This window comes from Lissotriton vulgaris, chromosome 5 (genome assembly GCF_964263255.1).
Source record: "Lissotriton vulgaris chromosome 5, aLisVul1.2, whole genome shotgun sequence".
NCBI classification, from domain to species: Eukaryota; Metazoa; Chordata; class Amphibia; order Caudata; family Salamandridae; genus Lissotriton; species Lissotriton vulgaris.
In genome coordinates, this window is record NC_141693.1 from 877,727,174 (window position 1) to 877,871,352 (window position 144,179).

The window sequence follows — 144,179 nt, forward strand, 5'->3', positions numbered from 1 at the left end:
TCAAAAGTCTTTATTTCGAATATCAATTCATAAAAGACATAGCATAAGAAAAACACCAATATTTTATAAAACCATGGTACTAATCATCATCTAAAAGTTTTATCTCATTTTTTTTATAAAAAGGATTAAAAAAGGTATTAAACAATTTAGTAGACAGTTTAATAAAGACTTCTAATTGTAATAACAATCAAATTTAAAAAATAAAACCATAAACATTAAGAGACATTGGGGTTTCTAGTTCGTATAATCCAGGCCCAACCAAGATACTTGGCCACACCGATCACCACCATTTCTGATGTGTTAAAGCGAAATATCCTCATTGCTTCAACATGCCCTTTAATTTCAAGATTCTTGCATATTGGTTTAAGCCATTTCAGCTGCGGAATGTGGTAGGCTGGGCTTGCAAAGAAAAAATGGCCCAGGCTTTCCGGTTGATTAGGGCACCAAGGACAGGTAAAATTTGTGTTCCCGGACCATTTCCCAGTAAAGGAATTAACTGGGAGTGATCCGACACGGAATTGGTGGTATAGTTTCCGGTCTAGGGTTTTAGTGATCACATCCCAGTACAATTCTAAAGAGGGTGTCAATTTGTGTACCAAAAAAAGCCCAGTTAGATTGGGAGCATCCGACTCGGCCACTGCTAGATGTTTTATTGTGGCCCAGTATAAATCCTTAAAGTACTGTTTGGAGGGGAAAGGGGAATCCCCCGGGTTAGACCAGAGGTTATTGAGCCCCATCTCATCCAGTACAGATTTTACTTCCCTTAGCCAAGGGGTCTGGGAAGCCCCCCGCAATGACCTAACATCATCCAGTGCCTTGGCAAAAAGACTAAGCTCTGGAGTAGTCCAGAGCCGTCGCCATAGGGCCACCAGACGGAAGCGAGCCATGTCATTAAGGGGTTTGCAGACCAGATCCAACAACAAAGGTTTGGTGGGTGTAGATTGTGGGAGACCCACCAAATTACGCAAAAATTTATTTTGTGCCTTAACAAGAAGAGACAGATCTTTGTACCCCCACACATCAGCGCCATATAATATGGCTGTGTTAATTTTCGCTTCGCATATTTTTATCACCGGGGCAATACGCTTGGTCAGGGACTTTTTTTGCTCCTGTACTAAGCAGCCCGAGAGGCGGGCAAACTTGAGATATAGAGCCTCAATCTGGGGTTTCCAGCTAAAACAGTAGTCCAGGGTCACACCCAAATACGTCATAGTATCCACTTGTTCTATCAGGGTACCATTCAAGGTAATAGAGGTTTTAATCGGACTTTTATTACTGAATACCATAAGTTTTGTTTTATCAGTGTTGATCTGCATATCATTAACCCTGCAAAACTCAGCAAACCTGCTGAGGGCTGTCTGCAACCCCCTACGAGTTTTTGAGAGAAGCAGGGTATCATCCGCGAAGATCAACATTGGGTATTTAAACCCGCCCAAAGATGGTGCGTCTGTCGGGGTATCAGAAAAGAATTTTACAACCTGATTAATAAACAAAAGGAACAAGATGGGTGCCAACACGCATCCCTGACGCACACCGCGTGTGACTGGAAAACTATCGGTCACCTGACTTTGTTTACCCCATCTCACTTTGGCGAAGTTTTCATCATGGAGTCTAATCACTAAATCAAGGAGTTCGGGAGGCATACCCATGAGACTAAGGGATTTCCACGTTTTCTCTCTTGGTACTAAATCGAAGGCCGATTTAAGGTCTAAAAATGCGGCATAGATGGCACCACCACCCAACTTAACAACCTTCCAATACAACATATTGAGTCTAAAGACCTGATCTAGGGTACTGGTACCCACTCTAAACCCAGCTTGCATAGGAGATAAAATATTTTCTTGCTCCATCCACCCTTTGGATTCTCACTAGTACCATCCTGGCAACTATTTTTTGGATAGAATCTATCAGGCTTATGGGGCGGTAATTCCCCGGAACTGAGCGGTCTCCTTTTTTATATATTGGAAGGATCTCCGCTCCTTTCCAGGAATCCGGAATCCTAGCCCCTGCAGTGATTGCGTTCGCAAGCATGGTTATATAAGGAACCCAAATATCAAGATTCATTTTAAAAAGATCAGAGGGTATTACGCCCATTCCCGGCGCTCTACCTGAGTGGACTGTACCCAAAGCATACTTCGTATCAGAGATATTAAAAACAAGTGTGCAGTCCGGGTTAGAGGGCAGGACTCCGTCCAACTCTCGATAAGAATCCTGTTCTGCATCCGGAGCTCTGAACTGTGATGAATAGAAAGCCACCCAGTCTTCCACTGAAACATGGTTCACAGGGGTTTTGGAATCCTGGTTTGCACCCCACCTAACAATTTCCCAAAATTTAATTTGGTTAGATGTTAGGCATGCTGAAAGGAGCTCTGACCAGTGACGGTCCTCCCACTCCTTCTTTGCGGCCCATAGCGTTTTTTTATAGGTGGTCCGGGCCATTCTGATGACTGCAGTGTCTCGAGATTTAATCGCTAAAATCAGTCCACTATGTGCTACCCGACAACTTTTATTATACCACTTAGACCGGACTTTGTCCTTCCTTAGTAATAAAGGGGTTGTTAAGAGGGTTTTTAATTCCATAAAACACTGAACGTGGAGATCACTAATCTGGAAAATAGTCCCCTGTGTAGAGGAAGCAACCTCCATAGCAGCTAGTGTCTTTGCCACTTTTTCCTCTATACCATTTATTATGGAGGGGCCAGCAACTACTCTAGCCCATTTTACTCTTTTCCTGTCATTACACAGTATGACCTCAGACGTTGAGCAGGTGGTAATAGACAGGCCATCTCCAACTCCTTGAAGCCTGAGACTCAGCGAAAGGGGATTATGGTCGCTCTCTGGGCGTACCACCACCTCCATATCAATAACCTGGGACCAGAGCTCCATTTTAACAAGGAAATAGTCGATACGACTCTTACAAACTCCATTATCAAAAGTCGGTTGGCCTGATTTGTCGGAGGGTGTGCGCCCACTGGCGGCACGCAGCCCCCACTCTAGACATAAACCTTGCCAATGGAGTGCTGCCTCTGTACCCTTCACGCCCCTTATTATCTACAGGGGTGGAATGTCCCATGCCGTATCTTTAACAGTGCCTAGATCCTCCCCCACACTGTTCAGGGGCTCGAATGAACAGTTCAGGTCACCAGCGACCAGAACAGAACTGTCATTGCCTATACACCTTAACAGTGAATCCGTCAATGACTGACTGTTTTCGGCCTCCAGGTCGTCCCCTAGCGTATATATTTATAAGTACTAGGTCCTTGTTATTGCCTCTACTACACTTTATGCACAGGAGACCCGGATTATCTACAGAAATCTCCAATAGGCTGAACCCCATAGCCTGTCTTATCCATACCACTAACCCTCCTGAGGGTCTACCCTTTAGGCCCTGTATGGCCGGCTTGAAGAAGTTTAAGTATCCCACCCTATAAATCGGGGAAACTGCCCAACTTTCCTGTAAAATGACAATATCGAAGGAGTCGATAAAATCCACCCAATCCTCGCTATCCATACGCCCCCTTAGACCTGCTATATTCCAGGAAACTATTTTAGCTGTCCCCGCATGAATACAAGTTGGGGCAACATGTGGGCTACATTTATCCTCGTCTAACTCAGCATTCGAATACTAATAACATACTTTTTTGTAGGAGTAGAAATGCCTCATGAGCCAATCTGACGTCAGGGTCCTTTGTGCTATTTAGCACCTGTAGAAAAAGCAGTTTTTAGAATCCCATATTTACTTACATTTAGCGTAGTGGAGACAGTGCTGCTCTCTGCCATATTTTACTCACGATTTCAGCGAGGAAATTCCTCCCGACCGACCCCTCCGTGGCTCCGATGGTTATGCCAAAGATAGTCTAAGATATGGGAATTTATACCCTATCCCAGGGCTACGATAATTATTAGATTGGATAATTGGTATTTCCTGCCTGCCCTTGTAAGGGCTTTTTGTCGGTTCTGCTCGCGTCTCCGGGCATTTGTGTTGCTATGCCCCGCATGCATGTACTCAACACGCGTCCCTCTCGCGTCCTATGGCACTGATCCTGCTGGCGTTCTAAGTGCGCATGCGTGTAATCGAACGCATGCGTACGGTTCAAATCATACAATGTTTCACTTGTGCTCAACGCCGTTCAGAATGCCTCAATAGTAAACATAAACTGCCACATTAGTAACGTTTTCACTACTGCTAGATGGGGATAAATCTCGGAAACCATTGTTTGGATTACTATGAAGAGAATCATGATGGGTGCTCATGGGTCCTGTATGTAGCTCTGTAACCAGGTGACGATTTTAGAAACTCAGCGCTTGGTTAGATAGTTATCCTATTGTACAAAAGGTGGTGTCTGGTGGCTAACCAGATAAATAGGTTAGCGTCTACCTGAAATAGGTTGTGGTAAAGAAGTCAACTTCGCAGAGTTTTGTGCAAACATACAATTAATTGCTCATGACAGCGAAGGAGACTCAGATAATTTATCAAAAGGCGGAGAGTGTTAAGATAGACAAACCCTATGCTAATTGTCCCCAGGGAATGTCATCATTCAGGCCTTGGGTACTAGTCCCCAAGCGGAATACCCACCTTTGCTCTTTTTCAAAGAGTCCTTGTTCTAACGGCAGTTGTTCTACTACTGTCCACTTTATGTCATCGACACAGTGTTCGTTGTCCAGGAAGTGGGTTGCCATCTTCGTCGTGGTCTTCTTACAGCGTATGTTGCTCTTGTGCTCACCAATTCGCACCTTCACTGGTCTTGTGGTCATGTCCATGTATTCCAATTTACAAGGGCAAGTAATCATGTAAATAACATTTCTGCTATTACAATTAGTCAGTTTCCATTGCTCCCACTTGATTCCGTTGGCAAAGATCAGATGTTTACTTTTGTGTGTGAGGTGGCAGCTTGCACAGATCCCACATGGGTAATGGCCACCGAGGCCACGTTGTGAAAGTTGTAGTTGTTGTTGTGGTTTCGGGCGCGTGTGAACCAACATGTCTCTGAGGTTTTTGCCTCATTTGTGGGCAAACATTAGTTTCTCTAAGCTCAAAGACCCACTCGTTAGAATGCGCCAATGTTTGTTCAGTATTTTGGACACTTCGTTGGTGTGGGAGCTGTAAGTAGTCACACAAATGGGTCTGGTGGCTACCTGGTCTGTCGGGATTTTGTTTTCTAACAATGCTTCCCTGTTGTTATTTCTTGCCCTTTTCATGGCTGTGTAAATAATCCTCTCCGGATATTGTCTTTTCTGCAATTTGTTTTTTAAGTCTTGTGCTTGTGCCCTGTAGTCCTTGATTTGGGTACAGTTCCGCCTTAGTCGCAGAAATTGTCCGTAGTGTAAATTTGTCCTTAAATGACGCGGATGAAAGCTGTCATATCTGAGTAGGCAGTTCCTTGCGGTAGGTTTGAAGTGTGTGGTGGTGTGTAATTTGCCATCCTCATGAAAAATGTTCAGATCCAGGAACACCAATGTCTTGTTGGAAACTGTGTAGGTGAATTTCGAAAAACGATTCTGCAAGTTCAGCCACTCCATGAGCTGTATTTCCGTTTGATGGTCACCCTGCCAAATTACGAGCACATCGTCGATGTATCTCCTCCAGGTGATGATGTGTTGTTTGTATGGGTTGCTGGTGTGTAAAATCTTTGTGCTTTCCAAGTGGTGGACATAAAGTCCTGCCAGACTCGGCGCAAATGTACTGCCCATACTGGTTCCGTGGCTCTGGAGGTAGAGGGTCCCTTCAAAATCAAAAAAGTTTTTAGTTAGTGCCAGAGTGATGCACTCCATTACGACACCACGCGGGGTCTGGTATTTCCAGTCAGCACTGTACAAAACTTCCTCAATTATGGATATGGTTTCATCATGAGGGAGGCTTGTGTACAGACTTTCCACATCCAAACTCAGCAAAAGTTGGCTGTGTGGGTCAAAATTGAGATATTGTAAAAGTTGTAGTACAGATTTGGTGTCCTTGAGATACGTGTTGGTCCCTTGTACCAAGGGGCGCAAAAAAGCATCAGAAAATTGTGAGAGTGGTTCCAAGATGGAGCCTATACCCGAGACAATCGGACTGCCGGGTGGCTTCTCCAGGCTCTTGTGTATCTTGGGAATACAATAGAAGTAGGGTATTCTTGGAGTTTTCTGGATTAAGAATTCAGCTTCCTTTTTTGAGAGCCAGTTGTGTGCCAGGGCTTCCTCTACCATACCCCCGATGGTGATCCTGATTGATTCTGTTGGATCTAGGGGTAGGATGGTGTAATTGCGTCGGTTTGACAGCAACCTCAGGCACTCCTTTTTATAGGTTTCTGTTGTCTGTACCACTATTGCTCCCCCTTTGTCAGCCGGCTTGATGGGCATGTCACGATTGTTAGCCAGTTTGCGGATAGCCTCCTGTTCTCGGCGGCTGGTGTTGTTAAAGACTCGGCGATCTCCTCCGTCTATTTCTTTTAGTTCGCCCATTACAGCCTTCTCAAAAGCCAGAACCTCAATGGGTAGAGTGTTGTCTGGTGGTGTTAAGGTCGATTTGGGTCTCAAACTCGTGTCGGTTTCGGTGATCCCTTCTTTCCCTTTGAAAAAGACCTGTAGTTTGATTTTACGAATTAACTCCTGTACTTTGGTATATAATCTGAATAGATCGAGTTTGTTGGTGGGGACAAAACCCAATCCCTTATTCAGAACCTCTTTCTGAGTGTCGGTTAGTTCCCAAGGGGTGGTGTTTATCACTAAGTCCCCTTCCGGCTGGTTGATGGGTTGTCCGGCAGGGACCCTGTCATTCTCCTTGTGTTCATTCGTGGGTCTGCTTGAATCGGGTCCTGCCACATTACTGTGTTTCCTTTTCTGTTTCGGCCGCGGCGTGGTCCAGGGCGTGATGCTAAAAGAGGCTGGTTCTGAAAAAACCCGGTATCGAACTCGTTTCCCCATTGTAGGTACATGGGGCCTGGTGGTGGTGGACCATAGTTGTATGGTGGAAAAGGGGCCGGTCCCCCATATTGGGAGTAATATGGCTGTGGTTGGTACCCTCTCCATCCTCTTTGTCTTGGCTACTGTTGGCCTCGTTGTCTAGGTGTTCCATTATACCTCGAGTTGCTGCTTGTACTTGACCCAGACGATCCTCTGTCGGAACCGTCGCTGTCAATGTCACTGTTTATGTTGCGTGGGAAATATTCATCCTTTGTGTATGGGTATGCGGTCTCAGGGGTAAAACGATCCTTGTCTTTGCCCAGTTTTTTAAATTTACTCTGGTTGAGTGTGGCCTCGAAATCCGACATCTGTTGGTTCAGTTCGTCCAATCTTTTCTTCAGTTCAGCTGGTTTCATATATGTCTTCAACTGTACCTCAATTTTTTGGATGTCAATTTTTAACTCTTGTGTGATCCGTTTGGCTGTTTTAATGATTAGCACTAGCCAATCCCGTGTACAGTGCCACAAGATTAGTGACCATTCTTTTTTGAAAATGTTGTCATTTTGAAAAATGAAAGGTTCGTTCTTGACCAGTGAACCTTGTGGTGCAATCTTATTTCTCAGATATTCTGTCATAAGAAGGCCGTGGAGAGCAGCTTTGATCTGGGTCTTTCTGAGATTCATCAGCTCATCCCAGTTGGCCATGCTAGGTCCCAGTTCTGTGCTACTCAGGCCTTCAAAAGGATTGATAGCTGCCAGAATTTCATCTTTTTCTTCCTCCGCAAATGTGAGTCCATGTTCAGACTCCATCGTGCTGTTGTATGTGTGTCAAGTAATGTATGTGTTTTATGTAGTGAGTCAGTGGTGTTAAATGGGAATAGGGCAACTCCCGCAGCTGTGCGCTGCCAGTACACTATCAATAACAAAAGGGGGAGAGAGAGAAATAGATCAAGATGGATTCGTTCTCCCTGGGCAAATATAAATAAACAAAAGGAATCCACTCCTTCAGTAAAGTGTGTGTCCTCCAAAATTGGGGAACACCCTTGTTGTTTAGGGTCCTCTCACACACCAACAGGCCCCTTGGTGTCATGCTTCATCATTGGGGTCCTCGTACCCCTCTACGGGGTACGGCGTGCTGCGACCTACGAATACGTGGGAGCACTTAGAATGACTATGTGTGGTGTGGGTGGGGTATTTAAATGTGAGTGTATGGTGAGGTTTAGATCTAAGTGAGTGAAGTTTAAAAAGTAACTGGCTCGTGGGGTGACAAAAAAAAATTTTAATAGGCCCCCGAGCTGGTGCTATTAAAAAAAGGAGAGTGTGTGAAGTTAATAAAGCAAGCAATGTGCATTACCTCCTCTCTGTGTGTGCCGACATGTTTCGGTGTAAAAACACCTTCTTCAGGACGGGGTACACAAATCCCCACCTTACTCACGTTTCTCTACCTCTTATCAATTTTTTTTTAATAAAAGTGAGGAATATAGTGCAGGTAAAACAATGTACCTAACAAAACGCCGCTTAATAGTCGACCTGTTAAAGAGAAGAAGACAACATTTTTTTTGTGGTGGTCTACTTTTCAACAACCATAGGTAAGGTGACCAGTGGTTACCGGTGACAAAAATTGGGGTGAAGTATCGGACTATAGGTGTCAATGGTGCCTATAGTGGGATTAAAACAAGGTGACAAACTAGACTCACTGACATATAACATAAAATACACATTTCTTTGTAGATAGCGTTATTCAGAACATGACATAATTCAGAAAATGACACCCTTAGTGGTCAAAGAATGTTGAACGAACTGTTCAGTGCTCCTGTAAGGAAAAAGAGACACTGCTTGCCCCTAAATACTAATAACATACTGTTTTGTAGGGGTAGAAATGCCTCATGAGCCAATCTGACGTCAGGGTCCTTTGTGCTATTTAGCACCTGTAGAAAAAGCAGTTTTCAGAATCCCATATTTACTTACATTTAGCGTAGTGGAGACAGTGCTGCTCTCTGCCATATTTTACTCACGATTTCAGCGAGGAAATTCCTCCCGACCGACCCCTCCGTGGCTCCGATGGTTATGCCAAAGAGAGTCTAAGATACGGGTATTTATACTTTTTCCCGGGGCTACGATAATTATTAGATTGGATAATAGGTATTTCCTGCCTGCCCTTGTAAGGGCTTTTTGTCGGTTCTGCTCGCGACTCCGGGCATTTGTGTTGCTATGCCGCGCATGCGTGTAGTCAACACGCATCCCTCTCGCATCCTATGGCACTGATCCCGCTGGCGTTCTAAGTGCGCATGCGTGTAATCGAAAGCATGCGTACGGTCCAAATCATACACTGTTTCACTTGTGCTCAATGCCGTTCAGAATGCCTCGATAGTAAACATAAACTGCCACATTAGTAACGTTTTCACTACTGCTAGATGGGGATAAATCTCGGAAACCATTGTTTGGATTACTATGAAGAGAATCATGATGGGTGCTCATGGGTCCTGTATGGAGCTCTGTAACCAGGTGACGATTTTAGAAACTCAGCGCTTGGTTAGATGGTTATCCTATTGTACAAAAGGTGGTGTCTGGCGGCTAACCAGATAAATAGGTTAGCGTCTACCTGAAATAGGTTGTGGTAAAGAAGTCAACTTCGCAGAGTTTTGTGCAAACATACAATTAGTTACTCATGACAGCGAAGGAGACTCAGATAATTTATCAAAAGGCGGAGAGTGTTAAGATAGACAAACCCTATGCTAATTGTCCCAGGGAATGTCATCGTTCAGGCCTTGGGTACTAGTCCCCAAGCGGAATACCCACCTTTGCTCTTTTTCAAAGAGTCCTTGTTCTGACGGCAGTTGTTCTACTACTGTCTACTTTATGTCATTGACATAGTGTTCGTTGTCCAGGAAGTGGGTTGCCATCTTCGTTGTGGTCTTCCTACAACGTATGTTGCTCTTGTGCTCACCAATTCACACCTTCACTGGTCTTGTGGTCATGCCTATGTATTCCAATTTACAAGAGTAAGTAATCATGTAAATAACATTTCTGCTATTACAATTAGTCATTTTCCATTGCTCCCACTTGGTTCCGTTGGCAAAGATCAGATTTTTACTTTTCTGTGTGAGGTGGCAGCTTGCACAGTTCCCACATGGGTAATGGCCACCCAGGCCATGTTGTGAGAGTTGTAGTTGTAGTTGTGGTGGTTTCGGGCGCGTGTGAACCAACATGTCTCTGAGGTTTTTGCCTCCTTTGTGGGCAAATATTGGTTTCTCTAAGCTCAAAGACCCACTCGTTAAAATGCGCCAATGTTTGTTCAGTATTTTGGACACTTCGTTGGTGTGGGAGCTGTAAGTAGTCACACAAATGGGTCTGGTGGCTACCTGGTCTGTCGGGATTTTGTTTTCTAACAATGCTTCCCTGTTGTTATTTCTTGCCCTTTTCATGGCTGTGTCAATAATCCTCTCCGGATATTGTCTTTTCTGCAATTTGTTTTTTAAGTCTTGTGCTTCTGCCCTGTAGTCCTTGATTTGGGTACAGTTCCGCCTTAGTCGCAGAAATTGTCCATAGGGTAAATTTGTCCTTAAATGACGCAGATGAAAGCTGTCATATCTGAGGAGGCATTTCCTTGTGGTGGGTTTGAAGTGTGTGGTGGTGTGTAATTTGCCATCCTTATGATAAATGTTAAGATCCAGGAACACCAATGTCTTGTTGGAAACTGTGTGGGTGAATTTCAAAAAACGATTCTGCAAGTTCAGCCACTCCATGAGCTGTATTACCGTTTGATGGTCACCCTGCCAAATTACGAGCACATCGTCGATGTATCTCCTCCAGGTGACGATGTGTTGTTTGTATGGGTTGCTGGTGTGTAAAATCTTTGTGCTTTCCAAGTGGTGGACATAAAATCCTGCCAGACTCGGCGCAAATGTACTGCCCATACGGGTTCCGTGGCTCTGGAGGTAGAGGGTCCCTTCAAACTCAAAAAAGTTTTTAGTTAGTGCCAGAGTGATGCACTCCATTACGACACCATGCGGGGTCTGGTATTTCCAGTCAACACTGTACAAAACTTCCTCAATTGTGGATATGGTTTCATCATGAGGGAGGCTTGTGTACAGGCTTTCCACATCCAAACTCAGCAAAAGTTGGCTGTTTGGGTCAAAATTGAGATTTTGTAAAAGTTGTAGTTCCGATTTGGTGTCCTTGAGATAGGTGTTGGTCCCTTGTACCAAGGGGCGCAAAAAGGCATCAGAAGATTTTGAGAGTGGTTCCAAGATGGAGCCTATACCCGAGACAATCGGTCTGCCGGGTGGCTTCTCCAGGCTCTTGTGTATCTTGGGAATACAATAGAAGTAGGGTGTTCTTGGAGTTTTCTGGATTAAGAATTCAGCTTCCTTTTTTGAGAGCCAGTTGTGTGCCAGGGCTTCCTCTACCATACCCCTGATGGTGATCCTGATTGATTCTGTTGGATCTAGGGGTAGGATGGTGTAATTGCGTCGGTCTGACAGCACCTCAGGCACTCCTTTTTATAGGCTTCTGTTGTCTGTACCACTATTGCTCCCCCTTTGTCAGCCGGCTTGATAGTCATGTCACGATTGTTAGCAAGTTCACGGATAGCCTCCTGTTCTCGGCGGCTGGTGTTGTTAAAGACTCAGCGATCTCCTCCGTCCATTTCTTTTAGTTCGCCCATTACAGCCTTCTCAAAAGCCAGAATCTCAATGGGTAGAGTGTTGTCTGGTGGTGTAAAGGTCGATTTGGGTCTCAAACCTGTGTCGGTTTCGGTGATCCTTTCTTTCCCTTTGAAAAAGACCTGTAGTTTGATTTTACGAATGAACTCCTGTACTTCGGTAGGTAATCTCAATAGATCCAGTTTGTTGGTGGGGACAAAACCCAATCCCTTATTCAGAACCTCTTTCTGAGTGTCGGTTAGTTCCCAAGGGGTGGTGTTTATCACCAAGTCCCCTTCCGGCTGGTTGATGGGTTGTCCTGCAGGGCCCCTGTCATGCTCCTTGTGTTCATTCGTGGATCTGCTTGAATCGGGTCCTGCCACATTACTGTGTTTCCTTTTCTGTTTCGGCCGCGGCGTGGTCCATGACGTGATGCTAAAAATGGCTGGTCCTGGAAAAACCCGGTAACGAACTCATTTCCCCATTGTGGGTACATCGGGCCTGGTGGTGGTGGACCATAGTTGTATGGTGGAAAAGGGGCCGGTCCCCCATATTGGGAGTAATATGGCTGTGGTTGGTACCCTCTCCATCCTCTTTGTCTTGGATACTGTTGGCCTCGTTGTTTTGGTGTTCTATTATACCTCGAGTTGCTGCTTGTACTTGACCCAGACGATCCTGTGTCGGAACCGTCGCTATCAATGTCACTGTTTATGTTGCGTAGGACATAGTCATCCTTTGTGTATGGGTATGCGGTCTCAGGGGTAAAACGATCCTTGTCTTTGCCCAGTTTTTTAAATTTACTCTGTTTGAGTGTGGCCTCGAAATCCGACATCTGTTGGTTCAGTTCGTCCAATCTTTTCCTAAGTTCAGCTGGCTTTATATATGTCTTCAACTGTACCTCAATTTTTTGGATGTCAATTTTTAACTCTTGTGTGATCCGTTTGGCTGTTTTAATGATTAGCACTAGCCAATCCCATGTACAGTGCCACGAGATTAGTGACCATTCTTTTTTGAAAATGTTGTCATTTTGAAAAATGAAAGGTTCGTTCTTGACCAGTAAACCTTGTGGTGCAATCTTATTTCTCAGATATTCTGTCATAAGAAGGCCGGGAAAAGGTATAAATACCCGTATCTTAGACTCTCTTTGGCATAACCATCGGAGCCACGGAGGGTTCGGTCGGGAGGAATTTCCTCGCTAACATCGTGAGTAAAATATGGCAGAGAGCAGCACTGTCTCCACTACGCTAAATGTAAGTAAATATGGGATTCTGAAAACTGCTTTTTCTACAGGTGCTAAATAGCACAAAGGACCCAGACGTCAGATTGGCTCATGAGGCATTTCTACCCCTACAAAACAGTATGTTATTAGTATTCAGGGGCATGCAGTGTCTCTTTTTCCTTACAGGAGCACTTAACAGTTTGTTTAACATCCTTTGACCTCTAAGGGTGTCATTTTCTGAATTATGTCATGTTCTGAATAACGCTATCTACAAAGAAATGTGTGTTTTATGTTATATGTCAGTGAGTCTAGTTTGTCACCTTGTTTTAATCCCACTATAGGCACCATTGACACCTATAGTCCGATACTTCACCTTAATTTTTGTCACCTGTAACCACTGGTCACCTTACCTATGGTTGTTGAAAAGTAGACCACCACTAAAAAAAATGTGTCTTCTTCTCTTTAACAGGTCGACTATTAAGCAGCGTTTTGTTAGGTACATTGTTTTACCTGCACTATACTCCTCACTTTTATTAAAAAAAAATTGATAAGAGTTAGAGAAACGTGAGTAAGGTGGGGATTTGTGTACCCCATCCTGAAGAAGGTGTTTTTACATCGAAACATGTCGACACACACAGAGAGGAGGTAATGCACATTGCTTGCTTTATTAACCTCCCACACTCTCCTTTTTTTAATAGCATCAGCCCGGGGGCCCATTACAAAAAATTGTTGTCACCCCACGAGCCAGGTACTTTGTAAACTTCACTCACTTAGATCTAAACCTCACCATACACTCACATTTAAATACCCCACCCACACCACACATAGTCATTCTAAGTGCTCCCACGTATTCGTAGGTCGCAGCACGCCGTACCCCGTAGAGGGGTACGAGGACCCCAATGATGAAGCATGACACCAAGGGGCCTGTTGGTGTGTGAGGGGACCCTAAACAACAAGGATGTTCCCCAATTTTGAAGGACACACCCTTTACTGAAGGAGTGGATTCCTTTTGTTTATTTACATTTGCCCAGGGAGAACGAATCCATCTCGATCTATTTCTCTCTCTCCCCCTTTTATTATTGATAGTGTACTGGCAGCGCACAGCTGCGGGAGTTGCCCTATTCCCATTTAACACCACTGACTCACTACATAAAACACACACATTACTTGACACACATACAACAGTACGATGGAGTCTGAACATGGACTCACATTTGCGGAGGAAGAAAGAGATAAAATTACTTTTGTCCCAAGATCAAGCTGATCTCCTAGATAGCAAGATCCGTCCCGAGGAGGTGATCTCGGCGATCTTGCGTCTCAAACGAGGTAAAGCACCAGGACCGGACAGGTTTACGGCGACCTTTTATAAAACCTTTTGTCCCCAGGTAGCACCGTTACTGACGGCTCTCTTCAATTCCTTTGAGGAGAACGGAGCAATCCCGCGTGACTTACTCGACGCCACCATCTCAGTCATACCTAAGCCAGGGAAGGACCGCACACAATGCGGAGGGTTTCGTCCCATCTCCCTCCTCAATGTCGATCTCAAGATCTATACAGGCATACTGGCTACGCGGCTGGGTCCAGTTATGCAGGGGCTGATCAAGCCAGACCAGGCGGGGTACATCCCGGAACGCCAAACGACTGACAATACCAAGAGGGCCCTACACCTGATAGAGAAACCCATCCGGCCATCTGGGGAATATATGATTCTGGCGATCGACGCCGAAAAGGCGTTTGATCGGGTTCAGTGGCCATACTTGGAGCAAGTTCTGATAAAGGCGGGGTTTAGAGTAAAGTTCCGAACTTGGGTCCTGAATTGTTACACCTTCCCCACGACGACAGTGAGAGTCAACGGGTGCTCCTCGCCCCGTTTCCCCATTGAACGGGGGACGCGGCAGGGATGCCCGCTGTCGCCCCTGCTCTTTGCGCTCTATATGGAGCCATTAGCACAAGTCATGCGGATCGACAGGAGAGTGACTGGGATTAAGTTCGGTGCCTACGTGCACACAATCAGTTTATATGCGGACAACGTCCTCCTCACCCTGGCCTCCCCTAGTGATTCCTTGCCGGCCTGTGTTGAGATTCTGGACAGGTTTGCTAATGCGGCGGGCTTCAAAGTTAACATGACGAAGACAGTGGCCATGGATCTCTCACTCGAGGGACGTACCCGGAGTTATCTGCAGGAACACTTTCCCTTTCACTGGGCAACGGAAGCTATCCCGTATCTGGGGATTAAACTAGCACCCACATTACAGGATACGGTACGTATCAACTATGCTGAGCTGCATCAGACGCTCCGTAGGGAGTTGGACAGATGGAGACACCTCCCGCTTTCGTGACTAGGCAGGGTGGCTGCTATAAAAATGACCATCCTTCTGCAAGTCTTGTACGTGTTCCGTGCCATTCTGCTTAGACCCCCTGAGGGTTGGATTCGCCAAACTCAGTCAGAGTTGGCGGAGTTCATTTGGAACGGCAAGCGTCCAAGGATGAAGCTTAGGCTTGCGATGCTCCCGCCAGAGCGGGGAGGCCTAGGTCTGCCCGACTTGATGCTATACTATCAGGCGTCTCAGCTCCGGTCCCTAAGAGAGTGGAGCAAGTGGGAGTCAGAAAAACACTGTCTCTTTCAAGATCAGGCGGTGGCAGGCCGTCGGGTGCAGGAGGTTCCTGCGTAAGCAACATCGCCCTCCCAACTTGTACGCCTCGTTTATCACTAGAGTCCCGCTAGAGGTATGGGACCAGACTTGCACGAAACACGACCTGACTACATTTCCATCTCCGCTCACACCACTGCTGGAGAACCCAGAGTTTGGGCATGGAATAGACACCAACGCTTTTGTCCGGTGGCGCCCTTCGAGCATCTGAGACGGGAGCATGGTCTGCCGGAATCGGAACGGCTTCGCTATTTACAGGTACTGCACTGGGCACTCCATCCCCAGGTTAGGGAAGGCGCTGATCGGAAGCTTAGTCCATACGAATATTGGCTGATCACACGGACGGCGGATAAACACCTCATTTCGGACATATACCGAATGCTCCTAGACCGGTACTCACACACTTACAACTCGGGCAGGGCCCGTTGGGAGAGGGAGCTGGGATGGGTGTTACGTAATAAGGAATGGGAGGGTATCTATTACTGCGCGCGTCACTCCACCTATCACATGGGCTTGACAGACACCTTCACTAAACTAGTGACGTACTGGTACTATACACCTGAGAGACTACATGAGATTGATCACACAAGAGAGCCCTCATGTTGGCGGGGTTGTGGTGATAGGGGTACGCTGACGCATTTGTTATGGGACTGTGTTCACATTCAGGGGTACTGGAAGACGGTCCTTGACGAGTTAGATGCACACTTTGACACGGAAATCCCAAGATTCCCTGCTTACATACTGCTAGGCTTGCCTAACGCTATCACATATCGCTGAAATCAGGCAGGGGCAGATTAATTGCTATTGCGCTTGGTTCCGCTGTCCAGAACGTGCTGGCCTTTTGGAGTACCACGCATATCCCCACATTCCATGGCTGGTTACATCGCCTATGGTCAGTTCTGGGCATGGTGGCGCTATCCCTGGTTAAGGCAGGGGAGGGGGCCAAGTACGCGGAGTTGAGGCAGCCATTCTTGTCCCTGCTGGCAACGGAATTTAGAGAGGTGACATGCCCTCGATACTTACGTTTGCTGCTTCTGATGCAGATCGAGTCTTGAGTTGCTTGGCCATGGACGGATACGTGAACAGAAGAGGAAGTCGGACCTGGAACGGGGGTGGGGGGAGGGCAAGTGGAGGGGGTGGGGTGGTGGGGGTCAGGGAGTTGGCTTTGGGTTTTGTTTGACCTTTTGTATATTGGCTTGTCTACACAGCACTGCTTGGTATGGAGAGAGCTTTAAGGGCTCATTGGGCTCCAGAGACGCTTTTGCAATGATGTTTTCATACCAATTTCCTACGCATTGTATGTCTTTCAAGTTATGCAAGTATTGATGTGAGTGAACGAGCCACTTTTTCAATAAAAAGATTAAATACTAAAATGAAAACAACCAAATGGCGTGCAAAAAGTTGTTAAACTGTGGCTAGAGTGATGTAAAGCAATTTGATGATAGGCCGACGACAGATCGATGGTGGAGATACATTTATTGCCATGGGTAAGCGATAACATTTCATCAATCCTAGGCAAAGGAAATTGGTCAACACAGAGACGGATTTTTCCATTGGCACGTCTTGCCACTACCGAATGGAGAAATCCATTCAGAAGCCTCTATTGGTTCAATAATACCATTATCTTGCAATTTGAGTAGCTCTTTTTTCACTTCATCCCTCACAATCATGGGAATGTTCCTTACCTTGTGTATTCTAGGTACAGCATTAGTTTTAAGTCTGATCCGATGAGAAAAACCATCAAGCTTACCAATTTTTCCTGAAAAAACGTTTGGAAATTCTTTAACCACCCAATTCTTGGTGCTTTTGCTTTCATCTGCTACAAGAACTTGTTCTGGGCTGTTAGGATCGAGAATTAGATGTATTGTATTGTATTGTAATTGTATTTATATAGCGCTTACTACCCCTTACGAGGCGTCAAAGCGCTTTTTCGGCAAGTAGCACGCTACTCCGGAACCCATAGAGGATTAGTGTTGAATTAGTATAGTGAAACATGCAAGTACATTTTAAGTGGTGGATAGGTTAGTCAGTTATTTGGATTTGGAATGATAGCAGAAGGATATAGGAGGAAAAAGGTTTGTATTTATATAGCGCTTGTTACCCCTGATGGGGTGTTGAAGCACACTACTCCGGAAGCCCATAAAGGATTAGTGGTGAATTAGTATGGTGAAATATGAAAGTAATCTCAGTGGTGGATATTAGTCAGTTTTTTGGAGTGAGAAGGATAGCGGAGGGATAAAAGGGGAAGAAAGGTTTGCATTCATAAATCACTTGTTATCCCTGATAGGGTGTTGAAGCACTCCACTCCGGAACCCATAAAGGATTAGTGGTGAATTGGTATAGTTGAATATGGAATTTGAGAAGTGAACATGTTAGTCTGTTAATTTTGATTGAAAAGGATAGTGGAGGAATAAAAGGGTGAAGGATTTTTTTTGTTTTTAGGTCTTAGCAGTAGGAGGAGGCTTTTATATGAGTACAAAGGAGTTTTAGAGGGTGGGAGTCAGAGGGAAGAGTTTAGAAAGGTTTGTTTTGGGGGATAGGTATAGTACAGGCCTCGAAAAATCCAGAAAATTTTGCTAGGCCTGCAGGTCTAGTGACTTAAAAAATCTACTTGACCTTATTATAATGCTCTTGACCCATAATCTGGTTTCAAATTATGCAATCCTGGACAAGTATTTTAATTCACTGATGTGCCAGTTTTCTTTATCACATATGAGAGCACCTTTAAATTTGCTAGTTCAGCAAGTCTGCTGTATAGAAAACTCTTGTTTGCTTTAATAGACCAAACTTTTGTTCCATATATAATACAAATTTAGTCACATATAGGATACACATGACCACTGACTTGCCTCAGTTCATTAACTGCATTGTCATTAGTGCAGGGACAGAAATGTTTCTAATAAATACATAACTAAAGCATGAGGTAGCAGCATACTGTAATTTATAATCGGCAGAATTGACATTGAAATGCCTACAGAGTTTCCCACTGACATTTTTGTTTTAAAACTACATTGTCTGGATATCGAGTTTCTGAAAATATTTGTCATTTGCACATCACCGAGTAAAGTGCTGTGATTTGTTTTGCTCCTATGTAAATCTTTGTTTGCATCACTCTTCTGAATTACAAAAAACGTTTTCATAATTCCTGATATATTTTGAAATAACAATGTTATTCATTTAGAAGCTGTTTAAATATTGTGAGACTGTTGTTTTAAATCATTGTTTCAGGATTGTTTTTCTGCGGTTGGGGAAGATGGCGGCCGTGTAGAACGACTGTGTGTGATGAAGCGGTGGAGATGAGCGAGTAACCTGGTTTTGGCCATGAATGCTGCATGGAAACCGCACAACGACATGGAATTCGGTCTGGGGAAAATATATATCGGCAATTTGCTTATAACCTCTTCATAAACGATTGTTAAACGCTTTTTCGGGTCGGCAGGCAAGGCGGAGAAGGAGTAGTTTCTTTTCTGTAACTCCAGTTCTGTAGTAGGGGTATCTCTGTTATAGTCATAATCTAGTGAATAGTCCCACCCATGTGCGTGGACCCCAGAGCAATCAAAAATAATCTCTAACGTGTTGAAAAAATGCAGAACTGCACAGACACTTAAGAGAGAATTTAAAGACATATAATGCAGCCTATAAAAGGCTACACTGTCCAGTACTTCAGCTAGAAACTCCACCAAAAATCCACAAAAACAGCAAAGCCTGTCCAGATTTCCTTTGTCTTCAGTACAAACCCCTCTGGAAGATAGAGAGGAAGGCATGGACAGACAAGCTCCATAGGCTGCCATTATGTGGCTCAGAATAGGATACTGTGCCTTTAAGAGAACTTTCCAGAACTTCACAGTATCCCAGAATGCCTTGCAGGTCTCTCTTACTTTCAGTTCTTTTTGAAGGCGGAACACGCCCGACCTGGAGCATTCTTTACATGAACATCTCTCCACCGGGGAGGAGGGCGGGCGCTTATGACTATAACAGAGATACCCCTACTACAGAACTGGAGTTACAGAAAAGAAACTACTCCTTCTGTAGTAGGGGATCTCTGTGTATAGTCATAATCTAGTGAATAGAATGGCAAGCCCATCCCCACACCAAAGCGGCGGTGGAGAAAAGAAACCAACACCACTATTGTGCGAACAAATTCCGCAGCGAAGCCTGTCCAACCTGAGCATCTGCTCTGGCATCAGCGTCCAGACAGTAATGCTTAGCAAAGGTATGAACTGACTTTCAAGTGGCGGCCTTGCAAATTTCTGCAATCGGTACATTACGGAGCAAGGCTGTCGTGGCAGCTTTGCCCCTGGTGGAATGAGCCTTAGGCTTACCCCCTAAGGTCTTATTAGCTTTCTGGTAACATAGTTGTATGCAGGACACAATCCACCTAGAAATGGACTGCTTAGAGGTCGCAAGACCCGTCCTGACTGATCCGTAATTGATAAACAATTGGTCTGACCTACGAATATCTTTAGTCTTATCCAGATAAAATTTCAACACCCTCCGAACATCCAGGGAATGTAAGGACCTTTCCGCTGGAGATGAAGGATTCTGAAAAAACGTAGGCAAAGTTATAGTTTGGTTGACATGAAAGTCAGAAATAACCTTGGGAAGAAATTTAGGGTGAGTACGCATAACAGCCTTAGCAGCATGAAATACAGTATAAGGTTCATTACAACACAGCGCCTGAATTTCACTCACCCTGCGGGCCGATGTAATATCCACGAGGAACGCCGCCTTCCAGGACAGGTGCTGCAACGAAGCCTTATGAATGGGTTCAAAAGGCTCCTTCATCAAACTGGACAGCACCACATTCAATTCCCATGAAGGCGAAGGAAGCCTGACAGGAGGGAACACTTTCTTCAAGCCTTCCAAAAAATCTTTGATCACAGGGATCTGAAAGAAGGAAGTCTGTGAAGGGCTTTTCCTGTAGGCAGTCAATGCAGCGAGATGAACCCTAATAGAGTGAACATTAAGGCCAGATCGCGCCAAATGTAGAAGGTAGGGAAGGATGACATCTTCCTTGCACGTCGTAGGATCAAAGTTCCTGGACACACACCAGATACAAAACCTCTTCCACTTGTAAGCGTAGGACGTCCGAGCGGAGGGCCTCTTAGACTCCTTCAGTATGTCCATGCAATCTTCTGGTAGATTCAAATGGCCATATTGCACTACCTCAGGAGCCATGCCGCCAAACTCAAGGATGAGAGGTTGGGGTGCACCATCTGCCCCCCGAACTTCGTGAGAAGGTCCGGCCTGCACGGCAACCGTATGTGTGGAAGGAGGGACCGGTGTAGAAGGTCCGTGAACCACCACTGTCTGGGCCATTCTGGGGCAATCAGGATCATTCGTGCCCTGGACCGGTACAGCTTGATGAGCACCGCCGGAATCAGAGGGATGGGCGGAAAAGCGTAAACAAAGCTGTTCGACCAGTTGATCCAGAGTGCATTCCCCAGCGTCCCTTGCTGGTAGTACCTAGAGGCGAAGTCTCGGCATTTGCTGTTTTCGGCAATGGCGAACAGATCTATGTCTGGAGTCCCCCACCTTGCGAAGACTTCTCCTAGTACGTCGTCGTTTATGACCCACTCGTGGTTTTCCTGAATCAGCCTGCTCAGTGCGTCCGCCTGAACATTCTGCACACCTGGCAGATGGGTAGCCGTTATCGTCAATCCTCTTGCCAGAAGCCAGTGCCAGATCGTCTGCGCCTCCCGAGACAGGGTGCGCGATCTCGACCCCCCCTGCTTGTTGAGGTAATACATTGTGGTCGTATTGTCCGTCTGTACAAGCAGAGAGTTGGTCCGGAAGGACGGATGAAAGGCCTTCAGCGCCAAGTGAACAGCTCTGAGTTCCAGGAAATTGATGTGATACGTGGACTCCGTCTGAGACCACGTGCCTTGCATCTGTAAGTCCCCCGAATGCGCTCCCCAGCCCTGGAGAGAAGCATCCGTCACGATCGTCTGAGTAGAAATGTCCTTGTGGAAGGGAACCCCTCTGAGGAGATTCTCCTCTGAACACCACCACTTCAGAGACTGAAGAGCATGCAGAGACAGTCGTACCTTGTCGTCCCAAGATCCTCTCCTCTGGTCCCATTGGTCCTCCAAGCACTCCTGCAGAGGCCTCATGTGTAGTCATGCATGAGGAGTGAGGAAGATACAAGAGGCCATCGACCCCAGTAGAGAAGACACCGTCCTCACTGTTGTAGATGGAGCGGTCATAAGAGCCTGAGCCTTCCGAAGGATCGATCTCCGTCGCTCCTCCGACGGAGACACGCTTGCTGACAGCGTATTGATGGTGGCCCCCAAGTATTGAATACATTGGACCGGGATCGGGACAGACTTGGACATGTTGATGTGCAACCCCAACTTGTTCAAGAGAACGCACGTCTTCCGGAAGTCTGCTTGGGCTTCTGAGAAGGAGGAGGCCTTGATCAACCAATCGTCCAGGTACGGGTAGACAAACACCTTGCCTTTCCTTAGGTGTGCCGCTACCACTGCCTTGCACTTCGAGAATGTCCTGGGTGCAGAATTCAGTCCGAAAGGCAGCACCGTGTATTGGTAATGATTGGTGCCGACTTGAAATCGCAGAAACTTCCTGTGCTTGTGCGCGATGGGCACGTGGAAGTACGCATCTTGTAGGTCTATGGCACAAAGCCGGTCCCCCTGTTGCAACTGAGGATAAATCTGATGCAACGACAGCATGCAAAACTTTTCTCTGCGAATCCACTTGTTTGCCTGCCGCAAGTCCAGAATGGGCCTGAACTCGTTCTTGTCCTTTTTGCGAACCAGAAAGAACCGAGAGTACAGACCTCTTCCTCTTTGAGACAGAGGTACGTCTTCTATCGCCCTTTTCCTTAACAGGATATCGGCCTCCGCCTGGAGCTCGCGCAGTTGATACTGTGAGCTGACCGGAGGGATCGCTGGAGGAGGGCTGATGAATCGAAGACTGTATCCATTGCAAACAATATTCAGCACCCACTTGTCCTGAGTAATTTTTCTCCACTCTGCCAGAAAAAATTGAACGCTTCCCCCCACCGGAGCGGGTAACTGATGACGGGGAAGTAACCGCTCAGGGTCGAGACCCGGACGGGCCCTTGTTCGCGGTAGAGGGCTGCTGTCCACCTCAACCCCTCTGACGTTTTTGGAAAGGTCTTCGTAACTGCTGCTGTTGTTGCTGCTGCTGTTGTCCCGAAGACTGTCCTCTTCCTTTCCCTTGCGAGCCGAACCGCCGTTGGAACTGGCGGTAGGGTTTCTTGTCCTTGGGCTTCTCCAAGCCCACCGCCGTCAGGGTTTCTGCCTCGGCCTTCATCCGGGCCATTTTGTCATCTGCGTGTTTACCGAAGAGCGTGTCCCCGGAAAACGGCAGGTTGGCCACCCGCTGTTGCGCCTCAGGCTTGAAAGACGTAAGCCTGAGCCATGCATGGCGGCGCTGGTTGATACCGTGGCAGTAGCCATGTGCAGCTAACAAGGAGATATCCGCCGCGGCACTGATGGCCTGGTTCGAGACCAGCATCCCCTTCTTGACGATTTCCATGAAGTCCTCCCTCCTGTCACGCGGCACAAGGTCCGCGAACTGCTCCATGGAATCCCAAAGCGCACGGTCATATCGTCCCAGTAATGCCGAGTCGCTGGAAGCCTTCATTGTGGTGGAAGAAGTCCCACATGCCTTCCTTCCCGCCGAATCAATCCAGCGGCTCTCGTTGTCTGGAGGCACGGTGGAGGACGGGGAGGTAGAATGCTGTTTTCTGGCCGCCGTAACTATCACTGAGTCGGGGACTGGGTCCATCCTCAGGAAGGCAGGGTCCGAGTCCGGTGCCCTGTATTTTTTCAAAAGTCTGGACGGGGCAGCCTTCACCACCGTAGGTGTAAGAAACAGTTCTTGTGCCGGTTCAACCAGTCCCGGAACCAAAGGCAACAGAGGGCGAGACAGGTGCTTCTTGTGCAAAGTCTCGAATATCACTGACGTCGTAGGTGTAGGAGCCGTCACCTTGATACCCAGCTTCGCAGCCCCCCTCAGGAGAACCTCCTGGAATGTACCGATTTCATCGATAGGAGACACCCTAGTCTCTGGGGAATCGGACAAAGTAGGTGAATAGGAGCGGGTCCTAGAAGTCGTATCGGACCTGGATCTATGTCTCCTATGGCGCCGCCTGGAACGGGTGGAGGACCTGTGCCTGCTCCTCGATCGTTCTCTCCGTCTGGAGCGAGATTTCGATCTCCTGGGCCTCGGACGGTCAACCAGAGTCTCCGGAGTGGCCGACTTGGGCTTACGTGGTTCCTTAGATTTAGGAGTCTTCTTGGGAGGAGTCGGGAGCCTGGGCAACGAGACCGACCTCGGCGGAACCGGTGGAGGCTTGTCAGGCAGAGGAGGCAACGGAGGAGGGGTAGGAGTCCTCGGACGCAGGCCTCTAGGTAACGGAGGAGGAGGTGAAACAGACTTCTTTGGAGTATACACCTCCGAGTGCACCGATCCCGGTGACCCACCATCCTTCCCGGACTGAGGGGAGCCCCCCACAGCCCTAGGCCGCGCAGTACGATCCCTAGACGCCGCTGACCGGTGTTCAGGCGTCGAACGTCGTCCCCTCGACGTCGAGCGTCCCTTCAGCGTCGACCGTCTCCTCCTCTTCGGCGTCGAACGCCTGCCATGCCTCGACGTCGACCCGGACCATCTTGACGACGATCCTCGGTGTCTTGACGGCGATCTCTTGCGCCTCGACGGCGACCGCGACCGCTTCGACGTCGCCTTGGGGTGTCTCGACGTCGACCTCGACGGCGACCTCTTTCGCCTCGACGGCGAACGCTTCCGTCTCGCCGGCGACCGCTTCCGCTTCGACGGCTGTCTCGACGATGAGGATCCCCTCGACGACGATGAAGCCTTGTCTCTCGACGGCGATCGACGGTATCGCCTCGACCGCGAGCGTCGACGCCGGGCCCACCGACGCCGAGAGCTCGACGTCGACGCCGAAGACAGCGACGATGACAATGTCTCTGTGGTCGACGGCGGCCTATGCAAGTCCCTCGACGTCGACGGGCGACGTTTCCTCGACCCAGAGCCCTGGGGAGATGGCCTTGGACTTCCCTCTTGACGTCGTGGTGGGTGCCACCGACCCCGACGGAGAATGGGGACGCGTGCTGGGCTTCCTGCCCCTGGGGAGCCCCCCAGAGGCCTCAGCATGGGCAGAGCAAGCCCCTCCAGACCCACCTTGCGCCTTCTGTCTTATTTCTTCTAGTCCCTGAAGCCTGGTCTTCAGTCTGTCCTTCAGGGTCCTGCCAGAGAAGCCTTGGCAGATCTCACACTTCTCAGGGATGTGGGAAGAGGGAAGGCAGAGGATACAGACCTCATGGGGGTCTGACTTGGCCTTCTTCCTGGAGCACTCCGGGCATTTGTCAAATAATGCAGGCATTATGGACAACAAAGGGGTGCCAGAAACCAAGAAGAAAGCTCCAAAGTACTTTAAAATTACACAAAATCGAATTTAGTGCAAAAAAAACACCAACAAAACCCTTGAAAAGGGAGAGCTCAATGCTCCAGGGTCCTGCTTGCAGGAGCCGGAAAAAAGAACTGAAAGTAAGAGAGACCTGCAAGGCATTCTGGGATACTGTGAAGTTCTGGAAAGTTCTCTTAAAGGCACAGTATCCTATTCTGAGCCACATAATGGCAGCCTATGGGGCTTGTCTGTCCATGCCTTCCTCTCTATCTTCGAGAGGGGTTTGTACTGAAGACAAAGGAAATCTGGACAGGCTTTGCTGTTTTTGTGGATTTTTGGTGGAATTTCTAGCTGAAGTACTGGACAGTGTAGCCTTTTATAGGCTGCATTATATGTCTTTAAATTCTCTCTTAAGTGTCTGTGCAGTTCTGCATTTTTTCGACACTTTTGAGATTATTTTTGATTGCTCCGGGGTCCACGCACATGGGCGGGACTATTCACTAGATTATGACTATACACAGAGATCCCCTACTACAAAACGGAGGAGAATGGCGAGATCGGCGAGATCGGAGGTCAGCTAATGACTCATGTTCCTGCCTCTTACCTGCCGCGGGCGCATTGGACGACTGCTCCGGGAGCTAACGCTAGCGGTGAGAGCGCTGGCAGTGGGAGGCAAAGCCTACGCGGAGGGGAGGAGCACGGCGGTACGAAGTCTGCGAAGCCTGCAGAGCAGGCAGGAGATCCCCGCATCGGCAAGAGGCTCGCGAAACCGAGGGGCTAGCTGGAACAAAGGTCGGAAAGGAGTCATGGCGCCAAAATTAAATACGGCTTCAAAAGCTGCCGCGAAAAGGAAAGCCGCTGCCGAAGCTGCAGCAGAGGCCGACGAAGAAGATGCCCATCAGATGAAGCAGACGCCCCCGGTAAGGAAACACCAACTCGGGAGTAAAGCTAAGCCGGCTGTTACCCCTATTATCGATATGTTAGTTAAAATGGGTAAAGAAAAGGACCCTAAAGCTGGCGTGGTGTCTGTGGAGAAGGGGCAGGAAAAAGCGGTTGTAGAGGGCATAGCAGGAGTGGATGCTGAGGGGGGGGGTAGCCACACCCTCCCCTCTGCCAGAACTAATTGCTGAACCTTTCTCCAGCTCAATAGAGACTAACCTAAAGACTGCTGGGCAATCTAATGATTCGGTTTCAAAGAATGAAGCAATAGAGGTTCAGGAGGGGGCAGGAGAAAATTCAGAGGCTGTAAATCGGGCTCAAATGAGACAACGAAAGATAAAAACGGAATCTGCAGTATCTCAAGAGGGTATCTTGGATAATATGGTGAACCACCCCGGCCATGAAAAATTAACTGATAAGGATAAGGAAAAAACCCCTAGCGAATGCTTCTTTTCTGTTTCAGAAGGTGGTGAGTGGTCGGAGGATGATAGTTCGGTACAGGAAGGAAGTAACTTGGATACAGAAGGTGAGCCAGAACATGTTCCTGGGTCTCATATATCTGCAGCTAGACCACCTGCTGGGATTAAATTCCAGGACCTTAGCTGGGACCACTCGTCAGCCACTCCATTACTTGGGAGCCCACACGGGGAAGCCGCACAGCTGTCCCTCTTAGAGGTGATACACAAGGAGATCCTTGCACACAGGGAAGAAACTCGCCAGGACAGCCGTAAGGCGCAGGTCGCTGTTAGAAAAATGCAAGGCGCTGTAAGGAAATTTTCTAAAGTGTGTGTCAACTTAGGCGACCGAGTGTCAAACTTAGAAGAAAGAGTGGTCTCAACGGAGGCAGAGTTGGCGGCAGCCACTACTAAGGTGGATGCCCAAAGCGCTCAAATAACGGACATCCAATGGAAGCTGGAAGACTTGGAGAACCGGCAAAGGCGGAATAACCTCCGAGTGCTAGGGGTACAGGAGGGGGCCGAAGGGTCGGATGGAAGAGCATTTGTCATTAGGCTCTTTGAGCAAGCATTTGTAGATCTACCAGGTTGGAACTGGGCAGAGGAAATACAGCGGGCGCATCGTACCCCGTTTAAGACAAAAAAACATACAAAGGAAGGGGACAAGCCTAGAGCAATATAGATATTCTTGGGCAACTTTTTATTGAGACAAGCGATATCGGAAAAAGCAAGACCAGACTCAAGAAAAACCGTTGTGGAGATATCGTTTTTTGTCAGGCCTGACTTCTGCCATATAACAGTTGAGAGGCGATGGAGGTTGAGACAGTTGATTTTACCTTTTCAAGCTAAAAAGATGCAGGCTTACTTGATCGACCCGGCGCAACTGAAAATAATCAATGCTGGCAGAACATTGTATTTCACGTCGGAGGTGAAAGCTAAAGAATATTTGGACACTCAAGGGGCATGAGTGTGTCGAAATAGCCCTTTCCTTTAGTTTTTTGAGCAGTATATGTATTGGCATATTGATAAGTCTCGATAAGACTGTTAACAGGTTAAATGTATTATTTTCTCAGCACGGTACTACGGCTGTATGAAGCGTGGTGTGTGGTTATCCTATGGCATTCAGCTATTAAGTTAATTATCGCCAGTTCATTTTTCTATATCCAGTGCATGGATCTTATGAACGGCTTTGAGAAACTTCATCTCAACCGCTTTAATCGACTCTCCATCACGTGCACAGACTAGGTCTGAGCGCCTTACTTGAGTGGGTGTGTGGGTGGTGGGTGGTGGTGGGGGTGGAAGGGGAGGAATGGTGTGGGGGGTGGGTGGGAGAATGTTGGGAAGGGAGGGGGAGGGAGGGGAGGGAGGAAAAAGCAAAAAATTAGATGTTTTGGTATAAAAAGGTTTTTGATTTCAGTCAGAGAGCTTCAACAACATTAATCGATAAATCAAGATTTTGTCCTTTATATTATCAGGGAAAGATAATACAAGTTTATGTCACACATTAAAATCTGATCCATCAATGTCGCTGGGCTAAATGATTGGAGAAAGCGTCAGAGATTGGGTCATTTTGCCAGATATAATAACCTGGACATTCTTTGTGTGCAAGAGACACACTTGCCATGGGCTAGTAAATATCTATTAAATATTAGGGGCTATGAGATATTGGCCTGTTCATCACAAACTTCAATGGTCAAGGGGGGTGGCTATTCTTGCCAAACAAAATTTAGGTGGGGCAAAGAGAGTGAAGGCGGATAGCTCAGGAAGATGGGCAATAGCAGAACTGACCCTTGGATATACGCTGTGTACAGTGTATGGCTCAAATTATGATGACCCGGAAGTCTTTGATATCCTAGAGGAAGAGCTAGTAGACTGGTCGACACCGATCATAATGTGTGGGGATATGAATATTTCGATGGATTGGAATATGTTAGGTAGCTACTCAGGATCTAAGCCAAAGGTGTTTAGAGCGTTGACCTCGCTTATGAGATCGCATGGGCTTGAGGATGTGTGGAATGTGAAAAATCCTACTGAACCAGGCTTTACCTATTTCTCTTTCCCGCATCGGAAATACTCTAAATTGGACTATTTTCTTCTCTCTTCAGATAAGCTTTGTAAAGTTAACATAATGAAATTGCCCAAATATATCTCTGACCATAACCCACTGATTCTAACGTGTGTGGTAGATAATGTTGAAAGGCGGCAAACAAATTGGTCACTTGAGAGAAAGCTTCTTGCAGACGATAGGTTTGTGAGACATATAAGGCAATGGACTAAGGAATTCTACGAGATGAATTGGTATAGTGCCTCTCGTAATATAGTTTGGGATAAATTTAAGGAGTCTCTGAGGGGGAGACAATAAGCTGCTCAGCCAGACTGAGGAAGGAGGATAGGATGAAGGTTGAAACTCTGATTGGGGAGTTGGTTATAGTAGAAACACAACATATTAAAGAGATAGGTCAGGGGGTTGATGGTCAGGCAAGCTTAAACAGAATGGCCACCATCAAAGCTGATGTCCAGGGGTAGTGACGCAGAAGGAGTCTAGGGAGTATCAGTCCTCAAGGGCGAAGCGATACGAGACGGGGGAACAGGCAGGAAGAGTGTTAGCACTCCGGATTAGGCAGGAGAGATCTAAAAATCTGATCTCCAGCATACAGGAAAATGTGACTGAGTATACTGAATCGAAGGAGATTCTGAGAGTTTTCCAGACCTTCTACCAAAAATTATATGATGAAGAGGGTGGGGGGCAGTACAAAGTCCAATCCTCAAAGATGATGGCCCAGAATTAGATGAAAGAAGTAGGGAGATTTTGGAATGTGACTTGACTCTGACCGAGATAAAGATGGCGCTTCAGGAACTAGCTGCTGGTAAAGCTGCGGGACCTGATGGGATTCCCCTTGAAGTTTATAAGTGTTTAGAGGAGGAAATTGCCCCAATCCTGCTGGATCTATTCAATGGTGTAGTGTGTTCAGGGTTAATTCCTGAAACCTGGAAGGAGACAAACATTGTCATATTTCATAAAAAAGGCAAACCTAAAAACAACCCAGGCTCATATCGTCCGATTTCTCTTATTAATGCAGACACAAAACTATATTCCAAGGATTGGGCAAAAAGGTTGGGGAGGATCATCGGTCGTTTGGTTTCCCCGTGGCAGCATGGGTTCGTGCCAGGCCGAGGCACCACGGACCATATAAGACGTGCTATAGCACTATTCGATGCCCATGCTGCCACGGGTAGAGATATGGCCATGATCCTTCTCGATGCTGAGAAAGCATTCGACCGTGTGTCCTGGGAATGTCTGTGGGGGATCTTGGCTGGAAGAGGGTTTGGGAAGAAGAGCTTGAAGGCAATCAAGGCAATGTATAGTGACCCGATTGCCAGGGTTATGGTTATGGGTCAAAGCTCGGATAAGATAATAATCAGAAGGGAAACCCGACAAGGATGCCCCTGCTCCCCGATCTTATTCTCGCTGTATATTGATCCTTTGATGAAAAAAATTCTGCTGTCTGAGCAGATCATTCCGTGATACTCAATGGCCACACTACCAAACTCCTGGCATACGCTGACGATCTGGCAATTATTACAACGGCCCCCCAACAAGCTATGGTTGAGATATGTCAGCTGGCTAAGGATTTCGGGGCACGGTCAGGATATTGCCTGAATGAGGAAAAAACACAGATCATATGCACGAATAATATCATCAAGTTGGATCAGAGATATGTGGAATCAGCAGTGTATCTGGGGGTAAGGGTGAATGCTAATGTGAATAAGATCATCGCGGATAACTATCTCCCACTGATAGATTCAATTGAAAAGGAGCTTAAGAGGATAGACGTATTACATTCATCATTGATTGGCAGGGTAAATGTATTGAAAATGACTCTGTTTCCCAAGTTGCTCTACCTGTTTCGTGCCATACCATTGCTATTGGAAGAGGGGACAATTAGGAAAATCGAAGCAATATTTATCCACTTCATTTGGTAGTATGGGAAAGTCAGAAGGTCGATTGCCAGTATGTCTCTACCACTTGAGAGGGGTGGCCTGGCGATGCCTAATATTAGGCTATATCATTGGACATGTGTGTTGGTTCAAATGAATGTATTGTTTCAATATGATTTGGAAACAGCAGAATCCCGGCCTGACATTCAAGCACTCCCCACTATTTTTGAGCTCTTAGTGGGAAGGAAGGCAGTAGGATTGCTGATGTGTGAAGGTGAAAGGAGGTACTACAAGAGAGCCAGATATAAGATTCTGATGGGTGCATGGGGAACTTGGAAGTTGGTAATGAAATTTTTGAACATCCCAAAAGTTCATGCTAATATTGATATATGAAAATCTAACATTTTTGCCCATTTAGGCCAAAACATAAATAGTCGTCTTTGGAGGGAGCTGGGAGCTAGGTGTCTAGGTGACGTTATATTAGGTAATGAGATTATTGGCTTTAATATACTGCAGCACAAATGTGGGCTCCCAACCAGTCAATGGCTATTATATGCGCAATTAGCTCAAACAATTCGCTCATTTAGGCCTAGACTATCTCCCTTGTTGAGCTATCCAATTGTAGAATATTTGAAAAAGGGAGGCAGCAAAATTAAAATATGTTATAATAATCTTCTACAGGAGTTGGAGGATGATATGGAAAAGACAGAAACCACCATAGCTCAAAAAATTGGTGACCCAGATGTGGACCTAGATTTAGCCATAGTATTAAATAAAAAGATCTTTCGTTCCTCATATCTGAGGGCTCAGCATTATAAGACCCTTTTGAACTTGTATTTTACCCCATCAAAACTGTTCGCCTGGGGAGTAAGAGATAATGATAGATGCCCTAGGTGTAATACGGGTCCGGCAGATTTACTTCAGATGTTTTATAATTGCCCGAATTTAACACCAATTATTAGGGAGATACAGTTATTTTTGGAGGGGCTGATAGAACAAAACATCGTTCTATCCCCTACTGTGGTTTTAGTGGGCACGGATGGTAAACTGAAGGCAGAAGGTGGGGTGGAAGCCCTGGTTTTTATATCTGTGGCTATATTGCGTTTATTAATTTCCGCCGGATGGAAAGATACCTCTGCACCCACTTTCCAACAGTGGTTAACAAGGCTCTTAGGAATGCACAGTATTGAGGAGTAACAACAACGAAAGGTATCCAGGAGTCACAACTTAGTGTTTTAACTCGAGACTTACCACCATGTGACTTAAAAAAGTAGACTGTGTGTTTATTCAAGTGTAAACCAACATTCAGTATGCAACTTGGGTAGGAATTTTTCCCATCAGTTGCCGCTCTGTACCACCATTATCACATCATTTGGGTCCTCCTTACCCAGGAGTTAGTACACAGAATCGGTCACACTGTGAATGGTGTGAGGACTATGTGAGTAAGGAGACCGATGCCATATGTGTTTGTTGGATGGTGTCTTAAAAGTGATGTCGACAAGGTTACACCTGAGGGAAGCAGTGCAGTGAGAATAAAGTGAAGGTGTGTAAAATTAGGTGGAACTGAGTAGAAGAAGTGATTTATTAGTTTCTCTCAGACCCCTAAGACTAAAAACAAGTGAAAAAAGTAGATTTAACAAAATATCTACAGGCAAGTGGTCAACAATGTTTCTGCATTTAATCGGAGGGTTTCCTATGCATTCTTCAGGACCAAGATATTGCTACTGCTTGCTTAAATAAGTGAGAACAAAATTAAAAGGAAAAATTTCACATGAATATTAGGTGTAGAATCTCCGCCACAGTCCAATACTTGTGGGGAAGGCGCCTCACCTCACCTGGCAGGAGCTCAGGTAAAATAGGAGCACCGCTCTCTCCGTCGGTGTCTCCAAACGTCCCTCTGGGCTCTTCTGGGGAGTCTGAGAGAAACTAATAAATCACTTCTTCTACTCAGTTCCACCTAATTTTACACACCTTCACTTTATTCTCACTGCACTGCTTCCCTCAGGTGTAACCTTGTCGACATCACTTTTAAGACACCATCCAACAAACACATATGGCATCGGTCTCCTTACTCACATAGTCCTCACACCATTCACAGTGTGACCGATTCTGTGTACTAACTCCAGGGTAAGGAGGACCCAAATGATGTGATAATGGTGGTACAGAGCGGCAACTGATGGGAAAAATTCCTGCCCAAGTTGCATACTGAATGTTGGTTTACACTTGAATAAACACACAGTCTACTTTTTTAAGTCACATGGTGGTAAGTCTCAAGTTAAAACACTAAGTCGTGACTCCTGGATACCTTTCGTTGTTGTTACTTCATGAGTGGGGCATGTATCCAGTTTAGAGTCATAAAACTAGCCCTTAGACCCTCCCCTAAGTAGTGTGTTTCAGTATTGAGGAGTGCCTGTATGTTAGTCAGTCAGTCAGTCAGTCAATTTTCTTTATTCGATTATTGAAAATCATAAAAGAGCAAGCAATGTTACATACCATGATTACATACACTTTCATTGAAGCACAAAACATTTTAACAAATTTAAAACATTCAATCACTATTGTAAAAACAAGTATACTACAATACAACATACATAAATATCTAAAAAAGCTAAAACGAAGGATTTATTAGAGAAGGATTTATTAGATCAATTCATTTAGGTAAATAGAAAAGAGAGGAAGTTCATTTTTCAAAGATAAAGTGCCTGTGCCTTGTGCGGTGCTTATTTAGACGTGCACCTGCAACCAAAAAACTAGCCACTGAAAAAGCTACTTTTACATTAGGGAGGAGTTGCAAAAACAACAGGGCTGGTTTAACCTGAATGAAGCCCTGGTGACGTAAAATAGGGAGCAGATAACTTTTCCTAATCTTAGTGTAATGTCCGCAGAACATAATAAAGTGCATTGTATCCTGTATTGAGAAGTGGTCACAATCGCATGGATCGGCATCCTCTGGTCGCGACCAAGTTCTAAAGTTGCCCAGTACAAAATGGATTAAATCAAAGCGGAATCTCGTTAAGAGAAAGCGATGATAAGAATTTGTAGTAAAAATGAGATAAGGTTCCATTCCTGGAGCTAAGGAGAGCATACAATGTTTCCTCACCATAATCTTTTTTAGCTCTACTTCTTCCCTTTCCATGGCATATAAATTTGTCAGGGTGTTTTTGACTGATTTTATATCGCCATAAGTTATCCCCTCTGGAGAAGAGAAGAGCTCCGGGCGGCCTGCCAAGGTAAGCTGCATTTTAACGTATCTTAACCAAGGAATGTAGAGGGCTCAACAATCTTTTAAGATGGTGTGATTTAAAGTGAGCTCCTGATTGAGCCATGTTTTTATCCAACCAATCACTGGGGCTAGTTTTAATATATCTGAGATATAGCCCAAACCTAACTCTATATGTAATGCGAAGGTCGAAGTTGATTGGGGGACAGAGAGCAAAGATCTCAAAAATTTATTTTCTACAATCTGTATTTTAGCTGGGCTGGTATATCCCCAGATTACCGAGCCATACTGGGCAACTGACAGACACTTGGATTTATAAACTTTAATGATGCTTTCCATGGGGCGGGCGCCAAGCTTTTTGGCAAACCCCAGCAGCCCTGCGGCCGCTCTAGCAACAGCGCTGCTTTTGACCAAAAGCTGAGGGCCCCAAGTTCCCCTATCGTCGAAAGTGACTCCTAAATATGGAAAGGAGGAAACTCTCTTAACCTCCTTTCCTGCACAGTAAAAAGTAGGTAACTTTCTTTTCCTTCCTGCGGGACCAGCGATCATTACATGTGATTTGTCTGTATTAATTTTCATGTCCAAAGATGACATAAAAGCCCCGAAGGATGCAAGAAGTTTGTTTAACGCAACTCCGGAGCGTGCCAAGAGGACAGCATCGTCCGCATACAGGAGTACAGGAATCTTTGCCTCCCCTGCACGCGGAATATCGCTGTGGGCTGTTATCATTACTGCCTCTAGGTCATTGATGTATAAGGTGAAGAGGAGGGGGGCAAGTATACACCCTTGCCTGACCCCCCTCTCTGACTTAAAGTGACAAGTGCATCTTCCTTCCCGAGTAACTCTGACTGAGGTCATAAGATCCTTGTGTAGCTCAGCCAGGTATTCGACCAAAGGGGGGTCGAGACCCATGGCCAAAAGGATCCTCCACAGCTTTGCCCTGTTGACCAGGTCAAAAGCTGATGACAGGTCCATGAAGGCCATGTATAAAGACCCCTCCTTGGCGATTACATACTTGTTTAAAATTAATTCTAAATTTAGACACTGATCTAAAGTTCCTCTTTTGGATCTAAAACCATATTGTGCATTAGATAAAATGCCCTTACTTTCTAAAATAAGGGTCAGTCTTGATAGTAGGACTCTCCCCATAATTTTTACGCTCGAGTCAATAAGAGAAATTGGCCTATAACAAGCCGGATCTGTCCTCTGTCCCTTCTTGAAGATTGGCACTATGGTTGAGTTTGCCCAGCTAGAGGGGAAGATAAATTCGCGTGTAGCATTAAAAACATTAGTTAAAATTTTTGAGCTAAAATCAGGGGCACTCTTGAAAAAGTCTGCCGGGACCCCATCTGGTCCTGGTGCCTTTTTACAGAGTGTATCATTGATAGCTTTTTTTACCTCTTCCTGAGTGAAAGGAGAGATGGAATTTTGCGTATGAGAAAGAGGAAGTGCGCGTTCTATAATCGTGTCATTGTGACGATAAATATTGCTAAAATGTGTCACCCATTGCTCATCTGGGATGATACAATCCGCTCTTTGATGGTCTAACCCTACAAAATACGGATGATTTATCACTGCCCAAAATTTAGCACTGTCTTTCTGTATCTCAGGCAGTAACAGGTTATTCCAGGCTTCATCTTTTATCTCGGATTTCCTCTTTCTAATAGCCACATTATATTTTTTTCTTAGAGATGCTACCAATGCTCTGTTTCTGGGTTTGTTCTTTAAGGCTTTAAGTAGGGTTGAATGAGCCTTAGAACAGTTTGTGTCGAACCATTTTGGGCCCATTGTCTTATTTGATTTTACCTTCACGGTCAGATCTGAGTTGACTTGTTTACAAATAGCGCTAAAGGCCTCGACCACAGTAGCACTGGAATTTTTGTTGTCTAAACAGATGGCAACTTCTCCTTCGACCTTGGCCAGTGTGTCTTGTAAGAAGGTTATAGGGGTAACTTTCTCCCATTTAAGCCTTCGATTTTGGTCTCTCAGCACAAGGTCTGTTGCACAAAAATTATCAGACGTCCTATTTCCCAAAACTCCCTGAGCTAAAACCTCTAAAATCACAGGATTGTGATCGCTAAAAACAGAAGTTAAGACTTTACAAACAAAAACGTCGGATAAAACTCTAAGAGATACAAAAATGTAATCAATAATTGTGCCTCGGTCCTTGCCCTCATAAGTCGGCAACCGTAAGTCATTTGAACAAGTACAAAATTCATGGAGGTTAAAGGTAGCCAAAAACAGTTCCAGAGCCTCGCCACTTGGTGTGTGTTCGAAATGCGGCGTGGAAGAATATAGAAATGGTTCCTCTGTTTCTCTTTGGCAACCCGCCTGGCAAGGATGAATGTTAAAATCTCCCATGAGGATCACCTCGTACCCATAAGAACTATTTACATTATAAGTCGATAAGAGGTCCTCCAGGGATGCTAAGTGCTCAGTAGAAAATTGACTGGCTGGAGAATTATAAAAATTTATAAGTAAAATAGGATGGGAGTTTGATGAGCTCAATTCAACCATTAAACAGTTTTTAGTATTAGACTTAATGTGCCTCGCTTTTCCTTTAACATCAAGTGAAATATATATGGCCAACCCACCCCTTGCTCTTCCTGCTTTGCTGGGATCTGCAGGTACATAAAAATGAGAGTAGCCATCTATAGCCAGACAATCTGATGTTTCCAAAGTTTCCTGGAAAGCACGAATATCGTAATTTCTAATTAGGTCCAGCCAGTTCTTATCTTTAAATTTGGCTCTAAGCCCGGCGATGTTCCAGCTCATAATTCTTCGGACCTCAACACTTGCTGAAGAATGAGCTGAAGGACCAGGAGCAGGCTGTGACCCCTCTGATTTATTTTCTCCAGCTGACAAAAGTCAATCATTTTGGTCCATAAATGAAAGTGGCGCAAAACGGTTAAAGAGTTCGAGTGGCTGTGTGACAGGGTTAAACATTGGGGGTTGATGACGATGAACTGAGGCGTTGTTCCTTGAGTCTTGTCCCCATCTAAAGTGAGAGTCCCAGTTGGTGTCCCACCCTGGGGCGGGGGTCCTTGGGAAAGAGACATTCTGCTGTTCTCCATAAAAAAATTTGAAGGTGAGGGGAACCACAGTGCCTCTTCTTCGATGAGGAGGAAGAATATTTGCAAGAATATTGGGAAGAACGTCTGGGTTTGAAAAGCTCACTGACACACAGTCCCCTTTAAATTTTTTTGGCCGGTTTCCCAGCCAAGGAACCCTGGTTGCAGATTTAATCACGCTTGCAAGATGGTGTTTCCCCCCTGGTGCTAGTCGCATGTTGCTAGTTAACCAATGTAGGGCTTTACTGCAAAGTGAAGTTGAAGTTTCAGCTATGCCCCCTTCTAATGGGGGTACGTTTGCGAGGACCAAGACCACGGGTGTGGCCTCAACGATAAATTGCAATGGATCCGTGGTTTGAGCTTGCACTTGCACTTGTATTTGTGCGGGAGGAATATTAAGCGAAGGAGTTGGGTCTGATGTGGAGCATGCTGGTATGGAGCCTTCAAGTGCTACTGATGGTGTTTGTTGCGTTGGGTTCACCCCAAGCAGATCCATTCCATCCCCAACAACCGTGTCGCTTCCTACTTCAGTTCCTCTAGGATTGTTATCCAGGTGAGTAATTAACGTAGTGACTTTCTCAATACCACTTGCAACTGTATTTTGGAGTGCACCCAACTTCTTGACCTCTGCTTGCAGTTTGTCGATCTTGGATATAAGAGGTTTGACCATGATATTGATTTTCATCTCAATGAGATCAGCGATTTTGTCAAGTAGGGCTTCCTCGGAGGAACTGATAAGGTGTTCCTCAGCAAGAGTCGCTTGTTTATGCTTTGGGGTGGTTGCCCTCTTCCGCTTAGTCCCTGAGCGTAAACCCCCCCGCTTGGAGGGATTCTTTGTACATTGACGTTTAGGTCTACCAGTATGTCCAGTAAGGGATTGATCTAGGACGGAGACCTGTGACTGTGTGTCTTGCTCTGGGTCATGATCAATATCAATATCTATATTAAGATCATTAGGCAAGCCGTCAAGAGCCGGAATAGCATTCTCCGGTGATCCGGGTATAACTTGGGGTGCAATATCAGCTGTGGAGTCTACAATATGAATGTCCTGTATTGTTGTTCCATCAAACAGGATGGAAGCGGATGTAGGTGGTGATGGGCATAGCAAGTCAGGCGATTGGCTCAACCCCAGTGACTCCCTCCTTTGCATGTTAATTTTCTGAACAGTCTGGACCATGTAGTTATTTATCTTGTTTTGTTGCACTGCAGCAGATTTTTTAGACATTGCTCAGACTGTATAATATATATGGATAGCATGCACTTGACTTACTTGAGGGACGATCGAAGTCAGAACACTTGCAGAGTTTCAGGCCCTGCCCCTGCCTCCTCCTGCCGATGAGGGCCGTAGAGGGCCCGCCCTTTGCCCGGGCTTCGCCCCGGGCGTCCCGCTCGCGTCCCGCGACGCGGGTCTCCTTCCGCCTTTATGGCCCTTCGCGCCCTCTCTGCGCGTCACTCTACGCGCCGCCGCGAGTCCTGCCGGGAGTTGTGGTCCCGGAGCGGCGACGCGGAGTACTGTGGGCAGGTGACTCTTGGCGGTGGCGGCTTCTCCCTCCGTTCGGCGTCTTAGCGGTAAGTGGTGCTCTTAGATAGCGGTCTCCCCCGCTCTGCCGGTCTCCTTCCGCCTTTATGGCCCTTCGCGCCCTCTCTGCGCGTCACTCTACGCGCCGCCGCGAGTCCTGCCGGGAGTTGTGGTCCCGGAGCGGCGACGCGGAGTACTGTGGGCAGGTGACTCTTGGCGGTGGCGGCTTCTTCCTCCGTTCGGCGTCTTAGCGGTAAGTGGTGCTCTTAGATAGCGGTCTCCCCCGCTCTGCCGGTCTCCTTCCGCCTTTATGGCCCTTCGCGCCCTCTCTGCGCGTCACTCTACGCGCCGCCGCGAGTCCTGCCGGGAGTTGTGGTCCCGGAGCGGCGACGCGGAGTACTGTGGGCAGGTGACTCTTGGCGGTGGCGGCTTCTCCCTCCGTTCGGCATCTTAGCGGTAAGTGGTGCTCTTAGATAGCGGTCTCCCCCGCTCTGCCGGTCTCCTTCCGCCTTTATGGCCCTTCGCGCCCTCTCTGCGCGTCACTCTACGCGCCGCCGCGAGTCCTGCCGGGAGTTGTGGTCCCGGAGCGGCGACGCGGAGTACTGTGGGCAGGTGACTCTTGGCGGTGGCGGCTTCTCCCTCCGTTCAGCGTCTTAGCGGTAAGTGGTGCTCTTAGATAGCGGTCTCCCTGCCTGTATGATTTTAAGGGGAAGAAAACACGTAAATTGGGTAGAAACATATGGGCACCGGTCAAAAAATTGAGGGAATCTAGGCACTGAAAATATAAGATGAATTGTGTATAAGATCGGACGGTCCTCACGCCTATTCATGCCTACTCTAGTGTATGTTTTAATCTTGTATGTTTCTTTTTTTTTTTAGCCATGCCGTTTTTCTACTGCTTTTACCTTCTATTTATTGTTGTTGATGTATTTATTTATTCTTATTGTGTAATGAATTGATATATGTAATGACTTCTTTTTTACCTCAAATACCTGAAACATCTCAATAAAAAAAATAAAAAAAAGAAGCTGTTTAAATATTGTGTTAGAAAAAATAGACCTGACATTTTGCAGCCTTTTGTTTCACAGTTATTGTCAGTTAACTCACTTGACAAAAAGCACTAACTATAAGAAGAGAAAGAAAAGTAAAAAAACATTTCGAGGAGCAGATAAGCAATGATTAGGAAAAAGAGTAAATGACAAATGTGTCAAGACAAAAACAAGATTTAAAGGCCTCTTTATTGCTCATTCACTTTCTAAACAGAAACCTGTTCCTTCCAGTTTAAATTAACTCGCCAGCAAGGTTGAGGAAATGCTAAAAATAGCTCGACCTGATAAATTCTCACTCGACATTGCGAGTGGGCGAGTGGATTTTTAAAGGCCTGTGGTAGAAAAAGGTGTCAGATGATACAAGGAGGGGTAGAGTAGGAAAGAGTCAAGAAAGGGTTATTTTGGGGATCATAGTACTAGTATGGGGTTTGGGATAAATGAGAGTGGGTGTAGAGGATATATTGATAGATGCATAGGCAGAGAAATAGGGTAGTGCATTGGAAATGATAAATTAGGAGAAAGTGATAAATATATGGATCCATAAGTACCTTAAGTTTGTGAATGTGGATGGTGTGGGCTGGGTATTGCTAAATGGGAAAATGAGCAGCATTTCTGGCCCTGGCCAGTCACGAACTGGCTCAACTAGGCAGCTGCCCTTGTCCTCTCCGCCCTTAACAGGTTCAAAGAGGCAACCACCCTTGTCCTCTCTGCCCTTAACAGGCTCAAACAGGCAACTGATGCAAAAAGAAAAGACGAGAACCCTGCCTTGGGTTACAAAGGCCCTCACAAAAGGGTCCAACAAATGTAGGTAGAGGGGTGATTAGCCTAGGGGTTGACACAACACCATACAATCACATGGACAAATCAAGGATAAACAGAACAATTCATATTTGAAAAAATATATCTTTTTTTATTATTTTTAGGGATATCAACAATATAAATATAAAGTTTCTTTTGCCACATGTACAAAATAAATCACCAATAAAATAGACATAAATAAGCAAACAATATAATTAAGAGGATTCTATCCTGCCCAGTATCAGCCGCACTACATACATTCTACCTCATTCACTTCAATTCTTACCCACTCATTCCTATTCAAACTTCATCCATTCATCTATTAATCTAATCCTGGCGAATACAACATAAAGGTGGTTACACGTGTTGTATGGGTCGGGGTGTTTCAATCCAGGGGGATGGTTTTGACTACAAGCCCTGATGTAAGGAGGACAATAGTCATTTTCCTGGGGACATAAGCCTTCTATCAAACAGGCAACTGCCCTTGTCCTCTCTGCCCTTAACAGGCTCAAACAGCCAGCTGCCCTTGTCCTCTCCCCCTTAGCTGAGACGCCCTAAACCTGGCCTTTTATAGCCATAGTAATCAGGTGACCCCTTCAGCCAATGAGAACCCTAGCCCTAACACTATCCAATCACAACACCAGCCCTAAAATCTAGAACCAATAGGAGACCAGGACCTTACAGCCAATCTTAGCCCTAGTCCAAGCACCCAATCAGTTAAAAAAACTGATCTCTACGTCCAATAAAGGCCCTAACCCTACCAGTAGTCCCAACCCAAGTCCAAGCAACCAATAGTACAGGAAGCTCTAGTCCCTACTTCCAATAGAAAGCCTAACCCTACTCTTAATCCCACAACTAGTGCAGCAACCAATCACACCAGAAGCCCTAATCGCTACTTCCAATTAAAGGTCTAACCCTAGCCCTAGTCCCACCCTACTCCCAACAACCAATAACGTAGGAAGTCCTAGCCCCTACTTCCAATAGAAATCCTAACCCTAACCCTAGTCCCAACCCTACATTGATTGAAACAGACCCAGAAACCAATCAGAACCCTCAAATACCCAACCAATGAGGACACTAATCCTAATCCAATAGAAACACCAGATACAACCACCAATCAGTGTACACATGTACCAACCACTAGCAGACCATATAAGGTCCTAGAGACCTCAGACAAGGTTTGATGGCCAGGGAGTTGGAAGCTGCTTCTCCTGTTCAGAATCTCCTAGGAGACAGACAGGATCATTCCACACGTTTGACTTCTGCAGGTAAAGGCCTCACTAACATGAAATCTAACAAAACTGTTTCAATAAAACTTTACTCCCTCTCCTTGCCAAAAAACGAAGTGCACTGCCCGTAGTAAACACAGTTTTAACAACTTTTGTTTTGGAGAAGAGACAGCACTAGTCTGTCTCCTTACCACTTCCTGGACTCTGCTCACTGCAATCTGGGGCACAGGAAGGCTGCAACACACAAAATGTATGAGAATGATTTGGGGTGCGCCCAGCAAAGCCTTAAGGGGCCTGGGCAAGTATGAGGTGAGGACTCAAGTCTTGCCTGGTAGCTAAATAGCCAATAGTCTGCTGGCCTGTGGGTGAGGGCTGGGGAGCTGCTTCTCTTGTTCAGAATCTCCTAGGAGACAGACAGGCTCAATCCACACTTTGGACTTCTGCAGGTAAAGGCCTCACTAAAGTGAAATCTAACAATATTGTTTCTTTTTTTATGTCTTTATTGGGTTTTTTCAATTTATAAAGCACCCCCCCCCCCAAGTCAGACAAGTTCAACAAAGAATATTTCACATATAAACACAGAGAAGTTAGGAAATTTGGATGGATTCATAAATCATACATTAATGGCTAAATAAGTTTATCAAACAACCAAAACATTTCCCATCTATTTGGGGAGATACGAACAACATCTGAGTAATTATAGATGTCAAACAATTTACAACCATAACAAATTAAATTTTAGCAGTTTTTAAATCATGCTGGTTATGGCCTTATGCTACAGAGAATTACCTTGAGATTGGGACCACTCAATTAAGGGATTCCAGATTTTCAATCCCCTGGCCCTCCGTCTTCTGCCTTTTCTATATAGCCATTTCCAAGTTAAATATAGCTAACAGTCTAGAGAACCACTGTTGAAAAGATGGTGGGTTAGGTTCCAGCCAGGCAGAGGCGATACAGATTCTTAAGACCGCCATGGCGATAAATACTAGGTCATGTCCAGGGGATGGTTCTGCGAGATTAGTTGCCCCAAGCAAAATCATTTCATTAGAGAGGACTATTTCGGTTTTTAGGACATTAGTTAAAAACCGTTTAATGCTCAGTTTTAAGGAGGATAGGTTTGCACAGGAGGAAAATATGTGTACGCTATCCGCATTAGATAATGTACATCTAAAACAACATGCACCCCTCCCACTCCCCCATTTAGCAATTCTATCAGGGGTATAATACTTTAAAAAACAGGTTTTATAAAACTGTGTTTGCAGTTTGGTTGACATAAGGATAGTTTGGGATAGATCATAGGCATAATTATATTCTTCCGTGGTGATTGCTAATTTTCCCTGCCACTTCTGTGCTGTTTTCTCAAGATTGTCCGGAAGGAGGGATAACAAGTGAGAATATATCTTACCAATTGTGAAATTCTTGTTTTTTTAAGGTTTCTGTCAGTATTTTATCAAATGAGGTATTTTCCCTAATCCTTCGTGCTAAAAAGTCTCTGATTTGCAGATATTTTAAAAAAATCCCTCCACTCCAAGTGATATATTTCCCTCAAGGTTTCAAATGAGTGTAACCCTTCATTTGCGAAAAGACATCCAAAATGTGTAATTCCTGCCGTAGTCCATCTATCAATACAGGCTCCTCTAAAGATTTCAGGGAAAACCGGAATGTTGCCTAGAGGAGAGTAGAGCGAGAGAAGTCCTATGCCCAGTAATTTCCTCACAGCTTTCCACGCTTTAAACCCCCCCAGTAAGGTCTTTAGGCGGACCTTTTTGTGGTAGCTATCATAGAGAAATCGCCACAGATAGCCTTTACTCTTATTGCCTAATACCAGCTGATGAATTGATGGTTGGTCTTCCACCGAGACTGTCTCATTATTATCTAATAGAAAAAAGAGTTCATGATTATATGAAAGCATACATGCCCAATAATATAGCTTAAGGTTAGGTAGGGCTAAGCCTCCTTTTTCTTTAGGAAGAGTCAAGAGCTTGTAGGCTCTTCGGGGTTGTGAATAAGAACAAATAAAACTAGAAAAAATGCGCTCCATCAGTTTGAACCAATATTCGGAAATTTCCAGATTAATTGCTCTAAACATATAGAGCAGTTTAGCGAAGTAAACCATTTTTAATGCATTTACATGGCCAATCAAGGATAAGTGTAGGTTATTCAGACAGCGAAGATCTTTCTGCATTTTATCTAGCAGGGGGCTCAGATTTAATTCGACCACTTTATCGAGTTTGGAGGAGATAAATACCCCTAATTAGGTCGCTTTTGTTGTCACACGAGGATCTACCATAGTGCATTTATCGTTTAGGACTACTTGGGTTTTACTCTGGTTGAGAGCGTAGCCGGCCACATTACCAAAATTTTTTGCCTCAGTTTCAATTATAGGTAAGGCTAATGCCCGATCTGGTGTTACTATGGCAATGTCGTCGGCATAGGCAAGAGTTTTAGTCATAGAGCCTTGGGTCAGTATAGGGATAATACCAGCATTAGATTCAAGACTGCGAATAAAGAGATCAATGTAAATGGCGAACAGCAATGGGGAGCAAGGGCATCCCTGTCGAGTTCCCCTTGATATTGTTAGTTCTTTAGAAAGATTGCCATTTACCATCACTACAGCTTTAGGGTCGGTGTATAGTTTTTGTACCGCCTGAATGAATCTTTGTTTGAAGCCCAGATGACCCATTGCCAGCCACAGAAATGACCAGGAGACCCGGTCAAAGGCTTTTTTGGCGTCTAAGAGAATAAGCGCCATTGGGTCTCCCGTCACCTCTGTACTGTCAAAAAGGGTGATCACTCTATGAATGTGATCTGTGGTTCCTCTTCCAGGTACAAACCCGTGCTGGGAATTTGAACCAAGTTTGTGGATTAATGGTGCCATACGATTCGCTATTAATTTGGAATATATTTTTGAATCCACGTTGATTAAGGTGATGGGGGCGATAGGAGCCCATCTGATCCGGAGGTTTATCTTTCTTCAGGAATACTACTATTTTGGCTTTTGACCATGACCTTGGTGGTTGTCCCTGTTAGGAATTGGGTTCAGTCCTCTTTCAGTGACCATGAACTGTTATCACATGACCTGCCAGTTACAGGATATAAGCCAGTCCTACCTTACTGTCATTGCTTGTTATTGCCGATGCGTGGGTTCCTGGAAGCTGGTTTCTGTGTGACTTGGATTTACTCCGTTTGTTCTCACGGGCTCGTGAGAACCGTTCCATCCCCCTTTCTTCTTCTGAGTGCGAGATTTTTTGCCTTTCCCCTCCTTTTGCTTTCCCCAGTTAGTAAGTTAGCGTGTTAGGGTTACTTTCCCCTGTTTCTTTGGATAGATCCCGGAGCTTTTTTCTATTTCCCTTTTTTTTTGTTGGGCTGGGGGGTTTCAGGGGCTCCTGTTTTTTCCCTCCCTTATATTTTTTGTGAGTATCATTGTGTGGAGGAGACGCGGTGGTTGTATCAATGCTTTCCTGTGGGTTGCGCGTCGCCGGTATTTACCGCTCCACATCGTTACTCGCGGACGTGACGATTTTGGTCATTCCGCTATTAGGATTCCTAAGGCCCCATTCTAAGTGCCGGGGTTTTTCACGCGTTTTGGTTATTTGCGTGAAGGGGTTTTTTGTTCATGTCAAGAAAGCGACATGTTTTTCCCCTGATATTAAAACATTAAGAGGGACACCCTTTTTAACTCAGTCAGCTACTCGAAGTTCCAAGACATTCCATCTTTGGGGTGTCTCTTTTTGCTGATTGAAGTCTCCACGATACCAAGCCTGTGCTTTCAACTGGTAAGCAACGTGATTGTTATGCCAGGACATGGTCACTGTTGTTGAGATCTCTGGGAGAGGTACGTGTAATTGAAGTGTATTTCTCTCGTTTGTTCAGGTGCGGAAGAGTGGAGCAGGGAGCAGTGCACTCTTCGAGCTACAGGGGTGGAATACTTGGTGTCTCCTCATATTCCACCCCCTTTCCTGGGTCATTGGTTCACTCATCGTTTCCATCTCGTGAGTGGCTAGTGAGTCGGGGAAGTGGATTGGAACATACCGCGTTCCTGCAGTGTGTGGGCTGGGCGGAACCCAACAGTCCCCCGTTAAATATGTGCACACATAAATCTAAGAAAATCTCTTTGATTTGATCTAAAAAAGTGATATAAAACTCTTCCTGGACTCTGCTCACTGCAATCTGGGGCACAGGAAGGCTGCAACACACAAGAAGGATGAGAATGATTTGGGGTGCACCCAGCTAAGCCTTAAGGGGCCTGGGCAAGTATGAGGGGAGGACTCAGACTTGCCTGGTAGCTGAATAGCCAATAGTCTGCTGGCCTGTGGGTGGGGGCTGGGGAGCTGCTTCTCATGTTCAGAATCTCCTAGGAGACAGACGGGCTCAATCCACACTTCGGACTTCTGCAGGTAAAGGCCTCACTAACGTGAAATCTAACAATACTATTTCAATAAAACTTTACTCCCTCTCCTGGCCAAAAAACGAAGTGCACAGTCCTTAATAAACACAGTTTAAACAGCTCACAGAAGCACCATCTGATGTAGAATATCCCTGTTGCTGGGAGGGGGGGGCAGGGGGTCTGGTTTCACTGGCTTGTGAACACAAAATGGTGGCTGGGGGTGCACTGTTTTAACATACAGGTCTTAGCGCAGAGGAGAAATTTGGAGGGAAAACTGAATTGTCACCAGGACTGAGAGGGATAAACTACAAAGTTTGGACTGCAAATCCCACAATTCAACACGTTAAATGGAGGCAATCATGTGCAGCGAAAACCACAAGTTTAAAACACAAAACAGGTGATAAAATATGCAATCACAGGCAGGTTAAAACTACACTTTTAAACTGTAACAACCACAGGCAAAGACAGTAATCACAGAAAGGGAAAACCGTTTTTTAAACAACTTTTGTTTTGGGGAAGAGACAGCACTAGTCTCCTTACCACTTCCTGGGCTCTGCTCACTGCAATCTGGGTCCTTCCAGCCCAAAACAGATGGACCTTCAGATGCTATGTATAGTTTGCAAACAGCTGAGCGATTTTTTTTAACTTAAAGATCAATGATCTAAATCCTATTAAATCAATTTTATCACCAGTAAAACTTTCAGGAAGTGCATCAGCAGGCTCAAGATGTGGACCAAGAGCACTAACTAAATTGGCATCCCACACACTTTTAGTAATGATGGTGAATGGTGAGCCAGAATCTGCAGCATCTTCTAAGGGAATGCCACCAAATTGGATTATGCACAACGGTTTACTTCTATCATTGCTCTTAACATTAAGAACAACATTACATTTTCTATGTTCAGAAGCATATTGATCATGTTGGTTATCAGAGTCACATGAAGATGAATCAGAGCCAGTTTCATTGAGACAAGTAAGTTTGGGTTTATGTACCACTTTCCTTCTGCAGGATTTCGCAAATTGTCCAACAATTCCACAGTTAGAACACTTAGTTAATCTAGCTGGACACTTTTCAAAACTAGCGTTGTGGGATTTGCTACCACAACGGTAACACACAAATGAAGTTGAATCAAATTGGTTGAATCTTGGTTTGAAAGAGTCTCTAGAATTGAAAGTTTTACTTTGATTTAAGCCAGGTTTTTTAGAACTTTCTTTCCCTTTCTTGGGTTCCATAATATTGTTGACTGAAATAGATGGTTCATTTTGATAAGATTAAGCCTTGGAACTCCTTTCAGGAAGTTTAGCTTTCTTGACTAAAGTAATGACATCTTTAAGAATTGAATCACCCTCAATCCATAATCTATCTTTTATCCCTGTGTTCTTAGTACAAACCACAACTTGATCCCTAACGAACTTATCATTTAATACACCAAATTTACAGGGTGCAGCTAAAATCTTTAAAGTGGAGACGTATTCCTCTACAGATTTGTGCTGGAGTTGCTTTCTTTTAAAGAAGGCACGTCTAGTGACACCAATGCATACTCTGGGAGAGTGGTGTTCAGTAAGGTCAAGAATAGCTGCTTTACAAACATCAATGTCACCAGCTCTTTCAGGCTTTTGCATCTGATTATAAACTCTTAAGCCTTCAGATCTTTGCTTGATCCCAGCAAAAGAGGGCCCCGTGGAGATATTGGTTAACTAGACACTCGCGAACCCCATATCAAGGCCCAATTACACTGAAAATATAAATAAATATATATTAACATATTATATGTATATTTCGGATGCAATGTGTAACTAAATAAACCATGTAAATCCCCAGCCTTCCTTTGTCACCTCTGACAACTCCGTGCTTTGCTCCCTGGAGAGGTGCCCTCCACAGGGCACTCGTTCATGCATATCTCCCCGCCTTCTGTAGAGGCCAGACCAATGAGCACAGAATGCAGTGTGACGCTGCAAAAAAAGCCCAAAGAACGTCAATTGAGCGCGCAAGACAGGTAACTCCTCGTTGAATAAACAGTCATAAACGATTAACTCTATAAATGGAGCAAAAAGATACATATGTGCTTTAATTGAAAGGAAAAAAGTATATACCACCGAAACTAAATAGCACTAAACGTCCCTCTCCCAAATTAATGACCATGTTGTGGTTGGCGATTCACACCCGCCTGCCCTTCAGGAAAAGGACAATCTCAGAATCAAGTGAACGTCACAGTGGAGACATCGTTCTTCCGCTTTAGGAAGGCAGTATCCTAGACAGGAAAGGCGAACTTTAATTTGTAAAGACGGCTTTAAAATGCGTGAACGTTTCAGCCATTTTGAGCATGGCACGTTCGTAGTTGAGCAGCCGAATTCTACAACAAACACATTGTTTAAATGAGAGTTGTGAAATGTGTTGTTGTTTGCACTTAATGATTCACCACCGGTGACGCTTTTACATACGCGTATTACATCTATTAAATATATTACACCGTACTGATTTAAAAATGTGGGCTGCTTCTAAAGTAGCGAACCATTTTTTCTATCTGAATTTTCTCGGCTCACATGAGCCCCTACCGCCCAAGATCTTTAACGCACTCTTTTTTTTGTTACTACTAATATACTATTAAAGTTACCCATTCCCTCCCGGCTGCAGAAGTGGGGCGGGGCTAGGTTTTGACAGCGCGGACTGCATTTCCCTGCATGCATACCGGTACGAGGTCAAGCAGCGTATAAGTAAAAGCGGAAACAAAAGACGACAAGAGTGCCGGGCTGCTCCGGATAACGCCCCGTGTCAGTGAGTCAGGGGAATCTGCCGAAACTGAAAGAGGAGGAGCCGGTGAGTCACCGATCCTCCATTCCAGTACCGGCGACAGCAGGTCCCGTATCCAGCGCGTCCCGCCGCCGCACAGTCTGCCGGCCTCTCCCATGGCCCTCAAGCGGATACATAAGGTGGGCATTGCAAACATCCTAACAAAAGAGGCGCCAGGGCGAGCCTACTGCCCAACTCTGCGCCTCTTCCGGGCAGATCCCTAGTGTTGATTACAAGGCCGCTGTGGAATTAGACCGTGATCACACATCTATGACTCCCAGGCAAACACGTTCCCAGGTTCCCCCGGTAAAGTATCTCAGTCCCCCGTTTCTGGTTATTGGGTTGGGTAGCGCGGTAACACCGTCACTGAAGTGTGTCGATGGTACCTCCTGACTTGGTCCATCCCTCCCGCCATATCTCTCTTGCTTCCGCCTCTCGCAGCCTTGAGGACTCGGCCTTGAAGTTGAAAGAAGTAAATCAACGCTACCTTGCTCTTTTAGCCTTCACTGGCATGTGCTATACTTCTTTATCTGACTATCCCGTATACCTTCACATATAGCACATAAAGTATTAGCTAACTAAAAATGCACTCGCCCCAAACGCACCCCATATATGGTAGTGGTCTAATAAATAAATCGCTCAGGAAGCTGGAATAAGACCTGAATGCCTTAAGCAGGGGCGGCATTCGTCTACCTGCCTGTGTTTACTAGACTGTAGGAAAGCCGAGATCTATCGGCGCCTAAAAGCCGTGTAAATAGCAGATTTCCTATATGTAAACTGTGTAATATAAAACCCAAACATTTAGAGTAATCTTTTGTTACTTCGTGCCTTTTAGCGTGTCATACCTTTTGAGCAAGCACATGTCGGTTTTCTGGTACTGTGTGTTCCACTATTCACATCCGGTAATGGCTTAAATATGTTCGCATGCAAAGTCTTGTTGGTTGAATATCCTTGACTGCATGGAAAGGAGATCTGTCGTGAAACCCCTTGGACTACATATTTTTATGAGGCATCTTATATGTCTGCTTTAAACCACATTTAGAGGACGCTCTAATAATATGTATTTGACGCATTCTTACTTACTAATTTGCCTTATCACGTAGTGGGCGAATTACAGTTTGGATTTGCCACTATAAGTGTAATTCGTGTTTAGTTGATTTCACGGAAGAATTAATCTTGGTGCCTTGCTTACTTAGGTCTTTCGTGATCTCACTATGTGTTTATATAGCTTATCACTAAATCACAACACTGCTTCAAAACATGACGTTTGACTGCTTTCTACAGGGACAAAGTAGGTGCTGCTGTTGGCCAGAGCTTTGTTTCTTCCTCTCCACATGCAGTTTGAAGACCACTGTTTAGAGGAGGGAGTGTCACTGTTAAGCTGTTGGGCCCTTTAAAATGAGGATTTTTAGCAAAACATGCACTTTAATCAATGGAAATATATAATTTCTAGTCATACAGGCAAGGTTGCTATGTGAAGAAATATTTTTGGTTTCTAGGTGGATAATTATGAACTCCATCCCAGATTATGTTCGTGACATTTGTTTTTTTATTTCAGTAAATAGTTTTGCAAACCAGGAGTCGGAAGGACAAGTAGACACTGCACAAGTAAATTACTGTGTTACAGTGCATGAAAGTTAAATTTAAAACTGGCATTCTTAGAAAGTTTAGAATTGCATGGATTCGATCAGAAACCTTAAGGGCCTCGGAAATTTTATTCCCTCTACTGATGGCAATAGTCGTAAACTATCTGCTGCCTGTCTTTTTTTTCCTAATGCTTTTTAGTAGAAGGACCAGTTTGTTTGCCCCTAATCTCCTCTATCGCTAGCTGAGAATGTACAAATCATTGTCAGAGAATCAGAACTGTTGAGACTGATTTTATGAAGAATTGTGAGACCCTTGAATTGAATCCACGGGAGCAGTGGAGAACTAAGAGACGAGCAGTCTTTACTGTATTCGTGATTGCACTAGATGCTTTATTCTATATGACTTGCAGTTTATCTACAGTGACTGTGAATATTGCTTGGTCGCGATATTTGCCTTGGCAGTTCTAGACTGATCTGCTTCAGAGTAAAGGCGGGCGACAAGACCTGCCTAGCAGCCTCAGGGTATAGTGGGAGAAAGATAGTTATGACTTTTCATAGACATTTTGATATACATGTTTTGATGAGTTGATCCAGGGACTGGGCGAGAATGCTGCTTAGCTTTAGAAAAACGCAAGAAAGATCAACTTTAGTACTTTATATAAAATATTTATTGTATTTGCTCTTTCCATTCACAACCAGAGCCTTTCTCTTGGACACGATTGGCTCTGAGAGCCTCTTGCTACCAACCTACACACTGCTCAACAGGGTGGGGTGCTCAGAGGCGTGTTAATCATCTGACAAATTGAACACAATAAACTGGGCCACCTACATCAGCAATATAGGGAATGGCTGTTTGGATAGTGGACAAAAAAGCTGCCTTAATGCTTCTGAGGTTGAAATCCTGACTTAGGCTCTGAATTTGATTGTTCTTCATAAATGCTTGCAGTTGGAAAAAGGGCACCTTCTCAAATGGTTTTACCCAAAAATATGTTAAATTGAGTGTTATTTCGTATGCAATAACTGTAGATTATTTTAACTATTTTTGAATAACGTTTGTTTTTAATATTTGACTTTGGCTTATTAATATTCTACTTCCATGTGTTTTAATTTCATTTTATTGTGTTATCTTTTATGATTTAATCGAAAACCAAAATAAGATTGACTTCTTTTTCAAAAGAAGACCTACTCGATTTCCTTCATAACATTGGAGATACACCAAAATATTAAACGTACACTGGGTGGGGTGTGTCCAAGATGGCAACGGAGTAGGAGCCTTGTATCCCCGCTCTGCACCCAAGTAAAGTCTCCCTCGTCTTCCTCCCCGGGCCCTCATAGTTACCATTGGTCTGCAGATGTTGAGTGAGCGATTTTGAGGTCTGTGTCTGAAGAGCTAGGGCCTGCAGCTACAGTGCGGGGACCTGGAGCTGGGGGAAGTCCATGGCGCTCTGGGGTGGGCGACCGATTACTGCCATCTCATCCCCCAGCTATGAAGAGGAGCGGCACTGCTGCCACAGGGCCTACACTGCAAGTTCCTGCAGCAGGGAAATGCTGGGCAGCGGGCTCAGTGTACCCTTGTGATTGTGGCACTCGCCAGGGTGAGCGGAGGCTACATGGTTTGTCTGGGAGGTTGCCGCATGGCCTGGGAGTGACTGTGGCACAGCTACAATATGGGCAGACCCACAAGGATTGGTCTTCTGCCCCTTGTGTCCCTGTTGTGGAATTAGACTGCAGAGTTGCCGCCTGGTTGGCCCATGTAGCAAGTGGCTGCCCAGCCTGATGGTGGACACCACTGGGAGGGTTTCTGGGTGTCCGCCTATCTGGGAGAATAGGGCAGAGGACTGCCTTGAGGAACTGGCGTGCTGACACCTATTGAGGCCTTTTGACTTTAAGCAGATAGAAGCAAGGTGAGACTGAGACGGGTGAATACCACCCCCTCTCCCCCCCACCCTCCCCCCGACCAGTAGAGACCTTGAGCTCTGCTTCGGGGCAGAGCGGCTACAATCACACTGCCTGTTATTCAAGACAGTGCTGGAGGTTCCCAAGGTATATGTGTGTTTGTTTGTATATATATATATATATATATATATATTTTGGATGGCGTCCGACAGGAACAAGAAAGATGCCAACCTGTTGGACACCCTTGAGAAAGCAGCTGCTAAGGTGGGAGGGACAGTACTAGTTGGGGAGACAGTCGGACTTTTCTCCCATTAGGCTGTCACATGGGTCTGCAGAGGCACCACTCACCCGAGCCTGTATGTAGGACTGGTTAGACAAGCTACACAGTGACTCAGCCATCCTGCTGGAGGACTTTTCTAAATATCTAATAGAGGTGAGATGCGAGTTGGGGGATAGAAGTCAGCAAATCTGTATGCTGTAAACTGCAGGTGGCTCCAAGGAAGTAAAATTGAAGCACTTGGGCAGAAGGTTCACAAGCTGCTCGACTTAAGCATGGACCCTTAATGCCACTTGGACAACCTGGTCCCAGTTTTGATTCTACTTTATAATGACTTTGCAAAGACTGGAGCCTTTGCCCCATTCATGCAGAAAGCAGTGTTAACTGTTATACACAAGCCTGGGAAAGACCCCCCCTGCACTGTTCCTCCTACAGGCCCATATCACTACTGAATGTCGATGCGAAGATCTTTACAGGGATATTAGCCTAGAGGCTGGTTCCGTACATGCAGGGGCTGATACCCAGGCCAAATAGGTTACATTCATGAAAGTGGGTGCTGTGACCACATTAAGCAACTCCTACACCTCCTGGATGAAATTAAGTGAGTAGGCGGCCCTACGTTCCTACTCGCCATCAATGCTGAAAAATAATTTGACGGAGTCCATTGGCTAGCAGCGACGCGAGAAAAAGTGGTTCTGGTCCCCGGTTCCGTGAGTGGATATTTAGCAGCTACTTGTCCCCTAAAGCGAGAATTGAGGTAATTGGCCTTCTTTCGAGGCCCTTCGCTCTGTGATGGGAGTACGTGGCAGGGCTGCCCGTCTCCCCTCCTCTTCACACTGTATAAGGAGCTGTTGGCTGAGAGGATATGGCTCCATCAAAATATAAAAGGGGTGCAGTTTGGTGGACACCAACATAAAATAGTTATGATATGTACATAGGATCTGTGCACACGTTCATTCCATTGTCAGTATGAGTGCTGTACGTAATTTAGCAAAATAACACAATGACAGATGTTGATAGATGTATTCTTTCAGTTAGGTTTATTCCAGGTGCCCAGCCAACACATGTTTCGTCAGGGAGTTACCCAAGACTTCAGGGCTATAGGATAGCTATCAAAGCGTTGATAAATACTCTCCTCCGGTTTTACTTCCGTCCCGGCTGTAGCTAAATTCGAGCAATGTTGCCAGAAAGGACTATGTCAAAGACTGGTTAGTGCCAAACCAAAAGGAGCGCTCATAAGCTCCACTCCTAATTTACAGCAGTAAGTCCGCCGCCATTCCGTATCCCGTGTGTGCCGCGGAAGTGAATAAAATAGTTATGATGTCAATGATTTCATGGTGATGCTAACAGGTCTCCGGTCCTCAATCCCTGCTCTACTCTCTGAACTGGATGAGTTTAGCAAAGCCTCTGAGTTTAAAGTAAACTCCTCTAAATCCTTAATTTTGGCCATTAATGCACTGCAGCACTTTATCGATTACCTCTCACAGAAGACACAACACTACATTCCATATTTGGGAATTAAAATGTGCTCTACTGTCAGACTGTCGCTCTTAATTACACAGCCTCACTCTTGGCCAGCTGTGCTGCAAATCACAGCTGGAGAAATAGGGGACTGACCTGGTTCGGCCAAATTGAGGTAATTAAGTTGACCATCCTCCCTAGAATACTAAAAATTATGCAAACAATCCTGATATCCCCACCAGAAGGTATGCTAGAGTTAATGCAGAGGTGCATAGACCACCTTATCTGGGAGGGCAAGAAACCTCGCATGAGGATAGGTAGGGCCTTCCTGGCTATAGAGGAAGGTGGTCTGGGAGTTCCCTACCTTCCGTACTACTGCACTACTACGCTGCGGCGCAGCTCCACTATATGGTGAAATGGCATCGCCCCACCTCCTGAAAAACAGTGGTGCTTTATGAACCTGGCGGTAGCAGATATACACATTTGGAAAGTCCCCTGGGTGGCGAAAGAGTATACCTCCCAGTATCTATACCTCCCCAGTCATGAAGGCCATGCTAGAAGTATGGGACAGACTCGCTACATTACTGTTCCTAATGCGTATGCCATCAACCTTGACTCCCATACTGACCAATCCTGACTGTACGCCGACATCAACGGGTGTTTCATACTAGGACTGGCAACAGGCCAACTGTAAGAGGGTGGGAGACCTCTTTACGACTGAGGGCATTCACTCATTGAACAGTTGAAACCAGATTATGACTTCCCAGAGATGGAATGACTACATTATTGGCAGATCTGACACTGGGTCCTGCTGCTCAGTCAGTAGGGCCCTTACACCGTATGAAAAGTGGTTAATAACGAAAAGGGATGACAAATGAATTCTGTCAGAAAACGATTGACTTCCACATCTCAAGAGGAACAAGCACGCTAGAGCATGGGTCTCCGCTACAAGCAGCTCAGGAAAGGGGGCCCTTCTGTAGATGACTCTCTGTTGGTACTATACACTGGAACGCATATATAAATGGCACCCAGCCACACCCACCACATGTTGGAGGAATTGCAGGGGGTGTAGAGACATTCCCGTACATCATGTGGAATTGCTTGAAAGTAGCTGCATACTGGGAGGAAGTTCTTCACAACATAATGCAATGTTTCATACTGACCTGCTGCGACTCCTAGCCTACATCTTGCTCGTTCTACCCAGCTCATTGACCTACCCATTGTGGTCCCTTGTGATAGACAACAGCCATCAGACGTCGAAAAATCATAAGTTACTAGATCTGAAGGCCTAGTAACTTGAATAATCTACTCAACCTACCTGTAATTCACTTGACCCATAAGTTGTCTCATTAGGTCATCCTAGACAAATATTTTATTTTCCAGAGCCACTTTTACTTCATGATCCCATATGAGAGCATCTTCTAATATGGGAGTTCAGCGTTCCTGTTGTACAAAAGAATAGTATTTGGTTTGATTTTAATAAAATAAATGATTGCTCCATGCATAATAAGAATGTAGCCCGCATACACGTGACCCCTCACTTACCTCTTAGTTCGCTAATAACATTGCCATCAGGACAGGGACAGGAATGTTTCTCAATTCATCTTCAAAAACTCACCATTAATAAATGTCACTAAAGCATGAGGCGGTAATGCATTGCTATTTACTGACAGCACATTCCCATTAACCATGCAGTTTAACCTCTAAAACTATACAGTGTATAAACAATCTTTAGGAATTGGGTTTCTGCAAACCTATTTATCACTTGCACATCACAAAGTAAAATGTTCCGATTTGTTTTCGTCCTACTAAAATACTTTTTTCGTCTCACAGAATTACAAAACAAGGGCTTTCATAACTTCTGAAATTTATTTTGAAATGTTTGTACAGTTTACTTTTTAGCTATTTAAATGTTGGAATAAAACATGGCGCCCTACAGCCTTTCATTTCTCACCTTTTGTACAGCACATTGGTCCGACAGTACACTTTTCAAAATCCTTGAACTTTGCAGACAGAGAAAGCAATTTAATTGTAGATTTAAACTGACTTTTGTCACCTCAGTCTCTGAACACTGAATGCACGTGACAAGATAAAACCAAGGAATCTGTAATGCTCCTTCACTTTGAGTCAACAGAACTGTTTGTCAGCTCGCCAGAAGGGGCACATAGGTCCTGATCTATAACTTACCCTGATAATAACCTGACTCGTCATAGCAAATGGGCAAGTACATTTGTTGAGGCATGACCCTGTGTGCAGCCAAACCTTCGATACTGAGCGCCAGATTATGGATAATGGCTTCAACGTCTTTTGAGCCTTTTCGGGTTGGAGAAAATCATAGCAGCCATAGAGCACCAAGAGATCCATCCACAAGACATGGCAGCCATGTATTTAGTTTCTGTCCCAGGAGTTCAAGAACTCAACTGCCCCAGGTACTTACATATGCTACACCTGACGGAGACACTGCACGATTGATAGCATTGGGACCATCCTTCATCCCCACGCTACCCCCAATGAAACACTCTTGCTCTGTGCCCAAAGTTACCATGTATTTTCCTATGGAGCTGCATCCAAGGGAGAAAGAAGGACGTTGGGTGAGGGAGGATTCCTTGTTAATCTGTTTGTGTTTATAAAAAAATATATATCTTTTACTTTATACTTTTTCAGTGTGCACTGATTTTGCAGCAGAAGGGCCTGTTTATTGTTGTATATCTTCGCTGTGTGCTATGTAACACAAGTCGATTCTTCTTTGTGCATTTGAAGATGCCAGAAAAATCAAAAGATAGATTTAAAGCATTGAAGATACACTGACTATTTTCATTTATAATAGTGGCTAGCGCTTTTAAAAAAAAAAAAAGGTTTTTATGAGCATTTTCTTGATTTCAGTACATGAACAGTGGGAATTTCCAAAAAAGCGAGATAGTGTTCAGTATTACATGGACATTGGTATTCAACTGCAGTAATATATATGACAGTAACAAATAAGCTTTCAGAGTTGGTAACACAGTTCCCCTGTCTCTCAGGCCCTTCCACTTGTCTCCCCTCTGGCCACCGCGTGGCCCGGAGGCTCACTGTGAGGCCTCTATCTGGAGACCGTAATGTTTTATCCATGGTGCCCATGTTTTGGGGCAGCCACGAGTATATACGTCGTTTTTTCCACTTGACACATATAGGTCCATTCCCTTCCTCCTCTCATCCATTGAGGGGCTTTGTGCAGTTCCCCCATCTGTGTGCCAAGTCTTGTTTGGCCACAACTAGTCCCAAATTAAGCAGCGTTAACTTATTTGGGGGAGATCAACTTCTGTGTGTATACCCAGCAAAACAACCTTAGGGTCTGGGGTTATCTTATCCTCTAGGATGTCTTCTAACTCCGTCAGTAGGGTTACCCAGTATTTCTGTATGTGGCGGCATTCCCATATCGCGTGGAAATATGTGCCATTGGTCATGCGGCTTCTAAGGCAGTTAGCCCTCCCCTCTGAGGTGCAGTCAGGCTCTATCAGAATATATCCTATGTAAATATTTAAATTGGATCCGTCTAAGTTGGGACTTAATCGCCACTTGCCGGGGATGCATCAGCACAATTTCCCAGTCCAAGTCGTCCATCTCGCCTAGTTCTGCCTCCCATTTCGCTCTGTTTCAAGAGAGTCCGGTCTGTTATTTATTATGGTTCGATGTGTCCAGGAGACTTCCTTTTCCTTGATTTCACCCATTAACAGCCGTCCCTCTAACAGGGCATATTCGGGGAGATTGTCCACGTCTATACGCTGTGCCCTCCAGGCATGTGCTAGCTGCAAGTATTTGTAGTATTGTCTGGATATCGTATTCTGTCTGGAGGAAGCAACATGCTGCAAGCTCTGTACGGTCCAAAATGTCTTTGATTTGTGAGATCCCCAGCAGGTCCCATTTCCCAAATCCTGTCAGTTTTATGAATTCTTTAAGCCGTCCCCCCTTCCAAAGAGGGGTTTCACTTGTAACTCGCGTATTCCACTTCAATTGCCTTCCACGCTATTATCACTTGTGTGGCCATTAAAAGTTGTGCAGTACCCTTCCCACCGTAGAGGTAGTGTATGTGTGAGCTCTTTCCAAATTGCGTGCGTTTTATTGCGTACATGGGGTGGTCTCCCGGCATATGTGCATATGTTCCCATTAATTTACCACAATCCAGTGAGCTGCCCAGTAGTATGCTCTGATATCTGATAGGGATATACCCCTTTTGTATTGGTTGTGCTGCAGTGTTGTAAGTGCTATCCTGGGGGGGTCTCCCTTCCCATAGGAATGTCCTCAGTATACCGTCAATCTTAATAAATGCCTCATCTGGTACCGGTTGGTGTGTTTTGGGGGATATATAGGAGTACTATCATTTTATAAAGCGCAGCGCATCCCAGCAATATTAATGGCAGATTTCCATCTTTCTACATCTGCGCTAAAATCTTTGAGTACTCGATAGAGGTTGCGATTTAGAGCTTCTGCTTTATCCGTGGTGGCATAAATTCCAAGGTATTTTATGCCAGTGGGTGCTATCTGAAGCTGACTAATGTGTCCATATGACCCTCTATCCCGACCCACTTGATATATCCAAGATTTCTCTCAGTTGATTTTATTTCCTGCATGCGCACCGTAGCCCTCGAAACTAGCCAGAATACTCGGGAGTGTCTCGTCGGGGTTTCTGACATACAGAAGGATGTAGTCCTTTATATAATGATATGTTCTCATCTAAGGACTCATTCCCTCTCAACAGGAAACCCGTTATGTTTGGGTGTGTTCGGATGACACGCGCAAGAGGCTCCATCACCAGCTCAAAGAGGAGAGGGGATAGAGGGCACTCATGACGTGTCGCACGTTCTATTGGAAATTCCTGTGAAACTACTCCATTGACCTGTGTCCTAGCCAGGGGTCTTTTCTAGAGAATGGTTATCCATTGCCTAAATGTAGGGCCAAATCCAAACCCCTCCAGGGCGGTCATGAGAAGGCCATTGGACGGTGTCTAATTGTTTCTCAGCATCGAGGGGCAGGATAAGGTGGGGGTCTGCCCTGGCATTTGCTACCTCCAATCAGTTATGTATTCTCCGAAGGTTGAGTCTTGTTGATCTCTTTGGCATAAAGCCTCACTGGTCCTTATGAATGAGTGGATATTACTCCGGTGAGTCTGTTGGCTAATATTCTAGCTCAGGGGTCTCCAACCGGTCGATCGCGAGCTACCGGTAGCTCGCCGAACCCCCATGAGTAGCTCGCACCTTCCGTCTAAATTTTGTAGCCTGTTATCGTCCTTTTTTTTTCTTGGTCCTTTTTTCACAGCCGATGCCTGCCCTCACCAAACCCAACTGCTCAGATTGGCCTAATTGAGGTTACGTGGGGCGGGGCAGGCCAAAGAGGATGACGCTGTTCCTGAACTCTGCACACAGCCACCTGCCTTTCACAGCCTGGCACCGCGATCTTAATCCTGCAGGACGTGTGCCGGAGCGAAGCAGCAGGTGGGCCGGAGTGGAGCAGCAGGTCCTTGGAAAGCCTGCTAGCATGCAGGTGGTGCAAGCAGTATTAACCTGCTGCAAACCCACGCCATCCGCTTTATTTTCTACCTGCCACATTACATTTAAGCAGCACATCTATCGGTAAGCACTGGCCTGGCCAGTAAACCTCTTAATGCTCTGTTCCCCAGACTATAGCTATGATGTGTGCTGTAAACGTGATGCAGCCGCTGGTATGACACGGGCTCTTGAAGGACTGGGCCTTGTTTATAGCCAAGTCTGAGCCTGCCGTGTCCGATCTGAACCCGAACTATGAATGCTCTTATGCTAACTACATTTCGGCTGGTGTATGATTGAAAGCGGCCCAAATAAACAACATTGCCTAGCAGTTTGAAAACAGACAAAATTATGACTAAACAGACAAAATCGAAAATGTATGTTTTTTCCCGCTTTCCAGCTCTGGTTTGTACATCAGGAGAAGCAGGATGTTGCCAAGTTTCAGTTTCCTTTACCGAAGGTACAAAATAAAGAAAACTCTCCCCATCTGCACTCCTGTAAAAAAATGTAAATTGTTCCACTCTTCGGAGAAGCTTTGAATTTCTGACCCAGTTTTAACTATTTCAAACCCTCTTTGGAGAATTCATTGACAGCTCGTCCAACTAACAAATGTGTTTATTTTTAATATTCAGGGATTGTTGTGTGTTTTCAATATTTAACGCAGCAGCAGCTGCAGCTCACTAACATTACTGCAAATATTCTCTGTACCACCATCCCATTTTTAATATGTGATGTCCTTTTTCGATCTATTCTAAAAAAAACTTTTTTATTGATGTTGCATGAAACATAACATTTCTCTGCAAGTACTCTATATTAGACTCGCACATCTGCCACATTCAAAATAAATTAAAGGAAAATGGTATTTAAATCAATCAGTTTAAATAAAAAATTATTAAAGGTCATCCGGGCAAGGCTCTCTGTTGAACAGAGCTGGTTCTATCGGGCGCCTGAATGGGTGGGGCTCTGGGCCAGAGCCCACTTTGCCCATTCCTTACATCTCTGTTCCCAGTGCATGTGGCAATTCACACCAACACTACAGCAGTTTCTTTGGGTAGCAGAGTATTCTAGTAGTCAAATCCTCATTTTGGAGGTTGAGTTCCACTGCCTCTTGGAAAAAAAACGTATCTGTTAAGAGTGCTTCTCTGTATAAAACTGAAAATAGCAAGTCTTACTCTTCATTCGTTAAAAAACAGATGTTTCACATACTTACAAAAGTTGTTTTACTGATGCATTGTGAGCCTCTGCCCTGCCTAGCTCCATTGACAAGGCCGATTTTACTTGCACATTAAATGCTTTAAAAAAAAGTGTGAAACTCTGCTTAATTAATAATTACATTTAATCATTGATAATAAAGCAGGGTTTCAGAGACTTTTCTTCTCCAAATAAATAGCAATTATCTACGAAGAACTGGAAACGTTCCAATTTGCCCAGGCCAAAAGCATCTGTGAGTGTTGAAATTGTATTTTTTTTCACTAACTCAGTTAAGCTTCCACTTGATTGGGCCATGTTGAAAAATATGTATTCTACATAAAGATAAATTCATTTTCACCCTCACCAAGAAAACAGTTATTAAAACCCTTCATGAATCAAACTAGTTAAAAATTATTTAAACCTGAACCAGGATGGGACATTTTAAAACTGTAATAAAAAAAAATAGTATATGGTGAAGGGGAAAACTAGTGACTGCACATTGAAGCTAGACTCCAATAATTCACATTTAGTAAGGAATATATGTTGAGGTTTAACTTTTGCATTGTGTGAACGATTTAGTCATAATAGCAGTCATAGGCTTGTATCCTTCAGTATTTCTTTACACTTTCTAGGAATGGTTCCAAGCAAGACAAGCTTTTGCTTCAGGTAGCACAACCTGCAGCTGTCTATAGCTTTAAAAGAGGGAGACTGGCCCCTTTTGTTCAAACCACAGTATGGGCTGGGAAGAAATTAGGCTGAAAGTCAATGAAACTGGGCGCTGGGGGGTCTCTCTAAAAAATGCGCAAGTTGCCTAACCTTCAGTAGCTCACATCGATTTTCACTGCTCCGAAGTAGCTCTCACTACAGAAAAGGTTGGAGACCCCTGTTCTAGCTAATATTTTTGTTTCTGTTAATGAGGGAAATGGGCCGTTATGAACTACATTTCTCCGGTGGTCTGTCCTTCTGTTCACAGATCTTTGGGAAGGCTGCCCACCGTCTGTGCCTCTAAAAACAGATTGAGAAGACGAGGGCTAAATAGTGCAGCATTTTGCTTAAAAAGTTCAGGTGGTAACTCATTGGGACCCAGAACTTTCCCAGTTTTCAATTGACCAATGGCTTCCCCGATTTTCTTCCTAAATATTTTTTTCTTCTCCAATGTCTGTGAATCGCTCTGTGCTAATTTAGGGAACTCTAATCGTCTTGAGGTAGGCCTGTATTTGCGATGGTTCTGCAAGAGGACATTTTTCATAAAAGGCCTCATGGTACACTGCAAAAGCATTGGCTATTTCTGTGGGCGTTGTGTAGGTCTGACTATCATCTGTCTGTATCTGTGCCACCCATCTGCGATCAAGCTCTTTTTTTACTTAGCCATGCGAGCAACCTGCCCGCCTTGTCTCCAGCGTCATACAGGCGCTGGTGCATGGCTTGTATCGTGTGTTGCACATCCTTCTTAGCTAGGGCTGAGTATTCCCGCCGGAGAATGTGTATTCTCCTCAACAGGGAGGGGCAGTCGCTTGTGTTTCAGTTCGTAGGAGTTGGGATTTATGCCCCATAATCTCCTCTCATTCCTTCTGCTTCTTATGCTATAATGTTCTGAACTCTATCCCGTAGGACAGGTTTGTATGCTTCCCATAGTGTAATGGCTGAGTCTACGGACCCCATGTTTTCCTGAAAGTAAAGTTCAGAGTCCACCCGTGTTTCCTTGGCCACCTTAGGGTCTTTTAACTTCCATGCATTGAGCTTCCATTCCCCAGCAGAGCGCATTGTTCTGAGGCCCACTGTGAGCTATAGGGGGGAGTGGTCCAAGAGACCTCTCGCCAGGTATTCTATTTTTTAGGGCTTCTGCTAGTTCTCCTGCTGGGGCTAGGATATAATCTAGCCTTGAGAAGGCTTTGTGGGTACCTGAATAGAAGGAGTAGGCTTTAGTCTGGGAATGTTGTCTGCGCCATATGTCAGTTAATGCCAGCGTATCTGCAAAACTCTTAAGTTGTCTCTTTGTGACCCCCGGTTGAAGTTGTCGTATGGTCCAGCAAGGGGTCCATTACATTATGGAAGTCTCCCCTGATAAGGTGAGTGCCAGAGCCCACTTCCAGAAGAATAGCCGCGAGTTTCTCTACCGTCTGTCTATGCAATCTAGGGGGTGCGTATACGCTAATGAAGGTGATGTCCTTCCTGTCCCAAATACCTTTGACCTCTACATATGTTCCGTTGGGGTCTATCCATGTGTGCTCGATTCTGAATTAGAATGGCCACTCCCCTCGCCCCAGTGGAGAACCCCGAGCTGGCCAATGTCTTGTATGCCCCTCTACCTAGGAATCCACATTGTGTACCCTTCAAATGTGTTTCTTGCAGGAATATGACGTCTGGTTTTAGTCTCTTAATGTATGATGACACCAGTCATCTCTTGACTTTGTTCCCCATCCGATTAACGTTCCATGAAAGGACTGAGTAAGAGTTCTTTCTAGGTGTTGTCATAATAGTCGTAATTTGCCCTCTTCACTGACGTAGCTGCTTCCCAGGTCTCCCTTTTTCGTCATCTGTTGTCTCAAATACATATCTATTCTAATCTGCCCATTAACTGTGTTCAAACCCCAACCTTCCTCCCCCAAACTCCCCCCCCCCCCCCCCCCCCCCCCCCATTACCCAACCAACTGTCCCTTGGGTCAAAGTAACCTACTGTGTAGTGTTCGGATTGGAGAGGTCTGTCAACCCACCCTCCCAAACTCCCCTTTCTCAAGTGTCTTCCTACTCTTCCAGCCCTCCCGTTGCTGTTCTATGGGACTGTATTAAGCGTCCAGGGGGCCAGTATCTCTGGCTACCTGTGTCGACAACTATCGAAGATAGGAGGGAGACACTCCACGAAAACAAACAACACAATAAGTCCAACCTAAAATATAGAACGGGAACAATTAAAGGGGAGGAAGGGAGGGAGCAAGGGAAAAAGGAGGAATTGAAAAAATCAATTACACCAAAAAGAGAAAAACACACTGGGTACGAAGCTCCTTTGTCAGCTTACTGTCCGTGTGGCACTCCGGGCCCAGTGCTGCTCTTCATTCTTCTGTATCTGCTTGTCTGGTCTGAGTGTTTGTGGCAGTCGTAGAATCATCACCTACAGGATGTTTAAGGAGATTGATATTCTGCATCAAGGGGTGGTCTTCCTCCGAGTCGGTTGTAATTTCTTGGTCTTTGCATTCTGCGGAGTGGTGTTTGCTAGGCTCTCCAACCCGCAACTTTGTGTTTGGCCTATCTGTGAGGTGCATGCTTTCGGAGTCTGAGGCCTGTGGTGTAGTCTTGGCTGGGTTCCTGCTTTGATAGGGCGTCACCCTGATTTGTTCACCGGGTGCAGTAGTGTTATTTCTTCATTTTAGGCGTTGCGATCTCCTTCTTCTGCGGGCTGGGGGGGGGGGGGCCTTTTGGGAAGGTGCTACTGGGCTCCCTAATTTCCTTTTTGGAGGGCGTTCCTACAACCATTGCCCGGCCTCTTCCGGAGTGTTAAAGAACAGTGTTTTGGACTGATAAATCACTTTGAGTTTAGTGGGGAAAGGTAACATATATGTGATGTATAAAGTCCACAACTTTTCTTTCACTGACTCAAATGTCTTGTGCAAAAATACATCTCTTGAGTGATCCGGAAACACCATTATTTTGGTATTGTCCATCCTTATTTCTCCCTTATGTCTTATTTCTCGAAGTATGAGGTCTCTATACCGATAATTAAGAAAACCTGCGATTAACTGATAAGGTGGGGCTCCTGGTGGTGGTCGCACTCCTGGTATCCTGTGTGCCCTTTCGATCACAAAACAAATCAAGAACTGTGCATCTGGTAGCCAGTCGTCAGCCATTTGCGCAGGAAGGCGCTAGCATCCGATCCCTCTATTGCTTCTGGAAAGCGGAGGTTGTTTCTCTGCACTCGATTTTCAGCGTCATCGACCACATCTTTCATGGCCGTCGTCCAGGTCATGACCTCCCTCCAGAGTGTGCGCGAGGTGTCTGCTACCTCCTGATATGCGCTGTTCGGCTTGCGTGACTTTTTCCGAGACACTCAGGAGATCTTGACGCAATAAGTTAACATCTATTTTAAATTCGTCAATTTTACTCTCCAGCTCCTCTCTGGAGGATGGGATAGCCTGAAGGATGACATTGGTGTCCGGTGCATTTGCAGTGGTGGGGGCCTCCATTGTAGATAGGATCTTAGCAAACTTATCCATCTTCCCCTGCAGTTTCAGGTCCTTGGCCATCGCCATCTGAGATTGTTGCTGGGTACTCTAGTGTGGTGGAAATGAGAGGAGGGCGGGGGGGGGCCTTAGGTTCCTCTATATTTTCACTCTGTTTGGATGTTCTTTGGTAAGGCTGTGTCCTCGGTGGGTCTCAGTGTGTGGACACCTCTGCCCTGTGCACGGCTGTAATATCTCCCCTGTTGCCGCAGACCCCACAGGGTGTGCATGTAGTCAGCATCCGGGGGGGTCTTGTGCGCCCCCTTGTTGGTAAGGTTGCCATATGGAGGTGCCCCACAGCAGGAGTCTGCGCCTCGCAGTAGTGGTGGTCCGCCAGTTTGGGTGCAGTCTTCCAGTCGCTCTGTAGGTCGTCCCGATCCTGTTCGGCCACTCCAATGTTCAATCGAGCTGTGCCGAGGGGGGCGGGGGGCTGGGGCTGGATGAGAATCAAAGCCTTCCACTGACGCCCAATGGGCCAAGCGTCCGTGTGGTTGTTCATCGCAGCCTCATGCGGCGGTTCAATATGCTCACAACTTTTTCCCTGGCTTCAGATGAGGCCTCACACCTGAGCCTCTGCAGTGTTTTCTCCAGGGGTGTCGGCGATAGAAGTGTTTTCCGGGTCCCACGACGAGGATGCTGGCAGTCTGGTGCACAAGCACTGTTGCCCCCCTGCTCGTCGCCCCACAGTCTCAAGAAGTATACCTCCTTCAATGACGTCGGGTGGGTGTTCGGATGTTACGCCGCTCCATTGCCTTAGGCCTCTCCTTCAGCACGGAACGGAGGCGCAGAAAGAGAGGTGGAGTGGAAAATGTTACCGGACCTGACCTCACTCCGGGCCCAGCTTATCCACGCTCCGCACCCTTCGCAGGATCCTCCCTCCGCCACTCGAGGATTCGGCCTCCTTTCCCAGGGTGTCTGAGGGTCGGGGCTCTCCTCTGGCAATGCGTGCTTCCTCCCACTCCATCTCTGGATGTTCCCGAATATGTTCTACATCTGCACACTCCTCCGGGGGATCCTGCCGACTCTGACCTCAATAGGATGTACGTGTCCCTGGGTGCACACACTGTGAAGTTGGGTCCACCGGACTGGGTGTTCCTCTCCAGATCATCGGAGCGATTGCGGCTGTTGCGGGAACTCCAGCTCCCGGCGATCGTCATTCTGCACATTCAACGCTGGGAGGGAGGAGGGGTTGGAGGGCACCCCGGTGGCACAAAGTCTCTGCTACTTCCCGTGGCAAGGATCACCCTCTCAGGGTCTCGCAACCCGGGCATATTGCAGCCCCGGGATCCTTATTGCTTCTGCCGTCGCCATCTTGCCTGAGACGCCGTTGTTCATTTTTTTTTTTTTTTTTTTTTCCTCCGTTTCGGTTCAATTTCGATCAAGGTCAGGTGCTGCAAAGTCTTCTCCGCGTTTGTGCTCTCCATTCGCTCAGCCTTAATCTTTACGGGTCAGGATGACTAATATGAGCCGAGGATTATTGTAGGTTCTTTGACTGGCTCACTGAGCTCTGGTCGGACACGTCTAGTCCACCATGCTGCTGGCCACGCCTAACTAGTGCTTTTTAAACTTCTTTAAGTACGTTTATATGGTCGTGGGTCTCCCTGACATGGCCGGTTTGCTACACTTAATTAAAAACTGTTTTACTTCTGATTAAATCATGAAAAGCAAAAAAAGTAAGTCTGTTTGTTTGTTTTTTAGTTGCCTCTTTATAGCTACCCCTAATTTCCCCAAGGGTAGTAGATCTAATCTCGGCAATTTTTATCTCAAGCTGGTCTTTTCCCATATTGTACCAGTTTTTTGGCGGTGCAGTGTGACTAGTTATTGAAACCACTTGCTTGCGGGTCTGCTGGTTAGATCAATGGGAAGTGTATTCAGTGTGCTATGTTAGCGTTCTTTCACTGGGTTCAAAATATTTTTATAATTCTTCCAGCTTCTTGTCTTTGAAAGAATATCTTGCAGGAGAACTTCCAACCCCTCTAATTTATTTTCTCTCTCAAACCACCTTTTTTTTAGTTTACCTGGAAACCAATTGTAAATGTTTTCACATTTGACCTTGATGGTTTTTCAGAGGAGCAGCTTCCTTAATACAACTTTACAGCATCAAGATAACATTCCATCATCTTATCTACCTCACTGGAGCAAGACCACGTATGCACTTCTCTCATAAGAACAGTTATGTTTCAGAAGACACTGCTTTCAAATGTGTGAATAAAATTGTGTAAATAAAATGAGTTTTCATAGATAACTAGCGCAATGTCTTTATGTTAACTTAAAAAAAAAACATACCATGGGTGCACCAGTTCATCCAGCAACTGTTAACTGGGCCAGTAGCAATGCCTCTGGTGAGAATACAGCCAGGTAGAGGCTCCTTTTCATACTTTGACTAAAGTGACCTTTTCCTAAAGTTCAGCTGTCTCCTGAGGTTCAGTGGTTTGCTGCTATGCTGTTTTCCCATTAACTGAAACCCAAGCTCCAAAATTTAACAATGATTCCACAATTGTCTCTTTAAAAGGAGACCTCAAGTAGTTACCCATTCTACTGTACAGTTTTCCTTTGAGTGTGATAAATTAGGGCTTTCGCTGTTTAAGTAGCTGATAGCCTAATTTTTAGCCCTGTGGCTAGAGCGGTCGACCTCGAAGCTGGTGATAAGTGTTTGAGTCTTTGTAACGAACCTCAATATCCTGTGATTCTGGGCAAATCATGTAATCTCCCAGTGCCTAACAAAAATTAATGTGTCCATCTGTAACTAAAAGTGCTCATGTAAAGTGCTCTGATAACCGATGTCTTGGGTCTAGTTCACGCTATATAAAACTATTAATAATAATTTACAAAAAAAACATTTTCAAGGCCATGTATTTTAAAAGTCAAAACTAGGTTTGTGCCTGCTGTGAATTTTAAGTTTGCTAATACGAGTAGCTGCCACTCAGCTCTTTGACAGACCCCTCCAAGAATATCATGATTCCGGCAAAGCCAATCGCAACATCAAAGAGCTATTTCCTTATCATATCGACCTTTCTTATACAGCTTGGCAAGTTTGCTTCGTTAATAACAAGGCAAGCTGATAAAATTATTTTAGTAAGTGTTCCGGTTTGTTTGTGGACAGTTGGGGAGCAAGTGCAGGGAACGAGTAAGTAGGCTTGACAATTGTACAACTGTTACCCAAATTCCGAGGATTCGTTGGATTATTATGGTTATAAATGCAATTAATTACTTAAATACTACAGTGTTAATTCATGAATGTTCACGAAAGTGTCTCTAATTCAATGTGTTGTGTTAAATTATCATCTTAGTAAGGACAATTGTTAAACCGTTTACTACCATCCTGAAGCAGACTGACCGCCGGTAGTCTCGCCCCTACCTGCTACTCTCAACCCATTATCTTATCCATGTTATCCTAAACGTAATTTATTAAGATAGAACTGCCATATTCCCGGGGAAAACTGGTGGCCATATTTGAAGCAAAGCATGCTGTTGAGCAGCTAACTGGAATTGCAGCGGTCTGCTGCAGGAAATGATCACCCTGCCACACATAGATGGACACTTCCTGTACATTCGTTGTAAGGATGCTTTGGCAGCGTGCAGGGCCAGAACCGGCCCAAACACGCCTGTGCGTATCCACCACGTGCCTTCACTGCCCCTATATAGATAGGCTCGCTCGTGGGTATCGGCAGGCCGCTTTATACCAGTAATCTGGGGTCGGGATCGCAGCTTGGAGCTCACATTGCAGTGAGGGTTACACGATAGTCCCGCCCCCCGTCTATAGATGGAACCTGTAATAAAGTATAATGGTAGTCACGAGGTAAATCCAAGTAGAGATTTATTTATAAGTTACAGGATCATAGATGTTGGCTATATAAGCAGGATGATGGTTGGTTCAGGATAAATTCAAGCTAGTTCATGGCCCCACCAGGAGCTGCATCTTCATAGCTCAACCCACTCACACCAACAGTCACTCTTCCAGCCCACCAGGCATACCAACATTCCACACAGTCATCAGGCATTCTAAGGTTCCATACATACACACATGCAAACTGACTGAGCTGCTGTAAATGTAAGCACTGATATTATCAACAATGGTCCTGTCGGGTATGTACAAAATTGCTTCAAATACTGTGCGTATCTCAAAACATATTTACGGCATAATAGTATTACTTATTATGACTCTAGATTAAATCATTGGGTGCAAACCAAACAAAAGGAAGGGTCAGAACATGTTTTTAATCAGTGAATTATTTTTCATTCTTGTTTTATCTTTTTGTTTTTAACTGACTCCTTAAATTATGCATAGAAATTATTTACAAGTACGGCTAATCAATTCAAATCGGTGGAAGTTGTGACATAGCGTGAAATATTGTGACTGAGTGATAGAACAATTAGTGACCTATATACATGTGAATGGGGAGTGTTGAGGAGGAAAGAAATTAGAAGTCCAATCTCTAATTCAGTGATTCTCAAATCCAACACGCTATGTTAGTTAGCAATGTTACGCTGGACTCGGATGATTGGTCCTTGTAGTATTTTGTCGACGTTTCGACCCTATTGACGCCTTAGTTGTGGGTCTCTGGCGGGTCTTCTTCAGGACGGGGGCAGGGAGAGTGATATCGCGCCTGTAGGTTAATTAGAATAAAACCATCAGGTTTGGATTTTGCACCAGGTTTACATTAAAAAGATAAAAACTTCCATGTGGGGTTGGGTATCACAAATTACCGGATACTTTGGCACCAGCCTGGGCCCCCTCTTGGGTTAGACACCATGGAGTTGTGCTGGTTAGCGTCTCCTCTTCTGTGCTGTTTAATCTGTGTAACATGGTAAATTTGTAAGGGGTAAGTAAAATTGGACTCCCGTAAACACAACGAGAATCTAAACCATGGTGAGTACAGCTAGCACGGCGAGAACTCTTGCCTAGACTCACGTATTGCAATAATGCGCTAGCACTCACTGATCCGCCTTTCTAAATTTCCAGATTGCGGTAAATAATTAAAGGAGATAAAGGTATCAGCAGGATTAAGACAGTGAGTCATCTCCCAGGCTTACGGAGGCAACCTGATGGTGAGTCCAGCACCGTTTTTTCCAAAACTAGCCACAAACCAGCCGTAAGCTCGAAAGAATATGAGTTTTTGACCCATTCGAACTTTAAATTGCAGATCGTCGGAAATAGTCGACAGACGATTTACATAAAACAAGGAAACGCCTAGGTCAACAGGATTGAATCAGTATGAGAGACAGATGTCTGTTCTCATTTGGTGAGTTGACAATACCACCTAGGTTAAATCAAAACGTCTAAGAGTTACATCAAGAGCCCAATTTTACTTACCCCTTACAAATTTACCATGTTACACAGATTAAACAGCACAGAAGAGGAGACCCTAACCAGCACAACTCCATGGTGTCTAACCCAAGAGGGGACCCAGGCTGGTGCCAAAGTATCCGGTAATTTGTGATTCCCAACCCCACATGAAAGTCTTTATCTTTTTAATGTAAACCTGGTGCAAAATCTAAACCTGATGGTTTTATTCTAATTAACCTACAGGCGCGATATCACTCTCCCTGCCCCCGTCCTGAAGAAGACCCGCCAGAGACCCACAACTAAGGCGTCAATAGGGTCGAAACGTCGACAAAATACTACAAGGACCAATCATCCGAGTCCAGCATAGCTAACTAACATAGCGTGTTGGATTTGAGAATCACTGAATTAGAGATTAACTTTCTAATTTCTTTCCCCCTCAACACTCCATTCACATGTATATAGGTCACTAATTGTTCTATCACTCAGTCACAATATTTCACTCTGTCACAACTTTCACTGATTTGAATTGATGCGCCGTACTTCTAAATAATTTCTATGCATAATTTAAGGAGTCAGTTAAAAACAAAAAGATAAAACATGAATGAAAAATAATTCACTGATTAAAAACATGTTCTGACCCTTTCTTTTGTTTGGTTTGCACCCAATGATTTAATCTAGTCATAATAAGTAATACTATTATGCCGTAAATATGTTTTGAGATACGCACAGTATTTGAAGCAATTTTGTACATACCCGACAGGACCATTGTTGATAATATCATTGTATTGCCCAGGTTCTGAGGGACACTGGGTTACCCCATAAGAAGTTTACTTTAGTAAATGTAAGCACAACAGAACCTTTACTGACCATGGCGAGTCTGGCTTTAAATCTAAACAGCCCATGCAATAGGGTACGATTTTACGTGTAGCCAAATGTAATTTGTAATAGTAATAACCGCACTATTCATAGGGACACATTAACATCTAGTTAACCTAATCAACTGCAATATGGCCTCAGAAATAAAAACGTACTACATAGCAGCATGACTCCAACCCTTTAAAGCATAGCTAAAGATATAAATCAACTTGGCTGACTTAGCTGATCGGAATTCATATATGGATCCCTCAGGCTAATGTACTTGGACATTTTTTATGTGTACTATGACGCTTATTGCTTACTTTGGCGTGTCTTGCCATTTTCGCTTGTCAGAAATGCTGTTCCTTGCAGAGATTCCTGATGCATGCTTTCAGAATGCTTGGTAGATGCATCCCTCGAGCCACACTGTTCCAGCTACAGCATGTGGAGTCTCTGCACCCCTTGTATTGCATCATTTTGGTGAAGCTGCTCATGTTTTACAGCTTAATGCCAACCTGGTGTCCTAGCGGTCTGTCAGCTATCAGAGGAATTAAGAGGAAAATGTTGGCATACAAGTTCTGCGATCGGAATACGCCTCCAAATATTTGGATACCTCAGATCATTTTCCTTTAGTTGGTTAAACTGTATGTAAAAGTGTCTTAAGTAAACTGATTTGTCAAATCTTGGATCAGTTTGATTGTCCGCAATTCATCTTCATGTTGAACAAACATTTGGACGTTTAAGATTCATTGGAACCATAATTAAAGGTGATAGTTATGCTCACGCCACCTCAGTTTTGCGGCGTCACATGGTCATTTCCGTTCTCTTTAAGTTCAATTTGTTTGGTATTGATAAATGCCGGGCTACATTTGTAGAATTTAGTTGTAGATGTCAGTTGGAATTTCCACCACATACAGTTGGTTATTTACAATATTTTCTATGCTACAATGCACTTTTAAACGTCAGCTAGAAAGTCAGGCATTCGTGTGGGAAGTATACTAATGTTTACTTTCACAGGTGGTATTGTGTGAAGGATAGACTTCGTGTAAAATCATTTTTTAAGACCATGACCGCAATTGTCCACTTTATTGAAATTGCCTGACTATATTTGTAAGGAGGAATTCGGGCAGCAGATTAATCCCAGTTCATATAGCCCACACAGAGAATTGTCTACGATGTAGTAGAAACATGCTTTGCTTGGTACAGAGTGTACAGCCTTTGATATCGCCCGACTTTCTTCCTCTCAAAATGCATCTTACTATGCTGCTGGATGAGATCTAGAACGCCAGAGCACCTAGAATCACACAAATGCGCTCATTGCACCCACCTCCGCCCTCAACAAAGCCAAAACTATTCATTACTTGACTCCTGCCTCATCCAACCCTTGACCAACCTCGCAATCACTGCTTGCTGCCTACGGACATCATTGCCACCTTATCCATTCACAGCCAATGGCTTTGCTAAATAGTTCTATACCAGTTTGCCTCAGGACCACACTGAACACTCTGGACGCAACTCCTTACCTCCAGCAGCATCTCATCCACTAAGGCGGAGGAGCATAGCCCACAAGGAAAAATAAGGTTATTTTATTTTTGACTGTTGGCTCTATAAAGGGGCTGGCTGTGCAACCCTTAGAGCAGGGGGAGGAGTGGCGATCACTCTCTTGTGCACATGACTGTTTGGCCGGCCATCTTGGGCCGGCAAAACAGTAATGCGCACTTGGCATGTTCGCCATTGGGCTGTAATGCTCACCCTGGGTGGAAAACATGGACCGCTTCCTAGCCCCTGTCTGAGCGCTGAAACACGGCACTCAAACCAATCACACCGCTGCTGTCATGGTGACACCAGCGTGGTGATTGGCAAAAGGAAGGAGCCTGGGTGCGTCCTGCTTCAAATACCATCGAGGAGAGGGGCAACAGGGAAGGTAAGTGTAATTTATTTTTTCTTTTCACTTTTGAAACCCTTCCGCCACTACTAGCCCGGTAGCAGCCGCTGCTGCTCTCACCACCCCTGTCGATCCTGCACTGAGTCAGCAACATATCTTTCTCATTCTGATACCAGTTAGTCAATCATGTGTCCCCCCTGAGATACATCTTGCCTCCAAACTGTCGAGATTAACACTGGCATCCTTTCCCCACTGTCCTACCAATTCAGCTTCACTGCTCACTTTTGTTTCCCGCTTTTCTTTAAATTGAATATGGGATTACTGTTTTGGAGGAAAAACCCTAAGACTTGCCACTTATCTGTATCATCACTTCTGTCCTTATGCCTTGTTTTACAGGCTCACAAATTACTGCCTTTATTGAAATCTATTTAGAAAAGGGGGTGGTGATGAACAGAGTGTCTGAGTTAAACAGACCACTCTTACCCAGTCCAAAGATCAGGGCTTGATCCATCACTGTTATTTATCTCACTGCCCCATCCCAGCTCAGAACATGGCTATATGCAAATCAGTCTGTCCCTGGCCCAGTGCATCATGGGAACAGGGCAGACTAAACTACCAAGCCAATTCTTCACCAGAAAGGAGACAAGCTACCGGGGACCCCTTGTTGTAAATATTTTTGTCCACCCTAAGTGTGGAAGGGTATACTCAGATGTGAGTCCCTTGCTCATTGCACCATCAGGATTCAAGCAAGCCGGGCCGAAGACGGCTGAAATGCCAGAAACCGGTCCCCGGTAGCTTGTTTCCTTCCCAGTGTAAGAATTGGCTTTTGTAGTTTGGTTTGCCCTGTTCCCATCATGCACTGGGACAGGAACAGACTAATTTGCATACAGCCAGGTTCTGAAACTGGGATGGTGCAGTGAGCTAAAAAACGGTGTTGGATCTAGCCCTGATCTCTTGACTGGGTGAGAGTATTCTGCTTAATTCAGAGACTCTGTCCCTCACCACCCCTTGTTGTAAAATTTTTATTGAAATCTACTCATTTTCCATCCACTCTGGGGTCCATGCTGAACACTCCAGTGACTGCACTGATTTATGTAAATAGCAGTCACATCTGTTGCACCACAGTCTCCTCTAGTCATCCTCCTTAACCTTTCAGCGTCATTCACTACTCTATACCATGTGATCTGGCTCAGCTTTCTATCTCTCCTGGAAGTGGTGAGATAGCTCTGGAATAGTTTAACTGGGTGGCCCACTGGCATGTATCAGTTTCTTCTCAAATTGGATAGTCCACATCTGCCAATCCACCTTTGGGTGTACTCCGAAAACTTGTATCCCTCTTCTCCGCATGCATTTGTCACCCAATTCAGTTTCTCCTTTACCTATAGGTTGATGACATCTAGAGCCTATTCTCTCCCCCCCTCTCCCCCCCCCCCCAAATCTCTCACATTCACCTCCTACATTAATAGCTAGCTGGCCAATGGCAGTTGGTCACTGGATGGCTTTTGCTTCACCAAGCTTTCTCTCTGATTGAAATCCTATGCTCCCATCCCACATTAACCTCAACTTCTCATCTCTTTTCTTGTGGACATTACGATTTCCTCCTTCGCCACCAAAAGTGGAAAATCTCTTCATTCCCAACTGCATATTATTAACTGGTACTTAAGTGCATGGCTACCCAAATCGGGATTCCCAGGGCTAGCCAGCCTTACTGGAGTCCGAACCATTTAGGCATGCATATAAGTTTTCAGTTGCTTTATAAAGCTTAATAGTTTGTCATTAAGTCTAAGGCTGGTGGGTCAGGAATTCTACAGTTTGGGAGCAAGGTAGAAAAAAGTGCATCCATCACCTCTGGCTCTCTTGATTCATGGGACAGTAAGAAGACCCAGTTTGATTGACCTGAGTTCTTTACTAGCCTGATAACTGTTGATGAGGTGGTGAAGAATCCGTAAGCCTAATGTATGCTTGGCACAATAAGCCCTGCAGGGTGCCTTGAATCAAATTCTTTTGTTAATTGGTTGCCAGTGCTGCATAGCAAGCGCAGGGTGGGCTGACTGGGGCCTGTGAACACCCAACATTTGGGCAGCTGCATTCTGGATGGTCTGCAACTAATTAGTCACAGCAAGTGGGCTGTCTAGCTACAAAGTTGTCGTAATCAAGCCAGGCTAATACAAGTCCCTGAACCACTATTCTGCGTACATCCATGGTAAGCCATTTAATAATTTTTCCCAGGGCTCTAGGAAGGCCAAAGCCGTTTGCTGTGACTTTTTTGTTGTTGCATTAGGGCCATGGAAAGGAGACTGTCCATAGTGACACCCAGACTTTTCACTTCTGATTTGGGAGATGGACGATCTCCTAGGGATGGAGGCCAATACATTGGTCCCATAGGGCTGAATTATTATCAGCTACCAGGATCTCCTTTTTGTCCCCAAGTAACTAGGCAGCTCACCGCCATCCATTTAGTAACTTGGTCTAAACAAACATTTAGTTTTTGAGATGTGGAGCAGAAATTGGGAGAAAAGGAGACGATAATCTTGGTATCGACTGCATACGATACCATGTTAAAGCCTAGATAACTTTTACGTTCACCCTTTATTTGATATGTTAACAAGCATTAAAAATACAATAGGTCTCTCCTTGAAGTTAAAGCTGTTTGCTTTGCTAATGGTATTGTATAGCAAAGCAAATGGCTATAACTTAATGAAAGGTGAGACCTATTGAATTTTTAATGCTTGTTAATTTTTGTAGCACACACATCCTGGGACACTTTTTGCAAAAAAAGTGCTCAACTGAAGGAGGAATGATGCCACAGTGTTGAAAAATGGAAAGGATGAGAATGCACAGGATTGCCAACTTGATTTGCTTTTGAATAGTTGTCAAGCGCAGCTGGGTTTACAATCTAAAACCAACTGCAACACTTCAAAAGGCATGGCGCAGACTGGTACAGGAGAAGATTGAAGACGGCCAGATGTACACAATGTAGGCCTTAAAAGAGGCATCTCCTGCTTCATTCTGAATCCAGTGAACTGGAAGGCTGCTCTGGCTCTGAGGGTGAAAGGAACTAGGACCCGGCCAGAAGAAGCATGCATGCTGTTGGAACTTCTTCACTGAGGCAGAAATGTTTGTAAGATTGTAGGAACGGAGAAGAAAAAACAGCAGGATCAGTGGCGAAAAGCACGTTTCTTATTTGAACGCTTGTCTGATCTCCAAGGAACATTCCTTGGATATTTTGAAACTTGTGGAGCACCAGAAAAGATATTACTGCCCCAGCGACCTGGACCTTTATTGATTGATCACTTTCGTAACCAGGACTCCTGCTGCAAGTGAAACCGTGATTTTAAAGGGCAACACTCCCTCAGACTATTTTGAAACTATTTCTTGGCTTCAGTCCCTCGCATGCACTGCTGCCTTTTACTGGCCCCGTTTGGAGACTCACGGTGAGTGCTTTAGTGTGTATAAATACTTATTAACACAAATGGTCTTTGCTGAATTTGTAATTTGGTTTTATACTTAATATCATATGACCTGTTTACTCTAGGGTTGCTCTATCGTGAGTACCAATCCTGATGCTCCACAGGCTCTGTTAACTCTTGGAGATCTTTTTTGTTGTTTTCCGTTAGGTATTGACTGGGATACTAGAGTCCAGAACCGATGGCATTAAAATTGTCAGATTATGGATAGCCAGTGTGTACGCTTATAAAAGTAATAAATAAAAAGCAATGTTGCACAAGATTAAAAGCAAAAACGGAGTATTAGGATGTTAACACTATTACTCCTGATTGGCCAACATTTTTAGCACGTCCGTTGAACTCTGACATCTGCAGGCTTTAATCAGGACCCACCTGGTGACCTTACAATAGCTACTCTATTTAGGCCACACCTCTTAGGTGGTAGTGGCTAAAGATCCCACCTTACAACTTCGTGTTTGTTATAATCATTGCTATCCTGAAGGAGAATGAGACAAAAACAATGCCAATATGTATTCATTCTTTAGATCATGGAACATTAGATCCATATTTCTACCACCAGAAAAGCAACACCCGACGTAGTACACACTTGCAATAAAATTGTGTGACACCTGCTTACCTACATCAAAACCGCAACCGTTTTCCAGGTACTGATCGGAAGAGCACAGCTCCTACCCTGTGCACAACCGTGCAGGATGTTGTGGAACAGTAAAGCAAACCAGCGAAGTTTAGACTGAGGTAGGTAAAGAATCAGTTGCAGGTGTTAGTAAGCAGTGTTATTTAAGCATTCTTGTATAAAACAAGGTATTGTACAAGGGACCAACTTAGCGTTCCAATTTAGATCTACTTTGAAGAATTCATAATTTTACCGCTAACGCATCAACAACGGGAGTTGCTCTTTGAAATTAGGCATTTCACAAATGAAATACTTGGCGATGAGACCGTGTAAAATAATGTACATGCGGTTGATGGCGTGGCTTCGCACTGCATCAAGATAGTAGCGTTTTTGATTTCGCTCTGCGGGAGGGATCAAACCTACTCCTGATAATCCTGCTCCGTCACTCGTTTTTTGGTGGCATCTGGATGTGAGCAGCCTATGAGCAATCCTGTACCCGGTGGATGCGGCCAGGGCACGCTGCGGTGCCTAGTGAGAGAGCACTGGACAAAGACCACCTTAACCGGGCCTGTTCCGGCAGCCTCCGCCTGAGACTCCCGGCACCTAAGGTGTGGTGTCGCTGCATACCCTTGATCGCCCGGGAGGTGTGCTGCACTGAGTTGGTCTAGGGGCCGCCAGGGGGCACCCGGCAGAGCATATTGGCTGCTGGTCGTGCCTGCGGCCTACCTGACATTTCGTAGGGCTGACCGGTACTGTCTGCTGGCACATCTAATAACTGTGATCTCGCCGGTAACAGCTGCATGTAGAGGTGCCCGGTCTTCTCCCCGCTCTCTCCTGCTGACACTTCAGTGTGGTGCGAATATATGATTATACCACGATTTCAGTTACCACGCATGGCTTTACCACGCGAATTTTACCTCGCAAGTGGCTTTACCACGCTGGTATTTACAACGTAGCATTTTACTACGAGTAGAAACGTCTTACCTGCACGTCTTTCTCCACGAGCCCTTACTTCCATCCTCCTTTGAAACAAGCGTCAAAACACGTATACTAAAATAAAAAAAGGACTGCTTTTTTGACGTACACGGCACGTCTTTGGGGGAGGCTCTTTCCTCTTTCTTTTAAATTTATGTTCGTTTTTTTGTTAAAGTAACCTGCTTGTTATTTTTGGGGGGGGAGACCCCCCCCCCCAGCCCCCCTCCGAGCCCCCCCCTCCGCCCCCCCATGCCCACGCAGATCGACTTGAAGGAATACCACGTCTCCCCCCTAGCCCGTGGTAAAGACGTCGTGGAAGGTACCCTGCGTGGAAGGCACCCTGCGTGGTAAGTGTCACGTGGTAAACGTGAGTAGTGGTAATGCCTTCGTGGTAAATGATGTTTCCCGTGATCTCGCCGGTAACAGCTGCATGTAGAGGTGCCCGGTCTTCTCCCCGCTCTCTCCTGCTGACACTTCAGTGTGGTGCATCCTATACACATCTTTGTCCAGGATCACAGGATGTAGAACAGACTCAGAAGCTCGAACCTAGTTCCCCAGCCCCAAAGTTTGCAGCTCTGGCTGTTAATCACGATGATTACAGCGCAGCATTCTTCTATTATCATTTAATACAGCAACAGACTGCTACAAGCTAATATCTCACTGCTTATAATAGGCGGATTTGTTGTAAATATGGATAGTAGTACGCACTTCATGTAGGGACACTAAAAAAGAGAAGTTTTGCTACCGCCCAGCAACACAGTAACTACAAACACAGAAAACATCGCGTTACCCCTGACTAAAAAGTCCTATTTGCTCGATAGGTCAGATGCCGAGGCACTTGTTTATTTAGTCAACTTTTAAACTAAGAACATACCTAGGTACCAGTTATAAATCTTAGACCCTTGATGTCTTGTTTCAGGTCCCAAAGAAATAATGACCTACAAAATGAGTCCAGAGATCTTACATCACAGCTTTTAATCCAAACCGCAGATACACCAAGTGGATCCATAAACCCTCGGTAATATGCAGTTACAAACAACTTTATATATATATATATATATAAAAAAGTCTCTAAAATATAGCATAGAAATCTAAGAGGCTTCAATTTTCTATCCCTCTCTACAGGAATTTACTTGCACAGAGATACAACAATACGACTGCCCATTAAATCTATTTTTCTAAAAGGGTCCTAATAGTGTCAACGCTGACACAGGTGATATAATCAACTAATTCATCTACTTGTAGATGACACACGCATGTCATGCATGTCTTCACCTACCAGGTGTCACTTAATCTGTTTTTCTTATCCCCTTGGGAAGTATAAGGCTTCACTGAACTACTCTCTCTCACAACTTGCCTTTACAGCTTGGTTGATAAGGTACTACACTACTCAGTTCTCCTTCCTCATCCGACTCATTTCTATCTTTGACCAAGCCACAAGTTAGCCCATAGCATGAAGTAGTTTAATTAAACCTTCTAAACATTGATCTGAATTCAGGATGCTCATAATTTAAACATGGTATATATGTTCTATTCGCAGATATTGAAAACCCCTTGGTTTTAACTGTATGTATGCACTCGTCTGTTGTCCATTTACATGTTGGCCCTGAAGAAGGTGAAGCAAATTTAATACATCACCGAAATGTACGTAGGCCATACGCATCAGACATCCTCAGTTTAAAATCAGAAATCAGAGTTTGGAGAAGTAAAGGAAAAGAGTACTAAAAACTGCTAACCCTCAAAACAAAAAGGAAGAAATAAGATAACGGGTTCTAGCCATATTCTGAGGAGTCTATCGGAAGACACGATACATGTTCACTGTTGTGTGTTATTGTTAGTAATGTTAGAATCACTAGTATGAAAGTTTGAATTCGTATGAATGATGGTATGCGTGAAAGTCTTTTTATATGTACTGTTTAGGGGGTTTTGCTTAGATATGATCCGACCATGCATGTTTTAATTATATATACACATGTTACCATATCACTGTTTTGTAACTTTGATAAAATGACGACTAGAAAATGAAAAAAATAATCTGTTATGCAAGAGATATAAAATAAATGAAAGACATCAAATATACATTTCATGTCTTAATGAATTTTTTGTCTTATGTAGCATCTCAATTGTAACTTAGCAGAGACTTTAATGCTCAGACGTAAAGGAATATAGGTCCGTATAGAGGTTCCCCCCCATAGCTCTGGCTGTTACGCCACCCCCCTTTAGCCAAAATTAACAGCTGACTTCCATGGTGCAGTTAATCACAACTAATATCTCAAACCAGCACAGCCGCCCACGTGCCAGCCTAATTCTTCTCCCAGAAAACAAACCGAATGCCCCCACCATGAGCTCCTCTGCCTTGAGTCGCATGAGCAAGCAGCCAAAATTCTGTCAACGCTTCATGTCCCTCTCTCTACTCAGGGAAAGTAACCCGTATAAATGGGAAATTCCAGCGAGCAGCTTTCCAGTTACTCACTCATGGTATTTTGTTGACCCTCACCAAAGGTTACTTTGTAGCTCGCCCCTAAAACTGTTGCGGGTGCTAGTCTCAGAAGTGGAGATCTTCCCTGCCCGACCATACTTCATGTCCATGTTTCCCATGCCCCAAAGAGTCTTTAGCCCATTTCATGTTTGCTTGTAGAGCCTATAGGGGGGCGAGAAGACTGTGGCTTAGGCCGATCTGTAGGGAGTTGGGCTACAGACGGCATCTTAACGCCCTACGCATTCTTACAACATCTTTGACTTTGGTGTGTGGGGTTGCAAAATATTTGGGAAGAGCCTGGCAGATACGATCAAACCAGAGAAAGATGATTTCAAACGAGGGTACCAAAAGATAACTTAGGCCAACTGTGTCTGACCCTGCTGCTATTCTGTTTGTTTTTTAATGGCCCTCCTGGTCCGTTCAATTTTAATTGTATATATGCCTTTTTATTGCTTTTAAAATCTGTATACTGTTTTGTATTAACTCTTAAGGGTTGTTTGTACTTGAAATTGGTTTTTACTTTTATGATAAATGCTTTTATCGAATAAAGTACTACAACAACAGCTAGTCTCAGACTTGCAACAAATGTGGCCGCTAACGCGTGCGTGTGCACCAGAACGTGGACGCGCACAACTTAAGTGGAATAACAACAATTACTTGGAGCAGCGTACCATGAAATAACAGATGCATGGGACAAAGCAGCCAGGCACAAGAATTGCAGCTTCCAGCAGAGTTTAGGAATTTGCGCAGCTTCACCGTGGCCTGCGGTGTAATTGTCACTTTATGCACAACCAACAAAATTTCTGCTGCGGCACAGCTTTTGAAACCACGGTTGTATTTTAAAATTTTTTTTTTATAAACAGTCGAGTGCTTTGTAATATAACTGGCCAACATAAAATCTTTTTTGTGTTTAGACCGGCCAACATGAAGCCTTTTTTGTTTTTTGGCAAAAGGAGCATTCTAATTTGTCCATATTCACAAGTTATTGCGTCTAAGCCAGAATTCGGCAGTGGTTCCCCATGCTCCGAGGTCGGAATTATAGCTGCTGGGCCGCAAACGACAGCCAGTGTGTAATCGTAGTGAGGCAAAATCTGGGCTTTGGACAGAGCCAGCCCACTAACTTGTTTCTGAAATGTCACGTTCACTAGCTTCTGGTTGGAGTAAGGTCTGCAAAACAACGGTTTAGGAAATAAATTATAACTAAGCTTCACAATCTCAACCACATGCTAAGCACTTCAAGGACAGCCTTTGAAAAATCCGCTGCTCTGAGTAGAGCCTGTGAAATAAACCCCACCTCATGCAGGGCTGCGTGGTCTCTTATAGATATCAATGCTTACTGTAAGGCAGTGGTTGCTGGCGAGGGCCACTCGCACCATTTTTGGAGGCTGGGAGTTATTTTTGCGGATCAGACATTTGCAGAGCAACAGAGGGAAACTAACCCCCCTCTGCTGCTAGGCAACCTGTGACGCTGGGCCAATCCCAGCGGAGCTCGCAGTGACGTAGGAGTCCACAGCCAATGAAGCGCCCGGCGGTGATCTCTTGTCTTTATGGGGCCATATATTTAAAAACTTGGCCCCATAAAGATAAGAAAACGTTTACGACTGGCGTAAAGCAGGCAAGGGAGTCCAAGTAGGCCAACCCAAAAAGCGAAAGAGAGGCAACCTAAAACCCTCCTTTTCAATGGGAAGCCAGCATTAAACAAACACTGACGCTACCCAATGAAAATGAGGGGCGCACCTATAGTCCCCTTCTCCAAACTAAGCTGATTACTATGTCTCGAGGCGAGTAGCGCATGCACGCTTCAACGCCAGCTGAGACATAAAAAGTGTGGGGCTAAGGGAGGAGCCCTGCAGCACTCCACCTTTCGGAACGCCTTTCCACAGCTGCACCATATGAACTTTTTAACCCTTTCTGTACTCTTATACTTGATTAATGGACAGGTCCTAGGCAAGCTCCAGAGTGGCAGTTGCTCACGGGAGTCTCCAGCCATATAAGCTTTGCAGCCAGATTACGCACCTGTCACATGCCTCACACCCTCCTCACATCTGAAAGTTGTTAGGCTCTCTTCTAATGGGAGAAATCTGATTAGGCTGCTTACCCCAGTCTACGTGCTCTGCTCCCACTACGTCGCCACAGCGCTATTTTTTTTTTTTCCTGTCTCACCCCAACACGATCACTATTTGCCACAGGGGGTGGGTTGAGGAAGGAGGAGTATACCGCAGCACATTTTGGATGTCTTCCTGCTCTTGACAATGAGATGGAAATGCAAAAATAAATGTTCTTAGAAATGTAAAGATGATCCGTAATGAACACTAAAAGTCAAACAGATTTTTTTTTTGTTTTGTTTTTTGTTTTTGACAGATTCATTCAAGACCGGTGTCCGAAAGATGTATATTTGTACTGTCAAGATGGCTGGTTGTAGCCTTACGATATCAGCAGTAAAGATAGCAAACTATTTAGACAAGTGCAACCTCATTGTCAAGCTAGCTGAAACTGATGGCTTGCAGAGAATTGTTCTTCGAACCTGTTTCCAGGGACATGGCCTGGACAGTTAAGAGGGCAGTGGTGTTTTTGTTCCTGGTTACCATGGCAGCTGATCTGGTAACCAAAAACTCCTATCAGGAAAGCAAACCGGATGAGCTTCTTTTGAGCAATGTACTGTAAACAGTAGCGGCATGCAGGGATTACCTAGCATTGAAGCAGCTTTTAAGGCAGTTGAAAATAAGGCCAAGGACCTAAATATCTTGGCAGTTTATATTGTGTGAGACCTGGCTTACTAGCCTACGAAGATTCAAGCAACTGGACTGGACTGTTCCCATGAGGCACAGGGTCAGAGCTGATTTGCATATAGCCGGTGTCTAACCCAGGGTGGTGTGGAGTGCAAAAAAGATGGATTTAGGCCCAGATCCTTGTACTGGGGTGAATGTATGACATTGTTCTACATTCTGTCTATCAACTGTGTTTTTTGCAATTTTCACCCCGAGTGTGCTGCGGATGCTCAGACGTGAGTCCCAGGCTCTCCACACCACTGGAGTCAAGCTATCCAGGCTGATGAAGGCAGATAGCCAGAAACCGGTCCTTGGATGCTTGATTCCGGTCTGGGAAAGACATGGCTTGGTAGTTCGGACTGGACTGTTCCCATGAGGCACAGGGTCAGAGCTGATTTGCATATAGCCAGTGTCTAACCCAGGGTGGTGTGGAGTGCAAAAAAGATGGATTTAGGCCCAGATCCTTGTACTGGGGTAAATGTATAACATTGTTCTACATTCTGTCCAACTCAATATTCCTGAGGTAGGTCGCATTGCTGTGTTTGCGATCCCAATCTATACATACTTCCATTTGCTGAAAGTCTGTGTGCAAACTGAACCACTTTTAGTGAATCCAGTGTACATACATCTGGCCTTTAACAACTAGAGATCCTGCCTTCTGTAGGTCTATGTAAGAAATTGAAAGCTTTACTGCAAAGTAAAAGATGTGTTCAGCCATGTGGAGCCAGCAGAAACCGTTCTAGTAGTCTAGATTATGCTTCGAGTGAATGATTGAGGACTGGCTTGTGAGTCTTCTTCTGTATGTCTGCCTAATTCAAATACCTCCATAGCACGCTTCATTAACCCTTTCGATGCTCATGACGAGCTCAGCTCGTCATGATGCACAGTTGAGCTGTGCTGATGACGAGCTCAGCTCGTCATGATGCACAGTTGAGCTGTGCTGATGACGAGCTGAGCTCGTCATGACACCAGCAAAATGGCAATTTTCAGCACAGGGGGGGGGGGAACGCCTAGCAGCCAAGGTGTTATAATTCGAGAGCGTAGTTTGCATTTTTTTTATTTTGCTGACAGTATTCCTACAGCATGCTTTTACATCCTTGATCATTATGCTCTCAAGGATTTAAGAAATCTCCAATGCTTGTTAATAATATTTTTGTTGGATGCCTACTTGTGGCACCACGATTTGAAGTTTTTCTCAATGACTTACAATATGCATTTGCATCATGCTAAGTTTGTATAATTGTATCTTTTTGCCATTAAGTGTCACCTATACATGAGATGTGACCAATGGCCTTGTTGTTGCAGTCACTCAGTTGTAAAGTATGAATATACATTTTCTGTTGTAGGTTTCCACAAGAGCTATTTTGTATAATGACCTCAATGTAAATATTGCACTAATAGGTATACAGTTTTTGGTAATCAACACTTTGTAATACACTTAGTTTAAGAACGGTAGAAATCACCATTTAAAAAAAAATGTTTAAGTGGATCCATGATAAGTACTTCAGATAGGAGACTTGTATGCTGATGCCGTTGGACTTCTCAAGTCTACAGTTGGCATTACAAATCACCTCATAGTATAAATGGTTTGAACCCCCTATTAACAACCTACTTTGTTTTCTAGGAATCATTTTAAAATTGCCCCCATAACCGGCACTCTTGAAATCCTTCAACAGTTGTAAGAAAGTAGCTAAATCGAAGTAAATCTGCTGGAGTTCAAGGCACCTTTGTACATTGAGTTGTCCACTCTTGTCAGAATGTTAGTTTCCTCTAATGTCTTGCTTACTGAGGTGTCATACCCCCTCCCACACATGTACACACGCTGGGAGTACAGGGATCTTCTGTTGCTTCTCTAAGGAAAGTGGTATGTTATTTTTCTGGCTGATACATCTTTCTACAAATTCCTCAAATGGCGTGCTTGCCCTGTTGGGCACCCGGCACACCTTTCAAAAGGTGCGCCAGACGCAAACTGGAAAAGTGTGGCTCATTATGCAGAATGTGCTTCCCTTGGTGCAGCCACTAACTCGCTTAGGCCTGGGGGCAGCACATTCAAGTGAAAGATGGAGTGACTGCTTCAAATCTGCTTTGTGTTTCACAGTGCAAGCGGCATACCACCTGCACTTTCAAGAGGGGAGAGATCCCCTTACGGCAGGTGCAGTGAGTGACTGCATGCACCTGCAGGGCGGTGTCTGGGGAAGTCCATGGAACCCCTGCTTCTTCCTCCTCCCGAGAGGAATGTCTTAAAAAGACACACTTTCCACCTTTTGTGACACACTTTCAGTGCGCCTCCTAAACATGTTTGAATTTGTATCCATGTCTGTATAAGGTGTGAACGAAGAGGCAAAGTTATTCCCTTATTTGTATCTGTTCACGGCCCCATGCAAATGAGGAAACCCCCTCTCGTGAAAGTACTGGCACTACATGTGCTCCAGCGCTCTAATTACAGAAGGGGGATGCACAAGCATCATGCAGCTCATTCTGGAATACCATTGTACCCTGGGAGCCCACAAAGAGGGCGCATGCCAGGAACAATGTATGATGCTTCCCCTGGTGTCAGACTGGTCTGGAAATTTTTTGCCCATCAGTAACTTTCCAGCATTGTCAAGCGATGCCACTTCAGCCACAACTTCCCTCACTAGACATGATGACACTTGCAAATCAAGGAATCCGAGAGCTAATAACAATGCCTGTATTAGGTGTCTCGTTAAAGGGGTTTTAAACTCTGCTTCCATCATCAAAAAATAATTCCTCTGCTTAGACAGTTGCTAAGTCAGATTTTTACTCCCGACGGTTTTGGGATTCAAACCTTGTAGGTGTAACAAACTGATTTCTCTACTAAAGCCACTCAACATATGCCTGTGGAGACTTGTCTCCGACCAGGACTTCGTGGTGTGCAGGTAGTGTTCTTGAGGGACTGGGAAGCAAAGTTGTTTTTGGGCAAGGCCCTTACTCCTTCCGTTAAGTGTCCTGATTTTGCATTCATAGATTGGTTGCACACCAGAATCCATGGAAGTACCCTGCACCATAAAGTACAGAGATGAGTTAAACGCCGCAGTATTTTTCAGTTGATTTTATTCTTATGGTAAGACTTGGCAGTTTGATCTGGTTCATGTTCTAACAGATAAAGAATTAAATTCAAATTCCTATGTATAGTCCAAAAGACTCTCTGGGGGGGGGAATGGACGCCCTATTTAATCTCTCTCTCTCTCATCACCTTCTATCTTCCCAGGAAATGCTTAAGTTCGGCTAACTTATTTCTGGCCTTAGTCCCTAAAACTAAAAGGGCAAGATGTGGAGTCCCTTCCTTCTCATATAACACAGCCATATTGTGGAACATCCTCCCTCCACATCTTCACTCAGTGCCCCCCCCCCCCATCTCCTTCTGGAAGCTTCTCAAAACCTGGTTGTTTTAAAACAGGGCTCCGTAACCACCAAGCGCTGGGATTCCTCTGGGTAGCCATGCGCTTAAAAAATACAGACTAATGTATCATATAAATCACAACAGTCACAATAATTTAAGTAGTAACTGCATGTTTGATTTCCAACTGCACGATTCTACGGTTGGAGTAGGATTTCCCAAGAGTTCTTTGACAAGAAACCGAGAGAGCCATAGGAAAGTGTAATCCTCTTTGACAAAATGAACATATTATTGACAGTTCAGAGTCGGTGCTTTTCTCCTGAACCGAGCTCTTGTAACCCAAACCAGTTCTTTAGCTGTAGAAGATCCAGCCCAAATTTCCGGTTTCATTTGTGGACACTCCTTGAGCCCTTTGTCTGGCCCCGTTTGGTGGCTTTAGGATGGACGAGTCACTCCACAAGGGCAGACCCACTCTTTCCAGTTGGTGGCTCCAATCCTAATGTTTCATGACTCCAACTCCAGCCTTGGAACCCACAAAAATGTCGCAGACCATAGTGTCTGTCCAGAGCCTACAACAGCACCATGCTCTGAGTCGATATCTGCACCATCCATCATCAGTCATCTGAAATATTTCAGGTGGGAAGAGAAGGTCAGAACTTGCCTTAAGGAATAGTCTTTCTAGGGCCCTGAGGTTACCCAGACTAGGAAGATATTTGGCTTAGATGCCATAATCTTGCTTGAGGATTAGGATTGCATGAAATATAATGAATCTGAGGCATTTACTTTGCTTCTACCTTACTTTAATGACTGCCTTTATCTTGTCTTACAAAATGCCAGTGGTACTGATGCCTCTCCAGAAAGGGACATCCCCTACCTCTTCAGGGCTTTAACAAAAGTATACTATACTTATGTGGTGCATGAAGCTGCAGAAACTCTGAAACTGATTTTGTCCTCCGAGGAACCAAAGTCTAACATTTTGATGGCAATCTTACAAAGTTATTCAATTACAGAGTCCTTGCTTCAATTTCTTAAGGCACTACTAGAACCTTTCCTGGATGTCTACGAAAAGCCCATCTTTGACCCTGCAGTTCACAGACAAATTGCTAGATGGCACAGAAATTGCTAGATGGCACAGACCAACGGCAGATGACCTTAAATTCTGTCCTTCCATGTGTTGCCAGAGCCTGGCCGTTGTGGATTTGATTTTCAAACTAAAGCCCAACTACGTTAGACTGATAGCCTGAGATTTGATGTCATGGTCTGGAAGGCTTTTGCATTTGCATTCTAGCTCTTCGTACAGCCAACAAAACACAACTCCCCACCTGCTATGTGCATGCATTGTGGGAATTGGCCAAACTGGCAGTTGTCAGCCTACCAGAGCACATGAAGAAGCAGTTTTCCTAATTCGGCCAGTGATTGGATACTTTAGAGCTGATCCTAGATACTTTAGAGCTGATCCTTAACTCTGCCTCAAAACCTCACTTGCACCTCCCTATTTATTTATGTATTTATTTTTAAATGTATCACCTTCTTCTACTTAAATTGGCGGTTTTCCTGTATTTGGGGAGTCTGTGTATTTCCATACTTAGACCACTGGATGGTGCCGGCAGAGTCCCCATTCTAGTCAAGGATTTCTTTTACCATTTTTGGTGTATGACTCTTCTGCATGTTGTGCTTGATCACCAACTCCCATTCCAACACAGCTGGGAGGGGTGGGGGCTCTAGGAGGTATTTGACGCCGGCCGTGAAAAGGAATTTATCTTCCAGTAGAGTTAGACCAGTGTTCTGCACCCGGGTTAACCAGTTTACATACCACCCCCGGCACTGATGTGAAGGGGGAGGCCACAGTGATGTGTATACAGAGGAAAATATCTCGAAGAATGTTAACATTGCTGGTCAATTCTGGACGTAGATTGAATAGACTGATGTGAGACTTGGTTTGTATTTAATTCCAAACTATTGTCTGCGTAGCATTTTTAAATGTGTATCTATAATCTTACCTATAGGTTATAGAAGGGCGTCCTCGCACAGAGGCTGTATGGTGGAAACCTACATATGGTTATTGCGCTAGTAGCTCTACCTATAAACCATTTAAATCCAATTCAACTTTCGAAAGCTTTATTCGGTTATGATTAAAAAAAAAAACATACACAACATACAGCAAAAACTCTGATTGAAAACAAGTAAATAGTTAATATCATAAAAATACATAATTGATCTAAAATTCAAGTTGTGCAAGACTACAATCAATCCCTCATAGAGTTCCTTGGTTTCACAGCGGTTTAGCAACATAAAAAACAATATCCACAGATAGCATTTGTAAAAACAAGAGAGCAGGTTGTTCTTTAAAAGAGGAATTAAATATGCCTTTCTCGGTATCGCAAACAGTTTACAGAACCAGGTAAAATGCATGGTGTCCTGTAGAAACACCTGGTCGCAGCTGCAGGGTGGTAGAGAGGATACCTCTTGCCAGCCCAGGGGAGAAGCTAGTAACTGGGGCAACAGATTGAGCCTAAATCTGTGCGACAGGAATAGAGCATGGTTAGAAATCACAACGGTGAGATAGGGTTCTGTGGATAAGGTAGTTTTCAACAGCAGATAACCTTGCCCCAACACCTTCTGAAGGGCCACAGATTCTCTCCCCAGTCGTCAGTCTTAAAATGTTTTCACTAACCCAGCCACGATGTACCTTAACAATCTTATCCAAACAAGTAAACCGGTCCCCCCATCCTATGTTATGTAGCAATTCCTTGATTTACTCAAGTCGAGGAATTTGTAGTGTAAAATTGATGGATAAACAGTCCTGGAAAAGTGCTTTTTTTTAGCTGTGCCCTTTTAATCCAGATGTAGACCCAACATATAAGGTTCCTGAGAGCTATAAAATCAGTGAGCAAAGGTACCCCTAGTTCTTTGTGCACTATATAGGAGGGAGTAATCTGAGGGACACAAAGGTGTAGGAAGCTTGCTCTATGTGATCTATCAAAATGAGATCGATTGTGTAACCATACTGATGGTTTCCTAATGAGTTGACAGTTGCTTGCTAAGGCAGTCACAACGTGCTCTGTTGGGGGGTATTGTGGTTGAGAAGCCTTAGGGTATTAATGGTGACTACTCAAGGAGGCGATCCACACCAATTTATAAAAATAGCAAGTATCTTTACATATGTTTAGGCATCAGAAGAAAATCGTTCAGGTAAGTATGTTTTTAAACATGAATTCTTTTAAGTTCAAAGAGTTGACCGTGCAATTTCTGAGTTCTGCCATATCAACCTTTGGGAGGAAAATCTTATGCGGGTTACCAGTTGTTGTCAGCGACCTCCGTGTCCAGGGTCAAATGTGAGTACGGGACAAGGTCCAAGGCTGCACCAACAGGTCCCCTCCAGTGGCACTAGGGCGGCAGGGTGCAGTGGTGTAAACGTAGTCGGGTGCCCAATTCAAACCAATGGAGATCGGTTTGGTCACGAAGAGGCTGCAGAAGGGGACTCTGGCCAGTCCGGTGAAACCAACTAGTTGCTTTGGTTCTTGTGATGTCGGGGACACCTTTGCTCTTCTCCCCCAGATGCGGTGTCTGGGGGCAGAGGGTCTTTGGGGTGTCTGGTTTCTCCGTCCGGCAACACACACAGTTGAGGGGGCCTGCCAAAAGAGGCTGCAGGCAACATCTGCAGTTCACGAGGAGTCTCTCCACAGTGGACTCTACCTTGAGACGCGGGGACCACGCTGACCCCATTGGCCAACTTCAACACAGGCTGGGGGTGGCTGTGGTGCAGTGGTGCGTAGAATCTGGTTTTGATGGTGCCAGAGTAGTCTTTGTCCTCATGCTGTCTGCAGGATGCAGGGGGCAAAGTTAACTTGTAATCCAGCCGGGATTTAGTTTTGCCAGCCAAAAACATGGAAAGCTTTGGTCTTGGTTGAGTCTCTTGCTAGAGCAAGAGTATGGAAAACACTTTGTGTAATGATAAAAACCAGGCCCTTCTTTGTCTGGAGGAGTGTTTAAGAACAGCTTTTTATTTACTTGGCAGCAAAGATTTTTAGTCTGGGTCTTAAATTAAAATCTCTTGTACATTTTTATTTCTTGCTAGAGGATGCAAGGGTATCACTTCTAAGAGGATGACTAATCTGATTGCCAAAGGCTGAGGCACCCTACTCCTGTTTGCTGACAAACATTCTGCTTTGCCCTTTGTATGGTGGCAGCACTCCTGCATAGTAGGCTAATGTGGCAAATTGGCAGAGGGGTGGCTTGAATTAGGAAAACTCAGGCCAGTTGTGTAATCCGTATTGAATCAGATATCTAGGGTAACCAATTTTTACTAAAAAAAAAATATTTTTCATAAGTGGCTGATGAGGACTTCCTGGTGTAGAGTAAGTACCAAAGTACGAAATTGCAGCAGACCTCTAACTTTACAAGAGTAAATGGAAAATCAGCATTGTCTCGTGCATTCGTTTTATTAGTGGTAGTTTGAAAAGTGCAACTGTGCAGTAGCTAAATGACTTGTGTTGTAAAGTTCCTGATCTCTGCATTTTTCTTTAGGAATTGAACGATTTGCAGCGTGACCCACCTGCCCAGTGTTCTGCAGGACCTGTGGGGGATGACTGTAAGTAGGTGGCAGGTTAACATTTCCATCATACTTTTACTACTGTGTGCATTTTTGTTGTTGTTTAACAAATGGAACCCTTTTGTCTTTTCAGTGTTCCATTGGCAAGCCACAATCATGGGACCTGTAAGTATGGGATTATGGATGTTGAATGTTTGTGTTGTCAAATGTCAGGCGAGTGAAGTATTGTTCTAGTTCTCAAATAGCTGTTGTACTTCGGGTCTATCTGCATCCTCCCCATGATTACCCCCCCCCCCCATCCCAAGAGTGAGGTTTTTAATGAATGAAAATATTTATAGAGTGCAACTATCACTCCTGGGAGCATCTTGGCGCTAAGGCGGAAACAAGAAAAGGATAGAGCTGCGGAAAATCCTTCCAGATCAGACGAGTGAAAACACTAGTTTGTCCGGGGCTACAAAGATCCATGTTTTCAGGGATTTCTTAAAAATAGATTGTCGGAGATGGGTGGGTAGGGAGTTCATGCTTTGGTCCCTAGGAATTCCATCAATTTGCTCCCTCTGGATGCCAGATGGAAGCTAGGTGGCGCAAGCAGGTTTGCTGATGATGATCTTAGTAGGCGCTGTGTCACATACGGTTTGACTCTGGCTCTTAGGTACTTGGGTCCTGTTAGCTCTGTGTGGTTAACAAGTTCTTGAAGATTCTTTTATGTTCGGGCAACCAGTCTAAAGCTTTCAAGACTGCTGACGCTGAGGACCCTCGAGGTAAGTCTAGGACCAGGCGAGCTGCAGTGTTTTACTTACTATCTGTAGTTTTTTCAAGACCGCCTCATTGGAGCCTGCATATTGGCTGTTGCAGTATTTTAGCTGGGACATGATTAGTGCCACTACAACTGTCTTTCTAGCTGTACTTGGTAGCAAATCGAAAAACTTTTTAAGAGACTCTATCAGGTGGAAACACGCTGGCTACAGAGAGTTTGCTGATGGAAGGATAGTGAGGTATCAAATTTTACTCCCAAGTTCCTTACTACATCCACTGTATTTGGCGGAGGTGGAGTGTCATTTGGCCACCACTGTTTAGGCAAAATGGTATTTGATTTGGCAAGCAGCATGATCTGTTTTTTGGCTGTTGCATTTCAGGTGATTGGATTGCATCCAATAGATGTCGGCAGCGTTGGAAATTCTACTCTGCATCAGTGGAGTCTTTGTCTAATGTTAGAATTAACTGAGTATCATCTGCGTAGGAAATAGTTTCGATGTTAAATGATAATATCAGGTTGACCAGAGGGGCCACATAGATATTAGAGTGTTGGGCTAAGGGCAGAGCCTTTGGGGTCTCCGGGGAGCAAGGGTTTCTCCACTTACTGGTAGTGGCCGAGGGTAACTATTTGTTTCCTATTCTTTAGAAATTATTTCAGCCAGGCAAGGGCCATATGGGAAATGCCATATGATTTGTGTTGCTCTCAAAGAATACCATGGGAAACCGTGTCAAATGTAGCAGATAGATCCAACAAGATCGGCACTGCATTTTCCCTTGGTCCAAGGCGAATTTCAGTGTTTCCGTGGTGTGTAGCAGTGCTGACTCTGTTGAATGTCTAGGTCTGAAACATGATTGACTTGGATGTAGAATATTAGCTTCTTCCAGGAAGGCTATCAGTTGGGTATTTACTTTTGGCATGGGCAGGGTAAAGGGGAAATGAGGCAGAGGTTCAGGAGTGTTAGGATCAAGTAATTGCTACTTTGAAGAGGTTTGTCTGCTCCAATTTTCCAATTAGATGGCACTTCTGCTTGCATGAATGAAGTTTATTTTGTTAATGGTAGGATTGATGTCAATGATGGCATGCAGTACCTTTTGGGGGGTAGGTCAAAAGGGGACCCTGATTTGCATTAAAGGATAACTTGACGTGACTGTTCTAGACTGACCTCCTTAAAGAATTTAAGCACAGTTTTGTTGTTCTGGTCAGGTCTTTGAGTCCATGATAGGTGTTGACTTGAAATCTCTTTAAGTCTTGAACTTTCTGATGCAAGAAGTCCGTAATATGATCACAAAGAGTTAGTGATGGTGGAATCTCGTGTTCGAGTATTGTAGGGTGTGTAAAGGATTTGACAATTTAAACAATAAAATAGTTTTCTGATCTGATGCTGCCTGTCTAATTAGATTAGTATAGTGAGATTTATTTGCTCTTTTAATTTGCTGATGACATTTTTTGAGAGAAGATTTGAAAAGTGTGAGTTTCTCTGGTTTATAACTTTTCCTCCATCTGCGTTCCAACTGTCTACTGTGCCCTTGTAATTCTTTTAACTTTGGAGCAAACCAGGGGGCAGAGGCCTTGTTGAAGGTCTTTCAATGCAGCGGGCAGATTATGCAAAGACGTTGCTGAGTGAGGCCATCCATGCATCAGAATTTGTATCTAGTGATGCAAGAGGCACGAGAGAGCAGTGCGAGGAGCAAGCACTTCTGGGAAGTGCTGACACAAGGGAGTTTGTGGAGTTCGCCCCCACGGGCAGTGTGAGAAAGCGGCACGGAAGGCAGTGTGAAGTTGGCAGAGTTCTCAGTCTTGGAGTCTTCAGAGCTGGGCAGCACCTGCACTGGCCGCTGTGCATCATTTCTTGCTTCGGTCTGACTCTTTCATTACCAGCCTCGATTCTAAACCAGACCTTTTCCAGGCGCCTGGAGCAGACCTGGCTCGGTGTGCTGCACTCAGAGCTCACTTACTCCCTACCTGCCGAACAGGATGCGGCGTGAAGGAAGGAAACCTGTGACTTCCCGATACTGGGATCAATGGAGCCGGAACACTAACCCAGTCTGCTATCTTAAAGCCAAACAAGCAACCCAGACAGGCCTGTCATAGACTTTATGAAGAATCACAGTGAATGCTTCATGCACCTGTAATACGTTTCAAGAAGTGATTGCTGTTCTGGCGCCATCCCGCATAGGGAGAGGTTTTGGGGAGCCGCTTGTCAGTGGATGGCGGTTCAAGGTCCGGTCTGCATGCCTGAGCCTTGCATCTTTCTGGGGCTGGTTGGGTGGATTGCAGTGCCTGTTGGCTGCGATGCCTATGGGTAATCTCTGCACTCCGGAGAAGGAGGCCGCCCATTTGGGAGGGGGGGGGGGGGATGCGAGGCGTGCAGCAGCTAAGCGCTAGGCTTAACGTTAAAAAAATAATAATAATAAAAAACCAGCGCAGTGTCCCTGAAGCGGGCACTGCGCTTTGAATTAAAGTAAAAGTGCGCATTGCGCTCTCTGTATACAAATAATGCACACCATTGTCCTGCGAGTGCTGGGTGGGGAGAGGGAGTGTTGGGAATTATTAAATTAAAATACGCTTTGCTCTGCATGCAAGTAGCTCCCGCCGTTGTCCCGCGTGTGCTGTGTGGGCGCGCTGTAATTCAAGCGCCGCCATTGTCCCACCTTATTTATTCAAGAAAATAGTGCTCCCTGACTAACTAAAGCATCCCGTGTGATGCCGCAAGTAAAGGATCCAGTCCGGGTGGGCCATCCTAAAAGGAGACAGGGCGGTACAAGGAGGTACTAATAAGCCTCAATTTCAATGGTAGGCCAGCATTTAGCATGGCGGTTGACTCAAACCAGTGGAAAAAAGGGGCGGGCCTACACCACTTCTAAAATCAAATCGATCACAGGAAGCCCTTGCAGAGCGAGCAGCGCATGCGAGCAGCGCATGCGCGCTGCAACGCTAGGAGGAACTTAAAAGTAAATACTCCTCTTGTAGAGGCTCACTTTCTCTGACCTACTCCCCTTTGTTCCCTCTAGGAACAGCACTCCTTTTCTTTTGAGAATTAACAGTGGATCGTGCATGCTGGACCTTTATGTGCTCTAGGTCCCCAGTTTTTTGTGATGGATTATTAAGGTTTTTATTCAGTGCTTAATATATTCATTCATACATGTTTGTGCTTGTTTTGCTACTCTTTGTTCTCGTAAAATCTACTTCATGACTTGAATCTATGGCCATGCACTAATAGCATAAAGTGTGTTTGAGTTAAACAATTTTTGCCTCCGTATATTGGATGCAGGGGGAAAAACGTTCAAGAATGCCCTTAAAGAGTGGGATGAATGTCCTTAAGTTAAAGATGCCGCCTCTTGGAAAGAGGAGACTTCCCCCAGCCCCACTGTATTCCTACGTTTTCAATGTTTGCTCAGAGGGCAAGTGGTTTAGATCATGCCAGCACAGCACATTCCATCAAGGTGGCTTGGAAGTTGTACAGACTATCGCCTGAAGGGTTCGATTTCACTTAGGGTACTGAGGACACCTACTGGCCCATGGTGTATTATACTTGCACAACATTGGCACAGGCAGTCGGCAGCTATTTGTGCCATATTTCGGGAGGCGCACTAGGGCATTTTGATGGGCGTAGTGAAGTTGGAATCAATAGATGAGAGCTAAATGGTTTGAGGAGGCACTAGCCTTATAAACGAAGATTCACGCCTTGAACAGAGTCCGGTTTATGGTACAACCATTAGCTGGTGTATGTATTGGGGGTGCACTGCAATATCTTACATTGTTCACGTGGCTAGGTTGTGTAACTGTTTCTTAGTGCAGAGAAGCTTGGATGGACCGGTGAACTATAATGTATGCGGTTCCTCTAGTTTAGTGAGCAAGGGCTTTGCAGTTTCGAAGATGCTAGGGGTGTTTGAGTGGATTGTGCGTAGGTTTAATATTTGAAACCCTGCTGCCATCATTGTCATTAATCACAATTTCTTTGTGATGGTAAAGCATGTCATTTCTCCACACCAGCTGGAGTAAATTTGGGAGAAGGTGGATGGGAAGATTGGGTTGGGAAGGGAGAGGTGTACAAAGTAGGAAGATGGACTATTTGTCACTTGTTCCGCTGAAAGAACAGAAAGTTATCCTGTTAACTGAGGCAGCCACTTTGGAAACTAAAAATTGTAATGTATTACAGATATCCGAGTATCTTGCTGGGTTTGCAAAGGGGTAGTGGGAGTTTATTTCAAATGTAGATTGTAAATATCTTTGTATCACAGCCACACACTAAAAGAGTTACCCAGCCATGGACGAGCACTAAGGTACTGAAATGTTTGCACAGCTCTGCCTTTGTGGTAATGGGGTTTGGTGTCTTAGGCTCCATTGCAGTTCTGATATGTACTGTATAACGTTTTCTATTGTGTACATTTAATTGATGTATTATAAATTGTCATAAACCAAGTGTCTTTTCTATTAAACTTGTTTCAGACTGATAGCCCATACCAAGGAGGCGTCTTTTTTCTTACAATCCACTTTCCAACAGATTATCCATTCAAGCCGCCAAAGGTAAATATGCTGTTTTTTAATATTGAAATCTCCATGGCCTGTGCTATTATTTTGTATGGCAGTGACTGATGAATGACCATACTTCTTTTGGACACTTGCTGTGCAGTACTACTCGGATAGCTCACTGGGCTGCTGGAAATACTCTAAATGCATATGGATAATAACTATTCAGTTTTCCAACAACTTTAACTCTTTGAACACTTGGACCCGTTTACCTTGGTTTGTTATACTCCTGTACCTAGATATCCATACTTAAGTGTTTTTGGTGTTGTAGTTTAAGGATCATATCCTTTTCTTCTGTATACCACCAAGCTGATGCACATAGCCAATTTTTGAAGCCAACAGGCTTTATCCCTTAAATGATGCAAAGTTTCTTGGCAGAATGCAATGTGGATGCCGCCCACACTGTATGGCACCCACCTTTGTTCGGGACTTCAAGTTTTTCATGGAGTATTAGTTTGTGCAGCGCCCATTCATAGACCGCATTAACTTCTGCTCATTAACTTGTCTCAGTAGTACTGAGCATACTTCTCTTTTGCCCGGGGATTCCGTTATTCTATTGTATTGTAGCAATTGAATAGTACATCATACCTCGGACTCCAAAGTGTTTTTGGGATGAACATGTAGGTACCTATACAGTTTGTGGATGTCGTTCTTGTGGCTCGGAGGTGTGCTGCAGGCGTATCACAGCAAGTTTGTAGCAGACATTTGGGAGCATCCTTCAGCTACCAACCAGTTTTAAGGTAGGAAGTGTTATGTGATTTCGAAGTACATGGTCTTTACCACTCACTGGAATTCAAGGTGGTCATTGTTCTTGCCAGAAGAGTTTCAGATCTTGCGTGTCTGTTCATAAAAAAATTAACTGTAACAAGTTTTCTGCACTGGCTGGGATGACCAGGAGTGTGACCATTTTAGAGTCCTTCTTCAATACTGTTAGAAATTTGTGTTGAAGTAGCATTGGTCCTCAGTCATGGATGTCCTGTTGAGTGATCCAGAGGGCATTGAGGGATGATGTCTTGCTGCAGGTAGTCATGTGGTGCTCAATGGGCAGGAGTGGTAAGTTTCTAGATACAGATTTTTTTTCTGGTGACTTTGTTGTGAATTCTCTGAAACCTGCACAATAAATAGTGAGGCGTCCATGTGAAGACTGTTGATGGATTCTTTGACCTGACCAGAGATTATGACCTGTATTCTGTGAGGCGGTTCTTAAACTGGACAGGATTTAAAGTAGTAAAATATTTATTAATGATGTGATTATTATTTTTTAGTTTACATGCATACTGTTAGTGAGGAAAAGGAAGTCCGGTTATTGAATGAAGCAGTAAAAACATTCACACTACAACTATATCAGTTGTTGCCACATTCCAGATTGCCTCTACCGGGGTTGAATTGACTACAAAGGCATTGTATTAAACTCTATCTGATGTAGTCTGTACCACCAAATGGGATAAAAGATCATTGGAGAATTTCTAGTTGAAAATGGTCCTTATCCTGTGGAGCAGTCTATATATAATTTAAATTTTTGGGAACTTAGTTGCATTGGTATCTTTTGTAGAGTAGTGGGAAAACCATTCCTTTTATATGGAGGATGTTGCATAATATTGGGCACTTCGCATTCTAGATTTGAACTAAAGTTTTCCTAATAACATTTTTTGAGATATTAAACTTTCCACTGTACTTGATTTCCAGCACATTGGATGTTACCCATGTTCGTGGGGATCCATGAAACCTCATGTATTAGAAAATTATTTGAGCCACAAAGGCAGGAAAAACTGATCTAATGTTGGAGTACCTGATTAAACTCTTCTCTCTAGAGGATACATGATTAGTAATTGAAAGAATTTATTTTATTGATTAAAACATTTACAATAATAAAACCGTGACACATTTAAACCTAAAATTAATACTCCATATTATAGTGCATGAAAAAAGGCAAGGCGGTCTGCTGACCCTATAAATTACAGAAATAAACAAACAGTGGTTAGTAGTGGCTGCAGACAAACTCTTCTTTACATATACAATGCCATACTGTTACATCATAAATGAACAGATACTTCCAGCAAGTCAAATCTTTTTAATCCTGAATAATCTCGGGGTAATTGGGTGAGTGAGTGGAGTTCAGTTCATAAGGCTTTATTTCGGAACATAAAAACAATGTCCATAAAAGCACAGCAAATACAAGCAGGGTACATTCACCAGTAAAAGAACATGGTATAAAAGTCCATATAAACAGTTAAAAAATCATACTTTTCCTGGCCCTAATCGCTTTCAAAAGAAAAGTAGCAGTAAAAAAGCAGATATCAACATGATTTAAATTAAAAAGCAGTTTCAAGGCGTCGTGAACTGTCCTAACACCAAACTTAACAAAGACAGGTTTTAAAAAGGCGATACGAAAAATGTCATATAGCTTACATATCAAAACAAAGTGCAGAGTGCTTTGTGCGGAGCTATTGTCACATGGGCACGCGCCCTCTGGGTGCTTGTTGAGGGAAGGGAAAGCCACTAAATGGTGCACAATCCCCAACCGAGTCAAAACAAATCGGTGGGACGCTCTGTTAACATGCCTTAAATAAGGTTGAAAACCCGCACTTTCATTATATTTGGCATAGAAGGAACAAGTGGATAAATTAACTCCATTACATCGCCGCTGCTCAGACTTATACATTAAAAAGGCATTCTTCAGTTCAGCTTTAGACAAGTCGGAGGCTGCTAGGCTGTCCCCCTTGACATCTACTCCAATGATCTCCTTAATGGTGTTAATTACGTATTTAATCCAGGGGATCTTTAGATAATTATCAAGGGAAAGACAGTCCCCTATAATAGCTCTGTTTAAAGACTTTTCTTCCTTCGCCCACACAGCACACCATAACATTAGAGGTCTTAAAGCAATTAAATCAGACAGATGGGGAATTCCTAGTTCCTTGTGGACTAAATCATTAGAAGATGATTTTGGTAAGCACAAAAGTCTTTTAAGGAAAGTTTTCCTCCACCTGGAGACCACTTACAGATGCAAAACCCCATATCCTAGCTCCATAAATTGCAATCGATAGGGATCTCGCCTCATAGATCTTAAGTATGTCTTCAAACCGCCTACCACCCAATTTAGTGGGAAATTTGCATACCCCAAGTCCGCTTTTCGCCATTTTGGCCCGAACGTTCTTGAGCTCACAACCCCAGCCCCTATTTTTAGAAAACGTTATGCCCAGGTAGCAAAAATTGTCCACAAGTTGGACCTTCTGGCCATCAATAAAATATGGGTGATGTTTCCCCCTACCTTTACCACATTCCATAACATAAGTTTTGGATTTGTTAATGACCAATTTACGTTCACCAATAAAAAGAGAACCTATCCATAAGTCGTTGCAAACCCAGGGGTGTCCTTGACAGCAGCACTGCGCATCCGCGTATAATAATACCCGGACGTCGATATTAACTTTAGGGGCGTCTGCCACAATAGTTTTAAGAACTTTATCAACTTCATTGATAAAAAGAGTAAAAAGGAGGGGGGCGAGAACGCACCCCTGCCTAATACCCCACCCTATCCTGAATATGGGTGTACATTCCCCACTTGGGCCATAACGGACACTCGTACATAGGTTGGCATAGACACGTGCAAGGAAATAGACAATGCCCTCAGGCGCTCCCAGTACTAACAGTTTGGCCCAGAGAATGCCATGGTCCACCAGGTCGAAGGCGCTACTCAAATCCGCAAAGCATAGGTAGAGAGAGCCTGACTTTGCCTGGGTATACTTCCCTATCAAGAGTTCAAGTTTGAGGCATTGTTCGATGCTTCCCCTCCCCTTCCTGAAACCATATTGACAGTCTGTAAAGATACTATTAGAAGAGACCCACTCTTCCAATCTTGTAAGTAACACCCGGCTCATAATTTTTACAGAGGAGTCTAATAACGAAATGGGGCGGTAATTCTTCACCTCTCCCCTATCACCTTTCTTGTAAATTGGGACAATGATGGATTCCTCCCACGAAGGAGGAACCCCATAACAGACTGCAGCATTAAAAACTTTGGTTAACAAAGGACCCCAGAGCTCAGGGATACATTTATATACGTCAATAGGTACCCCGTCAGGGCCCTGGGCTTTGCCCCTTTACTGGCACTAATGCTATCCTCAACTTCCGTTAGAGTAATATTTAGTGGAACAGGCCAGTGCCTTCACGATCCCTAGCGCAACCCTCAGAGTCAAAAATACCTGAGAAGTGAGTGACCCAGGAGTCAGAATCAACATTAGAAGTCAATTCGGGGACTTTGTCGTCCTTTAAGAACGAACCATTCACTGTGGCCCAGAATAGCGTATAATTGGAAGTTTATGCTGCCAGAGCCAAGTTATCCCAGGCTTCCAGCTGCAGTTCCTTCTTTCTACACTTAACTTCCTCCTGGTAGATATATCTAAGTTGTGTTACCACACTCGTTACTCTTGGTTTTGCAGTGAGTGCCTCCTTCAACATTTTCAGTGCGAGGGTGCAGGCATGGTCAAACCACCCCCTCTGTCGGTCAAGTTTCCCCTTGCCAGTTTTGGTCATCACTCTCTCAGTAAGAGCATTAATTTTAATAAAAATGGCTACAGTCTCTCTATTATCCGCATCACTATCCAGAATGGCAGTGATATCCTAAAAACAGTTCCTGACGATGGCAGTAGACATTGTTTCTGCTTCGTCCCCCTTCCATCTAATTCTAAATCCATTTGTTCTGTGGGGTTCAATATTAACAAGAACACCATTATTCAGGGCTGAATTTAACTTCCAAAAGGTCACCTCTATAGCTACACAATTATGATCGCTATGCAAGGAAGAATCCATGACCCTAGGCGCCCTACACCAGGACATGAGGTGGGAGGACATACAGATATGATCAATTATGGAACTCTAGTTCCGTCCTGTAAAGGTAGGAATGTTGGCACCAGGGATATCTTTAGCAAAAGGCAAAATTTCCATATCATAGGCAGCTAACAAGTTGTTCAGTGAATCCCCATATTGATTATGTGGGAAATGGATGGTGAGTGAGTTTCATAGCACACCAATTACTGTTTCACAGACCTCCAACATCTGCTCTTGTTACATATCTTTTCCAGCTGAAGGTTGAACATATTTTTTTAAGAAATCTATTAGAAACTGCTATCTGTCGATAATGAACACATTCCACCCGAGGGTAGAAAATATCTAGTAGTTGATTACATTTTAATAGTTATTCCTTTTAATATCAGATTCATCAGTTAGTCAGCGGTTCTGAATCTGTTGTCCGGTTGGCCCCTGGGGGTTCTAAGCTGCTTATAAAATTAAATAATGTATATAAATGAAGTTAAATTGATAATTTTGAAACATTCTGTAAATACAAAGAAATTTGAGGCTTAACAGTAAGTTGGTGTCTTCATACTGATTTGAGAGCAGTGCAAATGGATTGAACTGAATATAGTATGAATGATGGGTAGCCTCAACTGAATTTTGAAAAGCCCCAACGTTCCCATCGAAATGTAAATTTTAGATTTTTAAAAATATTTTTCGTGTTGATTTGTTATACCTGGCACCATTGGCGTGGGTCTCCCTTTCATTTTTGCTGTTGCCTCGTGTGTTTTTGCTGGTGTTAGATGCTTTGGGTACTGTGCCACTGCTGTCCAGTGCCACAGTGCGAGTGCTCCTTGTTGTAAATTAATGTATGAATTGGTGATTCCATGATTGACTGGTTTGGTTTACCTGTCAGACCCTAGTACAGTGCACCGAGTGTGCCCTGGGCCTGTAAACCAAATGCTGCTAGTGGACTTGCAGCACTGGTTGTGCCACCCACAGAAGCGCCTGTAAAAGTATGTCTACGGTCTGCCATATCAGAGCCGATGTGCAGTCTTATACTGCCATGTTGACTGAGCACGTGCACCCACTTGCCAGTCCCTAAACTTTCCCTTTTCATCATATCGGACACCCCTATCGTAGGCCCAAGGGCAGTGTGCATTGTAAGTGGGAGTTAGGACATGCCCTGGTGTGTGTGGCATGTCTTAATAGTGAATTACAGCCATTTCCGTTTTTCACTATTGCAAGGCTTCCTGATCTCCATAGGCCAGAATGGGCAGTTAGATGTAATAATCTAATAATCGTAACTGACTCAGAGAACATGGTGAACATTCTAGTTTAGTATGCCTAGACTCAGAATGATAAAATGCATCTTTTAGTGAAGTTGGTTTTAACATTGTGTTTGAAAATACCACTTTTAGAAAGTATTTATTTTCTTTTCTAATTATCCAAGCCTGCCTCTGCTAGGTTGTGTATTCCTTGTCTGGTGTTTTTGAGTGACAGGGCTGGGGGATACCAGGAGACAGAATGAGTCAGCCCAGTGGTGAATAAAGAGATCTGCATTTAGATAGGTGGAAGGAGTTGCACCTGGGACCTGAATAGGGCTGTGCCTTTCCTCCACATTTCCGGCTCCCCCTCCATGGGTGCGGCTGATGTCTCTGCCTTGCACAGTGAAAGAAGAGAAGGAATCAGGTCAACAAAGTGCTCCAAGGCTGTGCTTTCCCTCTACAATGCTGGCTCCACCTCCTGTGGGGCATCTGATGTTTCTGCCCTGCACTGTGAAACGAAAGGAGTCATGTCAACAAAGTGCTCCAGAACTGGTTTGGATTGAGCAAAGGCCCCTCTGCCTTCAGAGGACAAAGGATTTTGGGGTATAAATATTGGGACCCTGATCCCAAGAAATTAGATTTCTTTTGGACAGCAAGAAGAAACCTTTGCTGAGGAGAGGAACCTGAAGAAACTGAGGAGAGACTATCCCTAAGCTGAAGTGCTGCTTGGGGGATTGACCTGCAGTGGTTGCCTGACTGCCAAAGAGAGGAGAAAGGGACTTTGTGTACTTTCATCAACTTGTAAGGATCTCCAAGGGCTTGGAACAGAGCGTGCCTCCTGCTTAAGTCTCAGGGACAAAAGACTTCAACCCCCAGCTCCCCAGAGTTCCTTGATAAGTGCCTGCTGCTGTTTTGGGCCTTCTGAGGGACTGCGTGTCGCAAGGAGCTGGAAACACGGCTCTAGGAAGAATCGTGGCGCAGCCGTCGCATCTTTGAACAAGGCTGTAGCTGATGCATTGCACCGGATCAAGAGAAGCGTCTCACACCGAAGAAGTGTGTCGCCGCTGCCGTCGCATATCTGAACAACGATGTTGCAGCTGTACCAGACGCATTGCACTGCATCGAGAGAAGCGTCACACACCGAAGGAGAAGCAGGACGCCGTCGCAGCCACTTCCATCGCATTTCTGAACAAGGATGTCACAGCTGTAGCTGACGCATTGCACCGCATCAAGAAAAGCGCCTCGCATCCACGGAGAAGCGTGCCGCCGTCTGAGCTGCTGTCGTCGCATCTCAGAACATGGGTGTCGCCGCAGCAGCTGACACATCGAGCTGAGACTTCTCGCAACATCGGAGAAGCGTGCAGCATCTGGAAGATCTTCACTTCTTTATTTCTTTGCACCAGAACTTTGCCGCATCTCCATCGCTGCAACACTTTTGTTGTGGAAGCGCAACGCATCACAAGTTACTTTGACTTGAAGTGTCGCATTTTAAGAACACAACCAAGCTAAAACTACCATTTTAAATACAGTATTGTGGACTTTTGTCATTTGTGGTCTTGTGATAAGTCTTTATAAAGAATACTTATTTTTGATATAAAACGTGTGATGTCCATCTGTAGTAGTGTTACTTGGTTATTGTATGTGGTCACAAATGCTTTACACACAGCCTCTGAGATAAGCCTGTCGGCTCGTGCCAAGCTACCAAAGGGGTGAGTAGGGGTTATTTTAGGAGTGTACCCCCCTTACCCTGACTAGAGGCTGTGGTCCATATTTGTCACAAGTACCTACTTGTGCCAACTAGAGACTCCCAAATCTAACGGGATTACATTTAGATATTAATTTGTGTATTTGTTTGATAAAAGCGTGTTCCTGTATTTTCTGAGGTTCATATAACCAAAATTGCCTAAGCCGCAGTCCTATACTTTCAATAATGAATATGGTGGTCCCACGATTTCAATAATTCAGTGGTGGTCCACGAATTCCAGTAAAGATTAGGTGGGGGTCCACAGAACTCCAAGCTTAAGAACCAACGTCGTAAGGTATCAATTCTGCCAATGTATCATTTTAACAGAACTGTCTATGCAAACAAGGTTGTCAGACATTCAAGCTTGACTTTTTACCTGGGAAAGCAGACTATCGGCCTGGTGTGCACTAAGTGGAATTATTTGAATATATTTAGCAGGAAACTTTTCGGCAGGGGGGGGGGACGGGACTTTTCTCATTTTTTTTCTTTGGCTGATGACCTTTGGTCAACTAACGCTTTATGCTGTTTGTGTGGCAAGGGTGCCAGTGCTGCTCGGGAAGTGTTACTTCCCTACTTCCTATTTGTTCGGTACTGCGCTGCCCTTTTTGTTGGTCTGCAGTCTAGCTTTGTACTGATTACCCAGTTCCCTCACTGCGCCTATTTAAGGTACATGGCAGCACACCAAAGGCCAGCCTGTCTGCGCCAGGATGGTGCCAGGGATGCTGTCGGTTCAGAGTTTTGCTATGGTGAGGTTGAACTCTCATCCCAAACTCATGGACCTTCAGTACCAGGGCTCAAAATTGGCTAATGAGTCTACACTGGATGTCTGTAATAAAGCCAAGCATTACCTTCGCTGCGATTTCCACTTGAACGTTTGTGATGGTCCTATGGTCTCTTCTTTCTCACTTGTGAAAAATATACTTCTTGTCAAAACAACTAGTCTTGGAGCCTGTAGCCAGAAAGTACTCCCTGCAGCTCTGCTTGGTGCCTCATAAAATACAAGATTGAAATGCACGATTTGATTTCCAATCCTAGTCATGTACTGTCTTTTCATAACTGAAACATTGGCTAGAGAGGACTCTGGCCCCTACCTGGTGGATGCCATACAGCAAGGTTATTTAATTTTAAGACTTTACTGCCAGGGTCAAATGGGAGGTGGGCTGGCAGTCATTGCACTGCATGATATCGCCTGTACTCTAGATCTTGTGTCCCTAACTTCTGAGTGTTTATTGAGATTAGGTTACCTGTAGATAATGCAACTTTGCCCTAAACAGACCAGACATGCCATGCATTCAGCTCAATCAACGTACTGCTTTTCCATTATTTCCTTAAATCAAACTAAGAAATTGCTGAGGAGTATTAAAATGAGATCGCCATCTGATGCCTTCTCTTCTAAAATACTTCAACTGCCTCTGGAACCAGTCGCAGACTTCCTGAAGAACATGTTTGACCTCATTCTGCAGTCTTTCCCTCCATCTGAAAGGAAGCAATCGGTGCTTCGCTACAAAAAAATAGAATGCAAACCTGGAGGACCTTAAAAGTTCGTCCTATTTCCTTGCTTCCAGCGCCAGCCAAAATTCTTGAAAAATACAACTAGTTGTTGTCCAATTCATTGAGGCTCACAATATACTTGATCGCTCGCAGAATGGCTTCAGGAGTGGCCACAGTACAGAATCTGCTCTTATTGTGGCTGATTACAGCATTCACTGCCAGGTTAATTGGGGGAGTGGGGGGTATTGTTGTGCTGCTTGATTTATCAGCAGCATTCAATGCAGTTTCTCTGTTGTGGGTGATTGAATGTCTGCAGCAAATCTGTGTTGGTGGTTCTGCTCACAAGCTCCTCCACTCTTTTCTCTCCAACAGAGTTCAACTGGTTAGCTGTAGAGGCTTCAAGGCTGAAGCATTCAGGTTACCTTGCAGAGTACCTCAGAGTTCACCCCAGAGTCCAACTCTGTTCAATATTTGTTGCTCCTTTGGCTGAATTGGCACGCTCTTTTGGGTTCCAAATACTGGTGTACGCTGATGACACCCAGATCTTCGTGAGGAGTTTAATCACGGTCTGTCTTGCCATAGCCGGTGGATAAAAGACAAAGCCCTTCAACTTAATGCTGAGAAGACGGAGGTGTTGGTCTTTGGCAATCTGGTTCCTATTTGGTCTAACATCTGGTGGCTAGAGGATTGTGGACCGCTTCCCACCCTGATCAGATCTGCCAAAAACCTGGGTGTTTTGTTTGAGAGTACCTTAAGTTTCAGTTCAGTCGTACCATTAGTACATGGCTTCTCATTATAAGGACTCAGATTTTTTTACCTATATTCCAATGGATTTGCGACTATTCGTCATTATAGCCCTCACCACCTCATGATTGGATTATTGCAACTCTCTGTACCTCCGCATCAATGCTTCCTGTATTAACAAACAGAATTATATAAAAGTAATTATGCCTTGGGATGATGAGCCAAAATATACAATAAGATGAAGAGATAGCTCAATCACCCCTTCCTCTGAGTATTATTCACTTGAAAAATCTATATCCTATTTCAATCAGAAGTCCAAGGCAATTCAACATAGTCTAACATGCTTATTTTGAAAGAACTTTTTTATGTTTATTTTGAAATTTTCAATATCTGTTAATATGTATTCGTCTTTTTATATATATATATATATATATATATATATATATATATATATATACACAAACATTGACATCACAAAAACATATGTAGAATATTTACATTTAAACAAATAAACATGTATATTTTCTTCTTACTCGTTGCCCTACTCATTTATAAGGATGCTCCTCAAATTATTTTTCAACACAAGCATTCCTTTAAACAGAAAATCACCCTTCAAGAGAGACTACAAGGCCTGTTACTCCAACCTCAATCTTGTTGTAGTACTCTTTACTTATTTCACAATGTTTTAAATTTACGTGTTTCAGCCACAATGTTCTCTGGCCTCATCTGGACTAGGGCAGTTGAGTGCATAACTTTTCAAAATCAACCTAGAATGTCAAATACACCTATTTATCTTTACATACAAAATACCAAATAGTTATATCCATATACATAGGAACATAAGACCCCTCGGTCTTAAATGGATTTAGTTACATCATACATCCTGGGGTGGCGGACCAAAAAAAAACATTAAACAAAAAAACACCCAAATGTGCTCTTAAATATCCTAGTCAACTCAAACCGATTTAATCTTTAGTGCTGTACATCACCAGTACAGTGCAATGTGTATAGAAAAGCCTCTACCAACACCTTTCTTATTAATTTAATGCCAATCTAAAATACGAAAACTCGACGCAAGAAAGAAACCAAAATACAATATACCAATTCTCAGTAGTTTCCCTTGGACAGTATGGTCATCCACTTCCTTATTCCTTTATGTTGAAGCGCTAAAAACCAAAGGTACTCTAATCAAATTAAATCTCAATCAGAATGGCCAATATTTAATACACTTATGTTAATTATGAAGTAACTCGCATTTGCCTAATCTAAAAACAAGTCTATAAACCTGGTGAACAACTCACTCACCGGTTGACAGTGGTATATTTTTCACCACAGCATCTTTAGGACTTAATGTTCAGGACTTCAATCGGGCCAATTCACTTTAATTTCACCCCTGGGGAGAAAAACCCATGAAGCACTTATTCTAAATGCTCCTCCTCTTTTTCCTGTCCATTACTCTATAGAATGCTAAAATGGTGCCTACCTTACATATATACACTCTCCGACTATATTTCGGTCCGTCACCTATATGTTCTGGCCTTTTTTTGAAACACTCTCTTTACCGTCACTTCTGTGGGGAAAAAGATATAGAAACTAGCCTCCATGCTTTCTCTCATGTTAGAGTCTTTATCCTTAACCTATTTCTTGGCGATTCATACCTTCAATATCTCTATCGATCCATGTGATACTCCGTCGCCATACAGTGTTCTCTACCCACGTAAAGTTCTGTGTTAACAAACCGCACGTTGCTCAGAACGTGGCTACACAACTCAACTTGAACATCCAGAGGTATCTAACAGTAAGAGAATGGATTTGGTCCTTTTACTGGTTTCCAATATAAAACCAGGCTTATTTTTAGTTGTTAAAGTTTTTTAGCTTTGCATCAACTTCATTTTCTTTGTCAGTGGTATTCCCCGAGTAGGTCTCTTGGATCTTCCTCTCGCAAGCAGGTGGAAGAATCCCATATTCTGCAAGGTCAGTTGGGGAAGTCGGTCCTTTTCGGTGGCTGCTGTCAAACTGTGGAATACCCAGTCTACCTACATCTTAGAAGCAAATTCTGTTGCCTCATTTTAAGAAAACTGTTGAAAACTTGGCTTTTCTCTCGCCATCTTCCTTAGTCATACGGTTCTTAGCTTTCTGTTGGTACTGGATGCTCTCTGCTAGTGCTTTGACACCTTAGGGTAAAGCGCGCTCTATAAGGTACAGTAACAATAAAATACCATCTGATAAGATTAACAGCTTATGTGCATGACAATACCTGATACAACTGTTTCTGCCCTTTGTTCCAATCTGTTGTCTACACAGTGGCATGAGGAGACGTGGAAAGGCATGTTAAAAACTGCAGACGTATTGCTAATCTTATTTTGCGCTATACTTTGCAACTGGAAATGGCAGGTTTTCTCAGCATTGAACACATGTACTACGAACCAAAGTAAAAGACCCAGAGCTGCTTAGTGAGGAAAGACTGTTTATTTGGATATTACAAAAAAAACGACTGATTGTAAAGAATGAATAATTTACCAGAATCCTGGAGGTTTGCTGTAGGATGGATTGTATGGGATGAGACCGTTTTAATAGATGGAGGGCAAACTCTACCAAGATTTAGGTTCTGCAAAATAAAGGGCTGCCTTTAACGATCGAAGTTTATCCACAAGAAGGCTGTTTCTCATCCCACAACCTTACTCCTTAAGACCCCTTTTGAAATATTCTTAATGAATTGGTGTCAAAAGTAATGTTAAAACACAGATACAATAAAAATTGCACCAAAATAAATTTGGCGTCCTGGAACTTGGAGAAGTACGTGAAAAATAGCTTATTAATAGTTTTTGGGAGAAGACTTCTATTTTCTTTAGATGGATAAGTGTATCTATTGCATGCAACACTATCGGATTTTTGTTTTTAATTGGCAGGTTGTAATTAAGCTTTATTTAGTTCAGGTGTATAATACCTATACATGAGTTGGGCATTGGTTTGGTTTAGTAATCTAAGAAAACCATGTAAACTGCAATAATTTTTTCCAGGTTGCTTTTACAACAAAAATATATCATCCGAATATAAACAGCAATGGAAGTATTTGCCTTGACATACTGAGGTCGCAGTGGTCTCCTGCGTTGACCGTATCAAAAGGTAATTTTGATTTGAAATGTTATTCAATGGAGTATTGTTTCTACCTATCAAATGTGTAATTGCATTATAGAGCGCATATAGCGAAAGAGTGTAACTTGTAGCGGATTATAAATGTATTCCCCCTCATCTGCGCATTAAGGGAGCTTCATATTGAAAACGTTACATTGAAAGGTCCAGATTCCATTGAAGCTTATTTAACTTCACAGTATATATTTCACCAGCATTGCATCTTTTTCACATGCTTCACTTATTTCCATGTTGTCATGCTGCCAATCAGTAGTAAATGGTGTTGAACTAGATGTCTATCTTCGAGGCTTCAGCACAAGGTTTTTAAGTCAACATTGGGTTTACCTGCCGCAGATACAGCCTTTACCTTTTTCTAGTTAGATCTTGAGCTCTATTTTTCTTTGTGTTGGCACAAGGGAACTCTGGGCACATTCCCACTATATAGCCTGAAGAGCAGAGCACAGTACTTTCCTCATCTTTAAGGGGTTTTGTTGAGAACTTCATAGATAGGTTGTATTCTTAAAGTAAATGGTTATAGTTTATGCTTACATTGCACGAAACCGGTTTTATCAGTAGATTGAAAGGGCTTGAATAGCCTTTTTTTTTTTTTAGCTTGGTTAAAGTCTGTCATTGTGTAATAAAAGATCAGTCAAATGTTGAACATTACCCCAACCTGAGGCATGGTCTCCCAGAAATCTGAAAAAAATAATCCTTACCGGGTGAAATTTCAAGGACGTCTGAGGGGTAAGATCTGAAAGAAAGATAGAGAATTACTTTCCTAGAGAAAGTTGAAACCAAACCCAATTTGATGGAGAGGCTCTGAACTCCCAGTGAAGTGCATAGGTTGCACTTAGTTCAGTATAAAATGTGTTTATTGCCTCTGCTATTTAACACTTACTGCCCTGGATTGTCTGACTAGGAGCAATTCAAGCATGTGACATGTTGAAAGCGGTCCACTCTGAGCCTCTCTTCCTCCTTGTTAATGGGTACCAAATCTTGTTTACCCATAGCTATTGAGTTCAAGATTGAGGGTCTTCATTGTGATGTTCAGTTTTCCCATTTACTATTGTTCCATTGCTAGAGGCAACCCTTTTTTACTGACTTGGAACTGATTAGAGTCTCACTATTGGCATGAGCCGGCAGATGGACTACACATCCACTTAATTGGACTTTTTGTACGAAGAAATGTAGAGCCAAATAAAAAATACGAAAAATTGTCTGATATGGTTTGAGTTGAATATTCTCTAATTTCAAGATACACCAAAGATATGAGCTACATATTCTTCAGTAATTATATTCGGGTATACTACTGTAATGCATTTTAAATCTTTGCTTTTTTGTAGTTTTGTTGTCCATATGCTCACTACTGTGTGATCCGAATCCAGATGACCCTTTAGTCCCAGATATTGCACAAATATACAAATCAGACAAGGAAAAGTAAGTTATCCAAAACATTTCTTCTCAATTATATTATTTTTTACATGTTTTCACAGATTATTGACCATTGTGTAGTTTGAAAAATATAGCTGAGCAAAGTGTGGCTAATATGATGCTGAAGTGCACTAGTCCTCGACTTGTAAGGAAGATGTGTGTTGCCGTAATCCATTGCGACAATAAATGTATCTGTCCAAAGTGTGCTGACTGTTTATTTCTTTTATCTTTTGACCAGTGCTACATAATGTTAAAAGCAGTTATTTTATGTTGATTGTATGTAGCACAGGAATGCCTATCCCTTTTAGCAGGACACACATTTATTGTGTATAAAAACTAATCCCATTGGCTAGCCAGATTATACATGTGTTACAAAGTGAATGAAATGCAGCTCAGGGGCATGAGTATGATCTCTAATCCCTATAGTGCTGAGTGAGACTGCTGTTCCTGCAGCTTGGAGTGCTTTGTGTGTAGAACCAGTTGGCTAAAATCAGCCTGCTGAAGATTTTTACTACCCCTCCTGGGGAGGGGCGGGGGCAGCACACGTTAACTTTGTTTCTATGATGCTTTAAACATGCCATGTGGAGTTGCTGCCACTTCCCAGGACTTCCTAATACTTCCAATTGCTTAACTGTGTGTAGTAGTTCCATCGGTGAAATGCTTTGGTGTGCACGCATACTTGAGTGCGGTATGGCTTTAACAGCATTCATTCGGATGTCGTTTTGGTCATTCATTCTGAGGGTTATCTGCAGTCCCATTGTCGTAGGTTATGGAGCACCCTGCTCAATTGTGCCAGTATAAAATATTGCAAAGAAAATGTATGCAGAACGGAGTGGTGGGTTATTATGAAAGGTGACCTCTTATTTGTCTTTTCTTTGTGTTTACAGATACAACAGATTAGCAAGAGAATGGACTCAGAAATATGCAATGTAAATTTGTGAAAGGAAATTATTTCATATAAACCAGAGTACTGTAAATTCTAGGTTTTTCAAAATTAGGAGTAAATCGAGCACAGTTTACTGTCTATGTACCACAAGGTCTCTTTGGTTTTAGGTATTTAAGTGTTTCTGGAGCAAAAGAAAAACTTCCAAAAAACCCTAAGACTGTGAGTGCTATGAAATTGTTTTGTCAAGCTTTGCAAAAGACTTTGTGTGGTTTTTAAGATTCTTGGACTTCTGCCTCTTTAGCCTACAAGTTCAACAATGCAGTGTGGCAATGAAAGCAACCAAATTATTTTTTGCTGAGATTTTTTTTTACATGCAAATGTGTTTGTGCAATCCTCACTTGAAAGTATCTTTTTTTTTTTGTAAGTGTGTTCAGATTTCATCCTCTTAGTTTACTATTTAATTTGTATTTTTTTACTGTATAGACTACATATATTTACATTTGTAAGAAACTAATTTTAGACTTTTTCTTGTGTGGTAGCAGACAGCTCACAAAAGGAAGCTCTTCTTTACAAATCGACATCCCTTCTTTGGAGTATTTCATAAACTGCAGGTTTCTTAAAAGCGAACAACTGATCTTTGCACTTAAATTTTCAGAATACTAATTATGGGGAACACTTGTTTGATTCTGTTGTATACTTGACTCCAGTTTATCGCAATGTGAACTACTTGCACTGCTGAATATATATTTAACTGAGTTTTTTTGTTCTTCCTCACACTTCATGTTTCCATTTTTTTTCTTTTCATATGGGCAATATATTATTCTCAGACCTTTTACAAATCTTACTGTAGCTTTTCCATAAAAAAATAAATGCATTTTGTACTACTGGTTAAGTGTTTTTTACTTCTCCCCTTGATATATCCAGTTACTGAGGTTTATTTACATATCCGCTGACATTAGTAGTGCTTCAAGTGTTGCCCATCCTAGTCTGTTATCCTTTCTATGTTCTTTATTGGTTTTTGTTAATGTAAATGTTAATCTATTCCCATAGCTCAGTAGAGTTTCCCTGTTGTATTAGAGTATGCAATGTTGGAGTCTGATAATTTGTGGCAGAGTTTATCGTAAAATTGAATTTCGTATGTGTAGCTGTATTACCGTGATAGGATGCAAAACAAATTTGCTTAGAAAGTTGATGTATTTTAAGCATTGTTTCTAGTTTTTATTACTAATTTGTAGAAGTGGTCTTCAATGTCTAACTTATCCACAATAAGATCCATGCACTGTTAAGTTCTGCTTTCCTCAGTGGAGCTCCTGTTGGTCTGCATTGCTGCCCCATGACAAGGATGCCAGACCAACGATTCGGTTTAAATCCAGCATACAGTAAAGTTTAGGGTCTGGTAGTGTAGAAATGAAAATGTACACTTTGGTATCTTGGGGCGGAGTGCAATTGTGGACTGCTAATATAATTGGGGCTGAGCGAAATGTAAATTATGCTGTTAAAATACCTAATTTTGTGTAGAGAAAAATAAGCAGTTTCTCCATGTTTTTGCATGCAGGAGACTGGCTCACAATTTCTGCTCTAACCCTCTCCCGCTAGTATTTAACACTTTTTTTTTTTTTTACATACCCTTGCTTGAAAAGTCACACAAGATACTGGCAAACCACATTTTACTCTAAAAGATTAATTTATTGTGATGTTTGGAAACCAAATTACACACATTTTCACAACCCTAAGGTGACAGCATTGATATGTATCTTGAGGGGAAAAAAATATATATATATATAATATATACACAAAATCCCTCGTCCACTCGCAGCGCCAGTCAACACCACTTCAGCTACAAAGGATTCACGAACCACCGACACTGCAGGCAAGTCAAAGTTTTATTTCTGTTTCCTGATTACGCGTTTCGGGCACCACTTGCTCTTTCTCTCTCTCTCTCTCTGTCTGTCTGTAAAATATAGTCGGATGTGTAGAACTGATGTATGGATGTAAAATTAATAGTTTCAGCAAGTGAAGATAATTGAAGGCCACTGGAATGTACAAGTTTTATTAATTTGAGGGGTAAGTCTGAGTTGTGAAAACATTGCTCTACTGCCGAACCAGGGGCTAATTTAATTCTTGGAGGGCTGGCTGTTTCTCCAGCAGGACAATGTAGTAAATTTCACTCTTTTTTTTTTGTTTTTTTTTTTGTTTGTTTGTTTACCTGATTGAGGTGCTGCCTGCCAATTTTAGAAACTTCTGCTGGTCCAGCAGACATTTCTAGCATTGGCAGCAATCTGCCATGGCTGTTCATATCAAGGCATAGTAAGTTTGACTGACTGTTTCATCCACATGACTTAAGTCGTATGCCAGATTTGGAATGCGTTTTTTTTTCTCCTGAATTAGAAAGAAAAAAAAAAACAAAGCAGGATTTTCCTTTTCAAATAAAAAAAATGCCACCCTCATCATGGCAGTTTCCTTCCATGGCGAAGGGGACATTGAGCACTAAACTGACACCTCCAGGTTTGTCCTGCCGGTGACTGGCATTGAAAATGTGCTGTCTGTTCGCCATCTAAATTAGTTGGCTGGATTTACAGCCAAACCTCTGAAAGCCCTTACTGAGTCGGACCATCCGGGTGGGTCCTTTGTGTCCTCGAAGTTAATGCCTCAGCTCTAAAAAATTAAAAAAAAGATTGCGATGGTAACAGGTTTTGCATTTTTTACTTTGGAAAAATATGTGGCAGTGCTGAACAGCATCTGCACAAAAGCCTAACATTAGGATGATACATGCATACATTTGTGCACAAGTATGTCGTAATGCTGTAGCCATTTAATTTTGTTGTTTGTTTCAAGATGGTAAAGACGTTGAACCTGAAGTGTACAAAAGCACTTTTAAAAGAGTGGCACCGTATAAAATTGCTTCTGCAAGTCCCTCATTAAATAGTTTTTTTTTATGTAAAAAAAGAGGCCTGGTGAAGCCAGTAAATACTGCCTGGCAGAGAGATGGTGGCAAGCTTTTAAAAAACAAAAAAAACTAAAGAAAATATAAGTTCCCAGATGTGGCACTTGAGGAGGATACAACTCATCAAAGCAAAACAAAGTTTAAGTACAGCGGATGGTGACACAGAAGTATGACCTAACAAAGCATGCCTTTACCACGCAAGGCAAGTATAGGTATGGTAGGTTCAACCCCTACATATATATTTTTTTTAGTGGGGGGTAGAGTGCCCTCAACCCTATCTTCTGTTTAAATTAGCTATAAATGTGTATTTACATCCCCCCCTTAAAAAAAAATTCTTTAGCATCGTATAGCTCTACCCACTCTATACCGTTACCCCTACCCCTAAATCCTAAGAATGCTCTTTCAGGATTTACTCTGCTGGGGTGTCCCCTCTAGCCCATCCTGTTTGCAAGTGTGATGGAACCCCCTAGCAGAGCGGTTGCAGCAGCATCACTCAGATAGAGGCCTTGCATTTTATAGGCAGTAGAGCACTCTTTTCCTTGTATGCAGATGGTTATGCTCTGTTCGTCAGAACCCTTAGACTAACATATTTCCCATGATTCGTGAAATTAGGTTTGGAGGTAATGTGAGAATTCTTATTAACTAGTCTAAATATTTGATTGTCTCTCTTCCATCAACAGACCGTTTTTGTTTTGAATATCCATTACAATGGACTAAGTTCGTTGCTCTGGCATGCAGCCAAGAGTTACATGGCAAACGCTGACCCTTACCTTTGATTCAACAAAACAATATGCCAGTACTGCGCAATGGTTTCATAAATCACACTAAATGAATAAAACAATTGTCCTGTATAGACCTAGAGTTCAGTCTGTATAAATCTTTCAATCAAATTATTTTAATTTTATCAAAACTTTTTGAAAATATTTTTTAACAATAGAGCCCATTTGGATGAACAGCCTATTTACAAAAAGAGCCCTAATTAAGAAAAGGAATATCTACAGTGGACTTTTTGAAAAAGAAAAAATTTGAATTTCTTTAAGAAAAAGAAGGGAAGCAAAACCATTTATTCCATCATCAAACTCAATCATTCTATCATGCACATACCTCAGTCATCCATTCAAACTTCCAAATAGAAAGAAAGTACCTCACCTAGAAGTTTTAGTTCTATATTTTTTGGAGGGAAGGGGTACTGTTTGATACCTATTTTACATAGATCAGTATAAATCACGAAACAACGGCCATCCAGCTTTTTTTGTACTGTATTCTTATATTCCAAAGAAAATTAAATGACAGATTGGCCTAGAAAAACAAAAGGTCTACTAGTTTCGAAGCCCCTTTGTTATGGGGGTTCTCCTCAGGACCAAGAAGAAAAACATAAAACAACAACAGTTCTTACTGACCATTCTGAATGAGCCACCTTCAACTTACGAACAGACAAACCGCACTCTTATTTTTACCTCTTAATGTGTGTTGGGTCCATACAGTCTGGTTCTAGAAATGACATAAGCATGTATTAATGGCCGCGTCCTATATCACAAGTCACAATAATTGGCCTAAACTATGTACAAAAATCTTACATGGCGCAAGTCTTTGACTTTGCAGACGGGTTGATTCTTCTGGGATCTATCCGTGGAATATCTGTATGTGTCATAGATATTTGGGTGTGTCAAAGTCAAGTCGGCAGCTCTAGGAAAGCTATTTCATAGATTATTAATGATAATTACCTTACTTAGATGAAGCCTTAAATAAATTGTTGGCACTTCTTCAGGTACTGTTAATCCATTCTTTGGATTTGATCTGCCTAAATGAAAATAAATTATGTAGTCAGCGCTCCTTTATATTGATTGCACATCGCAGTAATTTCTGCACGCTTTTCTGTAGTTTTGATGTGAAGGGCCATGATGGGATGGACCTTTTTTTTGTCTAAAAATAAGCGATTTCTGTGCTGACTCGTATCAATTTGGTTGTATATCACAGGCTTGCCTTTGGGCACTCTTCCCTATTCCAGACGCATACGGCTGTTGAGTCTGATAGCCTGCCTGTGTGAGACTGTTCTGTACTTATCTGTAATCCAAAATCCAGATTAAATATTGGTATTGTCCACAATAGGTTTTTTGACAACAGACCTCTAAAACGGTCAGCTGAGACCTAGCAAGTTTTTCTGTTATAGTAGTAGCTTCAAAACCTGCAAGTAGTGCCCCAATGGTCACTTGCATATAAAGGGAGAGTTTTCTGTAAGCAACCAGGTAATTTGCATTTTCCATAAGCCAGTAAATTCTACTGCTGTTGAAGGGGAGGAACGAGGTGGGATAACATCAAGAGGAGCATTGAATGTACCCCTAGAGCTTAACCTGGAGTTGCACATCACTATTTGTACTTCTTAATTAGTTATGAGATTACTGAAAGTTTAAAGAGCCTGCTCAGTTTTGAAATGTTTATACCTCAGTTTCTTTACCAAGGATCTTTCCTTACACGAGTATCGTCAAACATTCTTCACCAACATCTATAATCTTGCTTTGTTGCGAGGAGTATACAAATAAAGCTTCCCCTTCCTTTAATAGTACCTTTGCTAAAGGGGCACACAATTAGTTAAACGTGTTAGCTTGCCACATGCGGTTTACACCTGCATAGTCTGGGAACACCTGAATTTAGTGAGTTGTCTTATGTCTTGACATTAGGGTCATGTCGTGTATTAGTCTCCATTGTGTTTTGACTCGTACTGAAGGCTAATTTACTTGCAGGACGAAGCATGTTATTCCTAATTAACATAGAATTGATAAATGGTGCTGTTTCAGTTATCAACACCTTTCTGTACAAGTTCAAGGGTGTACCTCCTCCCCCACCGCATTGGATATTTAATAGCTTCACATGCTTTTGAATATAGGCCTTAATTCATCTGTCTGCTTGCAAGTTTGACAAAGTGTTCCTCTGGGATAAACTGGGGTTTATCTTTAGAAGGGATTTACTATTTTTTATTTAAATCTTCAGTATTTTTTCACTAATACGGACCACAATCCTGGTTTCCTGGTGGTGAAGGTGGGGAGTCCTGCTAAGGGGCAAATTCTTAGCATGTAAAAAAAAAATATATATATATATCCAAAAACGCCCAGAAGCTTGAGGCCGCACATCACTGCTGGTGAGTAACGCTTTTTAAACCAAGCAGGCAGCTTAACATCCCTTCGAAGTCCATGGCTGACGCGTTTCGATGCCTCTGTTTGCATCTCCTCTGAGGCCGTGTCAGCGGAGGTGATTTGTGGCTATCGCATCTCCCCTGCGGGTTTCTGAAATTATCCAGTATTGGGGTATCTTTCATAGATTCACATGCCTGAATCATTACCCGTCGCCGAGGCGGGAGTCCCACGGTAAATAAAAAAGCAGTACCAAAGGTACATAACAGTAGTAGGCCCAAAAGAAAGGCTTGAGGCCTAGATTTTAGTAGCCTATCTACATCATTATGCTAAAAGAACCAAGAATTTTGTCACAACCAATCAGCTATCAGCACCCTCTAGAACCCTCTGCAGAGCCAGATCTCCTCAGATTTTCACTGCACGTCGTGGGTGAAGGGAGTCTCCCTGAGCTCTGCTCAGTTTTTTCTTCAAATTTACTTCTTTTTAGATTACAAGATCATACTTCATTTCTCTGACCCTATTAAGGCAGTAATATGGCAGTAAACAAGGTAATAGACTATGATTTATGTCTAACCTTTTCTTCAATACTCTCACGTTCTGAGAGATGAGGCTATTATGGGTCAGTGACTACAATCTGCCACTTCTGATGAGGAGAGGTCAAAGGGAGAAGTCACGCCAGGAGCCTACTGAGGGCGCGCATAAAAGCCATAGAATTCACCTTGAGTCTTTATAGGCACTTCTCGCAGAGGATACAACTCCCTTTTCATCCCTGACACTGCATCAGGGAAGTCCTCTTGACCTGACATTAGGAGTATATAACATAACTCCATGTCTACTATTACTGCTTTACCTTTATAATCCTCATCTACGATGGTCGTCGGCGATGGCCTCTTCTACGAGGGCCGTCGACGACTGCCTCATCTATGGTGGTCATCGATGACAGCCTCGTCTATGACGGTCAATCAATCAAAGCATTTATATAGCGCACTACTCACCCAGAGGGTCTCAAGGCGCTAGGGGAGGGGGGTCCGCTACTGCTCGAACAGCCAGGTCTTGAGTTGCTTCCTGAAGGCGAGGTGGTCCTGGGTCAGGCGGAGGTGGGTCGGGAGGGAGTTCCATGTCTTGGCGGCGAGGTAGGAGAAGGACCGTCCCCCTGTGGTGGCTCTTCGGATGCGGGGGACGGTGGCGAGGGCGTGGCCGGTCGATCGAAGCTGGCGTTTGGGAGCGTAGAAGTTGAGGCAGCTGTTGAGGTATCCTGGGCCTTGGTTGTGTAGGGCTTTGTGTGCGTGGGTGAGGAGTCGGAAGGTGATTCTCTTGTTGACCGGGAGCCAGTGCAAGTCTCTCAGGTGTCCGGTGATGTGGTTGCGACGGGGGATGTCCAGGATGAGTCGTGCTGAGGCGTTCTGGATCCGCAGGAGTCTTCTGGAGTTTGGCGGTTCCGGAGTAGAGGGAGTTGCCGTAGTCCAGACGGCTGGTGACGAGGGTCTGGGTGACCGTCTTCCTGGTCTCGGTGGGGATCCACCGGAAGACCTTGCGTAGCATGCACAGGATGTTGAAGCATGACGAGGAGACGGCGTTGACTTGTCTGGTCATGGAGAGGGAGGAGTCCAGGATGAAGCCCAGGTTGCGTGCATGGTCCGTTGGTTTGGGTGCGGTGCCTAGGGCGGGGGGCCACCAGGAGTCGTCCCAGGCGAAGGGTGAGGATCCCAGGATGAGGACTTCCGTCTTGTCTGAGTTCAGTTTCAGGCGGCTGTTCTTCATCCATTCGGCTACCTCTTTCATCCCTTCGTGAAGGTTGGCTCTGGCGGTGGCGGGGTCGTTGGTGAGGGAGAGAATCAGCTGGGTGTCGTTGGCGTAGGAGATGATGTTGAGGTTGTGCTGGCGTGCGATGTCTGCGAGGGGGCTCATGTAGACGTTGAAGAGGGTTGGACTGAGCGAGGAGCCTTGAGGAACGCCGCAGATGACTTTGGTGGCTTCAGATCTGAACGGGGGGAGGCGGACTCTGTGTCCTTCCGGCGAAGAAGGAGATGATCCACTCCAGTGCCTTCTCCTGGATTCCGACGTTGCTGAGTCGCTGCACTAGTGTACGGTGGCAGACAGTGTCGAAGGCCGCGGAGAGGTCTAGGAGGATGAGGGCTGCTGTTTCTCCGTTGTCAAACAGTGCTCGGATGTCATTGGTGGCTGCGATCAGGGCGGTCTCGTTGCTGTGGTTGGCCCGGAAGCCAGACTGCGAGAGGTCGAGGGATCCGTTCGTCTCGAGGAAGGCGGCCAGCTGCTTGTTGACTGTCTTCTCGATGACTTTTGCAGGAAACGGGAGCAGCGAGATGGGGCGGTAGTTCTTGAGGTCGGTGGGGTCGGCTGATGGCTTCTTTAGTAGAGCGCTGAGTTCGGCGTGCTTCCAGCTCTCCGGGAAGGTAGCGGTGTCGAAGGAGGTGTTGATGTCCCGCAGGTGGGGTGCGATGACAGCGTCGGCTTTATTGAAGACGTGGTGAGGGCAGGGGTCGGTAGGAGATCCGGAGTGGATGGAGTTAATCGTGCGTACTGTGTCTTCGGTGCTGATCGGGGTCCAGGCGCTGAGGGTGGTGGTGGGGGGCGGTGGTTCGGTCGTGGCGTGCGTCGGTTGAGTGCTGAAGCTGTTGTGTATGTCTGCGATCTTGTTGTGGAAGTAGGAGGCGAGGGAGTTGCAGAGGTCTTGCGAAGGGGTGATGTCGTTGCTTCCGACGTTTGGGTTGGAGAGCTCTTTAACGATGTTGAAGAGTTCATTAACGATGTTGAAGAGTTCCTTACTGTTGTGTGCGTTGTTGTCCAGTCGTTCCTTGAATGCGGTTTTCTTGGTGGCGTGGATGAGTTGGTGGTGTTTTCGGGTGGTGAGCTTGAGGGCAGTCATGTTGTCTGGTGTTGGGTCTCTGCGCCAGGTTCTCTCGAGGGCTCGGCAGTTCTTCTTGGAGCTCTTGAGTTCGTCGGTGAACCATGGGGCTTTCTTGCTACCGGGTCTGCTAGGCGGGGTCTTCAGAGGGGCGAGGTCGTCTGCGCAGTTTCTGATCCACTTCGCGAGGTTGTTGGCCGCCTGGCTTGGGTTCGTTGCGCTGGTGGGAGGGTTCATGCTCAGGGAGGTCGCGAGCTGGTTGGCTGTGATCTTGTTCCAGCTTCTGCGTGCAACCTGTTGCTGCTGGTGGTGGTGGATCGTGGTCCTTCTGAAGCTGAAGTGGACGCAGCTGTGGTCCGTCCAGTGGAGTCCGGTGGCGTGGCTGAAGGCGATGTCCTTGCTGGATGAGAAGACTGGGTCGAGTGTGTGTCCGGCGTAGTGGGTGGGGGTGGTGACCAGCTGCTTGAGTCCCAGGTTTGCGAGGGTGTCCAGCAGGGTGGTGGTGTTGCGGTCGTTGTTGTTCTCCAGGTGGAAGTTGAGGTCCCCAAGGAGGATGTAGTCAGCGGAGAGGAGGGCGTGCAGGCTGATTAAGTCGGCGAAGTCTTCGCTGAATTGTGTGCGTGGTCCCGGTGGTCTGTAGATGAGGGTGCCTCTGAGGGTGGTCTTGGGGTTGATGTGGACCTGGAAGTGCAGGTGCTTGGCGGGTGCGAGGGTGTCGTCAGTGTTGGTCGTGATGCGGATGGTGTTCCTGTGGATGATGGCGATGCCTGCTCCGGTCTGGTTGATGCGGTCCCTTCGGATGATCTTGTAGCCGTCTGGGATGGCGATGTCGGGCACTGAAGAGGTGTTCACCAGACGTCGCCTTCCTCACGGAAACCTGGATGAAGTTGTGTCGAGCAGGTTGCAGAGCTCGACGGCGTGTCTGTGGACGGAGCGGGTGTTGAGCAGGATGCATTTCAAGTGGCTGCTGCTGTTGCTCGTCTTGGTCTTGGTTGGTGCTGGAGTAGTGCAGGTCCGGATGCAGGTGAACTTGCAGGAGTTGCAGCAGAAGGGTCCGTGGGTGCGTCTCGGTAGCATCCTGAGATTTGGCCGGTGTTGAGTGCGTTGAGGGTGGCGGTGTCGTACATCTGGCGGGTGGGCTGGGGTCTGCGGAGGCCAGGGGTCCTGGCGCGGTCCAGGCGTGGACGGGCGCAAACGGGCTTACCTTTGGCGCACCTTCGGCGCTCCCGCTGTACGCGTCCGCTGCGCGGTCGCTCTGGGGGCGTCATAAGAAGGGGGACGGGAGGGTGGGTCAGCTGGGCGGCGAGAGCGGCTCGGCCAATGGGCCGGTGGTGGGCGGGGCCTGTGGCGAGCTGCGGCGGGAAACTGGCGAGCGGGCGGCTCTGCTGTGGCTGGGCCGCTCGGGGGCCAGGGGGGTGTCGGAAAAAGGCGGCAAGGCTGGCAGGCAGGAGCAGAAGGCGGCAGGAGGAGCAAGTGGGTGACCCGGCCTGGTGAGAGGCTCAGCGGTCACTCGACGGTCGTCGACGACTGCTTAGTCTACGACGGCCTTAACGGTCATCGACGACAGGCCTAGTCTACGACAGTCGTCGTTGACGGGCCTCGTCTATGATGGTTGTCGACGACGGTCGTCGTCGATGACCTCGTCTGTGACGGTCGTCTATGACGATGGGCCTCGTCTGTGACGGTCGTCGACGACGGCCTAATTCGTCTACGACGGTCGTCGACGGACGGTCATTGACGACGGTCTCATCTAAGGTGATCGTCTATGGCTGCTTGATCTTTGATAGTGTCATCTACAATGGCAATGCCTAGCTACGACGGTCGTCTATGACAGCCTTATCAGTAATCTCATATACATATGGCCTCATTTGTGAATGGCCTACACTACACATGGCACCATCTATGAATGGTATCATCTATGGCTGGCCATCATTCGATTGCCTCATCTAGGAGTGCCTCGTCTGCCAATGGCCTCGTCTGCCAATGGCCTCGTCTGCCAATGGCCTCGTCTGCCAATGGCCTCATTTATGTTACCCTCATCTACGGATATCCTCACTGATGATGGCCTCATCTTCAATGGCATTGTATATGGCTGTCGTCTATGACAGCCTCGTCTAGGATGGTTGCTCATGACGGTTATCTATGACTTTGTTCTAGTCTGCAATAACCTCGCCTACATAACCATGTCTACGACAAAGTCTATGATGAAATTGGCTGCGATGGCTTCAGCAGTAACAGCATCATATATATATATATTTTTAATGTAGTGGGCAGCAGCTAGATTTTGACTGCCAGCTACAGGCGGGCAAACAGAATATCTCCTTCATGGTTTCGCGGAGGTATGCAGGAAGATCACGAGAGTGGTACCTGTAATAGACTAAATCTATTCCAGCAGTGTTTCTGTGCATAGAACAGAAATTATGTGTACCTACTAGCAGCCCATCCGGTCTGATAGGCCACCGTTCGACCAGATTCAGTAATTTCACAGACCGCTCAACAGCAATCTAATCCTGCAATGCCGATCGCCACACCGCCTGACAAAGAAGGATGTCGTCTGGACCTTATGCGGTAAAATTCTCTACTTTGGCAGCGGCCTCTAGTAGAGCTGGCAATCCTTTATCCATGATCGGTTGTTATGACTGTCAAATGTGGTTGGACATAGCGAGTTTCAATGACCTCTTTACTGAGGACCGAAGGCGGGATGCAGGAAAGATTCTGTTGGAAGGTGAACATGCCGCATCAAAACTTTAGATAGCGCCTTGAACATCGGGAACACCAACCTCCGTCACTTAGCATCGGAGGCAGGGCTTAGACGCCAGGGATGGCTTAAAGCTGCTGCCTTCAGCCCTGAGCAAAGATTCTAGGCATGGCCTATGATGAAGAGTTTTTGGTTTGGTAAACATTTTATTGAAGCCCTCTTAGTTATAAAACCTGGCACTGATACTGCACGATCATTAAGCACCATTCAATATGGGCGCGGATCTTTCAGAGGAGCGAGACGAAGGAGTTTTTTCATCAGGAGGAGGATACCAAAACCATCTCAGTACAGCCTTGCAGCCAGGCATCTTGCCGTAGATAATCTGTCTAGTTTCTCCCGTCAGGGTGGTCGAAAGAGATTTAAGTATCAAGGCTGAGACACTAACAGGAAGCCATGATCCCCACAGGGCTCCAATCATTTTACCCTTTTCTCGCGTGGGCCCGTAGATTTCAGGTTTTTGTTTACAAGTGACAGGGAACTATGTCAGACCAATGGGTTCTAAACCTAGTAACCAATGGCCACTCCCTGGAATTCTTCAAATAGCCATATATTACTCCGCCCAGGGGTCCCCTTCGTTTTCACAACAATTAAGTTATTTAAACGAAGGGTATTTTATGACTTCTCTGGATGGAGAGGATGCGAATTTCCACCTACCTGTCCACCCCAAACAGCATGAATATTTTTGCTTTCACTTGACTGATGCCCATCATAGCTGCAAAGTGCTCCCTTTTGGGCTGAGATGGCCACCAAGAGCCTTTCACGAAGTACTTGGTACCAGTGGCAGCAGCATTGAGATTTTGAGGAAGGCAAGTATTCCCCTGTCTAGACGATTGGCTGCTCAAAGGTCCTTCAGAACACGAAATCAAGATTGCCACAGTAGATGTACCCATCTCGTCTTTTTTTTCTGGGGCTGATTCTCAACGACAGCGAATTGCAGTTAGGTCCTCTCCAAGTGAATGTACTTTCTCGGAGCAGGATTAGACACAATCCAGAACAAAGCATTCTTGTCACACGACCGCCAGTTGCGTTTTCAAAATTGGCAAGGTTGACTTCAAAAGGTCAGTTTCAGTTCAAATGTTTGCTGCGTTCCTGAAGATGTGCTCTTCAGCGGTACATCTTATACACTTAGCATGGCTCAAATGAGACCTTTTCAGGAAGAACTACAGTTTCAAGAACAATAAACAATGGGTGCAAACCATTCCAGGGTTAGTTTTTACGATTGATGCCTCCATAAAGGAGGTCATCGGCAGGATTTGCAGAATTCAAGGAAAATGGTCTCTAAGACAAAGACAACTGCAGATCAACAGGCTTGAGCTCCGCAACGCTGTTCTGTCCGCCCCAAGCATTCCTCCTGAGGATTCCTCTGTGCTAGTCCAGACTGACAATACCATCAACATGTATTATATCAATAAACAAGGAGGAACTAAACCAGCTACACTCTCGCAAGAGGTTCAGGAATTGTGAGGTGTCGCATTTCACAAGATGTCTTGAGAGCTGAACACGTCAGGGCTCTCCACAATGCTCTGAGCATGTCTCAGTCTGACTGTCATGAGTGGAAGCCGGAGAAGGGACAGATGAACCCAGTGTTCCAAGTTTGGGTTAAGCCAGCACAGGATCTATTTGCATTCAGAGAGAACAAGGAAGGCCGATATTATGCCAGCAGGTTCTCTTAACAGGGATCAAGAGGGAATGCCCTGTCCATGCTATGGTCGGGGGTTTGTGCGTACGCTTTTACCCCAATACCATTGGTTCCGAAGGTGTTCTGCAAGATGAAGCTGGAAGATTACCATCTGATTACGATTGCACCCCATTGGCCAATGTTGGTTCTCGGAACTTCTGCTATTGTTTACAGGCAAGCTCATTCGGCTACGGCCTGAGCCTACGATGTTGTCAGGGGGCGGAGGCCAAGTGGTTCGTCCGGACCCACAGTCATTACACTTGCACGCACAGCTTATCATTTGTTAAGAGTTCAAGGGCATCAACGTTTCAAAGAACTGTTGTGAAATTTTGGCCAAATCTCGTGCCCAAGGCAAAATCAAGGCTTATCGCCTCAAATGGAAGCGATTTTGCGGTTGGAGTGAGGTGAATGCCATTCACTCAATTACAGTTACTACAGAACAAGTACTCCATTATCTGCTCTTCTAGCAAAGTCTGGGCTTAGTTTTTCATCGAACAAAATGCGTCTTGCCGCTCTTTCCGGATTTGGGAAATGTTAAAAAAAAAAAAAATATTTTTTTTTTCTGCTCTTTGGCACTTGCCAAACAGTTAATGAAAGGGCTTTTCCGAGCCTTCTTTCCAGTGTGAGCACCCTCTCAGAGTGGGAACTCAGCATTGCAGTTAATGCAGTGTACTTTTGAGCTGATCCATAAACCAGATCTCAAATTCCTCACCTGGAAGGTGACCCATTTACTGGCTCTTACCTCGGAAAAAAGGGTTCGTAAGAACACAGTTTTCACTATAAAGGAATCCCTCATTTTTACATTTTCCTCAGAAATATGTAACCCTTTGGACAAATCCCAGGTACATTCCTAGGGTACCAACACAATTTCACTCTAACGAACCGGTAAGATTAAAAACATTCTTTCCGGTTCCATCTGCTCCAGCTGAAAGAGTAATACACACGCTGGATGTTTAACGCTGTTTAAGATTCTAACTACAGAAAACTAAAGATATCAGATGATCCAGCCAGCTGTTCGTGGCTTATGGTCAAGCAACTCTTAGAACGGCTGTGACAAAGGCAAGAATAGCCAGATGATTAGCATCTTTTCTGCCATGACAAGGCTAACAAACCTTTGCAGAGGAAAGTCAAAGCTCTTTCCGACTAGAACAGTATCAACATTCACAGCTTTGTAGGCTGGAGTAATTCCAGAAGATATGTGGAGCTGTGACATAGGAAAATGGCCACACGTTCATGAGACATTATTGCCTTTAGTCTACATGTCAAGAGGGTTCGGCACTTGGACAGGTGGTCCTACGCTACCTTTTTTCGTTAATACCAGTTTCTGTTACCCTTTGGCTTTTTAAATATTATCTATGCTTGCATTTATGCATGATATGCATGAGGTTATGCGATTTTAACATGTTATATTTATATGTACTTTAGTAGATATATTGGATGTGTATGAGATTTACATATCCATGTTTGGACTTTACTATGCATGTCTCTTTAGTTCTTATAACTCATGTTTTAACTTTGAAGGTTTGCATTATCAAGCCTCTGGTAACAAATAATGGATGCAACTGGGAGTTTATCAGCACAAGTCTCCCACCATCCGTAACCTACTGTATACTTGGTATACTGCTTGCTATTCTGATTCAGGCATGTGAATCTATGAAAGATACCCCAATACTGGATAAGAAAACAAGTTACTTACCTGTAACTTCAGTTATCCAGTATTGGTATCTTTCATAGATTCAACGGAGAATGGGAGCTCGCACAGCGTATTTATTCCAGGTGGTAATGCAAGGTGAAGAATTGTAGTGTGCAACCAGAGTAGGACACTGTCTGACCAAGCAGTGCAGAGTTAACAATGAAATTAAGGGTCCCCCTGCTGGGAGGGGAACGCTCCAGTGCACAACCAAAGGGACCGTAGTCTTATTCCATCAACAAATTGATCAACATGTCTATGTACGTAGTTTCATGGTTTTTAATTTTCTCAATATGAATATTTTCTTGTGGTCATATTCATCTTTGTATGTCAATCCAAACTTGTGTTATGGCACACTTGGTAAATCCACATATAGAATCCTTAACAAAGATCCCGATGCATTTCGGGCCTGAGCCCTTTTTCAAGGGAATACTCTAAAATGAAAAACGGAATGAAGCCAGAATCAGTAATTGAGCTACATGGAAAAATGTAACAATTATGTCTCACACATGCAAAAACCAGAGATGAACCGTGGTCAAAGAATGGGAGCACCCTGATAAGGTACCATCGGGTGCAACGGATCCCCCGTGGCCTGAGGGTCCCACTTAAACCGCTTCTCTGCAAGAACAACATTCAATTTGTGGAACGTTGGTATTCGATACTGAACAAATGTTCCCTCGATCTTATTTTACTGATCGTAGAGGAACTGTCCAAATCCTTGGAGGAATTAACACGAGAGATATCAAATGTTAAAAAGGAGCTGACCGACACCATGACTGCCGAAGAACTGAACAAAATGTTAGAGGATATCAATATCCAACTGGACTCCTGGCTCGGCGACGGGGAATGATTCAGGCATGTGAATATATGAAAGATACCAATACTGGATAACTGAAGTTACAGGTAAGTAACTTGTTTTCTTATGTGCTTTCAGTACTCCTCCTTTAGTGGCAGTTCATTTTTAAATGCACACTGAGATTTGAGGTCTCATTTTGCCAATTAACACCCTCTAGTGGGTTACTTCCGCTGCATCTAATTATGGGCAATTTTTTTCGCCCCTTCATTGAGCCTTAGATGAGACTCCACTGATGAAGGCGGAATCGCTGAAACGCGTTCTGATGAAGGCTGAAATGCGTTTGTCAACTTTTGCTGTAACTTATGAAATAAATACAAACCTTTGTTTTAACTCTACATGGCTCTGGAGTGCACTCGTTGAAACAGTTTTTGGAATTGGTAAACTGGAGTTGTGCAATTGACCGGTGCGTTTCACTGCGTGCAGAGGACGCACCCGCAACAACGAGGAATGGTGGATGATTAACTGTGTTTTGGGAATATATATATATATTACCTACTGGCGGTCGCCAGTAGGTATATATAGTTAGGATTTTTTCTCTATGGGACTTTTGAAAATTCTATGTCTAATAACTTTGGCGTTTGTGGACGGAATCGGCTGAAATTTTCAGGAAAATGGCCCATTTTGTTTCTGAGCAGCCCCAGAAAATTTGGGAGGGTTTCGTCAAGGGGGGGCCGAGAAAAAAGGGGGGTCCCAAAACGCGTTTTTAACATTGAGTTTTCCATAGGGCGTTTGGCCTCACTTTTAGTTCGAACGGCTGAATGGATTTGCTCGAAACTTGGCAAAATTGTAGGGACTGTTAGCCCGATGTGCCTTTGCTGGGTTTCAATATATGTGCTCCAGTGGATTTTGAAAAATTAACGTTTAAAAAAACAGATATATCTGTGACAGCGTCCCGGGTAGCGCACCAGGTCGCGTACTTTTCGCATAACGGAGCTTTGCGAAGCGAAGCTGATTGGCTCTCCGGTGTCTGTCAACATTCTAAACAGTCCGGAGCGGCCGCCATCTTGTCTCTCGGTAGGATCGAGAGACAAGAGGAGGCCAAAACGAAGGGGAAAATGACCATAAGGGGGCATAGTAGATCCTCCCTGACCCCCTATGTTTGATGTGGAGGCTTGAAAAGGGCCCCGCGGGGCAAAAAGAAGAAAAAAAAATCGTTTTTTTTTTTGGTGTGCGCCCGGAAAGCGGTCCGGGGAGCGTACTATAAGGAAACAAGAATGATTGACTTCTAGAATTCTAGCAATTTTTCATAAAGGGAAGGTAGTTCTTAAAAGAACTTTTTTTTATTATTTTTGTTGTTTTTTATTTTTTTAATTATTTTTCTGAACACTTTTTATACTTTTTTTGTATTTTTGGAACGGTTTAATATTTTTTGGGGTTTTTTTCAGGGGAAAGAACGAAAAACAGGCATTAGAAACGGCTCAACAGGAGCAAGAAAAAAAATCACTTTCCGGGGCGTTTTGAGCACTTGTGATTTTCAAATGCTCTGTTCATTAATGGACAGCTCATTTCGCCGTAACAAAGCACACCCCCACAATAAATGCACACCAGCTTGATATGTTGAAAATTAGTTTGAATAGCGGGGACCATCTCCCTCGCTTCTGGTCCCGAAAGACTTTCATGAGATGAGGTGGTGGCCACAAGAGTTGGTGGATTTTCACTTAGGTTACGCACCTCCGCCATACTATAATTTATAGGATGCCACCTTTGCATGTGGCGATGCATTGTATAGTTTCCAAAGCTATACTTTTTATCCGTGCCTCGAGACAGAGGTTCTTTACGTATCAGGCATGTAACATAACGTGCATTCACCTTTTTTTGGCCTGCAGGAAATGAAAAAAACTGCCAAATAAAATTGGCCTTGCGGTGTGATTTCCGGGGCTCTTCAGGGAAAAATTTTATTTGATGTATATCTTGTTGTTCTTCTTCCTCCTCTTCTTCAGGGTTGGGAATAAACTGGGGAGGTGGTCCATCCTTCCTATGAGGTTGTGGTGGTGGTGGGGGTCCACCAGCTGTAGTTACAATTGAAGCCATATTCCAATAATGAAAATAGTTCTTCCTCTCACAAAGTTGAAAGTCAGAGTGAGAAAAATAGGAGGGGGCTTTCATCATTTGGAAAAAAAAATGTTCTAAACCAATAAAGTGTAATTTTTAGGTCACATGACCTAGCTTTACATCATTCAGAAATAAAAAATGAAATCAACCAATAAAAAGTGTTATTTTCAAGTCACATGACCTGTTCTGCTTACGTTACGCGTCCCGTAACGCGACCCGGATCGCTTCCGAGTAGCTGCGCTTTGCGCCTTGGTTTGTGTTCCAGAACGCTTCCGGGTGCGCTAACGCGGCGCGCCATAAGACGTATTTCGCGGTAACGCAATACGTCACGCTTACGCGACGCGTCGCGATATCGTTTTCTAACGCGGTGGTTGCGCTAATGGAACGTTTACCGGTTCGCGGAGCGGGTCGCGGAACCTTATTAAGCTAACCAATAAATATAAAGATAATATTACAAAAATATGAAATATATTTTTGAATTAGAATAAGAATACATTTTACAGCTTTTGATATTTGCTATTAAAAAACCATTGAAATTCACTGAAAAAACCATAGGTTATAGACCATATATAGTTAGGGATTAGCATTTACAAAACCTTAATTTACTCGCACAAAACCATTGAAATTTGCATATATAGTTAGTTGCACTAACTATATATCGCGCACCCGCAATCCACTGCTGATGATGTCACATATTACATCATTCATGTCCTGGTCAGTGACATCATCAGCAGTGGATTGCGGGTGCGCGATATATAGTTAGTGCAACTAACTATATATGCAAATTTCAATGGTTTTGTGCGAGTAAATTAAGGTTTTGTAAATGCTAATCCCTAACTATATATGGTCTATAACCAATGGTTTTTTCAGTGAATATATATATATATATATATATATACAGTCGCCAGTAGGTAGTTATAGTTAGGATTATTTTCAATGCAAAATCTCAACATTCTATTGGGAATAACTTTGGCGCCGGTTGAGGAATCTGCCTGAAAATTTCCTCAAATTTGCCTCGCGGGGCTCCGGTCCTTCCCTGAAAGTTTGGGGGTGATTTGTCAAGCGGGGGCTGAGATAAAAGGGGGGTCCCAAAACGTGTTTTCCTCATGTTAATTTCCATAGGGCGGTCGACCTCACTTTTAGCCCGAACGGCTGAATGGATTTCCACCAAACTTGGCAAAATTGTAGGGACTGGTAGCCCGATGTGCCTTTGCTAGGTCTCAAGATATGTGCTCCAGTGGTTTTTTAGTAATTTAGGTTAAAAAAAATATATATATCTATAAGCGCGCCCGGTACGCGCACCGGGCGCGCTACGCGCGGAAAGCTGATTGGCTCTCGGGTGTCTGTAAACATTCGAAACAGTCCGGAGCGGCCGCCATCTTGTGTCTCGGTAAGATCGAGACACAAGAGGTGGCAAAAACAAAGGGGGAAATGACCATAAGGGGGCAGAGTAGACCCCCCCCCCGACCCCCTAGGTTTAATGTGGGGGCTATAAAAGGGCTCAGCGGGAGAAAAAAAAAATTGCTTTTCGCGGGGGGAGCGCCCGGTATGCGCACCGGGGAGCCTACCATGGGGAAAAAAGAATGACCGTTTTAAAAAAAAGTAGCTGTTAAAAAAAAATGTTCTTTTTGTGTTTTTTTAAAATTTTATTAAGTACCTACATGTAGGTACCAATGTAGAGACTTATATTTAATGTACACCGTTTCCTCTGTAGATATCTTGCATGTTGGTATAGAAGTTATTGTGGTATATGGAATCCATAACCTAGTCTGTCAGGAAAGCAGAAACAGATCCTTTAAGCACTCCCTGAGGTATCCTGCTCCCTTATGATGAAAAAGAGATGTAAAATACACATTGGAGATAATCTAGTGGGAGAAAGGTAGTAACTATGATTAAACTAACACAAAAAAGTTGCACAGTATACTATAAGTCTCATTTTATAATATAATCATTTTGGTACTACATGAATTACATATACAAATGAATAATGTCTCAAACAATTTTTAATTATTAAATATAAATTTATTCTTCTGATTCTTTTTCAAAATTTAATAAAACTTCTAACATAATATTGTCCGGAATTTCCTCATAATTATTAGTACATGATTCTATTTGTTCCAAACATTCTATTAACTGTTGGTCCAAGGATTCATCTATGAAATCAAGTTCATCTTTTTGTTCTTCTGGATTTTCCACCTTTATTTCGAAAGAAATAACAGTTGATTCTTTTTCTCCCATTTTCTTTCTGAAAATTGCATAAAAATAAACTATATTAGTAGAGTTAGGGTACTGTTGGGTTTAAGTTCAGACAGGTACTTCTGAGTTTTTAACAGTAAAATTATTTTTGGGCAGTGTATGGTTTCAGGCAGGAAGTAGAACTATTAAAAAGTGCATGTGATGAAGCCTAAGTAAATTCATAATTATACCAGAGAAGCCTAACTCAATCCATAATTATACCAGAGAAGTCTATCTCAATCTCTTACAGAGGGACAGTATATAACTATCAGAAAACGTTTTCCCAAATTAACTTAAAGTGCACAACATAGTTCCCCTTCCAAATTAACAACTTACCTTTTTCAAAGTAGTTGAAGTTTTCTGTCAAAATTCTTTCAAAATGTACCTCAGGTAGTATTAGTCAAAATGGCTGTTTCCCTCTCATTTTTCATATATATTCATGTACTTAACCAATCAAATGTCAGCACATAAAATACAAAATGTAAGTAACAATGTAATTGGTTGTAAATTCCAACAGTTTCATATGTGTTTTTGTCATGTAATTTACCTCAGGATATTTAGACAGGGCTACAGCCTAAACGGCTCAATGGAATACCATCAAATTTGGGAAAATGGTAGGGACTGCTATGTAGTTGGGCCTATTCTATATTTGGTGAAAGTGTGTCCTGTGGTTTTTATGTAAATTGAGTTCCCACATTTTTTTTAGGGAGAGTTTACCGGTGCGCTCTCCGGTACGCGCACCGGGAGTGCTACGGGAGTCCGACATCTTGTGTTTCAGTACAATTGAGACACAAGATGGAGGACAAACGACGTTGGGAATGGGTAGAAGGGGGCACGGTAGACAGCCCCTGACCCCCTAGGTTTTCTGAGGGGAGTTTTTTTTTAATTTCGCGGGGGGAGCACCCGGTACGCGTACCGGGGAGCGTACTTTGGTGAAAAAAGTTAGAGTAAAATAATCATTTTGAGTGATCAGAGGTAGGGTAGCCCTGAAAAGAGCTTAAAATCTCAACATTCTATTGGGAATAACTTTGGTGCCGGTTGAGGAATCTGCCTGAAAATTTCCTCAAATTTGCCTCGCGGGGCTCTGGTCCTTCCCTGAAAGTTTGGGGGGGGGATTCGTCAAGCGGGGGCCAAGATAAAAGGGGGGTCCCAAAACGTGTTTTCCCCATGTTAATTTCCATAGGGCGGTTGACCTCCCTTGTAGCCCGAACGGCTGAATGGATTTCTACCACATTCAACTTCTTTCAGTCCTACTGTTCACCCATACTCCCTCACTTTCCTTTCTTTTTTGGTTCACTCAGTCCCTTTCTGTCACTCCTCCTTTTCTCTCTCTGTCCTTCCTCTCTCACTTCCCATGTCTTTCCTTTTCTCAGTTACTTCCTCTAACACATTTTCTCTGTCTTACACAGTCCCTCTGTGTTCCTCCCTCTTTCTCTTTACACCACTCTTTCTGTCCTCTTTCTTTATGCTCACTTCTTCATTATTATTTTTTTCTTTTTTTTTGGGTGCGCTAACTGGACGCGCCCCGGAACGCGCACCGGGGCGCCGGAATACAGAGTGACAGACCTCCTTTCAGGGTAATGTAACCCTTGAAACACATATTCAAAAATAGAAACTAAAATTTTCAAAAAAATTGAGATACCCATACCAGTTACAACAACCAGTTCAGTAATTCCACCATCTATATACACATCCACTCATTCACCAACAGTTCTATATAGTCACTCATACATATACTCACTCATCATATGTAGTGATACACATATACATCCTGTTACACACCGACAGTCATCCAAAAGTTACTCACACACATACTCACACATGCAAATAAACTATTGAACATCCATTTATATGAATATACAGCTATACACACACAACCACCTTACTTCTAAGGAAACTTACACATTTTTACTCTCTTAAACAATCATTTATACAAACACAATCTTATTGAAACAGGAACTCTTACAATCTCTCACATATACTCACTTATATACATCAATACTCACATATACTAGATTAAAACATATGTAGTTACTGATAAAGACACTAGTGAGACAGTCATTCACTCACTAACACACATATACACACTCATCCGCCCATACAGTCCTGCACATATGCTGTCTTCAAAACACACACAAACAGTGAGTCAGTCATTGATGCATCTATGTGCTAAGTAACACCCCCACCAAACCATGCAGACACTCATACTGATACTAAAAAACATCTAATAACCCATATACACACACATGTAGCTACTCCCCAACCCATGCAGCCACTTATACACAAAGTGAAACACTGATACATATATTTAAATATGTAAACATTACTCGATACTATATGTATTCACTAAGATACACTTAATAAGCCAGTTAACCAATCATTTTTTTTTAAAACATCCATTTAGACACTCATTTAAACATTTATTCTTCCATCGACCTTTACATATACATATATAAAACATATTTATTTTTCAGAAAGACACACATTCACTGGATGGTGTCATCAGTGATGACATGAGTGATGTCACTGACCATGTCATGAGTGATGTAATATGTGATGTCATCAGCAGTGCATTGCAAGCGCTAGTTATAGTGAGTCCAACTAACTATAACGTGGGCATTTCAATGGTTTATATCAGTAAAATTTCCAGCTAACTATAACTGGTGTGAAACCTCTGGTTTTTTCAGTGAATTTAATAGGTTTTTTTAAATGCTAATTCCTAACTATAACTGGTCTGAAACCTATGTTTTTTCAGTGAATATATATATATATATATATATATATATATATATATTTGAGCAGCTAGCTTCTTGTGGACTAAGCTTATTGTTAGAATGGGTTACAGCGGAGCAACGTTTCCACCTGGAGGCATCTTTTTCTTTCGTTTTTTCAGTGTTCAGTCTAATGATTAAAACATCTAGAATTATCAGACCAGTTATCAACCTGGGCCTAATCCTTCTATGAGTCATACTTGTTGAATTGAATTATAGCTCTAGGCGTCCCCAGAAACAATGTAACTTCTGCAATTGAACATGAGTGTTTAGCTAGTTGTTCCTCTGAAATGTGACCACCTGGTAGACCGGTACAAGCTGCAAGTGGAAGTCAGAATCTATTTTTGTTAATTAGTTTCAAATGCAGGCGTGGCATTGCACCCGAGTACTTGGAATAGCAAGGCAAAACTACTGATGAAACCGCTTTAAGTCCTGTGACAAATTTGATAACACTGGTCCTGTTTGAGCTCCAGTTTGCGTAAGTGCAGATTTAAGTCCCTTAGGTGCAGTTTTGCACCAATTTTCTTTGAAGGTTGAACTGTATAATCAGTTTTTATTCCAATACTTTGATTCTTATCTTGGACAAGCTGACTCAACTCCTTTGGAAGAAAATTAATGCATTGTCGCTTTTTAACCTATTGGGAGGATGCACCAACTGAGGCCGTTACAGGGAATGGACCCATAATACATGGTGAGTTGCTGGGAAGGCCAACTCTTCCATGACAAATTGCCCTGTGGCACGGTCTAAGACTCTGCCATCTAGTGGCAGAGGGGATAGAGTATTAAAGTGTTCATTTGGATGCATAAAAGCTTTCCTGTACTGGGAAGGAGTGATACAATTATTGGAGGAATTAATGGTGGTATACACCTATGAAAGGATGAGGAGTGTTACTCTGGAAAATATCAGTACTGTATATTTTGCTGCGCTGGTGGCTTTAGTGGAGTCCTCAGAGGAAGCTATGCAGTAGAGAGGAGTGTTAACAAAGCATTGATAAAGTGGATCCATGTTGTAGTAACACATCTTAACGACTAGGCTTGACGTGTTTTCTTCGTGGACGATTGGAGTTATGTGAAATTTACACCAATGTGAAAGAAATGGTGGGGCTAGTCCAGGGATTAAAGCAGGCCATTAGAGAACCCATCAGCACAGTCCTACTTTGGAACAGTACAAAAGACAAAGCAGCAAAAGTGGATGCATAGTGAGAATTCCCTGGATGGTTAGTGGCGAGGGGGTTGACTGTGACTGTGCACACCCCAAATATCACTAGGAGTGTCTCTCCTTGAGGGCAAAAATACCAGTGTGGAGGATGGGAGGCTACATTAAGAGGGAGTGGGAGGAGCGATACCATGGAAACCGTAATGTCTACCGTTGAGACAAAAACGGACTAATTTAGTCTTTTATATTTATTACTGGTTACTTGAGGAATGGTTGAGGGTGGCAAGAGCTGGCAAATGCTGGATTCTGCCTTTTTTTAAATTTTATTTTAAAGGAATGCTCTCCAATTGGGCTTGTGGTGCTTTGGTGTACCCAAAAGGGGGTAACTAGGTGCACAGGAATTGAGAAAGTTGGCCCTTGCGGTTGGAGGTGCTACTATATATTCAAGACTGTTTTTTGTTTTGTGCTTGTACCAGATTAACCTTATCAGAATGGAGACTGCAATGAGAACAACCTCCAAATGAACCATTCTACCATAAATGTTAACTATATTGGTCAGTTGCTCTTCATATGTAAAAACAGATGCTTTGGGGATAATTGTTTTTCCAGATAGTCCAAGTATTAAATCCAAAATGATTTTGCGTTGGCAACATGCAAGTTACTAACAATTATCATCTTGATGCATTCTGACATTTGGAGAACAATTCGTTTGGGGAAGAGAAAATCAAACTAAAGGTGTGTTGTAAGATTTCTTTTAGTATTTATTTATGAACTGTGCACAAAACAAAATCTCATCGGACTGACATAGTATGGCAAGAAAATGTATACTCCACTGTGGTTTAACTAAACCACTCCTTCAGCAACAGGACTCCTGCCGACTGCATATGCTGACAACAATCTGAATCCTCGTCAAGCTGCATGAGTAAATTTGCCTAACGGGATTAGGGTATCCGGTACCGTGTATGTTAATATGTATGTCCCTCAGTAAGGGGATACAGTTGAGGAAGATTTTTAAGTACTACCAGTACTATGAGGTGGTCCGTGCAGCGTGTCGGGAAACATCAGTTCTGCGCCGAACCCCGCCCCTCTTGCCTGATGAGTTGTGTGTGGTTTGAGCTGATGTATAAATTATGCCCACTGATCTGTTTGATATAAAGCCTTATCTGTCTTAATGTGCCTGAGGTCTCTTCCGCTAGTGCCCATTCCATCATCTTTCAGCCATGCCTCTTATATGGGGGCTCTCTGGGAAATCCAGTGGATCAATGCTATACGGACCAGTCCAAGGCTGTGAATTTGCAGGGCATTTTACCTTTACCAGACCGCAGCAGGAGTCTCAGCACACCCTGCTTTGTCATGGTCAAAACTGACATTTGGGTCACTTGTCTTAAGGTTGCTACCAGTCTCTTCCTGTATCTCCGCACCTGCTCACATTCCTAAAACATGGATGAAGGTTGTCCTAGTTGCTCCGCACCTGGTGCAGTTTAGAGGGCGTTGCAGGTAGATTTTGTGAAGCCTCACTGTGGTTAGGTAGGAGACATGTCCAAGCTGAACATGGGTTGGTTTGAAGCGTGGGTTGCTGGCTGTTATTTGGACTAATTCACAGGCAAACTCCCATTCTTTACTTAGTAGAGACTCCCCAAGATCATCCTCCGGGCCACTATCTGTTCCTTTACCCTAGCCTCTTTCAGTGACTTATATGATCTAGCTTTAAGGTGCCAACCACTTCCCCCTTCAAGTATTGTTTCTAATGTGACTGACACAGTGGCGGCTGGCGACTTTTGAAAAAGGTGGGCCGTAAAAGTTGTGCATGAGTTACCTGCGGCGAGAGAGACTGACTGCCAAAAGAGGGTTTCAGGGAATTTCCCTCTGAGAAAATTTTGAAAAAAGAGTGGCCAAATGGTGCATTTTCAAGCAAAATATGAGAAAGCAAGTTGGTTAATATATCAATCAAAATATTTCATATGATAATGACATAGATAGCAGCTTATCCAGTATATCCACAGAACTTCATAACAGATTTTGCGATAACACCTCTGAATATGCTAGTGAAGTATCTTAAATCTGATGCTGTGATGGCAGAAGTGCCTGGTTATAGGAGCAAGACTTACTAAGTGTCACTGGTGGTTGGTGAAGTCTGAGAGTGGTGAGCTGAGAGGGGGCACAACAGTTTTATGAAAGTCCATGGCGATTTACTGTGCATTTTATTATGGGGTTATATCAGTTCTCAGGCTAATTGACAGAACGGAATTACACATGTAGGGGGGGCCAGGCAAAGTTATTTTCATTGTAACAGTAGAGTGCACTGTTTACAATATATATTTTGTTATTGGGGGAGATCAACGCTGACTCGTTCATAGGCCTAGCGAAAAAGTGCCACTTGAAGTCAAGTCTGCAGCGTCTGAAGAGGAAACTCCCTTGGCCTTTCCATAAATAAAGTCAAAATCCATGAGAGTCAGAGACTTTTGGCACATCAGCACACTACCATCTCTCTCAAGATAAGGGCCTGCACTTACCCAATTATAGAGCATATGTAATTGTAAAGCGACAATAAAGACAATAGAGAGTTAATCAGGGCCCATAACCACAGAAGCTTGAAAACACTGGAGTGTACAGTACCCTTTGATAATGGCAAGGCAAGATTCCCTGCTCTTCACAAGGGCGAACAAAGCACACTTTTTTACTGTTCGCTCATTGAAAAAATTAAAATAAATTCAGTCACACTTTATCCAAGGAAAAGGCCAGACATTCATTGTAATCTGAATAGTTTCTAATCTGCAGTGTGTCTGAGTCATGGCCAGCTATGCGTGCCCTACTGCCTAGTAGCAAGAAAAACACAAAAGTAACTTTTCATATCCGGGTGTAAGATGGTTGGAGTGCTTACATGAGCACCAGTTACGTTGCACAAAGACACATACATTTATTGTTCGGCACGCACAAAGAGATTTGATTGTGATTTGCCCAGGATGACAGGAGGTTGAGCGAACGACGAGACTCAAGCCTGGTTCCCCTGCTTGTTATTTATAAATAGTCACAAACACTATTTATTATTAGCAGCCAGCACCCTTAAAAATAAACAGCAGCACTAGCCTACAGCTTCATATTCGAACACTGGCGACGGCGGCATTGGCATACCATAGAAACACTTAAACATAAAAAAAGAGTTTACCTTTTGTTTTACTCTGTGGCCCGCCGGTTCTGTGACTTGGAACATGCTTGTAATTTCGACCCGGGACATGTCCAGTGGCGAGGGGACTCACGAGGTGATTAAGGAGGGGTCTTGCTTGCAGCGCGGATTGGTGTCAGTACAACGCGATGTATTACAACGCGTTCCGTTACAACGCGATTTTTACATCGCAAATACCATTACAATGCATGCCATTACAACGCATGGCATTACATAGCAGATACTTTTACAACGCATGGCATTACATCGTAAGTATAGGTAAGTATATCTTTTTTTAAAAAAAAGGAATAAAGTTAAATAAATTAATTCAAAATAATAAAAATAATATAACATTTTTAAAACAGTAATTAATTTAATTATAGTAATTTAATTAATATTAAAATTGATATTAATTTAATATATTTAAAATAATATAATTAATGAAATATAAAATTTTTATAAATAGTAAATAATATAATGTAATTAATAACAATAAAGATAATTATAATTTAATTAAATTATAAATAAAACATAATATAAATATATTTAATATAATTAAAAGAATTTAATCAATTAAACATTTTTAAATAATATAATTTAATTATAATCGTTTATTAATACAATTAAATTAATAATTGTAAATATTGTTATAAATGTAATTAAATTAAATAAAATTAATTTAATTAATTTAATTTATATAAAGTCGTAATACCCCTGTACCCCCAAAAACAAACCCAGCCCTAAAACCTAAAAACACCCCTGTACCCCAAAACCCAAACACTGCCCTAAAACCAAAAAATACCCAAACACCCCAAAACATATACATCAGTACCCCAAAACATATACTCCTATACTCATACTTATTTTAAAAAATACTTAAATTAATATATTTAATTTATAATATTTAAAAACGAAATAAATATTTTTTTATAATTAATAATAATTAAATCAATTATGAAATATTAAATAAATAAAAAAAAAATTAAATACTTACCAATACTTACGATGTAATGGTATGCGTTGTAATAGCATCTGCTATGTAATGCCATGCGTTGTAATGGCATGCATTGTAATGGTATTTGCGATGTAATAGCTGCGTTGTAACAGCATTACGTTGTAAAAGATGCGTTGTAGCAGTAACACACCTTGCAGCGCTCCCTGCCTCCCTCATGTGCAAAACAGCGGCAATGTGCACAAGTGAGAAGAGAGGCAAAAGCAGAAATGGTCAATCTGTATGGTCTGAAAACGCACAAGAAATCTGAATTCTTCCCACTTAAGTGTGCTCTGGGAGTAAATACGAGCAGGATGATCCCATGTCGCCTGTCTCAGAGTCTGTACTGCAGATTCATAATCTCGCCACAGTAAAGTTTGAATCGAAATTTTCAATGCGTCATGCCAGATGGTAAAGGGCACATTGAAGGAACGCTGCAGACAGCTTAACTCCCGTAGCAGCTAACCAGGCAGAGCAAAAAAAAAACGAAAGGTAAAAAAAAAAACACAGTTGCTGATCTGTATCGTGACCCTGCGTGTGAAACCTCTCTCAAGCAAGTTAATAATGAGCCAGAGGAAGGCACAATGCTATGAACAGCCGCCTAAGGTCAGCCAATCCTGGCGCAGCATTAACATCGCCACTGCACCAGGATTGGCTAAAGAGCAGGGCTAATACTGCCCATAATGAGACCCGGCTCTCCCGGGTCTCTGCCTGTGTTAGTGCTAGGGGAGGAGGAGGAGGAGGAGGGAAAGGGCCACTGCATGTGTGCGCATGCGCGGACAAGTCATAAAAATGACTTGTCCTAAATGCACACACACTGCTGCTGCCCCCTGACGTCCCAGCCACGCTGCTGCTATCTCCCAGCCTGCCACTCACTGCCGCAGGCCTGCCCCCCACACCCGAACACAATGGCATCACTATAGTTAGTGACTCTGACCGACCTCAAAATAAATGCATTATGATTCCGTAATTTTACTTTTGGTATGAATGCAGTGACGGTCGTCCATGACTAGTGGGGCAACGCCCCCAATGGACGAACCGCCACTGGACTGACATCTTGGGGGTATTCCTCAACTTCGTCCAGATCTCTCTGGCAGTTTTACTCCATTTTCAAAATTGCAAACCTTGTCCTCTGCCTATTTCAAAGATCACACCGTCTCATTGTAGGTTATGAACGTATCCACTGGGTATAGGTCGCCTAGAGCTTTATAGCCATCTCTTGCCATCACTCCAGGGACGTTACCCTTTGTATGTCTATGAATGGCTCCACCCATTCTAGCGCAATCACCCTAGAGAATGGCGGTATGCGTAATACCTGCTAGACTGCTGCTGCCACCCCCGGACTATTGTCTGAATATGTAGTATAGGATGAAGTAGTTTGTACTGAAGCAACGCAGGCCCTAACAAACTAAATACTACTTTTGGGGGAGATAAAAACAAATTACTTTTGACTGACCTTGGAGATTGGGGATGGGAGAGGATAAAGGATCCATCAGGCTGCTGATGTAAGTCACTTGAAGATTGGGGAAAGGGTTGATGGTGAGCATTTGGATTATTTCGTGGTGGGGTGTGACTACCCATGTCCAGGAATAACTACAATGCTTTTTTAGGCTGAACCCTCAAAGTCTCTAAACCAACGTGCATTAAGCCTCCAGTGGCTATGGTGCAGAACAGACAAGTGTAACTTGAGGCATTGTGTAAAGTATTTGTGCATTACCAAACCAGTAATGAAGTTGAAATGTAAAACAATAAAAATAACAATCCGAGTTAGAAATGTAGAGTAAAATTGTATAAACAAAATGTGCAAAATCAACTATGGGGGAACTGGAGATAGGAATATGTTTTGAAGTTTTAAGAGGAATAGTGCCAAGAAGTGGGAATAAAACATAATAATTGCAGTCAACTGGCACCCTGGTGCAATTTAACGCTGGCCAGATGTAGTGCGTGTCAAATTCATCAACCTGGTTCTTGTCAAATATTTTACCATCTGTCCTTTAAGTTCAAATCCACCACCACAGTAGTACACCCCTTAAGCCCCCATGACCTTGGGGAGGCACTTGGAGACTAACAGGGTGTCGAGGCAGAGGCCAACAGCAGGGTCTATGTGCTGCTTGTCAGCTGAGCAGTTGCAGAAAAAGCACTTTTGTAGCATACCCGTAGCTTTTACAGGTCAGCATAATCACCCCTTGGAGTCCATTTCTTTTGCTTGGGCACAAGGGGAGCTGCTCCAGTCTTTCAAGGTTCTTCTCAGAACAGATAGCAGGTCCAGTCCTCTTCTGATCTTCCTCCGGTCCAGGAGATTTCTGAAGTGGGTACTTAGCGGGGTCCCTTTTATGCCTGGCATAAGCTAGTGGGTGTTTTTGTCGACTTCGATCGGAGCTCATCCGGTTGTTCTGGGGGGGCAAACAGCCACGTGTGGCGTGGGCTACCCTTACGTTACCCTATGCCGATGGGGGCTTTGATGTCCCTGATTTTGAACTTTATTACCTCAGCGCTCAAACGCACTATGCTTACCATTGGATGCGTCCCACGCCGTTTATGCCACAAGTTGCGGCTGAACACTGGGTCGCCCACCCGCTTCCACTTGAGGGGATGGTGCTGGGCAATGTGGCCGATGTGGACACGCATCAGACGACGGTGACATGTACGGTGGATGCTTGGAAACGTGTGGCGCGTTTACTGGGTGTTTCTTTTCTCTACTCGCCGGAACTACCTCTAGTCTATCACCCTGCTCTATCTCTGTTACAGGAGACGGGGTTTCAGCGTCTTTGTAAGCGACTTGGGATCCTTACATGGGAGGCATTTTCCATGAGGGCTCCTTCCGTACCCGGGCTCAGTTTTTTGGTGCTGTCGACGGTTCCCCCTTGGAGCTGTTTTATTATATTCGCCTTAGGCAGGGCCTTCGTGCATTGCTACCGGATTTTCCTGCGGAACCGGGGGTAACCCTCCCACTTCACGTACTCCTGGTTTCTGATGGTCGACATTTGGTCTCGAAGCTGAATGGTGCCATTAGGCGGCAGCGTGCTGTACCGTCCAGTCGGGTTCGGGAGCAGTGGGACGCTGAGCTGGGCATCACCATCACTGATGAACAGTGGAAGTACTGCTGTGGTGTTACTGCTAACGTCTCCTCCAGTTGCCGTCTGAAAATTATACATTATAAGTTTGTCCAAAGGTTCTATTATACCCCGGCGAGGAAACTTCGGTTTTGTTTGGCGAGGACGATAGATGTCTTCGATGCCGGGTGGAGGGTGCCGACTTCCTGCACCTGGCGTGGGAATGTGCGGACGTTCTGGAGTATTGGATGCAGGTCCATGCTGCTCTTCAGATTATGACTGAGGATGGGGTGTTGTTCGACCCTTTGGTCCTCCTGCTGGGGTACACCAAGGAGGTGCCTACCCTCCACCGTAGATTTGCTGATGTGGCCTTATTGTTAGCTAAACGTAGAGTGGCTTGTTGTTGGGGACGTGGCAGGGTGCCAAAGTTTAAGGATTGGCTACGTGATCTAATCTATTGTCAGGATCAATATAATGTTTATGCGGAGCTGATGCCAGTGAGATGTAGGCCCAAGGATTTTTGGAGTCCGCTACAGGTGTATCTCCTCACTAGGGCGGTACAGGACTCTGAGTCGGAAAGTGAAGACCGGGTTGGAATCGGTAAACGCCGGCGTAGAGCTTGCTGTGCTGCACTGACATTAGCTGGGTCTCTGGCGTAGGTTGAGGGGGGGATTGTCTCCTTCTTTTGTTGAGATGGGGGGTCTGTGCGCCCTGCGCTGATGCCACTGTTCACAGGTTGGTGGGTCGATGCATGCCTTAATATCGATGGAGTTCGGAGGGTGGGCCTGTGTGGACCACGTCATGTCTGAGGGTTGGACCGGCCGCTGGAGTGTTGCATTTCGCCCCTCCACCGAGAATGTTCGCTAAAAGCTTCTGCCTCCTTCATGGTCTGCTGCTATGTTTGACTACGTTATGCAATGCGTGTTTACAATCGCTATATGCTTTATCCATTACTGCATGCACTGTCGTATATGTCGACCTGTACTCTGGACTATCTGATCGTTATGCTATCTTGCACTGTCCATGCTCATCTGTATGTACCATGATTGCACTGCTGCTGTTTCTTGCTTATCTCCAAATAAAGGTTTAAAAAAAAAAAAATAAGCTAGTGGGTGGGAATGATTCCTGAACATGTCCTGCCCAGTGTGGTAAAAGTTCCTGGTGCCACCAATATGCACTTTGGGCATTTTTAAGATGGTGGAAGTCTTTTGCCACACTACATTTAAACACTGCAGGCTGGGGGTGTTGGGATGTACACACCCAGAACCTCTCCTACCAAAAAGGTATGAATCTGTGTGAATTGGTTTGAATTTTCTGATGCACTTTGCTTACAGGGTTACAACGGACCTTTTAACTTTTAATCAGTTAGGCATCTTTTATTTTAAAGGTGGGTTGTAATCCTTTACGTGGGAATTGTGGGGAATTTCTAGCTTTCCTCTTCCCACTTGCTGGTAAAGAGAGCAGACATGCCC

The 144,179-nt window shown here is 44.2% G+C and overlaps 1 protein-coding gene across 1 annotated transcript; it reads left to right on the forward strand.

Annotated features, from left to right (window-relative positions):
- Positions 1 to 48,111: 48,111 nt before the first annotated feature.
- On the forward strand, positions 48,112 to 112,253 carry LOC147711736 (ubiquitin-conjugating enzyme E2 D2-like). Its single transcript, XM_086922457.1, has 7 exons — positions 48,112 to 48,346; positions 90,565 to 90,628; positions 90,723 to 90,754; positions 95,796 to 95,873; positions 108,938 to 109,043; positions 110,393 to 110,486; positions 111,368 to 112,253. Exons 1-7 carry the CDS (start codon positions 48,323 to 48,325, stop codon positions 111,411 to 111,413), a joined length of 444 nt encoding a protein of 147 aa, XP_086778583.1. The 5' UTR covers positions 48,112 to 48,322; the 3' UTR covers positions 111,414 to 112,253.
- The last annotated feature ends 31,926 nt before the right edge of the window (positions 112,254 to 144,179 follow it).

Excerpts from the sequence above, each read along its gene's own strand:
- LOC147711736 (XM_086922457.1), top strand. The coding sequence starts at position 48,323 with ATGGCCCTCAAGCGGATACATAAG. Across the intron at positions 48,347-90,564 it reads CCCTCAAGCGGATACATAAG|GAATTGAACGATTTGCAGCG; the intron begins GTGGGCATTGCA and ends ATTTTTCTTTAG. Across the intron at positions 109,044-110,392 it reads TGCGTTGACCGTATCAAAAG|TTTTGTTGTCCATATGCTCA; the intron begins GTAATTTTGATT and ends GCTTTTTTGTAG.